The following is a 144,179-nucleotide window of genomic DNA, read 5'->3' on the forward strand; positions in this document are numbered from 1 at the left end:
GCAGAACTCCCGAAATCAGCACAAGCTTCTTGTCTTCACTACTGTCTCAAATATTTAAAGCTGCAGATTGTAGAAGTGGAGCAAATATGATTAAAAAACAGTGATTTTTATAAAATGGTCACTATATCCTGACAGTAGTGCATGAGACAGGTAATCTGAAAAAAACCTGTTCCTCTGTGTCCTCTGGTGCTCTTAACGGTATCAGCAAGATTTTACAGACCGGAGGAAAACAACCAATCAGAGCTGATCTGGAGTCTGCTGTCCAGCTGCTGTACATGAGAGCCACGAGTCAATCACACCCAAACTCTGACCAAACGGTCAAACTAGGCAGCGCTGAGTATGAATCAATATTCTGTTAATGCCTATTTCTCTCCTCAAATGTTCTCAGAATCATCTTGTAGTGTACTGTTTAGCTGTAAAATCAGAAAGTTTGTGACACGGCAGCCATGTTGAGATCTGTTGAGGAAATACCAAGCACCGCCCACCAGCCGGAGCACAGCCAATAGGAACTCTCTCTGAAATGATTTTCTAAAGCCTGAAAACAGAGCCATGAGGAGGAGCAGAAGTCTAGTTTTCCCTCAGAACACTTGAATTACAATATGCTGAAAGGTTATTATGGATTTTTTTGTCCAATGATGCCAAAAACTTGTTGCCTACTGAAGCTTTAATTGTGAGAACTTAAAGTGGTAAATCTTGTAGATATATACTGGAAAAACAAAGTTCGGAAACTTGTGTTTGGTCGATTATTTCTCTGTTGTTACAATGCTAAATGGCATTGTATTTTACATCGTTGGAAAGCCTGTTTATTTACCTTCGCAATGATGTCCAACTTGTAAGAATCATGCATTTGTGGGATGAGCAGCACAGCTGATTAAATTTGCCAAAATGTTTCGCCAATGGTCAAATCAAATCAAATCAAATCAATTTATTTTTGTATAGCGTCAAATCATAACAGAAGTTATCTCAAGACGCTTTATATATAGAACAGGTTTATGACCGTACACCATAGTTTAGAGACCCAACAAGATCCACCAAGCGCACTGTGGCCAGGAAAAACTCCCCGATTACTGGGAAGAAACCTGGAGCAGAACCGGGCGCAGGGCGGGCGGCCATCTGCCGAGACGGGCTGGGGGGATAGATAGATAGAGAGAGAGAGAGAGAGGGAGAGAGAGAGGGAGAGAGAGAGAGAGAGAGAGAGAGAGAGAGAGAGAAGCAGCCACAATAGTAGCCTAGCAGCTGTAATAACTAATACAAGTAGGACTGATAACACAAAACCAATAGTGGTGGATGGAAAGAGTGATAATACAACTATCGGAATTGATGTCATTGGGTCGACCCAGACGGGCTTTCAAGTGGAGCTTCCAGCTGTCTCAGTCCACCATACATCTGGCTAGCTCGCCAGCACTGTCCAGCATCTCTGGGGGTATCTCCCTCACTGGCAAAACAAGGCTTGTCATCATTGAAGGCCATCTCAATGCAGTGAGATATCGGGATGAGATTCTGCAGCCAGTGGCGATCCCATATCTCCACAATCTGGCATCTAACTTCTTCCTCCAAGATGACAACGCTCGCCCCCACAGAGCCATGGTTATCACAGACTACCTCCACAATGTGGGAGTAGAGAGATTGGAACGGCCTGCCAAGAGTCCAGACCTCAACCCAACTCAACACTTGTGGGATCAGCTTGGGCGTGCTGTACGTGTTAGAGTGACCAACACAACCACGCTGGCTGACCTGCAACGAATCCTGGTTGAGGAATGGAACGCCATCCCACAGCAACGTGTGACCCGGTTGGTGACCAGCATGAGGAGAAGGTGCAAGGCTGTTGTGGCTGCGTATGGATCTTCCACCGCTACTGAGGCTCCTGACGGTGGATTAAATGAATAAAGTTTAAAATAGCCAATATCTCTTGTTTGTTCCTTGTTACTGATAGAGAGTTCAATCATCCAATCCACGAAACAACTCAAAACAAGAGTCAACACCAACAGGAGAATACACTGTTTACCATTGACGGAGTATTTTGGCAAATTTTTCTTGGGCGCTACTCACATAATCAGCTGTGCTGCTCATCCCACAAATGCATGATCCTTACAAGTTGGACATCATTGCGAAGGTAAGTAAACAGGCTTTCCAACGATGTAAAATACAATGCCCATTACCATTGTAACAACAGAGAAATAATCGACCAAACACAAGTTTCCGAACTTTGTTTTTCCAGTTTATATACACCTAATGCAACTGGGAAACCCAACCCAACAACACTGCAAAATACATCCTAAAAATCACCATGGAAAAAAAAAAAACATTTCTCTAACACAGTTATAACAACAAGCTGCAAACTGCTGGGCTATTGTATTCAATTGTGCAGGTGTTACTTTTATTGTGTCCATCCCCTGCACCATAGTTTCGGATAAAAGCTTATATTCACATTGTGTTTAAATGCATTTTATTCTTTGTTAAACAACGCCACTGACATTTGATGGCCTAGTTAAAACCGGACATTTGACCTCAGTTATCTTATAAAAGTGCTCTCACTGTCCCGAACTGCATGGCCTATATCTGCACACAGACAATATCGTCTGCCTGATTGGACTTTGAGGCTGTTTGCATCTTTTTAATATACTTAAACTGTCTCATAGATTGCTGCAATAATTGTTCCCTTAGCTAAAACTGGGTTTTAACAAGAATTGATACGTTTCTCCAGAATAAATAGTAAAGCACCTCAAACTGTAAATTAGCTTCAGCGGCTGATGGATTATAAAGGATTTTTTTCCATATTTTTTTTCGTCCCTCCTCAATTTCTGCAAAATGATGTTCATAATTTAAATTTCCCCTGTTGCTTGGTGAGCTGAATTCCTCTTTTCTAATTTATTGTACTTATTTTTTCTTTTGGCCTTCCCTGAACTTGCTCACTGGATCTCCCATGTTCAGTACTGTACAATACCCTGCTCATATTTTCCTATTTTACTGCCCGTGTGTATGGATAGGCCTACTTTTTCTAATCATGTCACTTGTGCATGTTGTATAGCTGTGTTTGTGTGGACCCTGCAGAACCATGCTGGAAACAAACCAAGGTCCCACCCTCTGTCCTTTTTCACTCCCCCTCTCTGAAAGTGAAAAACAGAATTGCACAATCCATGTTCTTAGACATAATACACCTCAATAATATACTCAACACGATGTAAAAGCATTCAATTTGATTTACAAGGCAAATGCATGCACTATCTCCAGCGCTGGCTGACATATCTTAACTGGCCGTAATAAAGAGGCGACTCTTTCTCCTCACACAGTCCTCTCGAAGGAATTTGTCAAACTGCCAGTTGCTACGAAACCTTTTTTCATTAAAAAAGCATTTGTTTCCTGTCAACAAGTGGATTTCATGCACTGTGACTTTTTTTCTAACTTGAGAAAAAGTGTAGGCATCAGCATACAGTTGGGGCTGAACTTTGTCCTACCTCCAGACAGAAAAACAACAGGCAGAGTATAAAAAGGGGGAGCAGCGGAGGAAGAGACTTGTTTTTGTTCGAGGAGTTGCAGCAACGCAGAGCTGAGCACAGAGAGAGAAACTTTTTTACCAAAGGGTAAGTGACAGAATTCATTACATTTGCAGTAAATACCAAGAAAGCAAAAAGTATTTGCTGGTGTTCCCCTTTACAGCTACGATATATAAATGGAGAAATGCTAAGAGACAGGGACCTAGGGGTGTTGCGCAATACCTTTCATAAATGCAAATATGCAGTGTATCAATGTATCCCACTTCAACCAGCCACTGAACAATTTTCTTTATTCATGTAACCTTTCTGTCTGTCATGCATGGTAACACAGTGCAGACATTTTAAACGTTATGCTTTCAACACTCAAGTATGCTTCCTGTTCCACTGTACTGCTTTATACTCTTTGTATTTACTGTGAATCCACGAGTTCAGTTTGTATAGAAACAACATGAGGACAGATTTGGGGACCTCAAATAAACTGCTTTGCTCAGAGTCATGGGAGGATACAGGGATTTGGAGAATGTACAAATGATAACCCTTCTCTGACCTTTTGTACGCTGTTGATAGACTTCAACCAATCTCTAATGTTCTCCCCTCCCTTTGTCTCCTCTTTCACCCCTTCCCCATCTCCTCCCTCCCTTCTCTCTCTCTGTGCTCAGCAGATTGGGGCAGTGAGGAGGCACCACAGAGATGTGGGCGTGCCTCAGCCTGCTCACCACTCTCTGCCTGCTCCATGGGGGCGGCGCAGAGAGTGACGGGGGCGGGCCTCGTTGTCAGCTGCCGCCAGCATGGAGGATAGGGGAGGTGGAGCCCATGAAGGGGGCCATGGGCCGGGTGACAGTGGTGGCCCTTCTACAGGCCAGCTGATTGTTCTGCTTGGTGCAGGCTTCCAGGTGTGTGCCAATCGTGTGTCCACCTTTGACCTCTTGCTATGCACTTCTGTCTTTCAAGAACATGACCACAGGAGCCCTAAATCTGTGGCAAAGCATGATATTCACACTGCCTTGGGTAGTCAGGAAGCGTTACAGTAATGATATTTGAATCTTAGCACTGCCAGTGAAATGTTGGCCCATTCTGCAAGGCTTGCTAAGTTGGCAGCAAGGTATAACAGGCTCAGACTGGTCATTCTTATGCAACTATTACAAAGTTTGTTTTTCGAAGAAGTGCATCCTATTCATCCAGGGAAGCTTTCTAAACAACACTGTTCAACTCTGATTTCCCCCTTCTGAGCAGAATGGACGGCCTGCGCCAGAAGCTGGAGAGTCAGGGTCTGAAGGACGTGGTCTACATGGTGGTTAACCAGCAGGGGGAGCAAGCACAGCGCCTGCACACCATGCTGGCCCAGAGACTGACAGAGAACATCACCCTCTACAAACAGGAGGAGCAGCAGCCTAATGTCTGGCAGGCACTGACCGGAGAGAAAGATGACTTCTTCGTTTATGACAGGTTTGTTACCTGTAGTGGATAGTTCATTCAAGAGCAAATATTTTACATTTTTTGGTTCCTCACCATGTTTTTCTATCCCTTCGCCATCAGGTGTGGTCGTCTCACCAACCACATCTCTCTTCCGTACTCCATCATCGGACAAGGTCATGTTGAGGGTTCGATCAGAGATACCTACTGCAGACGCATATGTGGGGACTGCACACACGAGGTATAGACCACACATAACTGCTAGAATATACATACATTTCAAAAAGCATAAGTCCTCAGATAATACGTTGGTAACACTTTTAATCAAAGATGAGCTCATTCTCTTCTCCTAATTGTTCCACAGAGCACTGACACACCAGTGGAGTGCACTGTGAGAGCAGACGCACAGCCTGACGCATACGCCACCCCAGCTGTAGAGGAAGACACCGGGCGTGGTCACGGGCATGGTCACCATCATGGACATCCCCATGGTCATGGCCACCATGGGGATAACCAGGGTGTTGTTCAGCCCCATGGCCATGATCACAACCATGGTCATCACCATGGAAGCCACGATGAACAGCAAGCTGTTAGACCACAGAGGCATGCGCAAGATGGTCAAAGGCAGGATCATTTAGATTTAGGCCAGACGCAGCAAGCAGTGTACATGCAGAGGCCCTGAGCACAAGAGCAGGCCAGGTGAAAGTCAAAGCACAGCTGACAGTGGACAGCAGGCTCTGACAACGCCGCCTCTCCTAAGGCCAGCTGATGCTGACACTGACGCAGGCTGTTTGGCGACGCAGGGAGCGAGCAGCCGGTTGGTCTGTGACACTGTGACGAGGCGCTACCCGCCTCCTGACAGTGACACGGGCTGATGGGCGACGCAGCCAATAATGTCAGGGAGACCTGACAGTGACGCTCGCCTCCCGCTGACTGACAGCAGCCTCAGCCAGCGCAATGAGCCTGACCCCCAGGTGTTGTGAGCTGAACATGAGAGCAGCTGTAAGCTGGCTCTGACATCAGCTTCACATTAATAATACCAGCCAGAAACACCGGGGCCAAGCGCTCTATTTACCAACAAGTATTACCCTGGGAGAGGGCAGGGCAATCCCTGACAGCATGTGGGATAGATGAACATGAGTCCAACATTAAACACATCGAGCAAAGCGTGCATTGGCAGCTTGTTAACTCGGCACATTTGGCAACAAATAATTTGGTTGTGCCTTAAAGGGGAACTACGGCCATTTTCAAAATTCATACATGTTATTCCTATGGTCTAAATCAGTCCAAAAATATTAGTAAACATGAACAACTCTCTCCCAAATCCAAAAACTAGAGAGCTAAAACTCAAACCGGTGATGTCATAGGGTATAAAGTGTGGAGCTGCTCCATAGACAATGAATTGGGAGAGATGTTCTATACGAAATCAGTCTCCCATTCATTTTTTATGGAGCAGCTCCGGACTTTATACCCTATGACATCACAAGTTTGAGACTTCCTTCTCTGGTTTCTGGTTTTGAGAGAGAGGAGCTCATGTTCACAGATATTGATTGAACTTTCCTAGGCCATGGAAATAATACTGGAATTCTTACTTTGGGTGGTGTTCCCCTTTAATATATACCATGTGTCACCTGTCTCTGCGTGTCTGTCAGTGGGTTGCTCCCATCCTTTCTCAGGCGTGTATGTGGTTGTCATGTTCATAAATGGCCTCCTCCACCTCGCTCTCTCCATCCTTTATGAATCCAGACGCAGAAACTACGCTCTAGTGGCATCTGTATGAAGTCAGGCAGGAGAGAGAGGAGAGGGCAATTCAGGAACATGATAAACACTTTAAACATTTGCTATCGAGGATATTTGAGGGAACAGAAAAAAAAGATCTGAAAATACTGCAAACAACAAATGACATCAGATAAAGTGAATTAGGTAAGAAATCCTTGAAGAAGGTTGTAGCAAATGCTACATTTTTGTTGAGGAAACCTGAAAGCACTGGCCCATTACTGGGGAAAAAAAGTCCTTACAACATTTAAAAGCAAACCTAAAAAAAAGTTTATACCAGCGATATGTTTGTCTGTAGCACATGCTATTGATCCCTGTTCTTGAGCACATATAACGGCACCATGAATGACTTTCTTAAGTCTGCAAGCTTAAACATATATCAGGTGTATCTTTTTATCACAAACATGCACATTTTTAAATGTTGCGTGCTTAGCATTCCTTTGCATTTTCTAGATTTTCTTTAAGTTGCAAAAAACACAAAGCTTGCTTTAAAAAAAAAAAATACAAGACTATTGTTTAGAAAAGGGGGGAAATGAGTGAGGCAATGAGCGACTGTTGGAATACACTCTGTACTTAATGACGGTTTCTGGGGGAAGACGACAGTCACCCTGAAAACATGATGCTCGCACAGAGAACTGTATTGTGTTAAGGCTCAAACATGGAAACTGAGAGTTGAATAAAGATGGTTGAGTTACTTTTTTGAGTTTGTGTGTGTGTTCTTGTTAAAGGGACTGTTTGTAACTTCTTACACTTACACTCTAATAAATCATTGCGGGTCGGTGTTTCCTATGCGCACTCATGTGTGGCTACGCTGTTCCAACACAAACTACACAGAAGCACCAAAACAGCAAAGTTATATCTAAGATAAGATAAGATAAGATATACTTTTATTGTCCCCGTGGGGAAATTTTTCCTGGACTCTGTCCAACTGCAGTTACAAACACTAAATTAAAACAGCATAAACAACAATAATAAACAATTCCACATCAGACAGGGAAACAGTTTCACAGAAACAGATGTTCCAACACATACACAGTCCATGTACATAATGGCACATACTATCACACACACTATCACACACACCATGGCAGGTATTTCACCGGTAGTGCACTGCACCGTCTACCGTGTTGCCCATATTGCACAGACAATAGTCCAATATTACACATATGCAACATATTGCACTGTCCCAATTTAACATATTGCACTGTCATTATGATAGCCTGATGTTACGAGTTGTTGAGGAGTTTAATAGACATCGGCAGGAATGAATGTTTGTAACGGTTCAATCTGCACCGTGGGACTCTATATCTCCTGCCGGAAGGTAAAAGTTGGTACTCCTGATGTAAGATGTGAGTTGGGTCTGACACAATGTTCTGTGCATGTCTGATGACAGACTGCTCATAAAGCATCTGGAGGGTAGGGTGGTTTTTGACCCCCATAATATTCATGGCAGTCTGCACCAGGCGAGAAATCTGTGACCTCAACTGCACAGTTAGGTTACCGTACCAGGCCGTGATGCCATATCTTACAATACTTTCCAAGACAGCCCGGTAGAAAAGTGACATGATCTTCAGCTCCACTCCATAGAACCTGAGTCTGCGTAAAAAGTACATCCGCAGTTGAAGTTTGGAGCAGAGGTTTCCAACATGTACCTTCCAGCTGAGAGTGTTGTCGATGTGGACCCCTAAATACCTGTATGAACAGACCTGTGTAATAGGTGTATTTTTAATAACCACAGGCCTGAGGTCACCCACCATCTTTGGGTCAAACACCATCTCCTCTGTCTTCCTCACATTCAGCTCAAGATGGTTGTTGTCACACCACTGCACAAATTCCTCTATTTCAGAGAAATCGTCCAGTGGGCTGCTATCCCTGTGTAGCAGGCTGAGTATGGCTGTGTCATCAGAGAACTTAATAATAAAGTTCTCAGGATGGGATCGCTTATAGTCATTTGTGTATAATGTAAAGAGGACTGGAGAGCTAACACAACCCTGAGGGGCACCAGTGCTGATCGACCTGGGTTCCGAGAGGGCTCTGCTGACCCTGACCTGCTGCGTTCTGTTTGTCAGAAACCCGTCTTGCAAAACAGTGTCAACTAATCCTTCTCCAGCCCCCCCAACCGCTGCCAGAAGACACAGGGGAGACTGTAGCTTTGGTCTCCAGGGCCGGAGTCGACGCAGCACTCTGCTCCTCTGCCTGTCTGCCTTCACTCACACACTGCGCTCGTTCTCGTTCGCTCCACCTCTCACGTGCATGCGCGCACACTACACACTGCAGAAGAGTAACGTTATCGTCTCCGACCAAAACTCCGGTGTCTCACGGTCGGGAGGCTGAAGCAGGAAACACATTATCAGCATTGATTCATGGAGAGACCTTCGTCTGGTCAGCTAACATTACTGCCAAGCAGCTGAAAAATAGAGTGATATTGTGCTTTTAGCTGACGTGTGTCGCCTCACTGTGTTGATCAATGCTCGTTCATGTCTATGTAGAGCGAGCACAAGCGCGAACTGAGCAACAGGACGCTGATTTCGTTGACTTAACGGCCACAGGTGTCGCTGTTAACAAGCAATTTCTGATTCTTACATAGAGTCCCTTTAAAGTTAAATCATAAAAGTTAACCATGAATGTCTATAAACCATTTTGACTCTCAAATATGCTGCATGAGATGAACTGTTGGGTCTGGGCTGGAGGGAATGACTCTTTGCAGTATTTGGCAACTGTCCTGCACGTGCCTGGGAACTTGGACGCATTTGACTTCAACAAGGCAGAGGGATCATATTACTCACAATACTTGTACATTTATAATCTTCACAAGAGACTATAGCATGACATTTGAGTCCAATAGACAGACGTGTATGTCTCTGTTAAGTAGATAAAACTGTTTTCACTAAACATATTTTGGAGGTTTATGTAAAGGGTGCTATTAAACTGTTCTGCCCAATATTTGTCAGCAGGTGGCGATGAAGGTTTACATTACAAACCACCACCAACAACAGCTAACTGGAGAGTTTACAGGTGGAGCCTGTCCTCTTTACTGGCCTCATATATACCACATACACCACATTCTTTCTCAGACTTTTTCTTTCAGTTGAATTACTCTTGCATACAGAGCCCCCCTAAACCCCTAGGAGAACATTTGTATTAACTCATTCCTTCGAGTTAGTAACTGAATGAGAATGAGAAAACACATTCACCAACATAGTTTTTGTTATCATTGTTTTTCTCTCCTAAATAGGTGCTTGACTATGATCTTAAAGGTCCCATGTTGTAAAAAGTGAGATTTTCATGTCTTTTATATTATAAATCAGGTTTAAGTGCTATATAAATACTGTAAAAGTATCAAAACACTCAATCCATGGAGAAATACACACAGCCCGTATTCAATAACTGTGCGTTTGAAACAAGCCGTTAGGATTTCTGTCCATTTGTGATGTCACAAATATACAATATTTAGACCATTTTACAGTTTGAAACGTAAACATTCTACATGTTTCACAGTTTATTTCCTGTTGCAGTGTATGTGAATGACATCAGCTGACAGGAAGTAAACATGGACCAAGCTGTTGCCTAGCAACGCAATTCCGTTGCCATTCCGTCGAAATGCGCTAAAACGGAGTGATCAGGCAGAGTATGAGAAAAATAATGGGTTTTTTGAACATTAAAGCATGTAAACATGTTCTAGTAGAAACCCAAAATACAAACATGAACCTGAAAATGAGCATGATATGGGACCATTAGGATTGTTTTAGTGTGAGTAACACACTCTCACTGACTGATTGATCATGTAACACCTCACCCAGGGTCTGAAGATTGTTCAAATGTAAGTGAATATTCTCTCTCTCTCTCTCTCTCTCTCTCTTTCTCTCTCTCTCTCTCTCACTCTCTCATACATGGAGACACACACACACACATACATACACACACACACACAGACACACACACTTTCACTCCCAATGTATGTAATCACAAACACACTTCATTTTTCTTGTGTGTGTGTGTGTGTGTTGTCATTGGTTTTCTCCCCTAAATAGGCTCAGGTGTCCTCGTTGGATACTTCACCCAGGTTCTGTAGACTGTTCGGTGTGAGTAACCCCTCTCTCTTGTTTTAGTGCAGCTCGCTCTCTCACTCACTGATCCGCATACTTAAATATAATTTGATGTTGATTCTCTCAAATCAGTATCCTTGATGGAGGCTCCAATCTCCAGGTAAACTCATGGTTTATTGTCTTTCACTTTCAGATATGTCCATGTTCTATCAGTTATCTGCGATTATTACATGGCTGTGTTGAATACTCGATTCTGATTGGTCAATCACAGCGTTCTGCGGTCTGTTATTTCTGTATAACAGACCGTTGCTATGTATAGCTGACCGTTGCTGTGTATAGCAGACCGTTGCTATGTATAACAGACCGTTGCTGTGTATAACAGACCGTTGCTATGTGTAGCAGACCGTTGCTGTGTATCACAGACCGTTGGTGTGTATGACAGACCGTTGCTATGTATAACAGAACGTTGCTATGTATAACAGGCCGTTGCTGTGTATAGCAAACAGTTGCTGTGTATGACAGACCGTTGCTATGTATAACAGACCGTTGCTGTGTATAGCAGACCGTTGCTGTGTATGACAGACCGTTGCTATGTGTAGCAGACCGTTGCTGTGTATCACAGACCGTTGGTGTGTATGACAGACCGTTGCTGTGTATAACAGAACGTTGCTATGTATAGCAAACAGTTGCTGTGTATGACAGACCGTTGCTATGTATAACAGACCGTTGCTATGTATAGCAGACTGTTGCTGTGTATGACAGACCGTTGCTGTGTATAACAGACCGTTGCTATGTATAACAGACCGTTGCTATGGGTGCAGCTCTGATATCGGATCCTGGCGGACCGTTTTTGTGTACAAATATTGATTGATTAAGTAAGTAGCTGTGTAATAAAGATTATTCATCGAAGTCAATTCTCAGTGTGGGAAATTGTGAAAAAAAAAAACAATTCTGTAATAAATGTTCTCCATCGCACTAGACTCTACATGAAGATATAAATCACACAGCAGAGGTCTACAAATGTCATGTATGTACCTGGATGTATCATGGATGTACCTGTATGTATATAACAAATAAAGGTTTCTTCTTTCTCTCTTCCTCTTCTTCTACAGATGACCTGCGGAGGGCAGCAGTACGCCGTCGATGCGTCTAGTCTGCCGCAAATTCAACTGAAGAAGAAGAAGAAGCAGCAGAAGAAGAGGACTGTGTTGTTAACTCATCTTATTGATCGTTTTGTTAACTCATCTTATTGCTGGTGGAGATGAGCCATGAAGAGAGAAGAAGAAGGAAGGGCGGTTGGCAACACTGGGCTGTGACTGGACAGGAGATGGCAGAGGGAAGTGACGGATCAGGAAGCGAGTTAGGCGAGATGGAATTAGGTGGCGGGAGCTACGGAGAATGGGATATTGCTCGGAAAAAGAAACGTAAAAAGAATCCAAATAATAAATCGGATGATAGTGATTCTGTTGACAGAGAAGCTGTAACAGAGAGGAGGAGAGATGATTATAAGGTAATCATTAAACTTGCGCAAGAAGGGGCTTCTTTTGGAGAGTGGAATCCAATACAACTTACCAGATCAATATATAAAGAAATCGGAGAAATAAAAAGTGCTAAAGTGTTGAGAAACGGATCACTGTTAATTATGTGCAAGGATGGAGGACAACAAGGGAGAGCAATCAGGATGAACAAAATAAATGGCAGAAAAGTACAATGTTCCCTAGCTGGTGACAAAAAAATAGTCAAGGGAGTCATCTCAGGGATCCCAGTAAATATACCAGATGACGATGTTAAAGCAAACATAACTAATGCAAAAGTAAGTGAAATCAAACAGAAATGGCATTAAAAGTGACAGTCTCTCAGTGCTGATCACTTTTGAGGAGGAAAAACTTCCCGAAAAAATTTTCATTGGATATATGTGTTATGATGTCAGGCTGTATATTCCCCCACCACTCAGATGCTTTAAGTGTCAAAGATTTGGACATGTGGCGGCTGTGTGTAAAGGAAACCAAAGGTGTGGAAGATGTGGTGGAGAACATGAGTATGGCAAATGTGCCCAGGGAGCAAAGCTGAAATGCTGCAATTGCGGCGGAGAACATAGTTCAGCGTACGGTGGATGTGAGGTCAGCAAAAGAGCGGCAGAGGTGCAGCGAGTCAAGGTGTATCAGGGAATCAGCTATGCAGAGGCAGCAAAGAAGGTTTCAGGAGGCATAAAGGTGACAAAGCAAAATAACACTGTGAATGAAGATGTTGGAAAATATGGGGGATGTGATAAGTTGAAGGAGGAAACTCTGCTAGTCAGAAAAAGTGACTTTGTGCTCTTTATGGCAGGAATAATCAACTGTTCGGCACAGTCAAAAAGTCGCAATGAAAGGATTAAAATAATTGTAAGATCAGCTGAGAAGTACCTTGAAGTAAATGGGTTACAATGGGAAACAGTTAGAGACATTCTGAATGAAGATACACAATCCTCCCAAACATGGGCTGGATCCTCTTAATGGTGCTAATTCTGCTACAATGGAATGCGAGAAGCTTAATAGCAAATGGACAGGAGTTTAAGAAGTACATTGATAATTTACAAAATAAACCTAATGTAATATGTATACAAGAGACATGGTTGAAACCACAGTGGGATTTTGTTGTAAAGTGATATTCTGTAGTTAGAAGAGATAGGGAATCTGGTAATGGTGGAGGAGTTGCAACATTCATACAGAATGAAATGAGTTACAAGATAATGCATGTAAACACTGAGCATGAATCAATTGTTGTTAAGGTGTGGACTGACAGAGGTGATATAGATATAATTAACTTTTATAATCCATGCGGGAAATTAAGTCAAGGTATATTGGAGGATGTAGGGGGATCATTGCAAAATAATGTAATATGGTGTGGGGATTTTAATTCACATAATTCATTGTGGGGGAGCAATAGCACAGATGCAAATGGTGTAGTTGTAGAAGAATTTATAGATGATCACTGTTTGGTGTGTATTAATAATGGGGAGGGAACACGGTATAATTGCACTCAAAACACAGAAGCAGCACTTGACCTAACATTTGTAAATAGTACTTTAGCAGGTGTAAGCACATGGAAAGTAATAAAGCATACTACAGTGGGCAGCGATCATTACCCCGTACTGACTAAAGTTGGTGTAAAAATTTATTTTGATAAGGGAAAGAAAATTCCTAGATGGAAGTTGGAAAATGCTAACTGGGCTGCTTACCAAGAGATAAGTGCAACGAGATGTGAGGGAATTAAAGAAGATTATCAAATGGATGTAAACATATTTAATGGTGAACTAGTTAATGAAATAATTCAGTCTGCTGAGGAAACAATCCCAAGGAGTACAGGAACTAAACGTATTAAGAATGTACCCTGGTGGAATAGCGAATGTAGCAAAGCCATAAAAAACAGAAATAAAGCATTTAGGGAACTCAAAAAACTTCATTCGCAGGATGCTTTGATCCAGTATAAAAGGGCACAGGCAATAGTAAGGAAAACAATAAGAACCCAAAAACGCACATTTTGGAGGCAATATTGTAGCAGTATAGGAAGAGAAGTACAGCTTTCAGATGTCTGGGGCATGATCAGGAGAATGGGTGGGATCAGAAGGAGTTATAAGTTACCAGTGATGAACAGGGGGGATCAAATGGCTGTCAGCAACCTAGAAAAGGCTGAACTTCTGGCGCAAACATTCAGGAAAGTTCACAGCTCCGACAACCTAACAGATGAGGCCAGGCGCTGTAGAAATAGAGTTTTATTGGAGAAATCTAAAATATTAGAGAAAAACGAGACATCAGAAGATCCAATAGACCTGCCTTTTAGTATGTTTGAATTGAGAAGAGCAATAACTTGTGCACGTCAGACCACACCTGGTAAAGATGGCGTATGCTATACAATGTTAGAGAACATGGCAGATAACACTCTGGTCACTGTGTTAAGACTGGATAACAGAGTTTGGGAAACTGGACAACTTCCTTCAGTGTGGAAACAAGCCGTAGTAGTGCCTATTCTAAAACCAGGGAAAGACCCCTCAGATCCATATAGTTACAGACCTATTGCCCAAACCTCTCATTTATGCAAAATTATGGAACGAATGGTTACAGAGAGATTAACCTATTTCCTGGAAAGTAAAGCTCTTTTATCTCCACATCAAAGTGGGTTCTGTAGGGGTCGCAATACTATGGACTCTGTTTTATGCTTAGAGTCAGACATCAGGAAAGCACAGACCAACAAAGAAGTAGTATTAGCTGTCTTCTTTGATGTGGAAAAAGCATATGATATGCTCTAGAAAGAAGGGTTACTCATTAAATTGAATTCATTGGGAATTGGTGGTAGAGCATATAATTGGGTGAAGGACGTTTTATTTGACAGGAAAATACAGGCAAGAGTAGATGCAGAATATTCAAATGTATATGCAGTGGATTGTGGAACTCCACAGGGTAGTGTATGTAGTCTGTTATTATTCAATATAATGATCAATGATAGATTTTCTCAGGTTGAGCAAAACATAGGAAAGTCTATGTACGCGGATGACGGAGCTCTTTGGATAAGAGGCCGCAATGTATCATTTGTTAATAAGAAAATGCAAGCTGCAATAGCTGAGGTGGAGAAATGGGCGAATAAATGGGGATTCAAGTTATCAGTAGCAAAAACACAAGTTATTTGTTTCTTAAAACGGCGTAAAATCGCACCCATTTCCCTAAAACTGTATGATCAACCTCTGGAGCAAGTCAAAGCTGTAGATTTCTGGGGATTTGGTTTGATGAAAAGCTCACATGGAACATTCATTTAGACAAAATCAGGAGCAAATGTAAAAAAGTCATCAATATACTGCGTTGTTTGACAGGACAGGAGTGGGGAGCAAGTAGAGCATCTTTACAAAATATATACTGGGCTCTCATGAGATCTGTCCTTGACTATGGGTGTGTAGCTTACATGTCAGCAGCAGACTCAAAACTCAAGAAATGAGATGTACTACAAGCTCAGGCTTTTAGAATCATTAGTGGATCATTCAGAACATCTCCGGTATCAGCAATGCAAGTGGAAGTGGGAGAAATGCCCCTACGGATTAGAAGAATAAAATGAATGCTGGTATACTGGGTTAATCTTCAGGGGCATTATGAAACTCACCCTACCAAAAGTGTTTTGACAGACTGCTGGGAATATAAGCTTTGGGTGGGTAGGTGATGCAAAGGCAGAAAACATAGGGTTATGTCAATTCCAATATTGCTCTACAGTTTCAGTTTCCTCCATTCCTCCCTGGTTATTCCCCTTACCAAATGTTGACCTCAAAATACAGCAGGAATTGAAGGAGAAGTCAAAGAAAATTCCAGCATGACGCATAGTCCAGAACTATTCTGATCAGCACTTCACAGACTCCGTGTTTTTATTTACAGACGGCTCCAAAGATCCTGAGACAGGGTGTGCAGGTGCAGCAGTTTATATCCCAGTGAGTGAGACCTACATCAAGAAACAAGCATCAAATGATGTGTCAGTATATACTACAGAAATATTGGCAATATTATTGGCCCTGCAGTGGATAGAGGAGAGGGAAATAAAAAACACTGTTATTGCATCGGACAGTTTTTCAGCACTCACAAGCATAGGATCTGGTAGATCATCAGTCAGAACGGATATAATTAATGAAATATTTCTCATTATGCATAGGATGGAAATAAAAGGCACAGGTACACGATTCATATGGGTTCCTGCTCATGTTGGTGTGGAAGGAAATGAGCAGGTAGACATTCTGGCCAAACAAACACTAAGAATTAAGAATATAGAATTACAAATTCCATTAAGTAAAGCTGAGGCTAAACCATCCATCAAGAACTATGCACAAAAAGTATGGCAGGAGTACTGGGATGAGCAGGAAACTGGAAGGCATATGTACAATATACAGAAACATGTTGGAGCAGGGAGAAAGGTGGGCTGGAAAAGAAGGGAAGAAAATATCATCACTCGACTGAGAATCGGACATACAGGTCTTAATCAAACATTATATCGAATAGGCAAGCACCCAACTGGGAAATGTACACACTGTAACCATCCAGAAACTGTTGAACACGTACTGATACACTGCAGTAATTACACTATCCAGAGGAATCACCTTTTTCAGACACTAAGGAAGGCAAAACATCACAACTTTTCAGTGTCAGGTCTATTGGGGAATAAAGCAGATAATATATACAGTGAAATTATTCAGTTTTTGAGAAAAACTGATTTAGTTAAAAGAATCTAGAGTTTTCATTATCATTTTTTTTATTTTTTTTTATTTATTTATTTAATTTTTTTAGTTCTATTTTGTTTCTGCACAATCTCCTGTTCCACACTCCAGTCCAGATGGTGGCGGTAATGCACCTCTGAGATGGTTTGCCAACCGCCAATAAACACCAAAGAAGAAGAAGGAGAAGGAGATGAGCCATGAAGAGGACTCTTTTCTTTAAGTTGCTCTGTGCTGCCTTCATTTGCATCGGATCTTTTACAGTTTACGTCGTTTGGAATTTAAAGGGTAAAACAGCCCAAACATCAGAGTATATGAATGAACTACTTTCTATTACCCTCCATGGTATTCATAGTAATCTAGCTAGCTTACATTGCACTGCCTCCTCGGTCTGACGTCTATCTTCCTGTCAGTTAACCGAGCTCAGATCACACTGTGAGATGGTAAAGTGGTCCTGATGTGGCGGTGAACATTAACATTACGTTGTATTCTGTAGATCAGATGAGTGACCAGACGCTGGAGTATTTCCTGAGTCAGAGTCAGATCAAGAAGAGGGACGCTTCCTCGGTCCGATGGTCGCACGCTGTGAACAGCAGGAGCAGGCTGACGGAGGCTCTCTCAGGTGGATGGATTCTACACCTTGTTCTTCTTCAGGGGGTTTATGTATCCATATCTCTGTTTCAGAGTCAGGTGCACTCTGTTATCATGTATAATTAGGATCAAGTCATGTTCATGGTCTCTTCTCCTTTATTCTTTAAATAGCTGTATCTTCTTTTTGATTTGTTACTTTAATCCCCCCTCGGACCTCTACTGTTAGTCATTGTCTTTTACACGCTTTGACGGTTTTATTTGATTCCACATAATAAAGTTGATCCAACGATACATCATTATAGTCACAGTAGGCAAATACAATCAATAAAGCAGTTAAATCAAGTTCTCTGGACTAAATATTACACTTCAGTACCACTGGTCTTCAATAAATCCTAAATTCTAATGTGTACTTGCTGTTGAGGCTTTTGTCAGAGAGACATTGATTTAAATATGTGGTGATTTGTCAGGCTGTATTGTATTGTATTCTATTTTATTGCTCCATATGCACTCAATTTCCGGTTTAATAAATCCACATTGCTAAAACACTCAGTAATACATGGGGTGGAAAGAGTATTAGAGACACCTCTCCTTGAACTGCCTCCAAAATAAGCATAAAGTTGAATCAACACCAAAAGAATACAAACAAAAAGTGAACATTAGAACCTTCATGAAGGTAGGATTTATATGTCTGAAGTGAACAGGCATGATGACAATGTCAATTCACAGCTAAATGAACAGTGAAAGACATTTTAATTCTGTGTTGACCCAGCAGTTGACCCGGGTTCATCACTCATCATTTTGACCAACAACTTTCACCCGTAGGTCCCACTCATATGATCGAGGCCGACATAATCATGAGAGGTCGTGACCCCAAAGAGCCAATCATGGGACATCCCCCTGACACAGACGGTGACATCACACTGAAGGAGTGGCTGGAAGGAGTGAGGGATTATGACAAGGGAATCAAACTAGACTTCAAGAGGTGAGACGCATCTTCTATTCCTTCTATGTAATGTGTGGTTGTGTGTGATGCTAACGCTGTGGTGTACTCTCCACACAGCCTGGAGGCGGTGTCTCCATCTGTCATTTTGCTAGAGGAGGTGCTGGCTCAGCCGGGCTATCCTGTGTGGATCAATGCAGATATCCTCTCTGGTCCTGGGGGACAGGCCAGACCTCTGGAACCTCAGGCTTTCCTTTCTGCTGTGAGAACTCTTCCTACTCACACTGTGCTTTCACTTGGATGGACTACAGGATGGACTGCTGGGACAGATAACACAGGTGAAGTACCACTGGCCAGTACCACTGGCTGTGTTTATGTGGATGCCTTGATTCTATTAATTAATTATAGAAGAATATAACATGTAAACACTTCAGTCAGAGTATTCATTCTGAGAGAAGTTTTATTCAGATTCAGTAGTAGACAAGACACTGTGAGACCACTCTCACTGATTCATTTATGAAACCTGACACACAGAGCTAACAGCAGGCCAGCAAGGTGCTTGTTAGTGCTAAACCCTAAATACCAGGTCAATACCAGTATCAATATTGGAAAGCCTTAAAAAACAGATAGCAATGTATTTTTGGTCAAAATGACTGAATGTGTACTGTGGGACAATAGATTTGTCCATACTGTTATCCTGAAGTAGCAGTCACTTTGATAGCTCTGCTTGTATTTACAGGATATTTATATACATGATATATAATATGATGAGGAATCTTGATTTGTGGGGTATATCATTTACTAGGTTTCCTAAAAGCAGACACTCCCATCTGGTTCTTTTATCTATAAACTATCCATGTGACGAATGCTGCTTTGCACACAAATACAAAAGTAAACCAATAATAAGTGGCGACTGCGCTCAACCAGGCTAAGCTTACTTTTAGTGTCAGGGGCACAAAAGCTGAATTTTTTATTGAATTTTTTGATCGATGCTTCTCTTTTTTAACATTAAACATCTAGTATGCACAAAATGCAGGGACAGGCTGCTATTAGATCACTAAATCATTTTAGTATTGAAGTTTGATAGCATTTTTTCCGATCTTAATCCAGTATCGAATCCGCTTACTGAATCTGATTTCAGTATTGAATCTGCTTACCAAATCTGAATCCATTCAAATCTCTCATTGAATCCATCTTGTAGACATTTTGTGCCATAGATGCCTGGTATACATTGTAAAATAAATGTTCATATAGAAGCAGAAAATATGAAATTTTCATTAAATATGTGTCTGGCTTTGATATAACAGCAGCCTATTGACTTAATGTGGCACACCTTATTTTTTACAAGCAACTTTCTCCAAATACTCGAGGTCCTGATTCAGAACTATGAAGCTGATGACCGTAAATTATTGATATGAATGAAAGTTTTCATGGGAGAATGCAACTTCTGAAATTGACATGATGTGATCAGCTGACATCAAGTCACTTATAGAATAAACGCTAATTAGTGACAAGTAATAAGATCATTTTAACCAGTGAAAGTGACGGTCAGCAACGGCTTAAAAAATGAGAAGCTGGTACTTGAACGCCTTGAACACTGCTCTTTGCTATTAAGAAAGAGAGGAGAGATAACAGATCCATTAGCGTGGGAGCTTGGCTCACATTTGCACACTCTTATTTTCACTTGAATTTCCAAGCAAAATGCTTGCACTGTAGAACTCTGTCAACACAGGCCCAGCTTTTCCAAAAGGCTTCCTATGATTCGGCGTGTTGTGCTTGTGAGAACTGTTGTGATTACTTGCTAAAGAACATGCAAACTGCATACTAGGTTGCATTGCCTACAATGACAATAAAACATCTTGAATCATCTTAATCAGTGAACACATAAACACACAACAGAGTGGAGTCCTCTCTGTGTCACTGGTCCTTTATGCTTTGGTTTGGTCTGTCAAATCCTGAGAAACATACTTGGGAGATGTTCAATTTTCACTGAACGACAGTGTGTGTGTGTGTGTGTGTGTGTGTGTGTGTTCATGGTAATGAAGGAACACGTCACCCATTGCAGCAGTGTGGCTCATACTGATGTGTTTTTTATATATGTATTTTTTTTATAACAATGGAGCTCTATTGCACAGAGAAATAAGATATATCAGAAAAGAGATACATGGTTTGTGAAACCTGTAGATACTGTTAGAAGAAAGCTTGCATGTTGATTTGTTTTGTTTGAATATGTCTTCAGGTTACAGCTGGGATATGGTGCGTGAGATGGAGGAGATATGTAGAACCCTTAAACATCCTGTCACCTTCCCAGTACGCGCAGCTCTCCTGGCTCAGTCCTTCTCCCAGCTCACGTGGCTGCTGCAGCAGTCAGAAAGGTGATTATCAACACAGTGACTCCAGTCACTCACATCAGCATTATTTGATCTCTGTTTAGTCACCATGGCATAAAGCTCATAAATATGGCCATTGTGTGAGAATCATGAAATACAGTAAACAACATGAGTCGCAGTAAACATGGTCTTTACATGAATCTTCTCAAACACTTGTTTCTGAGTCTGACCTGAAAGGGACATTATGGCTAAATGCATAGGGATGTAGTGTACATTTGCAGCAACTTGGTGTGGGTAGCTGTGGGTAGCCTTCCATTTAGCATGGGTCTGTGCAAAGACCCATAAACTGCCAACGACCCATAGAGCCACAATGGCCACATTTATGGGAAATATGCCAGGTTGAAATAAACCGGAAATATCCTTTAATTTCTTTGGTGAGTTTAGGGTGAAACAATGTCAACAAAGTCACAGTGCTTTCAGGATTTACCCCCATTAGCACTGATGAACTTTTAGACTTTTAGTTGTAGTAATAGTTGTGATTTTTGTTGTTGTTGTATAATTCATTAAAAATCAAAGGCAACTTGTTCCAGTGAGAATAAAACTGGAGAATGCAACTTTTGAAATTGACATGCGATCAGCTGACATCAAGTAACTTAAAGAATAAACGCTAATTAGTGACAACTGATGAGATCATTTTAACCAGTGAAAGTGACGGTCAGCAACGGCAACTGCTTCCCAGTGGGATTGGGAGGGATTGCATATCTACTTGCAACACATGACACGCATCACAGAGAAAGACAGAGACAGAGAGAATTGTATTATTAAGTTCAGGTTGCTGAACTGTAGACCGATCCGTGCTGTAGTTCAGCCTGTGACAGCACAAAATGTCGAAAAAGTCAAAAGTACTTTATGGTAGCATAAAGTAATAGTAGCCCAAACCGTAGAGACTTGGCCTGGGAACTGGAGGGTGGCCGGTTCAAGTCCAGCACAAACCGAGTGGGGATTGGTAGCTAGAGAGGTGCCAGTTCATCACCTGGGAACTCCAGTGGTGCCCCTGGGTAAGGCACCGAACCCCTAACTGCTCAGGGTGCTGTGCTATGCAGCAACCCCATCACTCTGACATCTCTCTACAAATGCATGTAATACTGTCGAGCTGTTCATTAAATGCTTGTGCTTTCCCATGTTCTACAGGTACACTCTAACAGTGTGGACCGGCCAGAATGACAAGTTCACACTACAGGACTTGCTGCCCTACAAAAAACAATTTGACATCAGTAGGATCTACTACGACCTGCCGGACTCTCAATGGACATAGCTTTGTATGGCATCGCAAGACAATAACAGAGTCTGCCAGCACATACTGAGAAGTATGTCTGGTGGTAGTTTCTTAACTCTGACACCAGACCAACACCCCAAAATGGAGAGGGAAAAGTGGAACTTGTCTCTGCCAAACCTTTCCTGTGGTTTGTCTGCCATGGACAAACATCATGATATGCTACAGCAGTGGTTCCTAATCTGGGGTCGGGACCATCCAGGGGGTCGCAAGATAAATCTTACGCCAAATTCACCACAGAGCAGTGGTGGTTGCTCCCGAGCTCACCAAGCTGTGGCCGGTGAAGTGCTGCTAAACTAAAAGTTGGAAAAAGTTTAACTTTTAGTGGCAAAATGTGGCCAGAGAGTACAATCAGTTAACAGATCCTGTGACTGCTGTGACATGTTGACCCATGTTTTAAGAGTTTTCTCCCACCTGAAACACATGAACATGACTCCCGGCTGCAGAAAGATGTAATGATTGTGGCAAGCCACACTTCGTCTCAGTGTGAATTTGGCATCAAGTGTCATGATTAATAAGATCCTATTTTAATCAACCACAGGGGCACTCAAGCCTGTAGACAACGTGGGTGGTGCTACAGGTTCATGCAACCCAATTAATGTGACAGTCATGTGAAGTTTCCATGTTGCCATTTTGTAACAATTTCCATGCGAATTTCAGCTCGTCTGTAAAATGCCATAAAAAATATATGATCATGTAAAGGATAAACCCTTTTTTAAATAAATACAGTAAAGGTGTTTTTTTAGATTTCCCCCACCTGTAAATAACTATAAATAAAATGACTAAAAGTCCAGGATTTATACGGTTCTGGTTTTATTTTTCTTAAATTCACTTCATTGCTCGATGCTCTCATAAACTTCAAATCTGTACTGGATACCGTTCTCCTCCTGTAGTTCTTGTGGCACTCCTGGAAACCTGTAGGAGAAACAAACATTACTGTATGTTTTATCTGGTATACACATAATATTAAAGGTTTAAAGGTCCCATATTGTAAAAAGTGAGATTTTCAGGTCTTACATTAAACAGGTTCAAGTGCTATATAAATACTGTTAAACTATCAAAACGCTCAATATACGGAGAAATACACACAGTCCGTATTCAGAAATTGTGCGTTTGAAACAAGCCGTTAGGATTTCTGTCCATTTGTGATGTCACAAATATACAATATTTAGACCATTACACGGTTTTAAACATTCTAAATGGGTCCCAGTTTATTTCCTGTTGCAGTGTATGTAAATAATATCAGCTGACAGGAAGTAAACATGGACCCAAACTGTTGCCTAGCAACGCAATTCCGTTGTAATTCCATTGAAATGCACTAAAACGGAGCGTTTCAGACAGAGGGTGAATACAGGTATACTCAGGCAGACAGTATGAGGAAAATAAAGTGTTTTTTTTAGCATTACAGCATGTAAACATGTTCTATTAAAAACACAAAATACAAGTATGAACCTGAAAATGAGCACGATATGGGACCTTTAAGAGCAGTCAGTGCATAATTCAAAATTCAGGGGAAGTTTCCTAATTTCAGCAGCCAACAGCTGTCAGTAATGAAAAACAAAACATTTGGTTTTACTACCATGATTTTTAAATGGATTTGGATTTGCTTTTGAAAAACTGTGCAAATAAGGCTTTATAATGTTGAGTGAATCAACTTTAAGGGACAATTCGGTTCGTCAAACTTATTCGGATGAGAAAACTAAAGCGAACAGAAAGAAATATGACCTAGACTGTCTCCTGTAAACATCCATCGCAGTTCACAGACCCGTGTCCTGCTTCAGCTTTGACCTACTGCACTTAATGTGGTTGTGCACACAGACTTCCTGTACTATGAGGGATTATTAGCAACATTTCAGGTGTGCTCACTTTCAGTTTGGCCTCCAAATTAAGTTGTTTAGATCTGGATAAACTGTTGGTTTGTTTCTGTCTGATCATCTGACTGATCCATCTGATGTCAACTTGCTCCAATATCTCAGTAAATACTTTGGTTAGTACAGGATTATCATAACTGACAGAAATGACACAAGTTGTAATAAACCTGAATTACTGATCTTACTCTGGCAGTAGACGATATTTGTCTGGACTGATTTCAGGGAGGAACGTGTCGCACTCAAACTGCTTCAGGATTCGCGTGACGAACAGTCTCCTGGTCCCCAGGCTCTCCATCAACTCCTGGGTAGCCCAAAGCAACAAAAACAGAATTACAGAAAGAAAAAGGCTGTGTGTAATTTCAGTTCATCCTGAAGTGGTTCACCATGACCAGCATTGATAGCTGCAACCAGTATGACAGTAAAATTGGATATTAAAATAATTAACACTGGATAATTATTTAGATCTCATTTCCCGTTGTTAACTAGTAATTAGATACTTAAACATATCTTCATTGATTATTTGAAAATGGTCAATTTCTGCAGCAGTTTTTCACCAAGATTCCAAAACAATGACAAATATTTTTAATTAAAAGACTGAATATTGCGTGTGGCTACGCTGTTCAGACTCAGACTCCAACACAAACTACAGTGAAACACCAAAACCTCTTGGTTGTATCTAGTGAAGCCCGTCTGTTAAACAGTGTTGGCCGCGGTCGGAGGACGCGGGGGAGACCGTAGCTTTGGTCTCCAGGGCCGGAGTCTCTGCTGTACTCCGCTCCTCTGCCTGCCTGCCTTCACTCACACACCGCGCTCGTTGTCACTATTTCGCTCCACCTCACGTGCATGCGCGCACACTACACACTGCAGAAGAGTTAGTTTAGCTCTGAGAATATCTAGTGAATGTACAGTGGACGTTTGTGCAGAAATAACTGCTGCAGCTCCTCCAGACCAACAGAGGTTTCCCGTGTCTTGTGAAGTGACGGGGCTCCGCACAGAGAAACGTTATCGTCTCCGACCAAAACTCCGGCATCTCCACTGTTCCCTCCGGCCGCGGTCGGGAGGCTGAGGCAGGAAAAGCCAACACTAGGATCAGCATTGATTCATGGAGAGACCTTCGTCTGGTCAGCTAACATTACTGCCAAGCAGCTGAAATATAGAGTGATATTGTGCTTTTAGCTGACGTGTGTCTCCTCACTGTGTTGAGCGATGCTCGTTCATATCTATGTAGAGCGAGCACAAGCGCGAGCAACAGGACGCTGACTTTAGTTGACTTAACGGCCACAGGTGTCACTGATAACAAGACATTTCAAACAGTCCCTTTAAATAATGTGTGTGACGTAAGTAAAATTCCCTAACAGTCAGTTTTTTTTTACAGATTTTAAAATATCCCAAAACGTGTGACCAGTGGGCGCCCTGGGTGTTCCATGCAGTACCTTGTAGAGAGAGCTGCCCCCAATAACCCAGACCTGGTCAACCTCTTCTGCTAGCTGCGTGTCGACCAGCCTGAGAGCTGAGTTGAAGTCTGGTGCCAGGTGGTGTGCTCCTGCAGGGGGCGCTCTGGAGGGAAATTGGCACATATATCAGGTCACTTCAGTAAACAGCACTTGATGGCATTACTTGATTAGCACCTTTGGGCCCTGCATCAAGTTTGCTGAGCAGTATAACACCCTGCTAACTGGCCATCGTGTTACTTATTGACTTTAAAGGGACTATTTGTAACTTTCAGAAATGCTTCTTAACAGCGACACCTGTGGCCGTGAAATCAACGGAAGTCAGCGTCGGGCTCGCTCTAAATATACCTGAACGAGCATCGCTCAAAACAGTGAGGCGACACACGTCAGCTAAAACCACAATATCACTCTATATTTCAGCTGCTTGGCAGTAATGTTAGCTGACCAGACGAAGGTCTCTCCATGAACATGATTTAGATCTGGTCCTAGTGTTGGCTTTTCCTGCCTAAGTGAGGGCTGATGCAGCGGGGCTCTGCAGCATGTCTCCTCTGCTCTCTCCGCCCGCAGCCGGAGAGAGCAGAGGAGACACCGGCACCCGGTCGGTAACGAGAGGGTAACATAACTCTCTGAAGAGCTCCGTCACTTCACAAGACACGGGAAACCTCTGTTGGTCTGGAGGAGCTGCAGAATTTATTTCTGCACAAACGTCCCCTGTGCATTCACTAGATATTCTCAGAGCTAAACTAACTCTTCTGCAGTGTGTAGTGAGCGCGCGTTCACGTCTAGAGGTGGAGTGAGACAGCGAGGACGCGCGCGCATTCTGAGTGAAGGAGAGCAGGCAGCGGAGACGAGGCTCCAGCCACACGCGAGCGCGCATATGCGAACGCGCATGTGTGACGACCCGCTACATTTATGCGCGTACAAAGTTACAAATAGTCCCTTTAAGGTTCAGTTCACTAAAATTACTTTAAAAAATATTTTCTTCCTTACCCCTACCCATCCATGCAGATCATTTGGCTTTATTTGTCCAGGTTTTGAAATATCTGTCTGATATTTCTGCCCCCAGCTCAGTACAATGGAGGTGAAAGGGATTCAGCTTTTAGTCAGTCTCTTTCAATGCCAACCAAATTAATGGTATTGTCAAAGGGACACCATTTTTTTACTTTAAATCAGGAACTCTGCTGTCCATAATTAAATTTGCCTGTTTTATAATTATCAGAGGAAGTTGGGGTGAAGGTGTCCCATTTGGGGGAACGTATAGCTATCTACAATGCTCTGCCTGCAAATCTGCCATCGTCAGTCCAATATTCAAATCTGGTGACACACTTCCCATTTGTAATTTTAGACCAATCAGAATTCTCCCGTCAGTATCCGAGGTTACTGAGAAATGGGTAGCTGAGCAGATCATCTTCCATCTCGAAAACAGCTTTGTGCCTCTCCACCCCATGCAGTTTGGACTCAGAGCCAAACACCCAACAGGGACAGCCAATTGTCTCTTCTTAGAGAAAATAAAATTCCTTCTTGATTTGGGTGGCGTTGTAGGTGCTGTGTTTCTTGACCTCGGTAAAGCTTTTGACACAGTCAGTCATAAAGTTATCCTCACTAAGCCATCCAAATTTCACTTTTCTGATGGTGCAGTAAAATGGGTGAAATCACACCTTACAAACCGGTCTCAATCAGTCACCATAAATAATCATTGATCTAAGTCGTTGCAGTTGCCTACTGGTGTCTCGCAAGGGTCTATTCTTGGTCCACTCCTGTTTAGTCTATATATTAACGACCTTCCATTTGTTTGTCCTGAAGTTGAAACCTTGTTGTATGCAGACGATACTGTTTTGTTTGTACATGGCAGAACCAAAGCAGATGTGTCGGCTAAACTCCCCAGCTCAATGGCTCAGGTCTAGGGATGTTAATAATTAACCGTTTAACCGTTTAACCGTTTAACCGTTAACCGACATGAAGCATTTTAACCGATTAACGCTATCGGTTAAAGCAGTTAAAAGAAATGTTAATAATGAATTAAAAAAGCTGAGAAAAACTCATCACTTGAAGGGGAAAAGCTGGTCCACCTTAAGAGTCTGAGCCGGCGTTACAGATACAGGAAGTTGGCTCCCGTCTATAGCTCTCTTGAGCGGAGGAGATGTAGCCTCGTAGCATTTATTCACTGACAAATAAACTGTACACACACTGTCTGCTACACCTACGATCACAGCTAGAACGCCACCGACAACACAGTCGGTCGGAAACTCGCTGAAGTTACGCCCCGCTGACAGAGCGTATGTGTGTGGCTACAGCGGGCACGGAGCCACCGGCAACGCTAGCAGCTGCTAATGTAGCACAAACACACACACTGTTTGTAGGGAAATCACTATCGTTAATCCGGACAGACAGAGTGTCGTTACGCCGGACAGACACACAGCGGACAACCTGCTAAACTAAACTAAATGTGCGGTGGAGACTTTTACTGTGAAAGTGGCTGCCTGCTAAGTTAACGCTCCCGTACGGTGAACTGGGGACTCAGTTGTCTGTTGTCCTCATACAGCTGGCGCACCGCTGCATGCGAGGCACAAGTCTTGTCGATTAATGGTTAACGAGAGTCGGTTATTGGTTTAGAACATTTTTCAAAATTAGCATCCCTACTCAGGTCACAGCACGGCTAATCGAATGCTGCCTCCGACTACATTTGTCTAAAACAGTCGGCATGTTCTTCTGCAAAACAAATAGTCCTCCTAGTGACCCTCACATACTTGCAGCAGGTGATCAATTAAAGGCTGTGAGTGAATTCAAATATCTTGGGGTATTAATTGACTCTAACCTCTCCTTTAAGTCACATGTTAAAAAAAAACGTAAAGGGGTCCAGTTCAATCTTGCAAATTTCCGATTCATTAGAAATCACGTCTCCAGAGGCTGCTAAGATGTTTTTAAAGTCTATGATTTGTACTCATCTGAACTACTGTTGAACAAGCTGCTCACAGACCAACCATAGCACACTGAACCCACTCAAATCACCAGATAAACAAGCACTCAAAACACTAGATACAAAAGTCAGCCAGCCTGGTCTGTCAGAGGTTCAAGAGAGTGGAGGAGAATTCAAATTCACATCAGACAACTAAACACCTATAGATCTTTCAGTTCCCGATTAAAAACATGGATGATTAATACATCCACAGGTCAGCACTAAACTCTATTTGCTGCTTCTATCTATATGTCCTGCATGTCTGCACTGTCGTTCTATATGTAGAAATGTCACTACTGTTTCCACTGCTTTTAACAACTGTGCCCTTTCCAACTTTTAAACTGCATGCCCTGTTTGATGTTTTTGTTCTGATGTATTTTAGGATGCCAGAGACAACAGATGAAAAATAGCCTTTTGGCTAAATCTGGCATTTTTCATACCATGTGTATTTATTCATTTGCACCGTCCCTTCACAAATAAACTAAACTAAAACTTAAAAACTGTTCTTTTAAAACTAAAAAAAAATACATCTCAGTCCTGCTTTTTGTTTTTTGACTTCTACAAGCTGCATTTCTGAGAGGCAAGTCCTGTCTACCAACATATACAAAAAGTCTATACCAAAATAGATTACAGGTAAAAACTGTAAAATTAAATAACACCAGAGTTGTCTCTACACTCAGCACTAAAAGCTAACAGAATTTTAACAAACTGAGCAACAATTAAAGTGTAACTAGAGTTTTGGCTGAAGTGTCTCTAACCAGGAAATTATAAAAGTGCCTCTAGAACATGAAAGAGTACCAACATGGTCAGGGCTGGGAAAGACACGCGTCTATCGGTGTCGGCTAGATTTACCGAAACCAGTGTACCAACACAATGACGGCACAGCACAAGCCTTTTCTCTCTTTTCTGTGGACTTGAAATCAATTTTTATTTTTTATTTTGTTGGTGACAAAAGCTGCTTCCATAATACGAGACCTGCCTCCAGATCAGTCAATAGCAAAATTCAGTTGCAATAGGCGGGTTTCAACCAGTAGAGGGAAGTCGCTATGCATATTTACAACACAATATGTAGAACTCAAATACTTTGTGATAAAGTATCTGGTAAAGACCTGAATCCACCAACAACACTACTATATATCTATCTATCTATATATATATCTATCTATCTATATATATCTATATCTATATATACCTATATAGATATAGATATATATAGATAGATCTATATATAGATCTATCTATATATATCTATATCTATATATATATATCTATCTATCTATCTATCTATATACACACACTTTTCTTTACTTTTTCATTTTCGCTGAAATGGTTGAGAGGGTTTAGTTACACTTTAAGTAAAATAGAGAGCTCTTTATGCAAGTTGCAGTGCGTCTACAGTGAAATATTACATTTCATTAGTACACACTGCTGTGTAGCAGCATTAATTGTGTGTGACACAGAGTCTGAAATTAACTTTTTTCACCTCCTGCCACTGTGGCCGGCAAGTATTTTTTTTTGTCTGCCACTCAGAAATTTGATCTGCCACGTTTGAAATCTCTGCGCTAAATGAAGAAACAACATTCTAGATCTGTTGTCATTCAATGATCGATGTATTTTACATAAAAAACATATACATGGTAAATTACAGTGTTCAAATTACACCATGGCTTCCGGGAGAGCCCTATTTTTCGGGGGTGGGAGGGTAGTGTACACAGTACTGTACTTTGTTATTGTCATCTATAGTGGTTGTTTGCATAAAAACACACAATTCAAATGATTATTTAAATATTAGGTATATATAAAATACTCTAATATGTATTTTATATTGCTGTGAAAACATCTCCTTCAAACAACTGGATTTATTCAAGTTTCTTGTCAAAAACGTAATTTTACGATTACATTTGAACACATCATGATAACGTTGCCTCATAATAAGAACTGAATGGCACCTTCGTTAACGTTTGTATCTCCGTTATTTAACCAAGCAGGACTGCGCTGCCCACCTGCTTCTAACAGGTAACGTTACTAACTCTCCTCCTGTTGATCTCTACACGGGTTTGTTGTTCTCAGTGTTGCATTATCAGGGAAAAAATACCCGTTCTCTATCCCCATCACTCGCATTTTCCCTGCCTGCCAAAGTGGCAGATGGCCTGACGATTTTACCCGCCACTGCCAACAATTTACCCGCATTTGGCGGGTGCCAATTTCAGACCCTGGTGTGACACATACTTGTATTCCCTGCTGAGGACAATGTTGATCCTGTTGTTCAGAGGTCTGTTCTTCTCTGGGATGGAAAACCATGTTTTTCTGCCCATGATCACCACGTTCTGCTTGCCTGCAGGACAGCAAAGTTGGAATTAATTACTAGTAAACTCATCGCTGCTGGCGAAGCCGCAGATTGGTCTCAATTCTCTTACAGGCTCCATTAGTGATGGATTTTAAAACTGAATTAATGACCATCTGGTGAGATAGTCTTGTGGATCCCCTAATCACTTTTTTTCACTAGTTTCATCATTTATTTAGTTGTAATATTTATTTTATTCTGCAGCTTGTTTTATAATGCCCGGAAGTCTATAAAAAGGCAGATGATCAGGTGCTTTTGATGAGCAGTATGCCCCTTCCTACTTGTCTGATCTTCAACCTTATGCTCCAATCAGGACTCCACTCTCAGAATACAGGGCCCCTGTCTGTCCCCAGAGTTACAAAGAAGTCAGCAGGCCAAAGGGCCTTTTCCTACCGTCCTCTGGAACAGACACATGCTCATAGTCAGGATGTTAAATGGACCAGGTTTTTTGACCAAGAATCTGGCGATGCGATACAATACGTATCATGATACAAGGGTTACGATTCAATATATTGCAATACTGTTAGCAGGGCGATATATTGCCATTTTTTTAAATATAATAATAGGAATGGTGTCATAGTATAAAGAACACACCGCCATATACAGTGTATATACTGTATATATTTTTTTAAATTACAGTATCACGAAACATAATATCGCGATACTCAGGCGTATTGATATTTTCTTACACCCCTAATCACTTGTTTAAACAGTGGAACAACATAAACCCTTTGTGAATGAACATGATAGATTTCTCTCCACAGGACTCTTACTACTAAATTTAAAAAATGATCAAAATCCTTCTTAAAAACAAAGCACTCTATTTATAGCCAATGAATGATAATAATGCCATGAGTCAAGTCAATTATTCTTCGTTCAGCTTGACCCAACGTCAAATTGAAATTTTTCAATCAATGAAAGTGACGTGTGACAGCAAATCCTGACGGCTTGTTTCAAACGCACAACTTCTGAAAACGAGTTGTGTGCATTTCTCTGTATATTGAGCATTTCGATACTTTCATAGTATTTATATAGCAATAAAACCTGCTTTATAATATACAAGATATGAAAATCTTACTTTTTACAATATGGGACCTTTAAAAGTCTTTTATTCTAGATACCTCTTATTTTTTATTTTTTACTTCTCCATCTGTATGCTACTTACTTATGTCTTAATGCTACTGGCTAAAGTGGCTAAATGAGGCTACTAAAACGTCATCACACCGACTCGTCCGCCTTTACAGCCTCGTTGTGTATACTCGCGTTCATGTGACCGTGGTGTAGTTTGTTAATAGCCTAACGTTAGCATTTGACTTCTGGCGATTGCATTCATACTTCAAAAATAAAAGTGGTGTTCATTTGTGAAGATTATCTTGCTGAACAAAACCTCAAGTATTAAAAGTTTGTTTGCCGCAGGGCTTGTTTTCTACAATAATCCAAAATCCAATTGGCTTTTTGGCGAGAACCCATGGCGATGATAACTTCCTGGTTGGCCTACAAAAATACGTCATCCCACTCTATGGGCTACACCCTCCCTAGTGGGTCTCAGGGAACACTCCACCAGGAGCATTGCAAATGCTACCTCCTGATTGGGCAGTTTGTGCAAAGATCCGTCTCAGGGTGCTGAGGAGGAGCCTCCATGGAGTTAATCAATAGCGAAGCACTTTACAGGGCAACGCACATACTCATAGAAAGGCAAAGTCCAGTTTTAAACTGACAAACATCATATCTGTGATTCAGGTCTGTGTACTTTCTGGCAGTTAATGTTTTCATTTGAAAGCAAATATGAAAAAACGGAAGTCGTTCTTGTTTTCATTTTAAACGAAAAACTAAATCATGTGGTCTGTTCCTTTTTTGTTTCTCAACCAAAAAAAAAACTAAATAAAAAAAAAACGGTCCTAATTTATTTTTGTCATTTTTCCTTTTGGTTTGAAGAATGAAGAATGGCAGACAGGTGACCCGGAAGTAAAAGCAAACATCTCAAAATAAAAGCCAAGAAGATATATCGGTCATTCTATAAAAGTGTAACATTCTTTAAGCACAGGATCGGGGGAACGGGAGAAGATAGATAGGCTAAATAAATACATAGCTAGATAAATAGATATTTTTTTGTTTTGTTCTTTTCATTAACACATGAATGTCTTCTATACAAAAAGTGTGTGATCAATTACAGGGAGGGTCTCTACGGATGTTATACGGAACTCTCACACCCTTACTATGGGCTGTTTCTTTTATATGTCGGCAGCTGTGAAGCACTATGTTCCTCCTGGAGAGACACCTGACACTTTCACCTAATCCCTTGCACTCGTCTAGTAAGGCTGTAGCCTATCCAGAGAGGTAAAAGAGAATAACTGTTCATTCTGCACTCCGCGTGTCATTATTTCAAGTATATGTTGCTTTTATATGTAATCTGTATGAGTAATATAGCTAAACTATAAAACATTGCTGTAATAGAGTTAATGTGATATAGTTCCGTTTTCACCCAGTAAAGTGCACCATAGAACCAGTAGCCTGTTTCATGCTCCAGACTGGAGTCCAGTTGGAGCCAGATACATAGAACGGATGATGAAGGCTACTGTAGCTTATTTGAAAAAGAATATTTCAGTTATTAAGCAGTGAATATGTTCACAATGCTCTATGATCTAGCTCTCAAAAGACACAAAGGTACACAATCCTTGTTATTTCTCCAGGCATGGGCAATGCAGAGCCTTGCAAATTCTCATTAAGATATGAAGATCATGTAGAAAACTACACTTTTTTTTTATCTAAAAAGTGTTTGAATTGTACTTTTTGGTTGTGCATCGTGAATTAAAAGCCTAATTAATTATATGTGGAAATCGCAGTTGTGGTCCTTTCCAGCAGATATTCCCACCTCACGCTACCAAATTACTGTTCACCGTTTCAGAGTAGGCCACCAAATAACTTCACATTCTACAACATCATCAAGCTAATGTTCAGTTTCATAGCTGTTGTTCATTGTTGACTACATCACGTAGCCGACACAACCTATGGAATTGATCAGTCCTGTGGCATTACATAGTCAACAAATCAATCTGCCAGCGTGGTATTGATCAGATCATACTGAGGGGCCGTCAGCTTTACAGTTTAGTTTGGAGGGAGATTCGGTATCGGGGAAGTCAGTGCATTTTATGAGAAGGCCTTCTGTGACGTTACCCACCACAGGGGTCAGAGGTCATCACTCCTCAACCACCAAGGACTTTTTTTTTTTTTTTTTAAATGTTCAGCAGGCAAATTCTCAATTTTGACGCATTTATAGATGAAAAGTCAAGTCAATAAACACAGTCAATGATAGATAAGTATGTTGATCAGCATGTTTGTCAACCTTCAGACATCATAGTCTAAAATGATTAATCAGCCTGAGTTCACTTAGAGAGAACTGAACTCACTAACTTACTGTATTCTGTTGACTGTTTGGTGGTTAATGATGCTTTTCAATAATTTCTAGTCTATTTGGTAGTATTATGTCATTTAGTAATTTGTTCTACATCATGATAGTGCTGATCTATGGCATTAATGCCAGCTAGACAGACTAAAGCTGTGTCTGTACTATAGTCTAGTAGTGTACTGAAGGTGGTGAGTCTCTGTGCAGCTCTCTGGTTCCATCCACTTACTACTTGTTCCACTTTAATCATCACCTGAATGTTTGTTACCTGTCACAGACGGCGTCGCTGTCATCCTTCGGAAATGTTTGAATTCGTTACTATAAAAGAAGAACATCAAATTAATATATTTATATAATTAATACATGTATATAATTCATACATTTATAGGTCATTGTTGCTGCCACCACGCGAGCTTCAATGTCTCGTGCTCTTCCTTGTGTAAACAGCAGGTTAATGCTCGCTCGAGCTCAACTCAACAGCGTGTTAAAGCTGAACTTTAGTCCATCATCCCTCAGCAGGACTCACCTGAGTCTAACCGGCGTCCAGGGCAGGTTTCCATTATTCCCGATGCCCAGGTCCGGACACACCGCCACGATAGCGTTCAGAATGCGGGACATCGTGAGGAGACCGGACACCGGGACCGCTCTGCTCGGTGTCGGTAGCTGGTAGCTGTTATCGCCACAGCTGGCGGGAAAATGTTAGAGAAGGACCGGAAATGAGGTCGTGTCTAGAAGGGAGCCCGCAAACTGATCTGCAAAAACTCTCTCGAGACTCGCTGCCCGACGACCTATCGGATCTAACCTTTAACTAGAGATCAACGCCTAACCTTAACAATCTCGCGAGAGTTTCCCCAGTTTGCAGGCTCCCTTCTAGCCACTACCAAGGTTTATGGAAGGGGGCTGGGTGGACATGGGTGTTGGGGTCTATGGAGTATAACACATGCGCAGTGTAACTGAAGCTGCCGTCGTGACGCGTGACCCAGCCTCCTTAATACATCTATTCGGGTTTTGTTTTTTTCCTCACTTTTCACAAACCGGTCATACCTTAATACATCCATGGGTCATAGAGGTTTAGCTACAAAGAGATGTGCAAATCTGTAAGAAGAACAACAAGACAAAAGTTACCTTCCTAAAAGCCTTTTTGTTTTCGGAGGAGAGAATCAATTTAATGTATTGTTTGGTTTCATGTTCAAATACAAAAAATGAAGGTTTAGATTTACTAAATTTGGATTTATGTATATGAAATTTAGCTAAGAGAATAATAAGATTAATAATATAATGTTCTTTGATTTTACTGTTACCTTTATGGAATCCAAACCAAACATTCTCTAGACATAGAATAAAATCAGGGTCAATATCAATAATGAATCTACTCGAATCCTTCCACAGCCTGTTGCTATGGTCACAGCGGCAGAATAGATGAAGAAGCGTTTCTGGGAGTACATCACAGAATGAACAGTTTACATTGATGTCCTGTTTAAACTTAACAAGATAATGACTTGCTGGATAATATCTGTGAAGGATTTTAAAGGATACTTCTCTTATTTTGTTTGTCAAAAGATACTTATAGGGTAGAGTCCAGATGTTCTTCAACTTGAGGTCTTTTACAAGGTTGACAACATAAGGCACACAAACAATATCACTCTGAAATAAATGACGTATGCCTTTGTTATATTATTTTTGGTAGACAAAAAACATATCCTGCCCACGGGCGTGTCCGCTGGATTAGGAATCTGTGGTACAAATCCCTGTTTAGTTGTACCTTTTAATAACATAATGACCCCAGAGGGGATAGCGTCCATGACAACAGCGTACTCCTTTGGAGTTACAGGTATACCATATTTAGTGAGAAATTCTGTATAGCTCAGCAGAAGCCCATTATCATTAAACAACTGTGTCACCAAAATATTATTTGTGAACCATTTCTCATAAAATAATGTTTTATTCTTATATAATATATTTCTATTGTTCCAAATAAAGTATTTGTGAGGCGAGAAGTTGTGCTTATAAATGAGGGACCAAGCAAGTAAAATGGGTTGATGAAAATTTGACATTTTTAGGGGGATCTTATCAATCTTATAATTGCAGACTAAAATAAATTTGAGGCCACCTAATTTGGAGAATATGTAATGGGGTATAAAGTTCCAAATTGATGTGGGGTTATTCAGAAATTGTTTAATCCAATTGACTTTGAACGTATTGTTAAGGGTTAATACATCCATTCGTGTCTCTTCCTCAACCTCCTCCGCTCACATCTCCTGTGGGCAGGACTAAGGCGAGAGGAGTCGAGGAGAGGAGGAGAGGAGAGGAATCGAGCTGCGGAGTTTAAGCCCACATTCCCTGAGAAAAAATAGCAGACAGAATCCCAGTGTTCTCGATGGTAGCTGCGGCCCTGCATCTAACTCCAGATCAAGCATAGCAAATGCAAGAGTTGGGATTTGGAAGTGGAACATCTGGGTAATTGGATAAAGTCCTGCTTTGAAACTACACAACAAATGTCTTAAATATGTTTTATTGTAACTGCCATGTCACAAACAGAACTGTAGTACAAAAGTGTGTATAAACAATGCACACAAACCATTTCTGACATATATAAAGTGGTGTGCTGTTTAACAGCAGGAAAACAGTGCAGCGGCTAAGATGTAGATCTCAGAGCAGGCAGAGGCTTTGGTCCAACTCAACACAGTCTTCAGTAAGAAGGTGCTGCACCTTCAAACTATTTGGATAAACTGAAATTGTCCAATATTTTGCGCCAATCTTCAACAACTCTGAAATATGACCATTCGGATGATCCATAGCCTGTGTGCATCCTATCCATTCTGTGAGAGGTGGATAACACTGATGAGATGCATATAATGAGCCAACCGCTGAGTTTATTTCAGTCTCTCACAGTTGGCCTCTCAGCTTCAGGAGGCACTCTGACTGTGAATACAGCAGGGGCAGCAGTGTAGCGAGTCATGGATGAAGATATCACACTCCACACAGAACACACTGCAACATGCTGGACAGGTAAATATCTAGAGACACAGAGAGAGCAGATAAAGATGGATAGAGGGACTGAAGTTAGAATAAATGAATAAATAAATGCAAGCACACAATTTTTACACTTAATATGAAGAAGAATATGAAGATTATTTTTAACCAACCGGCAAATTATAACTGCAGTTCTACATACTGTAGTTTGGGGACTTTAAAAAAAGAATAGTAGAAATTGAAGCAGCAGAGGCCAAGAGAGGTCCAAAGACACTGGATCCTACAGTTCCTTTATTGGAACTCAATAACATATCTTTATTTAACCTTCCCTGCCTAGTAAATGTCTAATAAACTCCACACCTCTAGTTTGTAATGTAATACAATGCAGGCCTCTTGTTGCTGGAAGATTACTGATAATTGTGACAATAAATATGATAAAGATCAGGGTGGCCGAGGCGTTAAGGCACAGACCTGTGAACAGCAACATCCACGGTTCACATCCGCCCAGGGACCTGCATGTCGTTCTCCATCATTCTCCACTCACTTCCTGTCATCCCTCTACTGTCGCTATCATTAAATGCCAAAAAAGAGATCCTAACACTAGTTTGTAATCCTATATATAGATATAATCCCTGTGATTATTTTAAAATAAATATGTTGATATACTGTGTATATTTTTTTATCAAACTAATTTCTATCTAGTATCTCAAATGATCCTACCACCCAGTACCCATTGGTAACTGAAGAAGTACATCCTGGGGTACATATACATTTGGTTGGGAATAACTGACACACCAGTACATCTTCTGGGTTATTTTCTCAGACTTGACAAAGCTACTTCAGAGTTACAGAAGGTATTTTACAACTGTTTTTTACAAGCTGAATAATACTTTCTGGGATGAGTAAACTGAACTTTTAAAAATTTGGGGACTGCCCCTTTAAATGTTCCATCATCTGAAAGGCCTCTATAAATCCAGACATACATTCAGCTGCTGTACTTACACTTTTATCTTTCAGCTCCCCTTGACAAGCTTGACAGAACCTGTAACCAAATCACAACAGGTTTAGATACACAGCGGCACAGTTTATCTGAGTGGGACTGTATGAGTGTGTGAGTGCATCAGAGCCACCTGTCGCCTCGGAGGTCCTTCACAGGACTCTCTGTAAAAGCTTGGAGGGGGAAGAGGTGGTGGAAGGATCTGGCGAGATGGGGTGCCGACACCAGAGTCAAACCTTGGAGAGACAACACATCAGTCAAAGCTATGGTACTTCTATTAGTTTGAACACGCAGTACTTTTAAAGCAGCAAAAAGAACTACAGTAGTTTATTTTAATCTCCCATCACACATACCACAGACTTTACACTCCACGGGAAGCTCTGTGTACTTGGCGTGGCACTGCGGACAGAAGTATCCTCCCAGAGACAGCCCGGCACCACTGCTGCAGTCCAGATGACTGGGAAACACACACAGCAGAGGATCAACAATGAAAATTCATTTTAGTACACAGTGGCTGCTCACAGTCCTGGCCACGAGGTTTAAATAAATAGCACTGTTTTCAACTTACGACTGGCTGAACGAAGGCTTGGCATCATGGTCAGACAGAGAGGCGATGTTGTGCTGAGGAAAACCTGAACAAACAAGTGAGTAGGAGACAAATATTCAGTAGATGCTTTTATAGTTATAAATAATCGTAATATTTTGATGAGGAGCAAGAATGAATGTATTTTATGGAAACAAAAAACATTTTATTGGTGCCTTCCTTGTCCAATAAGAAAATGGGGAGGGACTGTTCTTAGTGTTCTATGTGATCCCGTCCACTGCCCATTTCAACTCCCCGTTGCCACTTATGAAAACAATTGGCATGCAAACACAGCTTTCAGCAGCTATGGAAGCAAGCTAACAAACTGGATCAACAGAGATAACGTTAACGTTAGATTCCACCCGACCTAGAAAGCCTCAGCACATCTCTCTGTGGTCCGTGTGCAGCTGGCTTAACAAGGCAGCGAGTATTTGAGACACAGTCAGTGAAGTGATTTTGACTGCTGCTGGCCAGTGGACGCAGTCGTGTTGCAGGTGACCCTCAAATTGCGAAAATTTCAGTCACACCGGAGGAGCGGACGGGCCACGGCTCTAATGTTTTGAATTTGGGCTGCTGTTAGCCATTTTAAACGCTAGCCATCAGTGCTACATATTGCTCCTTTAAAGACGCAGTCCTACTGCAGGTCTGTGATGGCAACAGAATAGCAATAAAGCGTGACGCGTCAAAACATTCAGCGCCACAATATGCAACCAAGAGCTGAAACGCTAACAACGCTGTTTCCAGTTCTCCTTATACATCCATGGGTGCGTCTCTGCGGCTCTGTGCAAGCTCTGTGCAAGCTTTTCCACAGAAGTATAAAATAGGCATTAGTGTCAGGATCTCAGTTTTCCCATTCTTCCTTATGATGCCTCACCTTTGTCTTCTTAACAGCTCAGTTTTTCCAGTTTGGCAGCTTATAAAAACTTAATTCAGCAGCTTTTAGGCATTTTTTTCTGTTGTTTGCTAGCAGACAACATTGACAAGGAGGCACCTTCACGCAATACAAAGTCAATAGAGAGCAATGAATTGCTTTCCCCTCCGGTGTAGGCAGGACTTTAATTGCGCTCTGTCTCTTATAACCAGTTCATAAGTGCTGTTACAGTTTCTGTGTTTGATAGCTCCGATGTGTTTTATGCTTCCAGGAGAGCTAATTCTTTACCAAAGATGGAGAAAGATGGAAAACAGCATCTGAATACTGACCCATACGTATTAAAGAGCATTCAGATGAGGAGCTGGCTGGAGGAGGTTTGACATGCAGCATCAGCAGCTCTTTGAAGTGACTCTCATCCAGGATAACGTGGTACGAGCCGCCCGTCTCCCTGGTCAAAACCGTACACACCCTGACCTCTGCTGACAGGCCGATTACAGACACCCTCACCTTCAGAGACTTCAGGGTCTGACAGAGGAGGAACACGGTTATATTGACGGTATTTGTATAAGATTCTTCTTAGAGCATGAGAGGGAGACTAGAAATGTGGGGGGAGAGAGACAGTCACATTTACATTAAGTTGAAATAAATGCCAGATATCCAGTCAGCTGAACAGCTGACTGGATATCAACCAAGACTATGACAGTGCACTCCTTAGGGTTTAAGGTGTGACTTTACCTTAATCAGCTCAGAGATGTTGGCTGGGTCACATGTGGTGAGGCTGCTGAGGATTATCAGGATCTCCCGGCTCGTATGTCCAGGCATGTGCCTTCAAACAAAGACAGGCACCAGCTGAGTGACATTCAGTGATATTACAGAAACCAATCTAGAACATAAAGACAAGTCAATTTGATGTATTTAGGGCCAAATCACAACAGAAGTTATCTCATGACACTTTTCATATAGAGCAGGTCTAGACCGTACTCTTTTCCAGAGACCCAACATTCCCCCATGAGGACGCATTTGGCACAACAACGGCAAGGAAAATTCCACTTTACGAGGAAAAAACCTCGATCAGAACCAGGCTCTGGGTGTGCGGCCACACACGAGAGAGAGACACACACGGGACTCTTCTCATTTCTCGATTTTGTGCCTCCTCGTCTCCTCGGTCCTCTGGCTTGTGACCCAGAATCTTGAGGAGCAAGGAGGCTTGCCGAAGGAGCTATATGTGAGGATACACTGGTGTATCCTTTGCAGTAGGGATGTTCATAATTAACCGTTTAACCGTTTAACCGTTAACCGACATGAAGCATTTTAACCGATTAACTCTATCGGTTAAAACGGTTAAAAGAAATATTTATAATGAATTAAAAAGCTGAGCGGCTCAGAGGAGCGGCTCGTCTCTTTAAGGAGAAAAGCTGGTCCACCTTAACAGCCCACCTTAAGAGGCGGAGCCAGAGTTGCAGGATATAGGAAGTCGGCTCTGGTCTCTCCAGCTCGCTTGAGCGGAGCGGAGGAGTTGTAGTTTCATAGCATTTATTCACCGATAAATAAACTGTACACACACTGCTACACCTACGATCACAGCTAGAACGCCACCAACAACCTCACACTCACCGCCAACACACACACGGACACTCGTTAAAGTTACGTCGCGCTGACAGACCGTATGTGTGTGGCGACGGCGGCGAGCAAGAAGCCTCCGGCAATGCTAGAGCTGCTAACATAGAACAAACACACACACTGTTTATCGCACAATCGCTATCGTTAATCCGGGCAGACACACAGCTGACAACCTGCTAAACTAAACTAAATGTGCGGTGGAGACTTTTACTGGGAAAGTGGCTGCATGTCCGCGACACTACACGCAGCATCGTAGCTGCTGAGTTAACGCTCCCGGACGGTGAACTGGGTTCTCAGTTGTCTGTTGTACTCATACACTGCAGCTGGCGCGAGACACAAATCTTGTCGGTTAACGGTTAATAATCGGTTAACGAGGGTCGGTCATCGGTTAAGAACATTTCACAAAATGAGCATCCCTACTTTGCGGGAGTCTTTTCGGCACCCGTGACATAGAAAACAGGCGTGACACACAGCTGGAATAATCCCAAACCGTAGCAAGACTTTACAAATGGAACTGTTCATTTCGTATCCATAAGTTGTAGTTATTTTCGATGATCAAATGCCCGATCAAACTTTCTGCCCTTCACCATTTGTGTCGCGTCTTGTAAGGCGCTGTTCTAACCGTATCCCTTAATGACATCTCACCTTGAGATTACTTGTGTTTTTATCATTGAATGTAGGCTACATCCAATTCAACTGCTATAATCGTGACATAATGTTTAATGTTTGAAGTGCAAACAGCTGCTGACGGCAAATTATTATATCAATAACAACATCCTCTTGCATAATAATGTGATAGGGTAGCACATCCCAGATTTCAAAATCAAGGAGGACAAACATTTCAATTGTTTAATTGGCTCACATCACAATAAACGGAGCCTTCTTCAGAGCGTTAGCATTCTCTTGCAATCAGCACTAATTTGCTGTATTTTATGTTGTCATGTATATAGACAGTAGTGTGGGTGTGTATAATACTGTATATATCACTCAATCATATATAAATACTATATGTCACTCTTTATTTGTATAGTAATTTCCATACAAACATTTGTAGTGCTTCACATAATGTAAAACATTCAGCGCCACAATATGCAACCAAGAGCTGAAACGCTAACAACGCTGTTTCCAGTTCTCCTTATACATCCATGGGTGCGTCTCTGCGGCTCTGTGCAAGCTCTGTGCAAGCTTTTCCACAGAAGTATAAAATAGGCATTAGTGTCAGGATCTCAGTTTTCCCATTCTTCCTTATGATGCCTCACCTTTGTCTTCTTAACAGCTCAGTTTTTCCAGTTTGGCAGCTTATAAAAACTTAATTCAGCAGCTTTTAGGCATTTTTTTCTGTTGTTTGCTAGCAGACAACATTGACAAGGAGGCACCTTCACGCAATACAAAATCATTAGAGAGCAATGAATTGCTTTCCCCTCCGGTGTAGGCAGGACTTTAATTGCGCTCTGTCTCTTATAACCAGTTCACAAGTGCTGTTACAGTTTCTGTGTTTGATAGCTCCGATGTGTTTTATGCTTCCAGGAGAGCTAATTCTTTACCAAAGATGGAGAAAGATGGAAAACAGCATACAAACATTTGTAGTGCTTCACATTATGCCACATTTTGAATTGAATTAATAGTAATTATGTAAGTTGAACACTGTTATGTTCATCTGACAGAGATCATAAAATACAGCTGTATGACAGATGTTGCGGCTCTGCCCCACGTCATATTTAATTGACGTCATCAAAAAAGACGGATCCAAGGCAAAGGATGTCTCATTGTTAAATGCCTGTTGCCTTGACTCCTCTCTCCTCGCCTCCTCCGCTTGCATCTCCCATGGACTAAGATGCAAGGCGAGGAAGCGAGGAAAGGAATCGAGAATGTACTAACTGGGGAAATGAAAAAGACCCACAGAGATGCACAGCAACAACAATGATATAACAATAAAAAATAACAGAAATATGACTAATAATAGGACTGCAGAACCTACTTGAGGGTTTGTATGGCCAGGTTGAGAGAGTTGTATAGGGACGGCTCTCCTACACACACCGTGTCCTTTGCTTTCTTCAGAGCAACAATGTGCTTCTTTGGATTTCCTGGTAATGAATCAAAACAACACATCACAGTACATTAAAGCTGCACAGGGTAACTTCAGAGGCTGGAGGCTGTAGTTGACACAAGTGAAAAGTTTGAATAGATGAGCGACACAAAATGTTTCTCTGTTGCAATAACTACTGGTTTAAATTAGACATTTTAAAGGTCCCATATCATGCTCATTTTCAGGTTCATACTTGTATGTTGTGTTTCTACTAGAACATGTTTACATGCTGTGATGTAGAAAAAACACCTTTATTTTCCTCATACTGTCTGCCTGAATATACCTGAATTTACCCTCTGTCTGAAATGCTCCGTTTTAGTGCATTTCAACGGAATTGCAACGGAATTACAACAGAAATGCGTTGCCTGGCAACAGTTTGGGTCCATGTTTACTTCCTGTCAGCTGATGTCATTAACATACTCTGCAACCAGGAATAAATTGGGACACATTTAGAATGTTTACGTTTAAAACTGTGAAATTGTCTAAATATTGTATATTTGTGACATCACAAATGGACAGAAATCCTGACGACTTGTTTCAAACGCACAATTTCTGAATACGGGCTGTGTGTATTTCTCTGTATATTGAGCGCTTCGATACTTTCACAGTATTTATATATCACTTAAACCTGCTTTATAATATTAAAGACATGTAAATCTTACTTTTTACAATATGGGACCTTTAATACTGATAACATGCCCTTGTGGTTTAAAAAGATAAAGCAAAAACATTTTCCTTATTCTTTTCCCTGTATTCCTTTAAGCATCACATTAGCAGTTTATGTGATCCTCACCTGCCAGGTCAGTCAGCTTCTCAGCTCTTTTATTCTTCGTGGTGATAATGCCCAGCTGCAAACACACAACACATGTTGTTAGGTCAGCCACTGTAATAGTATTTAAAACTTGTTTGCAGATATTGTATAATTATATAAGAAGAAGTTATTGTTTCTGATTGAGGATTGACAGCAGCAGTGCTGTGATGCTATAACAAATGTGCTCCAACATTTTTTGTGTTGCTAGTCTATAGTTTTCCTTCAATGACTCATTCATGAAGGAGGTATAGGACCATAAATGTTCCCAAATGCCTGACTTTACGGTCAAAGGTTTTAGAATGTAAATCTGCCGTTATCTACCCTGTTGAAGCATTTGCCACTTGGTAGCCATCATCTACTTTTACCCCATATGGAATACAATATTCAGGGAGTGGATACAATAACATAAGAACCTGTTAAACATAATTCAATCATAATACTGGAACAGATAATGATTATTTTTTGCTACAGATTCATCTATGGATCATTTAACAATTGTTCAAAAAAATGTCTAAAAACAAGGCAAAGTGAGCATGGCTCACGTACCCCCGCTCACTGCTTGACCACTGCTGAAGTAGGGCAGGAGGTTTTGCCCTTTTGGAAAACTCGACCACACTGTCAACCATCAGACCAAATTTGAAGTTCCTAAGTTAAATAGTTTTGGAGTTCTGCTCCGGAAAACTAAGTGTGACACGTGAACGGATGGACAGACAGACAGACGGAAGGACAGACACGCGGAGCGCTATATACCCCCAACTACGTTGTCGCGGGGGTATAATAATGACAAATTCACATCACAAGTTATGCGGCATGCCCCCTGGCCAAAAGGAGTTGCCAATGGAGCGATAGGGTTGAGAACCCTTCGGTTCCGCTGTACTTACAACATGATGGGGCAGACCTACACTCACTATTTGTATCTTCATACACTAATTGAACATTTTCTCCAATAAACTCACGTGAGCGTGCCGTGTTTAAACAAGAGCTGGAGGGATTGAAATGTTAAGTGTCAATACAGTTCAGTGTATAATACATGCGCAGAACTCACGGTCGTATAAACGTACCTGACTGATGGGGTTTTGGTCAAAAAACTCATCGATAAAAACTTCCATCAGCTGAAGAGGAAAGGAGAAAAGAGATGATGCTTTACAGCTAATCATACCGCATGGCAGCTGCTGCACAATGTGATGGGTCTGCTACAGATGATTTACCTTTAGAGTAGAGGTGAGGCGGTTTGGTCTCAAGTCCTGGTCTTCCATACTTCTTGAACAGTCAATCACCACATGGAGATGACGCATCTAGAGCACATGACATCCTTTCACATCTTGAAGTTTGTGGTAATCACATATTCTAAACATCATATTTTATTTTCCTAATAGCAAAATACACTAATCCCAATATGGCACTTAATGTTATGCTAACGCTGAGTTTGTTCAAAGTGGTCCCTAGTACAATGTTCCAATACCAAAATCCTTCCTATGCACTGCAGTTCAAAGAGACCAGTTTAACCCTGAACAACTGAAGCTGTTAGCTCATTTGATTTAGGTATTCCAATCAGCAGCCTTACATCGTATTGGTGCCTTGAAGTTGGGTTGTTTTTGCCGTATTTACAAGAAGAGTCTATGAAAGCTGCTCTGCCATTCATGACTTTTATTAACACTTACAGTATATTGTAAAACACAAGATAAAGAGTTCTATGCTTTCCATTTCTTTGTCTGATGATAGGATCTCAAATCAATCGAAACAATATATATATACCCACAATGTTGACCAAAAGTGTAATTATACTATTTTAGTATTTCTAAATATATAAAAGTAATGCGGTGTAGCATTTTGCCACCATGTTGACATGATATCTTAGAGACCTAGGGGGGTTTAGAACCATGCTGATAAGTGAAGCACAATGTTGTGTAGGAAGGATGCAGAAGTCACTCACCATTCCAAGCCTCACTTGTCCATGGCTCTCTGTCACCCTATGAGGTCAACAAAGCAGCAGAGAGGTTTGTTGTAATAACAACAAATATACAGCAGCAAGGGGAAAACGTTCCACTGACAGTATAGTAGTAAAGACATTCCTTCGAAGGAAGCGCATGAGAGGAAAAATGCATTTCAAAAGTACAACTGAGATTATGTTATAGAGTTGATAACTCCAACAGAGGAAAATAAGTCCATTTACATCATAACAGAGAAGAAGTGTCTTAAGAAATAGAATGGAGTCTTAAGAATAACAAGTAATTATTAAATTAATCATTTTCATGTTTCTTCGTACTTGTCAGATAAACTGTACGCACATGCGCACACACGCACCTTTTCCTTTTGGACTGGAACAGGATCTCTTCCACTGTGGCTTTTAGTGAGCCAGATTCGTCCTCCTTCAGCACCTCCCTGTAGGAGAATACATATAGACCATAATGTTTCACCATAGAGAGCCGTGGACAGAGACATACTGTACATCCTATCCTGTTCACATTGCATAGAAATGACCAGGGCTCATTGGTTAGTAGCAGCTCTATTCATTACTATGCTGACAACACAGTTATTTACTCATCAGCGCCCTGTATTGACAAAGCTTTGTCTAATTTTAAGTCCGATTTTTTTTGGCTATTCAAAGGCCTTGATTAAACTTAAAGGTCCAATATCGTGCTCATTTTCAGGTTCCTACTTGTATTTTGTGTTTCTACTAGAACATGTTTACATGCTGTAATGTTAAAAACAACCTTTATTTTCCTCATACTGTCTGCCTGAATATACCTGTATTTACCCTCTGTCTGAAATGCTCCATTTTAGTGCATTTTGACGGAATTGCAACACAATTGCGTTGCTAGGCAACAGCTTGGGTCCATGTGTACTTCCTGTCAGCTGATGACATTCACATAGACTGCAACAGGAATAAACTGGGACACATTTAGAATGTTTACATTTAAATCTGTGTAAAGGGTCTAAATATTGTATATTTGTGACATCACAAATGGGCAGAAATCCTGACAGCTTGTTTCAAATGCAGAGTTTCTGAATACGGGCTGTGTGTATTTCCCTGTGGATTGAGTGTTTCAATACTTTCACAGTATTTCTATAGGACTCAAGCTTGCTTTATAATGAAAAAAACATGAAAATCTCACTTTTTTATAATATGGGACCTTTAAGCTTTTACTAAATCCAGATAAGACTAATTGCATCCTCTTCTTTTTCCTCTTCAAGTTTCACAATCAGTACAATAACTGGAGCTCAAATTAAAAAGTCCCATGTTAAAAGTACCTGGGTATCTGGTTATATGAAAAAGTATCTCCTGAAACCTATGTTGAAGAGCTGGCTTAGAAGCTTTCAGTACATTTAAATTACTTTTTTTTTTTTCAAATAAGCAGTGCCTCACTTATAGCAGTAGGTTGCAGATTGTACAGGTAACATTTTAAGCAGTGCTCGACTATGCAGATGTAATTTACATGCATGCTGCTGCCCATACCCTTAAGCCCTTTCACGCAGTTCTCTTAAAGTTAAACCCATCATTGGATCCTCTATGAGAAGGTAGGGTGGCCATCACTTACCACTCGAAGGGAACAACACTGTCTCTTTTGTATTTACAAAGCCATCCTTAATAGGCTACCATTTTATCTATCATCGCTTTTAAGACTCAGAGATATGGGATACCATACTCGTTCACAAGAATGCATTAACTTGGATACCCCATATATGAATACGGAACTGGGAACTGCATTCTCCTTTTATGCTCCTCATAGGTGGAATAATCTTCAGGACTCCCTGAAGTTAGACACATTTTAACCCTAGAATATTTTAAGCTTCCATTGAATGATGTTTAATATAATGAATGCCCCTATTTTACTTAACGTGTCTGCTTTGTCCCTGTGGGATGTGCTTGTTTTACTCTTTTGTTTTTTTGTCTTGTGTTTGTGTTGTATTTATGTTTGTATAAGAATGTTGATTTTTGATTACCTTATGAATCTGCACACAGGACACCATTGTGAAAATGAGCTTTGCTTTCATCTGGTTTCACCTGATTAAATAAAGGCTATCTATCTATCTATCTATCTATCTATCTATCTATCTATAGGACAACACATATCTCAAATTGAATATATCCATAGTTTAACAGTCTTACCATGTCCTCTCATAGCCCCCTTCCCAGCGCTTGGCTCTCTCTGGTTCTTCATCCATTGTGTCTGCAAGACAGAAATCCAATTAACGCTAAAAGCTAAAGAAGTGGGAAAATGCAGCTTCACACAAGTCTACTGCACAGGGTGTCAAACAGGGTGTCAAACTTCAATCAGGGCCAGACAAGTGCAAAGAGTCAGTTGTGACTCTGATTTTAATAAAACATGACATCTAAAACTGGTTTGTGAAATATGTGTATGTTGAATATAGCCATAATCAGAAGACACTAATCCTAATAGACAGTGTTACTACACGCTGGCAGTAAAATAAAGTGAACAAGTCTGGAGTTTGGCATGACCCTGCATGACCCTGTGTCAAACACAGAACACATTATCAGAGATTCTAGCGTCACCAGAAACAATGTCGAATAACGTGTCAGATTAAGCCCAATGATTATCTGATCTTACAGTTGATCAATAGCATTATGTGCAGGTCGTTATTATAAAGCCGAATATTATAAAGTTATCAGAAGACCCTAATGACTCTTAAAAGACTGTGCTCCACAAAGCAGAGACTGATCGATGCAGTACTGGGTTCCTAGTGAACTGAACAGTTTGACACCATGTGTCTAAACACACAACACGTTCAAGCTGTTAACGTGAACACGTTATGATGCGTCTCATCTAGTTCATAATACCACATGATGGTGTGTGATTCAACTCACCAGCTCACTGCGATGACGTTAGTTTAATAGAATCAGTTGTAACGTCACCTTTCTACCGCTCTTCCTGGAGACAATACCGGTTTAGAGCGACGCCAGATGGTGCAACGGAGTTTTCTTCCGGAAAGAAACATGCTCTCCAGAGAAAGCATCCGCTCATTCAGCTGTTACTGATCATATCATAGACATATATCATATGGTTATTGATTACACATCTACTACTAGCCTACCTCAACTATAATAACAGCTCAATTACCATGACTGACACTATTTTCATGAAGTTATTTTATTTGTTATTTCAAACAGAGTAACAGGACGAGCTTATTAATAATTAACTTGTGTTTATTGAAAGCTTATACATGTTATACTGTTATATCTGCGGATATAACATTGTGATTGCACACCAAAGCACATCATCCGTTTAGAGATGTAGTAGAACAAACAGTATTTCCGCGAATGGAAAATCTGCAGAATAACAACTGGGTGAGAGGATTTGTTCATTTTGCTTTTGAATAACGTGGGAATGAGAAATGAAATTCATTATATTAAAAGACATTTGTTGGACAAATGATTTATGGTAACACCTTAAAGGGAACCGAGACATCATCAATCATTTAGTTACACTTGGACTTTTCCTTTTACTATCCACCATAACAAAGGCCTATAATAAGAACAGAAGTATATAAAAACTTACAAAAGAACAATTTAAAATGGTTTCTCAAGAGTATAATAAAGATTATTTACAAGGGAAGGGAGTGACTCAATGATCCATCCATCCATCCATCTTCAACCGCTTATCCGGGATTGGGTCGCGGGGGCAACAGCTCCAGCAGGGGACCCCAAACTTCCCTTTCCCGGGCCACATTAACCAGCTCTGACTGGGGGATCCCGAGGCGTTCCCAGGCCAGAGTAGAGATATAATCTCTCCACCTAGTCCTGGGTCTTCCCCGTGGTCTCCTCCCAGCTGGTCGTGCCTGGAACACCTCCCAAGGGAGGCGCCCAGGAGGCATCCGTGCTAGATGCCCGAACCACCTCAACTGACTCCTTTCGACGCAAAGGAGCAAGGACTCTACTCCGAGTCCCTCACGGATGACTGAGCTTCTTACCCTATCTCTAAGGGAGACGCCAGCCACCTTCCTGAGGAAACCCATTTCGGCCGCTTGCACCTGCGACCTCGTTCTTTCGGTCATGACCCAACCCTCATGACCATAGGTGAGAGTAGGAACGAAGATTGAACGGTAGATCGAGAGCTTTGCCTTCCGGCTCAGCTCTCTTTTCGTCACAACGGTGACTCAATGATGCCAACCAAATTCATATCTCATCTTAGCTGTGCCTTCATTGTACATTAAACTGTCAAACATGCTTTTAAAAAGGATTTAAAAGAAGCACAATAACTGCTACATAAAAATCACAAACAAAAACATCTCATATACATTCTCTGACTTTCTATCTTCAGGAGATACAATAAAATACATTTTATACACCTAAATAGCTCATACTTCATGAAACTCAGAGATTGAATAATTGATCAAAGACAATGGTAAAAAACAACAAAAAAAATCACTTCCTTCACCCCTTCTCTGGGAAAAAAAAAAAAAAATCACAGTTGATTGGCTTGATAGAGATGTAAAGGCAAAAGGTTTTCACTATAGTAATCCCATATATGTTTGTGATAAACTCAAACACAGTGGGGTCATGAGGGGGTCAGAGGTGGAGGTTCATGGCCGGCGGTCGTATTCGCTGATCTTGCTTTTGATGTGTGACAGTTTGGACCTGAGATATTTACTCCTCTTCTTCTTAATATGGTAGTCTGGGGACTGCAAATGATAGAAAATAATTCAAACAATTAGATTTTATTCACAAAACCTCTTCTCTGTTTTCAGAGGACTGTATTTCACTGTAAAGAACAACACTGCTGGAAATCACTGCATATGCCTTACCTTCTTGAGATTCTTCAGTCTGGTGTATTTGTCCATGACATCCTGAGATTAGAAAGATACTAGTCAATGACTACTCAGAAGCACCTTCCCAGACTCACACACACATTTGATTCATGCTAAGGTATCTTAGCCTTTTACCCCAGTTTTTAGTCCAAAAATTTTAATTACCCCCACAATCACAGATGTTTGGATTTAGCAATGGCATACTTTTCCTTTACTGTTATTGTATTTCTAGTAACATTAGGGGAAACCTGAATTCAATAAGTATAAATGACAATGCATATCAGTCATATAAATCTCCTGTGACACCTTCTGCCTATTAAAACCGTTCTCATTCCCAGGGCATCATCAAATACTGCATATCAATACACAAGGCAACCTTAAGCATTGGTATGAGATGCACCAGGCTTTCCATTACCTATAATGTAAACCCATCGGCGTCCATGTTAAACGTTCAGGGAAAGTGCTGTGCTGTCATAGTTTAAAGAGCGAAAGAGACACACAGGGCAGATGGAAGGGGAGGTGGATGGGTCCAACAAACACAAGACATCATCCAGGAGGCCGCTGTTTGCGTCCCGTGCGTTAAATTTCACTTTCATATTACAATCAGCTGTTCGTTCATGTCCCGTGTTCACAGCGATCAGTGTCTTTTTCACTGTAATACGTAGTAGTTTTAAAGGGACTGTTTGTAAGAATCAGAAATTGCTTGTTAACAGCAACACCTGAGTGTGTGAGTGAGGGCAAGCAGGCAGGCAGAGGAGCAGAGTACAGCAGAGGCCCTGGAGACCAAAGCTACGGTCTCCCCCGCGTCCTCCGACCGCGGCCAACACTGTTTAACAGACGGGCTTCACTAGATACAACCAAGAGGTTTTGGTGCTTCCGTGTAGTTTGTGTTGGAGTCTTGTCTGAACAGCGTAGCCACACGCGAGCGCACATGGGACACCGACCCTCAATGATTTATACGTGTAAGAAGTTACAAACAGTCCCTTTAAGTACAACCATGTTGTTTTTTTCCTAAATCTAACTATAGTGGATTTGTAGGCTGCACCTACGCAGTGTTTTTGTTTAACTCACAACATTAAAGCTCGTGTTTACTGCAACCAAAAAGTGACGCCGAGGGGTCTGACAAAGCGTCAGTAGCCTTTATGTCGAGCTGGGATGAGAACGCATTGGTGTGGACTGTTCATCCTCACTTCAAAGAGCCAAAACTCAGTGGCTCTGCCACACTCACCAGGAACTGTGGACTGCCCTCAGGGTGTCGATGCAGATCTCTGTCCAGGTCAGCCAGGTCCTGGTTTATGCTGTCAAGCTCAGCCTGCATGGTCTTGTACTCCTGGTGTTCCCGGTCAAATTCCCGTTTGTAGCTCAGACGCTCTTGCTCATCCACAATGGAAGGAAACAAACTGCAGATGAGAACAGAATGCAATTTGGTCAATTCATTATGTGGTAACTAGCCATTACTAGTAATACCCTCTATTAGATACAGTGGGGTAGTGCACATACAAGATGGATGTATGGTGAAGAAATGCACACCAATCCCAGTCAAAAACAGTGTCATTCATCATAACAAAAAAGAAACTTAATGCAGCTTTTCCATAATCATAATTGGTGATCAGACCCCTCCATATCCACTCACACATAGAAGTCCTCTCCCTCCAGGTCATCTCCAGACTCCACAGTGTCATAGTTATTCAGTCTGGGCTTCAGGCCTCCCACAGAACTGCTGATCTCTGAGTCTCTGCAAATAAAATGATTGATTTATACATTTTTGCAGCCGCCTTGTCGGGTACCTTTTATTTCAAAATCATCACCGCCATTACACGTTACATCATTGCATATATTTTTTATAACAGTGTGAAGGAAGTGAGAGAGCGGTGTTATTGAGAACAAAGCAGCGAACCAGAGAAATGAAACGTTAATTTTTTTTATTCTTTCCCGGCGGTTACGTTCTAAAGCACAAATAAACACACAACTAAATCCGCACAATACTGCAGGAAGGAACCAAGTTGCTGGATTTTGAATGAATGCAGCCGAAGTCTGTGTTTGTGGATCAGCGATGCTCTCGGTCAAACTACGGACACACACGGATCACAGCAGCACTTGCGCACAGCAGATGAGAGGCGAAGGAGCAGGGAGGTCAGTGAAATACAGCTGTTTTGTATCTGACAGAGCTTAAGGACTTGTGCCTCGGTATCAGAAGCCGTGGGTCGTGACAAAGCAGCGATATTTGACCACCTGAACACACCTGCGCATCCTGCACGCTGTTATTGGTTGGGGGTTACACCCCCACCTGGGGCCGAAAGACTGTTTGCTGACGCCCAGAAGAGTCCCGAACACAGTAAAATAATAAGAAAAGATAAACTACAGGCAGAGGGCTGCAGGGTCTCTGCAGAAACACCACCACACATTTTGGTGGAGCATAAGTGATGATTGAGAGGGATTATTTTAGTATCTGTCTATACATTGTTTTTTTAGGAAATTCTTGCATATTATACCTTTAATTAGTTGTTAGAACCTCATTGAGCCGGGCATACGCAGGGTAATTAACAACCAAGCGGCACAGTGAGGAGAGGAAAGTTTCTGAAAACTCCAATGTGGACTGCTTTACTCTTTCCATACCTGGCATGGGACACTCCACTAGGTCTTAAACGATTCCTCCGTACAACTATAGGCTATACAGCACACTGTGTTTTGTACGGAGGACTATTAACGACGGGTTCACATAGGCCGCAAAGCGCTGGGTTATGTTAATCGTTGCAAGTACCGAAGCCTGGCTGTTCACACCAAGCCCCCAGGAAGAGCGCCGGGCATTGAAGCAAATTTTCGTAGTGGCCAAACGGCCATCAAGCCCAAAAATACTTTTTCCCATAGACTTACATTGGGAAAGAGACATCTGTAAATCAGCTGATCATTTTTTTAGGTAAATCAATATCCAAGTATGAACACTCTAATAGTCCTTATTTAAATCATTAGGTCCTAAAAGTTGTAAAATGCACTAATAGCCAAATCCAGAGTTATTTCCCTTCCTCCATTCATGTGAATGAGCCCCAGTCCGTGGCTGGACCGAGGGCTGGGAGGCGGAGTCAAAGGACTTTTGCGCCTGCTCTATGGGCCCAATGGATGCGGAAGATCGGTACTTTATCACTCTGCAGTCAAGCCATTTGGCTTCATGCACCACTGAGCAACTCTCTGGCAACTAACTGGCACCCTTCAATGCTGTATCCAGTTCTCTTTATAGACGGGTTTCTTTCAGAAAACATTTACTGGGTGCGTGCGCATTCAGGGCAAAAGTGCTTTTGGCAGCGTAGATTTTGCATTGTTGACTATACTAGACCCCTGCAGAGTCCGACCACCAGATACCATTATCATATGACGTACTAGTATGAGATTTCATTATTATTATCACATGTTATGGACGTTATATCAGACATACTGTTAAGTGTGACTTGACTTGGGGGGGACCAGGGTCTGTTTGGTTGACACTCCAGTCAGAGTTCAAGTTACGTGAGCCCCTCTTGACTGCCGCCAGACACTTTTTCCTTCGCGATTCCTCGACAGGTATAATGTTAATATAAACTGGAGACTTGGATTTTGGTCTTGTTATTAGTACAACCAGTCCCACAGCAGCTCTTTGTATGTCGGGCAGGTGGACATTAACATTAGATCCTTGACGGCTCCCTAATAAATAGCGTGTTGCTGGTTGCTAGGTAATGTGAGCGGTTAGCCCTCAATCGGAAGCGTAATGCCAAAAGACAATACAGTATTGCAGAAATGTCCGATTCAAATTCAAACGAACGTTGGCTAAAGTTAACTTCGACGGCCGCTTGTTGTTGTGACCGTGGGAGAGGAGGAGCGGCTGCCCCGGTAGACTACCAGACGTCTTCCCTTCAAAATGTAACGTTACGGCGTACCGGAGTGAGCTTTCCCCGCCGTAACAAAACAAAAACTGTGTACAGTGTGTCTATTGTAAAACCCAACTAGCCTACCACAGTAGCACAACGACAATGCTTCTGCATCTCAGCAGAAGGCATCCAGTATACGCATACGTCAGCCACCGTGATGGGAGACTTTGGCCAATCACAGCTCTTTTCAGAGAGAGCGTTTCTATTGGCTGTGGTCCGGCTGGTGGGCGGTGCTTGGTATTTCTTCAACTGACCTCAACCAAGCCCCCATGAAGCCCCCCCCCCATTGTTTTTGCTATTGATCAATAGGCATTGTTCCTTCACATCAGTTCAGGTTAGCCTACTTTAGACAAGCTTCAGATCATTGCCATCAGACTGAGCTAACAAAGACCGTAAACTCATCAGGCTCATTTCAAGCTGAGAGAAAATGGCAGGCCCTTGCAAAGTGTGCTGTATGATGCATAGCTTACCCTGGCAGGTAAAGAGGCTTGTGGTGGTCCAGCTTGTCCAGATAGTCTCTGGACCCCCTCACTTTGGGATTAGAGTCATTCACCAGAAATTCTGGGTTACCAGACACATTGGTCACCTGAAGCAAGAGACAAGGTCAAACTTTTTTTGTTTAAGAATTCATAGGAGTTTGAGAGTAAACATGTTACTGTAGATATGAGTTTGACAGTAAACATGTTACTGTAGATATGAGTTTGAAGCTCAGTTTTGGTCAAATTTTGTGTGGAATAATAAAAGCCCTAAAATAATCCTAAATAAAAAAAATGTGTGGAATGAATCAAAACTTAAAAAAAGGGACACTACCAATTTCACAAATGAATAGTAGCGATGGGGGTAGTCATCAGGCTGTGAAAACAGTGGTATCTGTCTTCTGTAGCTCTGGAGGAGCTTTGTCAAGTCTCAGAATATAACCCTGAAGACAACACATTTATAACAGACAGCCTGTGTTAGACTACAAACTGGGGCATGCAAGGGGGTTGAGCAGGTATGGAGATGCTAATGAAAAGGGTCTAACTATCTAGTTGCGTTATGGGATGTTTATCCATTGTTTTTGGATCCAGTGTTTTTGGAGCTTGAGCCATACTAAAGATAAATGTCAGCATGCCTTGGGCTTCAGCTGCTTGAATTTTTCGCTACTCTTATTTTCAACTACCTCTCACAAGTCCCTCAACTTTATGAAAGTGCAATACTAAATCACTAGAGTACCATTCTATCGGTCATGTGATAAATAACTATGTTATACCACTTCAATGACTTTACACTGTGTCTTGTAAAGATAATCATGTCAAGTAAACATTTTTACTGTTCTTACATACATTTTTACCGTATGTACCTCATTAGAGCAAAAAAGGAAAAATCTGCAGTTGCAGATGACTTTTAATACATTACTAGCCATTAATAATAATAAACTTTATCATAATATATCAGATAAGACGTATATTTTATGGACTTCAGTGGCATGTATTCTTCAATTTTACTACAGATTTTTTATTATCTATTTTTTCTCATTTGTTATATACTAAATAGGGCTGCCAAAGTTAACGCGATAATAACGCCATCATTAGTTTTAACGCCACTAATTTCTTTAACGCATTAACGCAAATTGCGATTTTTAGGTTGTAGCGGGCTCAGTTTTAAAGCTAGAGTGAAGATGCTGGCATCATATCAAACTAAAAAAACAAAAGAATCCATCGGTACCAATCATGTCTTACCTCTTTGTCACAAAAGAGGCTAAATAACGCTCCAAACTTGTGCAAAATTTTGGCAAGGCAAAGCTTGCATGACCATTTTCAAAGGGGTCTCTTGACTTCTGACCTCCAGATATGTGAATGTAAATGGGTTTTATAGGTAGCCACGAGTCTCCCCTTTACAGACATGCCCACTTTATGATAATCACATGCAGTTTGGTGCAAGTCATAGTCAAGTCAGCACACTGACACACTGACAGCTGTTGTTGCCTGTTGGGTTGCAGTTTACCATGTTATGATTGGAGCATATTTTTATGCTAAATGCAGTACCTGTGAGGGTTTCTGGACAATATCTGTCATTGTTTTGTGTTGTTAATTGATTTCCAATAATAAATATATTCATACATTTCCATAAAGCAGCATATTTGCCCACTCCCATGTTGATAAGAGTACTTGACAAATCTTCCTTTAAGGTAAATTTTGAACAGATAAAAATGGTGTGATTAATTTGTGATTGATCGCTATTAAGTACGAATAATCATGCGATTAATCGCAATTAAATATTCTAAGCGATTGACAGCCCTAATTCTAAAGTATACAGTAATAACAACACATCAGTCCTAGATTAAGAAACTCTTTTATGGGATTTTTTTATTTGCTTGATTTCAGCCATTGTATTACAAAGATACCCATTTTTAAAATCCATTTTCTCTTACAAAATGTTGCTGTCCTGAGGTTTCAGTATGCTTTTCCTGAGGCTCCTAGCTTATGCTACCCTAACCTGTTCTCTCCATATGATAAACACTCTGGTTGTATGCACCATTCACCAGGACCAACCGGTTCCTCTACTTCTCCATGCATGCCTGAGTACCACCGATACCATGACTTCCATCAACAGGAAGTCTGAGACAATGTCTCTCAGCCATTACAACTGCTGAAATGTCAGGTGTGAATGTAATGCTGGGAAAATCCACACACCTGGAATGAAAACTATGCTGCTATGGAGGTAGTTTTCAGGTTAACACTTTCATTTGTGCCTTTGTCTTCGGAACACAAACCATGATGATGTCACTACTGGAAATGTAAGAACACTTAAATTTGTATTATAGTTCTTTTGTACATCCACTCATTAGGATTAGGATTAGGAAAATGTAGTTTCAATGTTGTACTTTCTAATAGTTGTTGGATAAGTTTTTATTTTTAGAACACATCCTCCTGATAACACGGCACATCATGCTACAAGAGTGGCTTAACAGACCACACCCAGAAACTGCAAATGATACCATCCTTCCCTGCCCCACGTCTCGCCTGACACACACACATACACGCACTTACACACTCTTACTCTTTTCCGCCCTCTCCATATCAGGTTTGTTGGCGATTCATAACGTCACTGCATCAGTTTTTTTGCGCCGTGCCTCATAAGATGTATGAACATAAAAACAATGCGGAGCCATCTGGATGAGCCGATGCACGGCATGGGGGAGGGAGGTTGAGAACGAGAGGGTAATGTAATTTATCAATACAATGTTTATGTCCTTTTTGTAAAATAATTGAACTGTTCTTCATAGCTTTTTTTTTAATTTGTGAACAAATAAAATTAATGAAACATTATCTAAAAGTTTTCTGAATCTGCTCTTTTGATTTATATAATATGATTTTACATGGCACACATTTCCAAAAGAAAGGCTGTGATATGTCTAAATAATAATATAATTATTTAACTTTAGGCATTATCTAGCCCATAGTAGCCTAATAATAATAATAATAATGGTCCAAAATGGGGTGAAATTGCATAGTTTTAAGTCAAAAACCTTCAAATTTTTTGACTCTTGTTTTGAGTTGTTTGGTGGATTGGATGATTGAACTCTCTATCAGTAACAAGGAACAAACAAGACAATTGACTATTTTACACTTTAATTCATTTAAAACACCGTCAGGAGCCTCAGTAGCGGTGGAAGATCCATACGCAGCCACAACAGCCTGGCACCTCCTCCTCATGCTGGTCACCAACCTGGTCACACGTTGCTGTGGGATGGCGTTCCATTTCTCAACCAGGATTCGTTGCAGGTCAGCCAGCGTGGTTGTGGTTCTGTCAATGATGTCACTGGCAAAACAAGGCTTGTCATTATTCTGGTTGAGGAATGGAACGCCATCCCACAGCAACGTGTGACCAGGTTGGTGACCAGCATGAGGAGGAGGTGCCAGGCTGTTGTGGCTGCGTATGGATCTTCCACCCGCTACTTAGCAACCTTCTTGAATGTCGCCATGTTTATTGTTTACATCATGGTAGTGTTGAGAAGGGAACCCGCAAGACGGTTAAGGTTAGGCAAAGTAGGACAATTTAAAGTGGCCACTTTAAAAGTACATTCTAACACTTAGTACCCATGTGTTTTGACATACTGTCTTTTACTTAGTTCAGTTCACAGTTTATAACTACTGTCCATAATTTGTTGAATTGACCTGTTGTATTTAGTTAATATTAGTTTGTTGAATAAAGGTACATTCAGTTGATCAAGGCTTTTGCTCTTAAAAAAGGCACTCAGATGCCATAAACTCACCCTCACCCTCACCCTCACACTCACACTCACACTCACACTCACACTCACACTCACCCACTCCCCGACGCTGTTGCGTAGACCATCATTGACGACCTTCACTTCCTCCCAGAGAATACGATCCCGGCCCCAGCGCCTGATTTCCTTGCGAGTCTTGACTGCAAACACCAGCAGGATGATGAGGGCAACAAACACCAGGAAGCCCAGGACAATAGCTATGGCCTGCAGGAACAACAGAACTCAATTTCAGCGGGCTGGAATATACATCCACTAACATAAAGAGTAAATAACAGGGATGTCTGGAGTAGGGATGCACCGATACTGATACTGGATCGGATATCGGTGACAATGGGGCCGATCCATTTAATTAAATTTTATGTTTATATACTATATACATTTTATATGGTAATTTGAATTCCTGTTTAAGTTTTGACCAATTTATTGCCGCATTAAAAAGGTTTACACTTGAATTGTAATTCCTGTTAAATTTGGAAGATTTTTTACCAAGTTGCTGAAGTGCAATTTATGTTCTTAATAATAAAGAACAATTCAATTAATTTACATCTATGTATTTATTGGTCACATTTTGTTTTAAAAAGTTATGAAAGCAATGCTTAAGTCAGTCCTGATGTTGCCATAAAGTAATGATCCCAGTCACTTCCACACAGTGAGGCATACAGCTTATTGATTAAACACTGGTATCGGTTCGATAAATGGTATTGGCCGATACCCTAAGCTCAGAGGCCTGTACTACGGAGGAGGATTTGGCGTTGGTGAGGTAACTTCAGGGTTAACTCTGGGTTTTTCGTCCTACGACAACTTCTTACTGGGGTAAATCGCCATGGTAACTGATGCCGAACAGCTAACCTGCTCCGGAGCAAGTTATGTTCAAGATTAGAGATCAACTCATATAAAAGCACCGCCTACTGACCAATCAAAGCTTGGTGCGTAGATTGTGTGATAATATTACACACATATGAAGAAGTTACCGTCATAATCCAGGCTAAAAACAACACAGTTTAAACTGACAAATTCAAGAAGGACAAACTGGCTGTATGCTGTGGGTGTTTACTGCTTTGAATTATGTTTTTATCTTTATTTTTTAAATTGCTTTTAAGTCCATTTCACACCGCCGGAGTCACAGACGCAGCTGAAAGAAGGCTGAAACAGTCATACACGCCACATCTTAGCTAAATGGTATAATGATGTGTCTACTATCTGTTATATTTTGAAAGCTATTTATACATCACTGCCCCATCTAGACAAACATATGTGACTTTTGAGTGTTCCGTTAAATTCATAAATCTGTTAATTTACACATTCACACATCGTATGCTTTTCTTTTGCCAGCTGTCCTTCCTGCAACTGCATTACTTTTTGTCTGGATTATGTGTTTAACTTCTTTGTACTTGTCTAATATTATATTTTGCTCTTTATTTGTAAAATGTGTAGCTCTGCTGACAGTAGACTTGTCCATGTCCGTGAATGGTCATATACTGCAAACACCGCCCCGTTCATGTGAACGCGTTCACAGCCAGATTGAGAATCCCTGCGTTGCTTTACCGAGTTGATAACCACCTTCGTAGGACCGCTTAGCGGGATCTTGTTTGTTAGGGTTATTGAAGCCAGATAACGAGAAGATACCCTGGGTATGTTGAACTCCATTCGTAGTACAGGCCTCTGGTATTGCTATCAGTATCGGGACTGAAAAAGTCTAGTCTAGTCTAGTCTGGAGGTGGGAACCAACACAAGCCTCAGACTTATCAGTACTGGATCTGAGTGGATAGAGCAAACAGGATTGCTCCAAGCCGCTGCCTCCATGTAAAAGGGTCAGTTCACCAAAATCCCCCCAAAATTACAAAGAAACTTCTTCCACTACCCCCAAACAATAGAAAATCATCATTTGGTTTAAGGAGCTCAAAGCATCCAAAATGACATTTGAAAAACTCAACAGCAACACTTCTATCTAGAAACATTGTCCTGGCTACTATGAATAATCCACAGATTATTGTTATCGCCTGCTATCCATCTCCATGCTAAATGATGTGACCAGTGAGCCTCTAAATATTGTTAGGCGTCCATCACATTGATTATTATGTCAGCTACAGAGACATGCTGTTGAGTGTGACAGATATCCTGAAGTTTCTCCATGAAGTTATACAAGACTCTGCCATGTTGATTTTTATATTATACTGAAATGAATTAGAGCCAATGACTTAGTAAGTCAAACCGTGGAAGAGCTACAGTAGAACACAGCATAATACATAGAAATGGTTAGCAATGATAAAGTGAAAGTGAAAAGCAAGCATATCACACCTCTTGGGGCTCCACCACACAGTAATGGTAGAGATACTGGTTGAGGAAGATGCCCTGGGCCTGGTTCTGGTTCTGATACTGGGCACACAGTTGGCGGACCTGGCTGTAGTAGACAGACCCTGTGGACTGGGCTGTCGGGTTCACCGCCACCAGGTACACGATAGTGGCGATGATCATCAGGAATGCCAAGATGGCACAGATGATGATGGTTGCTAGGTAGAACTTTGATGAGCGGGCAGCATTTTGCCTTGAAACAACCAACACAAATATGATGAGCACAGCTATGAAGGTAATGCCAGAGATGGCAATAATGAAGCCTTTGCCAGCTTTGGGATCCATTTGTGTTCCTCCAGAGCCATAGGAGCTGCCGCCAATGCCAGCGCCGCCTCCATACTGGCCGGCTCCATACTGGCCGCCTCCACCTCCAAATGAGCCGCCTCCATAAGAGCCACCACCAATACCTGGCAACAAGCCAGAGCCACCTCCCAGACCCAAGAGGCTCATATCGTAGTCCCAGGCCAGTGTGGAGGCCACACAGGCAAACACAGCCACACACATGATGATGATGATGATACACAATATCTTCATCACACCAGGTGGTGAAGTCCAGCGATAGAAGTGAAGCATCTTCTCTCCTGGGTAGTTGGAAAAGGCTGGGTTGGATATGCGCTCACTGTGCCTGTGGTGTCTGCTGCTATGGCTGCAATAGAAGAGGACAGGGGAGCTGTGTTCAATGGATGTTTTAACAAAACAAATTAAGTGATCTTTAACCTCGGACATTTCAGACAACATTTCACAAAACACAACATTTCACCAAACACTAGGGATGTCACGATACCAGTAGTCGATACCAATACCAGTCAATTTCCACGATTCCCGATACCAAATTTGATACCACGGTAAAAAAAACATGTAATGTGTACATGTGTCTATATATATCCTCAGACTGCAAGCAGTAGTTTAAATTCACTGAAATGGTGACATTTCACTGGGTAAAGGCTACCAGAGGTGGGACCAAGTCATTGTTTTACAGGTCACAAGTAAGTCTCAAGTCTGTGACTCAAGTCCCAACTCAGGTCTCGAGTCCTAAACGAGGCCTATGCGCTCTTCATCAAATGTAACGTCATCTTAACAGCAGAATAACTGGATCCATCTGGTGCTCAGTAACATAACGATAGTTCTTTATGGTTTTCTCCTGAAACTTGATTGGATGCTGTTGGATTGGTTCAAACAAAGTGGATCTGGGGAGTTAAGTGTAAGATAATCAAATGCAAGTCCCAATAACATTCACTGGAAATACAGAGTCCAGAGTTCAATAAAAAAACACCACTTTTCAGATATTTAGCAATAAACAACAAAAGATAGAAATTCAGTTTGTGCATTTCAGTTTTTTCCCTCACGAGTGAATCCTCTTCTCGAAAACATAAAGGATCTCTGCGTCTCTGGATCTCGCTGCTGCATGGCGCTGTTGTGTGTGTGAACAGAGGACGGAAGCAGCCGCATTTGACGCTTGGTGGATGTTCACTTCGGACCCTGCAGGCATCATATGATACCTTCGGTACTGTAGAAAACGAGTACCATCACGTTTTTAGAATTTTGGCATCGACTTAGTACCGAAGTATCGGTTCTCGTCACATTCCACAAACATTTCACAAAACACAACATGTCCAAAAAGACGACATTTCACAAATTACGATTTTTCACAAAACACAACATCTCCCAAAACAACGAATTTGACAAAACACAACATTTGAGAAAACAACATTTCAGATTACAGACAAGGTGGGACAAAGCTTCTTGTTTGTGATTGGACAGAACCCAAGTCCCTGGCGACAGTTCAATGGCATTTCCTGGTTCTATTGTTTACTACTCTCAGCAATGACCTTGCACAAATTTTAAACTGCGTTTGAAAGTATGCAAGAGGAGATTGAAATCATAAGGGAACATTCTTACTGAGGATATTCATATGATGTAATTTCTCATTATGCTTTTCAGCAAATCATGACATTGAAATGTCCCATGAAACCCTGAAAACACGCTTGAATGAAGTAGGCCTGAGGAAACCGGGTGGCTAATCCTCAACAAGTGAAATCAGAAGTGCTATCTTGTCAGAGCTGCGTGGACCTGGGCCCTGTACTACGGAGCAGGATTTGGGGTTAGCGAGGTAACTTCAGGTTTAACCCTGGATATCTTGAACATAACCTGCTCTGGAGCAGGTTATGTTCAAGATAACAGATTAACTTGTATAAAGGACCGCCTACTGACCAATCAAAGCTCGATGTGCGGATCTTAAGCTAATATTACACAAATATGAATAAATTAAAATCATAATCCAGGCTAAAAGCAACACAGATTAAACCAAATGCAGAAATGACCATCTACACTTTTCAAAAATAGAATACATTTTCTTTACATGCAAGCTTACCTAATACCAAAATTATGGATCTTTCTTGTCTTATTTACAAATGCTTGCACACAGCATGCCATAAATGAAAACCTAATGTTCAAAACTTTAAATAGTATAAAGCCTTTACTTCTGCAACAACATCCGCTCTAAAGCTATATTAAAACAGCTTTTTTACGAACAGAGGCCTCATTTATAACCGTTGCGGATGCACAAAAAAGGGCTTGAAAAGTGCCTAAAACAGAGAGAGGCACGTTTTGACTGGAAATGGAAAAAAATGAAGATCTGAAACTAAGATTATTTTTTTACTGTCTATTAATCTGTTCAATTTTTTTTTAATTAATTGTCAATAAAATGTCACAAAAAATGCCCATCTCAATTTCTCAGAGCCCAAGCTGCTTTTTTCAAATGTAGCTGACTAGCAGTTCAAAACCCAAACATATTCAATTGACAGTGAAATTTAAAAAAGGAAAAAAAATCCCAGGATTTAAGCAGATGGATCCAGCAAATATCTGTTAATTTGGCATAAATGATCATTTACCAAATTGTTGATTAACATTTGGTTGATTGACTAATTGACTTAGGGAATTGCTGAACAATGAGTCAAATATGAAAACAACCCTTCTGATAAAAGCTGTCTTATTTTCAAATGGCCTCTTGGCCACCAAAACAAGAGTCACTACAGTTTTGCTGACTAACAAATTAGTGATAGTGCTCAAACCCGGCAACTTCACTGGAGGCAGGACTCAAGAGATGCAGTGTAGAGTCCTTCTGCAGGAAGCAGCTGTTGGTCAAGAAATAGTTCCAATGCACAATTTAAGTAGTTCTAAAACTAAAATGTTTCCTTTCTATTTCACACTTGTTGCATAAATGCACAAAACACAACATAGAACTAAAGACAGGCAGAATAATATTCCAGAGGGAGATGGGTAATCGTCAGTAACTAGAGGCTTTACAGCATTACATGAGCTGGTTCTGTAAAAGACAACAATGGGCCCCTGCAAAAACATTCCATGTCCACAAGGTAGTAGTGTTAAATATGTGTAGCCCAATACACATAAATTCAACTCCGGTAAAGCAGACTAATCAAGACAGAATACTAACTTGAAGCTGATATTACAACAGCTAAAAGGTAAGCAAAACCTTTTGAACTTCTTCACGGCTCTAACTTCTTCACAGTGTTTGGACTGTACCTTTAAGGCTGTAACTAATGATTATATTCATCAATTCATTGAAATTCATTGATTAGTCATCATTGGTCCATCAGAAAATAGTGAAACAAGGTAGTGTCATAAAAGTCCCAAATCCAATAATATAATATAAGACAGGGAAAAGCAACAAATGTTCATATTTGAGAAGCTGGAAGCATTGAAAGTTTGGCTCTTTTGCTTTAAAATTGACTTGATTAAAAAATTAATTATCAAAATAGTTACCAATTAATTTCCTGTCAATCAATTAATCGTTGCAGCTCTATGTACTTTATCCACGTTGTCTCTACGAGACCCACAGAAATATGATGATTGGTTGTTGCTGTTTTTTTGGGTAAAGCAGAAAAAAGGCATATTTCCCAAAAATGTGGAAAAGTGTTTATTTAAACAATTATACTGCTGCTGTTGGAACCCTCAGCTGATACAGAGTTATGTGCCCTGAAAAGTAAAGTCATAGTGGCTGAGACATGAGGATCACAGTGTAGTAGTGAGGGATACATGCAGGTCAACTTACTGTTTGCTACCACTTGGCTGGTACGGCGGGGGGCTGTGTTTATGTGTCGGCATCCTGAAATCCAACTGGAGCTCACGCTGCTAAAAATAAAATTAAAAAAATAGATAAATAAAAAATAACAACTATTGATTTTGCATAAACAGAAGAAAAGTGACTGTATGATATTAACTATCAATATCACTGTTCGATCACATATCTTCCCTGTGGAGCCACAAAGCAGCAGCCATCCATTGTGATATCCACCAAGTTTTCCACCAATACAATGACTTCTGTACCAACCCCAGCAACTTTACTTCTCAAATGTATGTAACTACCATTTGGAAAAGAAAAAAAAATATGAACTGAAACTGAATAAGGAGATACATCAAAGTGTTGGTGTTGTCATGCTGTGCAGACTTTTGCAATTAATAAACACTTAAAACTGTATTTGATTTGATGTACTGACATGGGCATCGCTTGTTTTCCCAATAATTGATATCGATACCAAAACAACAGTTTTTGCGATACCTTACTTTGAGAAATGTAACAATGTTTTCCTTCAAAACCTTTTTAAGTCAAACTTATCAAATGTTATGTTAAACAATGTCCAAAACACAGTTTTAACACTATGTGCTGTGGACACATTTCTGTTAGTACTGAAAAAGCATGGAGGTTCCAAACCCAGCCCTACTGAGAGAAATAGAAACCAAAATGGAATGCTTGTCTACGCTTGTTTTAATCTGGTATGTTTTGTTGATGTCATACTTCTGTGTGGGAAGTAAACTATAGTATGCCAACTAAATATCCTATGTACACTTCATATAGAGCTTGATGGAGTGATGGATGGCTTAAATCATTCAAAAACAAATCTTCAAATATTGACCTTCAGCAGTGATCTGCTGTTGAGCTGTTCAACCAACAGAAGAGGAAGAGGAAAGCCTACTGCTCAGACTTCAGGTTTGTTTGTGGTGAAACAAAGCAGCAGTAAGTGGGAGGAGAGATACTGGCACACTAACTGAGACTAAGTTTCCAAAAAATGAGCAGCTGATGAGTCAGACTGAGCTGGGTTAGCTAGTTTCACAGAGAATTAAACTATACTGTTCACTAGGCTAGTTGATATGATTGATATATACACAATCCAAAGAGGTTTCACACACAGGGAAAAAAAATATCAAATATCAATGATTCCCATTTGAAAGTAAGCCTTTCAATCTAGTCATGTATGCTGTCATCACTGGAGAGATGAGAGAGTAAAGAACAACAGCTCAAACAGACATTCAGCTGGCTACCTGCTCAACCAACGCACAAACAGACAAGGTGAGTCAGGCAGGTAACATGGGTCCTGAAAATGGCGAAACTAAACGATCATTGTTCTTCAGTCACTTTAGAAGCTTTAAACACAGATGAGAGGAGATGTCATGTGTCTCTTAATACGTCCTCAACATTCGGTAATATGTTTAAATTGACCCACCTAGTATGAAGACCCGTCTGATCCGGATGAAGACAGTCACACGCTGAGAGATGAACGCAAACAACACGCACACTCACAGGGCGCGTGGACGTGTCCTGCGCGCTCAAGTAGTACAAAGAGACGCGCCTACAGGTGTGTGGGTGTGTGTGTGTGTCCATCATGTGGGCTCCTCCCTAGACAGGACTAACCTGTCCTCTCTCTCCATCAAGCAACAAGGAGGAGGCAGAAGCTCCGTTTCCAGTCTCAGGGACGTCAGTGGACCTGACCTGGACACACCTTGACCTGGACACACCCTGAGTCCCCGAGGAAGTCACGAGGCCTGTTTACGCGCTTGGAGTTTCAGTTGTTCAGCATGCTCTCACTAAAAGTAACACGTTTATTTTTACGTTTGTTTGTCATTCATCCGAATGAATGAGGCAGAGCTTAAATGTCAATATTGTAGTTTCATTATCAATATCTGAATATATTTCTATACATTCAATATTATTCTCAGTATCTATAATTTATGTTTTAAAATCACAAAAAAATATATATATATTTTTTTACTGTTAGAAATCGTACTTCCTAATTAGAAATTCATTTAAAAAAATTTAATTAGTAGTATTTTACAAAATAATATGATATTGGTAAATGCTGATTTTGAGTGTGACAAGTGGGTCTTATTCAAAGTTAAAATATAGGTTATACTGTATATAAAAAATAACCTAAGGCACGAGAAGCTGTCTAATCCAGCCTCAGTAAAATCAACAGGAAAACGAGTTGCAAAGCTTCATACCAGGAAAACATTTTTTTTAAATCCACCTCAGCTCTAAACCAGTCCTCCAGGATGTAAACCAGCTGAGCCACAGCAGCCATTTTAGGAGGGTGACAAGTCATGCAATCAAGTTCATCCAGGTCATGAAAAGATTGAAAAGATATTTAGTGTCCACACCTCTCCAGTAGTAAAAAACAAAAAAAGCCTCCTGCATGCTTACTGAGGGATACACTACCACTACCTCTAATACTAATACTGCTAATAATAATTAAGTATTCAACGCATATGGACATTGAGTCCATTTTGCTTTGTGGTTGTAATTATTGTGATTAATTTAACAATATGTGGCCTCAACATTTTAATAGAAAAAATGTGGACCACAATTTTTAAATAAAGAAAGACTCAGAACATCGGTTTTCCAGAAAAATGTTCTTATATACTTACAGGAAAAATGTACTTCTGGTACACATTTGTTATGCAAACTCATATTTCTAGCAAGGATAAATCAACAAGGATTTACAATAATAAAAAAAAAAAAAAATACCAATTATGAAAATATAGCTTTGTTCTGATTGTACTGTTTTTGTAATGGTTTAACTTCATTGGCTACTCTCATTCATTACCATTACCCTGGACTAACTGAAACAGTGGATGGCAGATGTAACAGAAGTCACTCAAACAGGACAATTGCTTCATGGTTAAAGAGGGAAAATACAACTATATAAAAGGGTCCTTCATTGGTATAAAGCAGTAGGACATTTGATACAAAATAATCACATACACATATCAATCAAACATATCAATGTACAAATGAGTTTACAAAAGGTGTGACTAAATGAATTTAAAAAAAAACACCCATCTGGGTGAGATAGTTCATACATTCTAGCTTTTAGTAAAATATTCACATTGTGCCTCATAGTTCAGGAGAACACTGCTGGACAGAAGAAATGCAACGTAAAAAACAATAAGGACAGCATGCAGTGAGCATTATGGCAAGCAGCTAACCCTCCACAGTATAACACATGCAGCACATAAAAGTATATCCTATTTGACCAAAAATAAACTCGGTTAAACTAACAAATTTCTGCTGATCCCCTCTGTCTACTGAAGGTCTATTCATCTAATCATATAGCCTTCTTTAACATTGAGTCAACCTTACTTACATCAGCTGCCTCATTTGATTCAGCTATTCAGGCAGTGTCTATAGCAGGCCAGTTGTGAGACTCCATTTACACCTGGTGTTAGAGGAACAGTCACACATTTTACAAAATGTGCTTCATCTAACCCACACTATGGTGAAAAGATCATTTATTTTTGTTATGGTATATTTCATAGCAGCCGACAGCAAACACAAGCATCAAATGAAGTGTAAAAATGCCCATACAGCAACAAATGATGAAACTGATATTAAACTTAAAACAAAGCATATTTCCCAAAATGTTCCTTTAAAATGTGATCTGCATCAGGGCGTTCTGAATGAACACCCTATCGTGTATTTAGGTTACACCTCATCCATCCCAGCTCTCTGCATTCTGACCATTTTTGGTGAAGCTTACTTTCTCTTTGCCTCTTACCACCATTTATAAGGACATTTCTACTGATTTCCACTGAATTTTTCTACCTGTGAAAACGATTTTTCCATTTGTCCTGATGATATGACCAACAGCAGTGATGGCAGGTCCACCTGTTTTAATGTGATAATGAAATACATACCAACCATGAGGATAGTTTTTGCCTGGTGGAGACACACTCTTATTCAGTTCCTACCTTAGTCCCACTACTTTGTTCTCTGTGCAACAGAGCACATCTTCTTATATAGTGCAGACTGACTCCATATTAATTCCAGGTGTGTTAATGAAAACAGGGTTTAGTTGCCATCATTCCAGTCCTTCACCTTGTTGTACTCCTGAATCTTCTGTTTGATATGAGAGAGCTTGTTCTTTAGATACTCACACCTTTCCCTTTTTTCCAAATATGTCGGGTCCTGGCAAGAAAAAACAGAAATAAATTAAATAAAATGTTTTACTTTTGTTCCTGGAATTGCTATCGGGGACAGTCTCCGTGATAGTCGGAGAATATCGGGGAAATTCATTGGCGGGTTACTGCATGGGGAATACAGTAACAAATACAGCACAGTATTACTTCTTTACATAGTTTCCAGTAAACCTGACGAACATTAACAAACCAGGAAGAAGAACATTCTGGGTAATGGTGGTGCCTTTATGATTAGCGAAAGCCATGTAGAAGTCATATCAAAGTCCCATGTCAAAACATAGGACGTACTTTTTGTATTAAAGGGACTGTTTGTAACTTCTTACACGTATAAATCATTGCAGGTTGGTGTCCCATGCGCGTTCGCTTGTGGCTACGCTGTTCAGACTCATACTCCAACACAAACTACACGGAAGCACCAAAACCACAAAGTTCTATCTAGCGAAGCCCGTCTGTTAAACAGTGTTGTCCGCGGTAGGAGGACGGGGAGGAGACCGTAGCTTTGGTCTCCAGGACCGGAGTCTCTGCTGTACTCTGCTCCTCTGCCTGCCTTCACTCACACACACAGCGCTTTTTCTCGCTCTTTTGCTCCACTCTCACGTGCATGCGCGCACACTACACACTGCAGAAGAGTTAGTTTAGCTCTGAGAATATCTAGTGAATGTTCAGTGACCGTTTGTGCAGAAATAACTGCTGCAGCTCCTCCAGACCGACAGAGGTTTCCCGTGTCTTGTGAAGTGACGGGGCTCCGCAGAGAGAAACGTTATCGTCTCCGACCAAAACTCCGTTGGGAGGCTGAGGCAGGAAAAGCCAACACTAGGATCAGCATTGATTCATGGAGAGACCTTTGTCTGGTCAGCTAACATTACTGCCAAGCAGTTGAAATATAGAGTGATATTGTGCTTTTAGCTGACGTGTGTCGCCTCACTGTTGAGCGATGCTCGTTCGTGTCTATGTAGAGCGAGCACAAGCGCGAGCAACAGGACGCTGACTTTAGTTGACTTAACGGCCAAAGGTGTCGCTGTTAACAAGCAATTTGTGATTCTTACAAACAGTCCCTTTAATTAAAAGGGACATTCCACTGATTTAGCATTACACCAATAACATTGAGGGGAACTGAGAGACGGATTAAAACAAGAAATTTCAAAATTGAATCAGCTACCTGATTTTTAGTTCCTTTTATGGGTCAAGGCCCCAAAACCCTGGATCCTACTATTCCCATAATTGAACTTGATAGCATCTCTAACCCCCACAGCCTCAGTTTGCAACACAGGCGTTCTGTTATAAATTAACAGGAGGTGCTGCATCATTACTGGTCTCTCCCAATGTGTTATACTAATTTAAAGGGCACAGTTTACTTGTTATGAGGAGGGTAATTGTTTAATTTCTACTGTGGCTCAGAAGGAGCTTTATAAAATCTGAGAAAAGAATACTGATGATGTCATTTAGGGTTATCTTGGAGACTACAAATGTATAACAGAAAGTCTGTGTAACAAACTGGGGGCATGAAGCTTGAAAGATTTGGGCGCTACCGAGTTGTTAGCAGTTGACACATGCTAGAGACCAAAAGTCAGAATATCTTGGCTTCTGCTGCTGTGATTTATCCCCCCTTTTCCCATTCCTGTCTCATGCAAGTCCCCCTTATTCATGGAAGTTCAATACTGGAGTACCCCTTTAATTTAAGTATAATTCAAAGTAAGGTCTTGGTAGATGAAAAGAAGAAGGGGGATTATTTTTGTTAATAGATTTTTTTTGTTGCACAGGGGCATCAAGGGATATGAAGGGTTTATAGAAACAGAATTATCTCTCTAACACCTTAATCAGAGCTTGGACTCTCTGACACAGACACGGACACTCAGTGAGTAACAGTGGATGGACCATAAATGATATTTTATGAGGGATACTTACAGCTTTCTTCCTCTGAAATTCCATTAAAATGCCACTGATCCGCTCCTTCTCCTGAAACAAAATTAGAAAGTTACCGGACATAGTTACGCACTGTGTATTCAAGTGTGTTCCTGTGTTTGTGTTGTGTGTGTGTGTGTGTGTGTATGTATGTTTGAGGAGTGCGGATTGTACCATTTGGCTGGAAGGCCGGGAGGGAAGGTTCTGCATCATGTCATCCATCTCTCCAAACTTCTTGGCCATGGCCTGAACCTCAGCATGCAGCTCCTTGTACTCAGCATACTGGTCATTGAAGACAGCCTTGTATTGGTCCCTCTGCTCCTCTGAGCGGATGATGGGATACTTCCTGTGGGAACAGGACAGAGACAACATATTTTCTTACTCAAACTACACCTAAATGTGTCTCAGTCTCTTAGCAGTAGTTGCTAAGGATGACAATATGCACTGGAAAAAAATCCATCTAACAACTACTGGCCAGATTACCACCATATACCAGATTCCTTTCTTCTTCTAGGATAGGTTCACAATTTTTGTGTCTTAAAGGGGACATATCATGCTCATTTTCAGGTTCATACTTGTATTTTGTGTTTCTACTAGAACATGTTTACCTTGCTGTAATGTTCAAAAAAACTTTTATTTTCCCTCATACTGTCTGTCTTAATATGCCTGTATTTACCCTCTGTCTGAAATGCTCCGTTTTAGTGAATTTCAACACAATTGCGTTGCTAGGCAACAGTTTGGGTCCATGTTTACTTCCTGTCAGCTGATGTCATTCACATACACTGCAACAGGAAATAAACTGGGACACATTTAGAATGTTTACATTTAAAACCGTGTAATGGTCTAAATATTGTATATTTGTGACATCACAAATGGACAGAAATCTTGACAGCTTGTTTCAAATGCACAATTTCTGAATACAGGCTGTGTGTGTTTCTCCGTATATTGAGCGTTTTGATAGTTTAACAGTCATTTTTGTAGCACCCTAAACCTGTTTTATAATGTAGAAGACCTGAAAATCTCACTTTTTACAATGTGGGACCTTTAAGATATTTGTTCATGATGTGCATCCAATGTAAGCGATGGGGGCAAAATCCATAGTCCTCATTCCACGCAAAACTACTTTCAAAAGTTTATCTGAAATTAATATAAGGCTTCAGCAGTCTGAGTTAGAAAAATTAAATGGGTACCTTTCAAAGTTACAATCTTTTCAGTACAAACTTCCTGCTTTGTGTTTCCCTGCTGAGCTGCAATGGAGCGATAGTAACACAAAGAGGGAATTTGGTACTAAAAAGGCTGGAACTTTGGATGATATCCACTTGAATTGGCCAACTCAGACTGCTGAAGCCATATTAACTGAATTAGATAAACTTAGAAGAAAAAAAGAGGATTGTGGATTCTGTCCCCCATCACTTACAGTACATGGAAGCACATTAGGAAGCGATCTCTTAATAATCCAGTATGAACAGGAGGAATGATTACAGCTAGTGAAACCTGTTTCAGTGTACATATGGGCATCTGACTATTGCTTTAAGACAGACCTGAAAAAAATTACCTATTACTAAAACTGACTTTAAACCAGATAAACTGGTTTAGAAAGTTTTGAATTAACCAAACCTATTTCCCCATGGAAGCAGGGAGAGCAGTGAAACGTCATCAACTCACATCATCCATCTGCACCACTTTCATGTTTTTCCTCAAGTTTATTTTATTCAAAATAAGATGATATAATGTCACCTTTGGCCAGTTTATTTTTTTTAGTTTCTTTTCATGGTGTATTCCAATTGGTTGGTTCTAGACCTGGCTCACATATGAGAATTTGGTTGTACATCTCTGACACTGTTAGACTTTTGACGCAATTTGGTCTCTAAAGCTGTAAATTATGTAGTGCTGGACAGGGTGATCTAGGATCACCGTTTTGGATTGAGGACCAAAGATTTTCCAACTTTCACTCAAGATTGTTTACTTTGCTCTGGGAGAAGGGGGGCCTCTACTCAAGGACTAAATCAAGGCTTTAACTTTAAACTTATGTTGTCTGTTAAAGCTGAAGTAGGAGCGAGATTGGAGCAAATATGATTAAAAAAAGTTATTTCTATAAAATGGTCGCTATAACGTGACAGTAGTACATCAAAACAGGTAACCTGAAAAAAAATCATGTTCCTCTGTGTCCTCTGGTGCTCCTAACGGCATCTGCAAGATTTCACAGACCGGAGGAAAACAAGCAGTAAGAGCTGATCTGTAGTCTGCTGTCCATCTGCTATCTATGAGAGCCGGCTGTCAATCACTCACCAACTCCGACCAAACAATCAAACTATGCAGCGCTGATCAAATATGAATCAATATTCTGTTACTGTAATGCCTATTTCTCTCCTCAAATGTTTTCAGAATCATCTTGTAGTGTACTGTTTAGCTGTAAAATGAGAAAGTTTGTGACGCCGCCGCCATTGTACAATCTGTTGAAGGAACACCAAGTTCCGGTCACATGACCGGAGCACAGCCAATAGGAACGCTCTCTCTCTGAAATGACCTGTGATTGGTCAAAGTCTCTCGTCACGGGCTAGATGTTCTAAAGCCTGAAAACAGAGCCATGAGGAGGTGCAGAAGTTTAGTTATCTCTCAGAACACTTGAATTACAATATGCTGAAAGGTTATTATGGGATTTTTGCCCAATGACGGCAAAAATACACTGCCTAGTATATTTTAAGTTACAAGGTCAAAGTCAAATTTTCAAATGGTACATTTTCATTGGCTGATACTGGTAAATATTAGCAGTATGTTTTTGGCATCATTGGGCAGAAATTCCATAATAACCTTTCAGCATAAGTTCTCTGAAAGGAAACTAGACTTCTGCTCCTCCTCATGGCTCTGTTCTCAGGCTTTAGAACATCTAGCCTGTGACGGGAGACTTTGACCAATCACAGGTCATTTTATCGAGAGAGAGATGGATAGTAACTTTATTGATCCCGAGGGAAATTCAAGAAAGACGTGAACAACATCGAGGCAGTTGGAAAGGCTGCCGCTCGCTCCGGCGCCGAAAGTACATGAGTGCTATGAGAGCGTTCCTATTGGTTGTGCTCCGGTCATGTGACCGGAACTTGGTGTTCACCAGATTTCCTCCGGTCTGTGAAATCTTGCAGATGCCGTTAGGAGCACCGGAGGACACAGAGGAACATGATTTTTTTCAGGTTACCTGTTTCATGCACTACTGTCAGGAAATAGCGACCCTTTTATAAAAACAAGTTTTTTAAATCATATTTACTCCAATCTTGCCTACGTCAGCTTTAATGGAGACCTGCGGATTTTGTGGACTATTTCAGTAAATACTGATAAACTGATAAAAGTCAATATACTTTATCAGAAACAAGACAGTAAATAATCTTGATGAAATCAGTTTCCCGGACTGATTTAAGATGTACAGACAAAATGCAGTGGAGATCATTTCATTGCTAAAGCTCCGACTTTTCTTTCTGCCACAAACAGCCTATACCAGCCTGAGAATCACTCCATTCTATAGCAGGGTTTGTTGACTCTGAAGTGGGAGAACGCTAAGGGGCACTACCACAGAATCAAGGACTGTATCTTTAATCAGTAATGCTTTTGAGAACCTTCCTAACACTGAATACAGCAACGAATGTTTGCAAAATGTGACTAAGAAGGTAATACTCACGCCACATAGTCGGCTATAACATAAGGTTTGGGGATGTGTCCGGCTGGTATGTGTCCTCTGAGGATCTCTGGCTCCAGCGCCATCAGAGGTGCAGCTGCAGAACTGTTTGCAGAGTCCATGATGTCTGGCTGGATAGTAGGGAGAGGAGTCCGCTCTGAGACGCTGGAGACTGGACCTAGCTACAGTAGATAAACAGTCGTGTTCATTTCATGTACACTGTGTGCAATTCAATTTCTGCTAGAACATTAATAAAACAATCCTAGATACTTACTATAGACAGAGGCAGTGATGATCCGATAGTTTTCATCTAGGTTTATGGGAAGAAGAGAAGGGGAGGGATTCATTAGATGTTCACAATGTTCAACGTGTTATTATCAGGGGTTTATCCTAGTGAGACTGCTTGAACCTTTCTTTTGTTTAATTACAGTCCATTGCAGCTAACTTTAGTAGAGTAATGCTAGTGAGATTGTATTCCCGGAGAACGACAGCTTACTCAGACGCTTACACGGCAGATACGCAGATGAGACAGGAAACAGTTACATTTAAATGTCTGTGCTCCAGTGTGTCAACCTTTCTTTTAGGCATTAGAAAGAGTCATTTTGGTGTAATGCTTTTGGTCAAACTCAACATTGACAAGTAGCATAGTTAAGCACAGCTTGCTAAATGTTAAATATGTCATGAAAACCTGGTCAATGTTAATGTTCCTATTTTGCAGTCTTGCTAGAAAATTAAATTACCACTGTAAAATTAAAGCCTGGAGGGTGTGGGCCACATAGAACAATACAATGTGGGGATTTGGTGCCAGGGCCAGTGGTTTGAGATCCCTGGTCTAAACCAGCAATAAGGTACTAGGTGCTGTGTGCAGAGGAAGTCAGCAAATAATTGTTTTCAGCTAGTGGTCCCAATTATTCAATTTTGGACTTGACGATTCGGCTCCGCTCTACTCTTCTGCTTCTTCTCTGCTGCAACTAAATACTGGATTTAAACACACAAACATTTGATCATTCTGGGCAGACAGTAGACATCTGTCACAAACTGAAAATACCTTGCTGCTGGATAAAAAGGTAAAAAGTTACATTTTTGATTGGAGAAGCTATTTTACCAAATCATGGAGTAACATACACAGTGCTGAGGTCACAGGTGGAGCTAAGAGGTCACCACTTTAGGGATGTGTACAGTGTTCCTTCTAAGCTTAGGTCTAAGGTCTACTTTTCATTCCATTCAGACACTACAGCAAATCAGTAAACTAAAGTAGTTAGGGTCAGACTTAGGTTAGGCATTTAGTTGTGACGGTTAAGGTTAGGGGCTCCTCACAAGTTTAGAAAAACATTTGTGTGTGTCAGACCTCCTGTGCCAGCCCCTCCTTCCTCATCCTGGCTGCTTCATGCCTCCACAGCTTCAGACACACTGCTGCACCGATGAAGTAGAGCACCATGGTGATGAAGAGGAAGACGATGGCTGCGTTCTGGCCCGACTCGGTGCGACAAAACGCCCCATTTACTCCATTATTGAAGACCGGCATGTTGCATAGCCCCCCTCGAGTGGTGTCCCTCACATACACGATCCCTGCTGCTAAATAGAGCACTCCCAAGACCAGGTTGATGGAACACTCCGTGATCGGCCACCAAGAAGAGTCTAGAAGGATGGCTCTGTAGTACATGCTCATCCCGAGAACGACCAGAATAACAGTCACTATCCACGCGAGACCAGCCACCACTAGGACAAAAGGGGTCTTGGGGCCTGTGTAGTAACCGCCCCCAGATCCATATGCACTAGCACCTCCACCGAGCCCCCCAAACATCTGCGGCTGGGAGTATCCATACATATTGAACCACTCGTTGTCCTTATGAACATAAGCACAGACACAGGCGAACACAGCAGCTCCCAGCAGCAGCTCCACACAGCCCAGGATCCTCAGCAGGCCGGCCCAGGACTTCATGTAGGCGTAACGCTGGTGGTACTCCTCCACCCGCTCGTGGTACGTCAGGGCCGAGAGATTGGTGGGCACTGCGGATGCTGAGTCGAGGGCTTCGGCGCCCAACAGCAGTCCGTCTCGCTCCTTCTGAGAGTTGTAGCTGCCCCCAGAGCCGCCATAGGGGTCCCGATAGGACCCTGGAAGGGACGGAGATGGAGGGGCGGAGTTGGGGGGTGAGCAGGGGATTCCTGCCGTGGTGCGGCAGTTGGCGCTCTTAATGGATGAGGGGGCAGGGGAGTAAGGGGTAGGGGAGTAAGGGGCAGGCGGAGGTGGTTGAGGGGGGGGGACGGACCAGCCCTTGCTGCCCCGATCGCTGTTGCCACGGAAGAAGTTCTTGACAGAGGAGGGGATGAAGCGGTGGACCGGCTTAATGTCCATGGCGTCAGAGTCTTCCTCCATTGGCTCATCATCGCTGGGGGGGTAAAAGGCTTGAGGCCCAACAGCTGCCTGTTCAGGTAGAGGTGGTGGGGGAAGGGGGTCCAAGCTGACCGCTGGCACTGTTCCATGCAAGGTGTCCGGGGGTGGAGGGAGACCCGGGTCCCGCCATAAGGAGCCCACAGGGACCTGGTCATAGTATGGGATCTCCCGCACCCGGTCAAACCTGGTGCCAGAACCAACTCCTCCTGAAGACATTGGGACCTGGACTCTGTGCTCGCTACAAAGACAAATACAGAGGATTAGAACAGTCTACTGTCAACAGATGGACCTGCAGCTACATGTTGACCTATATGAGAGGCTGTTAGAATGCAGTTTGATTAACCACAATGAGCAACCAGTCAGGAGACAGGGGCCCTGCAAAGTTGACCCATATTGGAGTTCACCCGACCTAAAGACACCTATATCTTCTTTAAAAAACAAACAGAACAGTACGGTTCATTGGAAAGCTAACAAACAAGGTTATCTACAATTTCAATTATTCATTTTCTGTTTTTCAGTCATGTGATGATAAACAAATGGGAAAACTGAAGTAATATATTTGAGGTGAAAATGAAAATCATAGGCAATATTAAGGATTCATGTGTAGACTGACCTACCCACCATATACTCAGAAGTCTGTTGTTGCTCAACTGATAGCGGACACAAAGAATAAAAAATTCAGGAGATGTAAAGATGTGTCTACTCTATAACATATTTTAAAAATTAAAAAGATTGTTTCTTGGTTTTTTTTGCAAATTCAGATTTAAGGATAAAAAAAAAATCGCCTAATTTGCATATTTATTTTGGACCAACAGTAATAAAACTGTGGATAACCATTGTTTGTTAGCTTTCTGATAATCAGTAGAATCATACTGTTGTGTTTATTTTAGATATTTGAGAGTGATTGATTTCTTGCCCCTGCTTTATACAATGTTGTAGATAGCACAGGTTAATACAGGTTAATCCCAACCTCCCCCCCAAATCACAAGATTATTAAAGGAATAAGAATGAAAGAAAAAAAATGTGTTTTATCACAAAAAAAATATATATATTTATTTTTTTCTGACTTTTCTTTTTTTTTTACTATTGAAATACTTCACACTTTAAATTATCAATAAAATCATTGAATTGAAATAATGTGAGAGGAGACTAAATCCCTTTAGTGAAACTGTTGAGGAGTCGAGCCTACAAGGAGTCACAAGAAGACATTACTTTACATTAAGGGCTCACAATTTAGCACAGACTGTATAAAAGCTAAATGTAAGCTAAGTAAGTAGGCCTACATCATAATCAGACTAAATGTTAGCATACTTTAGAGGTTCCTGGGATTAAATCTTCCTGTTGTCGGTGAGTTTCTGCAGGTCGAGGATGTGGAAGTGTTCAGTCTGAGCCTAATTGATATAGCACCATCTAGCATGCACATTTAATGTGGACCAGAAGGATAAATGTTGCTTAAACAACTGTCCAAACATTTACTGAGGTTGTAAAGATGACATGTTACTGATAGGAAACAGGTGTCTCAGCATGGAACCACTCATGTTGGAAACCGGTCAGATTTTGATCAAATAGATAAAATTAAAAAAGCGCTTTAGTTTATAATGAAAGTACAACAATAACTCCTCCATCTCTATCGGTCCACGTTTACATGTTTACAGTTATATTCCTCATTAGAAGCGAAAAGGACACAACTAACTCGGTATGTGGACTTACCTTCTGACAAGTCTTTAGTCTGATTTCTCTCAGTCCAACAGGTAACAACATCCTGTCTGTCTGTCAGCCTACCTTTGTCCTCCACCTACTGATCTCAGGTCAGACATCACTGTGAACTAAAGGTTCACTGAGGCTCGTTAGAGGGAGACCACACTGATCCCAGATCCACACCCCCACGGATGTATTAAGTCCTCAACGACTCTAAACTCACCTAGCCAGAAGGACCAGTCTCACGATGCGTTCAAGGGCTCCTCTCACATCCGACTTCCCACTTTCCGATTCTTAACCCAATATTAGTTAATTTATTGGTGTGTTGTTTTATATCTGAAATGGTAGGATGATAACTAGCCTATTCTTTATTTTTCTCGCTCTTTATTTTTATCATCACAGTTGTTGTTGTTGTTCTTCTTCTTCTTCTTATTATAGCCTTCTCTTATCCTCCCACATACAGCTCCTAGCATATGGTTCCAATTCTCCAATATTCATCATATTTAGGAGATTACTGCGTATAATCAGCTGGCTGATATATTGTAAAGTATTTGAAATGAGTAGTTTTTTATAAATGGCAGTCATTGAGAGAGTGAATAACATCAATAACTAATTAAAGATGCAAAATAGAGTTTTATCAAAATTGAGTTTCTCTTCTCTCTGAAAAGCTATTAAAACCAAATCCTCAATAAGTAATCAGAGCAACTGAAATATTTGGATTCTGTGTGACTTTAAGACAGAGTGTGACCAAATTCTACTGTGGCTTTTTGGAGAAATGACATTACAAATTCCCTGAACAATGGATGCATTATTGACTTTTTCTTCATCTTTGATGAGCTGTAAAAACGAAATTCTCAATAACTCGCCTTGATCAAGCAACTGTCATTGTAGGACTGCTAAGACATACATACATAAACAATATGAATAACTTTCACTGTATTAAAGCTGCAGTGGGTAGAAATGGAGCAAATATTTACAGAGCTTTTGATAAAACCAGCAAATATCATTTTTCTTAGTATAGTACTTTTTCATCCATGTCCATATTTTTTTCAATAGGTATTTTCTCATGAAGACAGTAATACTGTGTTAGTCCCTGTTTGTAGTCTCATGGGTTTTTATTTATTATCAGTTAAAAAAACATTTTAAGTTTAAATAAACTGATTCAAAGCACGAGACAAAACACTTTTTGTCCAGCAGGTGGCGAGAAATGACCAAGAAACAAAATCTATTTTGGCTGTTGTTGAGGCATTACAACACCTTGGGTTAAACAATTGTCTTATTGTTTGTTCTGTGTACTCAGTATTGATACTCAGTGGATTATCCTGGTGGAATAAAGTAAACTAAGCAACAGATATCAGTAAACTACATGTAGATGGTGGTGGAAACATTTAGTTAGGCCTATGCTCATTTAGTTTAGTGAACTCTAGAAGATACAACTTGATCTTCAGAGGGGAAATTCACATGTTGCATTGATACAACAGACGGGCTAAAGAAATAGGAACAAGAACAAATAAAATGATATGATTCAAAAAGAATAATGAATTAAAGAAATTACATTCAAAAGATATGTACACCAATACTGGACTAGCTGTTCAAATATATAAATATATGCATGAAGTAGAAAATAGGTACAGTATCATTAAAGCTGCAGTGGGTAGAAATGGAGCAAATATGATTAAAAAAAGTTACTTTTATAAAAAGGTCACTATATCCTGACAGTAGTGCGTGAGACAGGTAATCTGAAAAAATCACGTGTCTCTGTGTCCTCCGGTGCTCCTAATGGAATCTAAGATTTCACAGACCGGAGGAAAACAACCAATCAGAGCTGATCTGAGGTCTGCCGTCCAGCTGCCATCTATGAGAGACACGAGTCAATCACTAACCAACTCAGACCAAATGGTCAAACTAGGCAGCGCTGATCAAATATGAATCAGTATTCTGTTACTGTAATGCCTATTTCTCTCCTCAGATGTTCTCAGAATCATCTTGTAGTGTACTGTTTAGCTGTAAAATGAGAAAGTTTGTGACCCGGCAGCCATGTTGAGATCAGACGGTAGACTCCAGCTCGCCTCTGATTGGTCATTTTACTCCGGTCTGTGACCGGAAGACACCGGACCGAAAGACACCGGACCGGAGGACACCGGAGGACACAGAGAACCATTATTTTTTTCAGATTACCTGTCTCATGCACTACTGTCAGGTATTGTGACCGTTTTATAAAAATTACTTTTTTAAATCACATTTGCTCCATTCCTACCCACTGCAGCTTTAATGCTGAAGCGATGACTTACATTATTGCTTGTTTTTGAAAAACATGAAAAGATTCCTCTCTGCTGCATGTTCCCTCAGACACAGTGCATCCTCTCCAGGTTATTTTAGACCTATCTAATAAGAATAAATCACAGCTTGTCATGAAGCCAGCTATTTTATGCAAAATCAGAAAACAACAGTCATTAACACATAGTCATTCCATTATTGGATCCAAACAACCAACATTCTTTTTTTTATTTTCTCATTTTGTGTAGCTGTAAGACAGACGTCATGTTCTTGTGCATTTCCATATGCTTCTCCGGCGTCCTGGGTCCTCTGAACTGAACGCAGGGTTGACTGATTTCAGTGAATTCAGAGGTTGTTGTGTGTTGCATTATCAAGGGATCACAGAAACCTTTGCTGTGACTTCAGATATATTTTTCCATCTATTAAAAAACTTGTGAATAATAATTGACCTGCCTATTCTTTTTGAAAATGACCCAACATACAGCGATGGAAAGAGAGAAAGAAAGCAGCAAAAATTACAAATTTCAGAAGGTATGGACTTCTCTTCTCTTCAAATAGAAATTCATGACATAAATAAAAGTGTCACACAAGGGGGAGTGTACAGAGCAGAGGTTGAAAAACCAAACAATTAAATTGCTAAAGAGGGAGAATATATCATGTTACCATAATGAACACGATTGTGTTTGTTGTGGAGGCCGTTGAACGGTGATGAATCCGAGGGATCTACTTGTCTCTGACTGGTACACTCTGGGTTTAAATAACTCGCATCAGGCTTGGTAAGATCTTAAAAATCCATATCTGGGCACTAATTCTACTCAAATATGGTTTGAATATGGTTTACCATCTCAACTAAAAAAGAACATGTAAAGCATCTGATGTGCTGATGGTCAAACTAGGTCCCTCCCTGTTGTTGGTTTATCTACACCAGAGAATGAGATTTTTGCTTGAAAAGTGAGTTAAAGGATTACTACACTATCCAAATAGTTGCTGATTAATTTTGCTTTAATTAATTGATAAGAAAAAAAAATCAAATTTTTGCATGTCCAGCTGACCTGTTGTGCTTTGACTAAAATAGTTTCCATAGGCTACACAAGTTAATTGAAAATATGTTATTAGCAACTGAACACTATAATTACATTTCCTGTAATTATAGAGTTCTTTCTGGGGAACTTCTTTGAAATTATGGGTAAATTACAGAGCTGTAAAGTAAAGCATTATCATATTATGTAATATATTTGGAATGTAGCAAAATGATCTAATATTGAATCTGCTAATTGATGGTGTCTTTCATTGAGCCCATGCTATAGCTGTTGACTGATCATTGATTTGGTCTAAACTGTGAGCCAACAGAACTAATAAACAACTAAAAGTCACGTAACTCATCAGTATTTGGATTGGCTTGTGTGTGGATTGAGTTTGTGTTAATTGACTAATCGTGACAAACTTAATCAAATGTCAGTGAATTTGGGTCTTTCAGGGCCCCTGGGGGGGGGCCCGCGATAGTTGTTATGCCTAGTTGGTAATCCAGCCTCGATTTTTCACACAAGTATTTTCTCCTTTATGAAATTCTCTATACCATATGGCTCCCCTACATATAGCATAATTGATCTTAATCCAACCGTCATGAAAACTACAGTAACATTACACCCCCCCCCCCCCCGTCTCAGACAACCCTGAGTGCTTCACATGTACAGAGATGAGTCAGTGTAATATTCTACATCATTCACACATGATGGCATTTGGTCCAGGAGAGCTAGAAAACCTCCACTTGAACAGGAATTCACACGCTTTGTGTCTCCCAGTGATGATGTCATAGCTCATCGTGGCGCAGTGGCACCTGGCTGGGCTGGAGGAAGACGCCCTCCATGGAGAGCCACCAGTTGTGCTGGTTGGGAGCGCTCATGCCGTGCACCTCACGCTGGCCGCGGATGGGGTGGCCGTATTGCTCGCCCGTCACGCTCAGGAAGACATCGGTACCCACGTGTTTGAAGCGCACGGCTTCATCGCGCTCCCAGTGGACGCCGTCACACTGCACCATCCACGTATCCAGGTCGTCGCCCTCGCCGTTCTCTCCGAAGGCGCTGACCTCCTGCAGGTGACACAGAAAGGCGGAGGAAAACAAAAAGAGACAATGAATGTGTCGTAGTAACAGAAGTTGTGTGTGTATCCAGAGCCTGAAAGCACACAAAAACTATTAAAAACACATCATGTTTAACACAAGGTATAACCGGGAGTGTTGGTGTCACTGTCTGACCTGGTTATTAGACAGCGGTGAGCTGAAGTGGTGTGTGTGGAGGTTTCGACCGGTCTTCATATGTGTGATGCGGATGGTCTGACCACACTTGATGGCTTCACCGCGCTGACACGGACGGTTGGGCTTCCCACGTATCTGCCAATAACTGTTGGCATCATCTGCATTCTCCACTCCAGTCACAGACTGTTGTCCACTGCCTACAGACACACACACAAACACACACACACAAGGCATAAGTCACAGATCCCACTGAGCTCTATTTAACATGTTAGACAGAAAATCTCTAACTTTAGGAGGTTTAGTTTCAGTTGTTAAGTGATGACAACATGGACAAAGTGTTCTTTTGTGTAACCAGTAGACTAATTAGTACCCCCCAAAAAAAACATTAAAGCAGGGGACTTTTATTTTGAAGAATAGCTAGAACGCGACTCGACACATAGACACAACAACGCCTCCAGTAAAGTAAGCAGCAACCTCAAAAGCAATGGTTGCAATCTGCCATAAAATGGAAAGAGGAAGAAGCAATGTTAAAGCTCTGCTTCGACAAAGCTCCTACACACAAAGATTGATGGTAGAATGATGAATGGTCCGAAGGGACGCCTTGTGGGAAGACCAGCCCCCACTCTGCCTCTGATTGGCTATACCCTTCCAGGCGTTCCAGGAGTCTGCTGACGCTAGACTAGCTATGATGCTAACCAGCGCTACGAACTAGACAGGCCTGGGTGACATACTTGCCAACCCTCCTGATTTTCCCGGGGCACTCGTGTTTTTCATTGCCCTCTACTGGTTTCCTCCCGGGGTCACAATTCCCGTATTTCTCCCAATTTATGGCAATTTAACACCTTTTTTCCTTTTCGTTATTTCAACCAGTTTTCTGGCACTGTACAGCGTGTATAAGCTCTACTGTTTCCACCCAGACGACAATAGAGCTACACCAAATGTCATTTCCTGGCGGAGGGGAGCTGCTCGTGCCACCGCACAGCACCACAGCAAAGCCGTCTGCCTGGCACAAGCCATTGGTAATAACGGCTTGTTGCATTGTGTCTGGAAGGGCCTTCACTGAGAGAATTGAGAGATTATTCAGTTTTCTTTCCTGAGAATGAAAAGTAAAATTAAAAGTAGTCCTATTTAACAAAAAATGCTGTTGCAGTGTACTTATTATTTTGTTATTTTCATTATTTAAAAGTCACCAGAGTGCAGGAAACAAAGTCTCTGAAACTCTAATTTGAACTCAAACTCCCTATTTTTGAGGTCTTAGGGTTAGCAAGTATACCGGGCAGAGAGTGACTCAGCCACAGCAGCTCACGTTTTTGTTACCGTAGTCCGAAAGTAGGCTACCCAACCCAAACAACAGTATGGTTTTTTTTGTTTTTTGTTTTTTTTACAATTTTTGCATGATATTTCATCATTAAATTCACTTCTGAGAACGAGGTTAGAAATCAACTGTGCAGTTTCAAATATTGGCAGTTCTACAAAAATTGAAAATGTCTTCCAACATTTTCTGAAGCTCCACAAACAGGTGCGACAGGAAACTAGTGCCTGTGGGTATTGCTGGCTAGTCGGCTGGCCAGTCCCACTCACACACCCACTGTGAGCTGGCTGGAGCTCTGGAGAGAGACCAGTCTCGTAGACAAGAGACTTTGATTTCCCTGTTGATGGATGGTTTGTTTAAATATCACACCACAAATGTTCATTATAAAATGAATAGGAACCTTTGGTTATCTGCCTTGTTCATTTTTTTTTTATTAAGTGCTATATTTTTTACATATTTGATTTCACATATTCCCATATTTTTGGATTTATTAGAGGCTATCAACTGCCTTGGCAAAAGACTTATCTGTCAGACACAGTTTTAATAATAACGTGACACCAAAACCCCACAGGAGAACAAGGTATAGAACGTACTATCACACAACATATGAAAGTAATAGAGCTAAACATTAAAGTTGTTCTTCTGAACCAGAGAACACTTAGCAGATGTGTGTGATACAGTATTTTTTTTTTTATTTAGCATTATCAGCCTGGCATCTTGTAACTTGATCAGTATCTAATTATACCTAATGTATTATTACATTTACAAAAATGTAATGTGTTGATGACAGTTTTGTTAATTGCGAGTGCATTTAGCCAATGTAAGTTCTTATTTATCTAAGTCACTATTACACGCCATTTGAATGGTTGAAGTGTCAAGTGTCAGCCAGAGGCTAATTTGCATTCAGACTGTTCCTGAATCTCTTCCAGGCTCTCTATTTGAATAGGGGAAATGCACACTTCTCGTATGACCACCTTTACTTGGTGTTAGCAAATGTAGATGTGTGTGAATGACAGTCTACAGCTACACTGAGACTGACAGAAAGATTCTTGTGGGGAAATGAGGTAGTTGCAGCAGCATGGTGACAGGAGAAGATGGAGGGCAGGTGGAGCAAATGGGGGAAATTTAAACAAATGATCAACAGTAAATAGAATGGACTACAGAACTAACAGAGGAAAGCAAAATAGCAGGATCAACAGAATTGTGAAACAAAAGTGAATAGATTAGCATTTTATCATTATCATCATCATAGCATGGGGGAGTTGCATGTGACATGCAACATTTCTTTCCAAGAATATGTTGTGTTTATGATAATGATAAAAGACAGCATAAGAGCAGTTAAGCTACTGCTGCTCCAAAATAGTAGACAATAGCTATACTTCGATTTATCATTCCTGGAATACATTCAAGTCAATTATTTTATTAGTATAAACATGCCAGTAAATACTGTTGATACACATCACCATGATCTGATGACAGTTACTAGGTGTGAACTGTAGCTACTTAAATCCAATGTTTCCAACTTGATGTATTATAAACTTTACAATAGGCTTTACTTTGAAGAGTTTGATCGGAAGCCTGGTGGTTTACATTTTGGTGGTTTTGAGTAAAAACGTGAAAAAAGAAAAACCCATATTTATTTTTAATGGGCTAAGAACAAAATATGAGTACGACACAAACAGGCGTCTAGCCTAGTTTAGCCATCATGCGGAGGGAAAACTTCATGCCAAACTACATCGACAGAAATGACTATTTCATATTGTTCTGCTTGGCTGGCAAAATCAAACCCACTTGAGAGATAACTTGACACATTTCTCAAATGAATAGCACATCTGCTTAAATACGGCGTGGGACAAACGTGGCTAAGAACATTTGTTTCGATTAAATGTCAAGTGATCGTATTTGTTCAGCTGTTATTCCTCCAGTGCTTCACACTCACTAGACTGCGTTGGGCGGCGGTCGTCAGTGGGTGTCATGTGTTACATACAGACTGATGTTTCACAGAAATACAGGGCTGCTTGATAAATATTGTACAGGCCGAATCTACCACAGAGTCAAAACCTAAGAGGCTCTGTGTTCGGAATGTATTGTAGTTTATGTGAACTTGCAGATGAGCAAGGAAACTTTAAATTGTCAATTTTTTGAATTGAATTCAACACACCGTTCTTTACACACAACATCTGCTGCAGCGGGAGAGACAAACACAACCCACCAAGTCCTATTTGTTGTCGCTGGAATTACAGTTGGAGGTATATGAATGCATGGAAGTAGATGTAGATAGATGGGCTGTGTGTGTGGAGTTATCTCAGGTAACTTACCTGAGCCGTATTTGACATCGTGTGAGTGCAGGCGGACGTTGTGTCTGGTGTTGAGCAGTTTGAGCAGCGAGCCGCAGGTCACCTGGTTGAGCTCAGACTCTCTTCCTTCACTGTTCGACCACAGCAGCACAAACAGCAGGGATCTGATTAAAACGTGGACAGCGTGAGTTAGCTCCATCTTTGTGTCTGTTCTCTTCTGACAGGAACAGCTCATTCAGTCACTGGAAACCTTACTGCTGAGTTCAACCAATCACAGCATGACAAGTCCTGAAATACGGAAGTAAGTGTCGACATGTGATTGGTCAAAGTCATGGAGTACGTAGCCGTGCGGTCAGGTTGCTGGCCAATCAGAAGCAGGGATCTCCTATAATTATTATTATCAATAATTTAGTGGTAATTAAGTGGTCTAAAAAAGAGAGATTGGACAAGGTCTTTATTCAGACCAAAGGCAGCTGAGAAAGAAAGCTGGGAGAATGTGATATGACTTACTTTTACAGTTTTTAGTAGCCTTCATTTACATGAATAATAACCTACATCGACAGACCATAGTTGGCACACACAAATTGACTCTGTGTAGGAAAAGAAAGCTTGATTACTACCCAGAGTCAGCTACTATGTTATCATTCTGATGACTGTATAGAGCAGAGGAGGCTGCTACATAGAGGCAGAGGAGGATGCACCTCCTCATTTTTGAGAGGCAAGAGGGAGATCAATATATTAGTTATGGTTGAAATAAACCATTATGGTTGGAATAAACCATTGCCAAATCCCAGTAGCCTTTCATTTATAAAATAATGTTTTTCTCTTCTTTGGAAAAAAAAAACATTGTTGAAATTCTGATTAAAATGCTGTAAGAGCGACACCTGCAGGGCAGGCAAGAAAGTGGTGGTGGAGAGCAGAGGAGGTGCTGCTGCTGTCCTCTTATATCAATTTAATGTATTTCACTTTTTTCATGCTAATCTGTTATTTACCAAAACACGCAAAATGACCAATCAACAACCATAAAACAAACATTGCATTAGTTCAATGATGATTTCCAAATTTCATCTTCAATTCTCTACCACTGTATGTACGAGAGTGTGACGAACTGGCAGTACAGAGATAGATGAATACAGTAGAACAAGAGAAGAAATTATAACATTTTAAACACATACAAATTAGATTCTATTTAGGCATTTTCAACAGACTCCAAATTTCCTTTTTCAGATTTACATTTCCCTTTTTTTTGCTAGCTATGGTGGATGGAAACTGCCAAAATGAAAAATAAATGAATAAATATGTAAATGACTCGATAAATAAATAAATATGTCATTAAAGCAAAAATAATATTAAAAATAAATAAATAAATTGATCAAATATGACATGAATTGATATTTCTTTTAATTTCCTTGTATTAACTCCCTTATTTATTTATGCTTTTGTTTATTTTTTCCTTTTATTTATTCATTTATTTATTTTTATTAAATTTTAAATTTATTTATTTATTTTTGCATAAATTTGTTTATCTATTTTATATTTAATTTTGAATGTATGTATATTTATGTATTTATGCATTTATTTATTTCTGTATTCTTTTCTTTATGCATTTCTTTACACATTTCTTTTTAGATTTCTTTATGCCAAACTCAAATTAGTAATCTGACAAATAGGCAGATCAATTAAATCCGATACTGCTTCCAGTAATTTCAAATTGAGATTATCCAGCCACTAATGCCATTTCTTTACATGTCTTACTTTTCTGTTGTACTAATACTGACTTTTTCAAATTTAAACTTACATGACTTATTTTTCATTAGTTTGTTTTTATCAACCTGTTCATCAACCAAGCCCATCTATTTCATGCCTTGGATCCATACATTCATGCAAAGTCTGAATTTGATTGCAGAAAAAAATAACTTAAAGGTATAATATGTGACATTTTCCTAAAAAACAATGTATAGACTCACAGAAAATTAATCCTTCTCAATCATCACTTCTGAAGTGTGTGGTAGTGTCTCTATCTGAAGAGACCCATGCCCTCTGCCTTTATTTAGTCTTTTCTTATTATTTTGCTGTGTTTGGGACGTTTCTGGGCAGTCAGAAAATAACTGTCTGTCAAAGTTAACACATATTTGATTTATTTTTTAGGTTGTAGTGGGCTCAGTTTTAAAGCTAGAGTGATGATACTAAGGAATCCATTGGTACCAACCATGTCATAGTAGCTTGATAGATAGATAGATAGATAGATAGATAGATAGATAGATAGATAGTAACTTTATTAATCCTGAGGGAAATTCAGGTTCCCAGCATTACAGTTCCATAATGCAAAAACATGTTAGTAAAAAGACAGTAAAAAAAGTTAGTAGTGCAAAGTACAAAGTACAAAAAAAAATATACCAGATATAAAAATAGAAGATGAAGAAGAAAACTGTTAAAACTGAATATAGTGCAGGGTAACAGCTGTGATACACAACTATTAAAAAAGTGAATATAATGCAGAAGAGACTGTTAAAAGTGACTATAGTGCATTATTATCCGTCCTGCAGACCGTCCTCCTTTGTCCCCCCTCTCCCTAGAGAGGTGTTGTACAGTTTGATGGCTCGGGGGACAAAGGATTTCCTGAGTCTGTCTGTGGAGCACTTGGGGAGCAGCCAATGTTGCGAAGGACGCTAAATAACCCTCTGAATTTATGCTGAATTTTGGCAAGGAAAAACTGTCATGGCCATTTTCAAAGGAGTCCATTGATCTCTGACCTCAAGATATGTGAATGTAAATGGGTTCTATGGGTACCCACGAGTCTCCCCTTTACAGACATGCCCACTTTATGATAATCACATGCAGTTTGGGGCAAGTCATAGTCAAGTCACCTCACCCTCACCCTCGGTTACACTGCACTTATTGCACCACACTTTAATTCTATTTATTTACTGTGAAGTGCTCCATAAGTATGTGTGTATTGGGGGAGTGTGTGTGTGTGTGTTTGTGTGTGTGTGCGTGCGTGCGTGCGTGCGTGCGTGCGTGCGTGCGTGCGTGCGTGCGTGCATGCGGGTGGGTGGGTGTCTAGGTGTATATTCTCTTATATTTATTTCATAATTGTGTAAGTATTCCCTACCTCATATTTTATTGAACAATTTGCTACTATTGCTGCTTGTTTATAATGTTTATAATGATGATTATATTTTACTTCATTATTGTTATTCAATTGATTGATTGATCGATTGTCTATTATATAGGGATGAAAGAGTAACAAACAGGAACAAAGAATCTCACTGCCATGTAAATGTGTATGTGATCAATAAACTAAACTTGAAATTTGAAACTTGAAACTTGAAACTGGAAGTCAGCACACTGACACACTGACAGCTGTTGTTGCCTGTTGGGCTGCAGTTTGCCATGTTATGATTTCAGCATATTGTTTTATGCTAAATGCAGTACCTGTGAGGGTTTCTGGACAATATCTGTCATTGTTTTGTTTTGTTACTTGATTTCCAATAATAAATATATACATACATTTGCATAAAGCAGCATATTTGTCCACTCCCATGTTGATAAGAGTATGAAATACTTGACAAATCTCCATTAACCATGGATAATCGTGCGATTAAATCAGGATTAAATATTTGAATCGACTGACAGCCCTAAAAAAAACGTTTTATTTCATGATTCACTGTTTTTTTCTCACTAAAGCTGCTCCCTCTTTTCATTCATGCTTTAACTCACTCAACCATCGCTGCTCTCTCTCTCTCCCTCTCTCCCCCTCTCTACAAAAATAACAAATGAAAAAATGTTACATCAGCATCCAAAACGAATGGTGTTGTCTTAGTGTTCCTACCTAGTGATTCATTGACTGTATTCCAGATGTTCCTACTGTCTAAATTGTAATTTTAGATTTTTCCTTGATATTTTTTTTATTTATTCTATTCTTTGTTACGATTTGATTGCTATACTGCTTGGTTGCTTCATGTGCCGTGTAGTCTTGATCTAGGGAGCCACAACATTTTCTCACAATATGGTTGTTCTCATCCTAACCCGTCACATACTGATGCTTGGTCAGCCCGACACATCAATCTATGATGCTCCACTATGGTCATAGTAAACACGTGGTTAGGTTTAGGAAAAAAACATCATGGTTTGACTTAAAATGACTATGTTTTTAAAGTGAAAATAAAACTTAAAGCTGCAGTGGGTAGAAATGGAGCAAATATGAATTAAAAAAGTAATTTTTATAAAACAGTCGCTATATTCTGACAGTAGTGCATGAGACAGGTAATCTGAAAAAAATCATGTTTCTCTGTGTCCTCCGGTGCTCCTAATGGCATCTGCAAGATTTCACAGACTGGAGGAAAACAACCAGTCAGAGCTGATCTGGAGTCTGCCGTCCAGCTGCCGTGTTAGAGCCGGCGGTCAAACTAGGCAGCGCTGATCAAATATGAATCAGTATTCTGTTACTGTAATGCCTATTTCTCTCCTCAGATGTTCTCAGAATCATCTTGTAGTGTACTGTTTAGCTGTAAAATGAGAAAGTTTGTGACCCGGCAGCCATGTTGAGATCAGTTGGGGAAATACCAAGCACCGCCCACCAGCCGGAGCACAGCCAATAGGAACACTCTCTCTCTGAAATGACCTGTGATTGGTCGAAGTCTCCCGTGACGAGCTAGATGTTTTAAAGCCTGAAAACAGAGCCATGGGGAGGAGCAGAAGTCTAGTTTCCTCTCAGAACACTTGAATTACAATATGTTGAAAGGTTATTATGGAATTTCTGGCTCAATAATGCCAAAAACATTCTGCCTACTGAAGCTTTAATTTTGATAATTTTGATAATATTAAAATATTTACCAGTCTCAGCCAATGAAAATGTAACATTTGGAAATTTGACTTTGACCTTGTAACTAAGTTGACTGTATTTAACCAACAGGTGTCAGGTGTAGACCTCACTTTGTAGAAGTGGTTATAATATTTACATACTAACCTCATCACGTTAAAAGTTAATTTGCAATTCTTTTCAATATAGGGAATACAGGATTTTTCAAAAGGTACACCAAAGTATCCACATATGTTTGGCCATATAGTGTGTACAACACCTGTAATGCATTCATACAGAACAGCCCTGATATAAAATATCTTTGTGAAGCTGCCAACGCCCTATAAAAGCTTTACACATTTTAGATTTTTTACAGCACTAGACTGCATTATACTTTTAAATGCTTTGTTTAGCTTTTGAAATAGTTCTGTTCATTATTTCAAAGTTGGTCCATGTCATCTTGGACCCTGGCTTCACTGTACTCATTTTGGCACAAGCTGACATCGACAGTATACGGCTAGATAATGATGATGGGAACAGATAATAATGCTTTTACGTCACTTTTGTAGTTCCTCCTTACAGAGCTTTTGATAAAACCAGCAAATATCATTTTTCTTAGTATAGTACTTTTCATCCATGTCCATATTTCTTTCAATAGGTATTTTCTCATGAAGACAGTAATACTGTGTTAGTCCCTGTTTGTAGTCTCATGGGTTTTTATTTATTATCAGTTAAAAAAACATTTTAAGTTTAAATAAACTGATTCAAAGCACGAGACAAAACACTTTTTGTCCAGCAGGTGGCGAGAAATGACCAAGAAACAAAATCTATTTTGGCTGTTGTTGAGGCATTACAACACCTTGGGTTAAACAATTGTCTTATTGTTTGTTCTGTGTACTCAGTATTGATACTCAGTGGATTATCCTGGTGGAATAAAGTAAACTAAGCAACAGATATCAGTAAACTACACGTAGATGGTGGTGGAAACATTTAGTTGGGCCTATGCTCATTTAGTTTAGTGAACTCTAGAAGATAAAACTTGATCTTCAGAGGGAAAATTCACATGTTGCACTGATACAACAGACGGGCTAAAGAAATAGGAACAAGAACAAATAAAATGATATGATTCAAAAAGAATAATGAATTAAAGAAATTACATTCAAAAGATATGTACACCAATACTGGACTAGCTGTTCAAATATATAAATATATGCATGAAGTAGAAAATAGGTACAGTATCATTAAAGCTGCAGTGGGTAGAAATGGAGCAAATATGATTAAAAAAAGTTACTTTTATAAAACGGTCACTATATCCTGACAGTAGTGCATGAGACAGGTAATCTGAAAAAAATCACGTATCTCTGTGTCCTCCGGTGCTCCTAATGGCATCTGCAAGATTTCACAGATTGGAGGAAAACAAGCAGTCAGAGCTGATCTGGAGTCTGTCGTCCAGCTGCTGTCTATGAGAGCCGGCTGTCAATCATTCACCAACTCCAACCAAACAGTCAAACTAGGCAGCGCTGATCAAATATGAATCAATATTCTGTTACTGTAATGCCTATTTCTCTCCTCAGATGTTCTCAGAATCATCTTATAATGAACTGTTTAGCTGTAAAATGAGAAAGTTTGTGACCCGGCAGCCATGTTGAGATCAAGTTGACGAGATACCAAGCACCGCCCACCATCCGGAGCACAGCCAATAGGAACGCTCTCTCTGTGAACTGACCTGTGATTGGTCAAAGTCACATTTTTTAAAGCCTGAAAACAGAGCCATGAGGAGGAGCAGAAGTCTAGTTTCTCTCATAACACTTGAATTACAATATGCTGAGAGGTGCTGAGAAGATTTGTTAGACAAATGTATCCCATGGAGGAAAGTATTTGCATGTATTTACACAACTTCTTTTGATGTCTCCATTAGAATTTTACAACTAAAACTAATCTACAATTTCTTGCCTACTAAGAAAATGCTAAAAAAAATGGGGCATCCAACAATGTGACTTCTGTAGATTCTGTGAGGAGGAAGAGGAGTCAGACATTCATTTATTTTGGTATTGGGAAGTTGCATTATTTTGGATTAAAGTTGAAAGGTGGATCTCAGTCTACAAATCAAATTTCTATAGTTGTCCTTTATCCATTATGTTTGGTGATTTAAGGGATGGTGGAGAAGGAAAAGACCTGAACAACATCATCATCATTATGATGATGGGTAAATCATGTAAATATTTTAAGCTATAAAAAGACAGCAATTAAACACTGAATGTTTCAAAATGTTTTTGAAACATCAGTGGGTTCTTGAGAAAGATGTTAATAGAAATAAAGAACAGAATATCATTTTTGAGCGTGGGTGGGATACTTTGAGTCAGGGTGAAGACGTGAGTTAAACAAAAATTAATAAATATAAATAATGTTGATAAAGGTCAACTAAAGGGATGTGTTTTTTTTGTTTCTATATGTTGTTGCTGCTGTCTCTATCTCCCTATACAAGTATGTGTATGTATTCCTTTAACCTTAAATACAAAATAAATATTCTGAGAGGTTATTATAGAATTTTTTTCCAATAATGCCAAAATCATGTTGCCTACTGAAGCTTTAAACCATGAGATGAATTCAGTGTGATCACTAACAGCAGGATCAGATCGTCTCTCTGCTGCTCACTTTGTCGTCCAGCAGGTCGCGACAGACTGCCGTAAAAGACAGACAGCGTCGCAGAGAGCACTTTATTTCCAGAATCATCATCATCATCATCATCATCATCATATCCGTTATCATCAGCAGCATTATTTTCCTCAGCATCCTGCAGGTCCTGCATCCCGCCGGCTGACACTCCACCAAGGTGCGTGTATGAATACAGTGGATATTGAAGCTCAACCTGCCGAGGCGGCTTCACTCAGTCCTGGTAAAGATCGGATACTGTGGTTCTGTTCAGGCTACTAGAGATCTGGAGACTGTGGTTCTATGTTCAGGCTATTAGAGATCTGGAGACTGTGGTTCTGTTCAGGCTATTAGAGCTCTGGAGACTGTGGTTATATGTTCAGGCTACTATACAGGAGCTGTGAGACGGTAGGAAAGCTGCAGGGATGCGCATCATCAGTGGTTTTTTTATCATCATATGCTGCTGCCTGATGTCTCATTCTGCGTCAGGTCAGGAGAAGGTGACAAATAACTGCTACCTACCCTTAAAACCTCTACTATCCATTTAATAGCGACGTCATAAACAACTGAAGGATTTTGAAGTATTTCGTCTTTTTCCGATCAGAAACTTCAATATTAACAGGCAAAATAATGTTTTGTCCCTATTTTTCTTTTATTGGACTGTTAAATTAAATGTTAATTTAACGAAAACCAGCAGATTAACCTTCCATCATGTTAAATAACGAGCTCTTAATATATTTGTATTGTTTTATTTATTCATTTATGTCATATTATTTATCCAGAAGCGTTTTACCTTAGCGTAGATAACTATTCTGACATATGGAAATAGTACAATTTAATTACAAGGATAGATACCATTGTCCAAACAATGAAATAATTGTTCTTAACTCTATAACCATTCATTTGAATCTCTTGAGTTTAATTTAAGAGATGAAGCATTTCGTGCAAGGTGAAAAGTGCAAACAGTAATTAGGACATTAAGGTCTAAAACAATTGAGTTTTAATTCTTAATGGGCCAATTTTTAATGTTAATGAAGATCCCCAGTCTGCTTTTAAATGGATGATTGAAGCTTGAAAGGTAAAAATATTCAGAGGTCAATTCTCTGAGCTCATTAAGATTAAACTGAGGTATTAAACTCACCACTTAAACAGACTGTTAGTTTATCTCAAGAGATGTGTGTAGATTGAGGAATAATTTAGGCATTTTAAGGATTTTTTTAATGGATGTTAGTCAAATACAAACACACCTAACCTTAAATTATTCCATTTAAATTTAAATTTGCAGAATAATTTTTAACTTGCATATGATTTTCCATATACAAGCAAATGCATAAAGTACATCATAAAATAGTATTAAACTATTGTAAGTAACCCAGAGGAAAATAAGGTCTATTTAATAGCAGGTAAAAACTGTCTCTCTGAGAACATAATATGTTTTTTTTTATTATTGCTGGTGTTTTTCCTTCTAAAGGAAGTTGCCCCTCCTTTTTACTGTGGTGGAAGGTGCACTGCTGCTGACCTTTAACGGGGCTATAGAGGGTGGGGGTAGGGGTGGAGTCCAGGAGGTGGGGGTGCAGAGGGAGGTTCCCAGGCTCTCCAGGCTCTGTTCAGTCCCACCAGGCAGAGCAGAGGAAATGTAAATGTGACCCGCCACCTCTGAAGAGGAAGTGTTGTGTTGGTCTATTACCTTGCCTAGATGTTTCTAATGTTTCTACAGCACTGGCTCTATTTCACTGGTTCTACTGCTACTGACTGAGGCTCACAGTCCTGCATATAGCACCACACTGAACCTGTTCAATTTGTTCTTTTATTATTTGATGTCTGAAGATGAAACAGGGCAGCGAGAAATAAAAAATAATCCTAGACCATAACACCCTTTATAAAACAAAAAAAACATATTCAGAAACAAAATTAATTATAAATGAATCCAAATTAGCTATTTTCTAATATTTCTACATGTTAAATATTTAGGACAGTGGTTCTCAACCAGGGGTCCGGGGACCCCCAGGGGTCCTTGAGGGAGTTCCAGGGGGTCCCCAGAAAAATGGGGAACAGTTTATTTTCACAATTTAATAATCTATAGAAGTGAATTGAGTCCAATGAGAGTAAGAGTCATAAGAGTGAATAGCCTGATTATAGGTTTCACTTCAACTGTACATCATATTTAACATCCAAAATATTTTGAGATGGAGGTCCCTGAAGCCAAGTGTTATCCGATGGGTGTCCGTGACCTAATCTGTAATCTGTTTGGGGTCCTTGACATGAAAAAGGTTGAGAACCACTGATTTAGGATGTTTTTATGTAGAGAGTTAAATTAAGTTTTAGGTGGTTTTACACTTTATTATTTATTAATTAATCATGTTTTCCAGCATATTCAAGATTATTTTTAAGTCAGTGAGATATTAAAAGACGCTGTATAACCACCACAGCTTAATGGAGGTAAACAAGGTCAGTTTGGTGCAGTTTGATATAACTTGGGATAAGGGATTCTTTTTTTTTTGGCACTGATATTTACAAATGTCTTTTTCCTGCTTCGGACTCGCAGTGTGCCAGACTGCTTATACAGAAGTGTTTGAAATAGTATGGTTCTAGTGAAGATGCATGTGTTTGGGAATCATTGGATAAATGAAACTTTGTTTTGATATAGTTTTGCTGTTGTTAAACGCGGCCCCCCATTTACTTCAATTCATCAAGACTTTTATCCGTTTTTGTAGTCTTCGTTCACCGAGGAGGCATGTAAGAAAAACAACGTTTTCTTTAAGATTTCAAGGTAACACGGGGTGAGTAATTGACATATAAATGGTCATATTGTGGGTGAAGTATTCCTTTAACGGTTAACTTCACCCAAATTACAAAAAAAAATAAATAATTGATTTTATTTGTCCAGCTTTGGATATATGTCTTTGTGACTTCTGCCTCCACTCCAATACAGTGGAGGTGAATAGTAATTTGTTTGTGGTAATCTTAGTGTTACATTTACAGAATCTCTACCCACATTACTAATCCACAGAACACATTGCCAAGAGTTTTCATTTGAACTAAATTACTTAGAAGTAGTCCCTATGAAAACAGGGACACTGTTTCCGGAAAGACGGGTTGCTGTTGAATATTTAAAACTACAAACTATATTCCATTCACCTCCATTGTTGTGGTGGAGGCAGAAATCTCAGAGACTAAAACAAAAACTATCTACATGGCTAAATACCACCTGTACTGTTTTTATTCACATTTTGTTCGTTTTTTTATCCATATATTTTAGGATTGTCTAAATTGTCACTTTGCATACAATTCTTTTGCTTAACTCTTTCTTGTCTGTCTGTCCCTTGTCTTTACTTCGTTTTCTCCACAAAGATCAAAAGAATTTTACTTTATCTTATCAGGAGCTTTTATTACTGCCTCAGACCTATAGGAGGCTTAACATTCTTACTGGTACCACCCCAACATCCCATACTATCATTACTGCCTCCTATAGGAGGTTTAACATTCTTAATGGTACCTCCCTAACATCCCATACTATCATTACTGCCTCGGACCTATAGGAGGCTTAACATTCTTACTCGTACCACCCCAACATCCCATACTATCATTACTGCCTCAGACCTATAGGAGGCTTAACATTCTTACTGGTACCACCCCAACATCCCATACTATCATTACTGCCTCGGACCTATAGGAGGCTTAACATTCTTACTGGTACCACCCCAACATCCCATACTATCATTACTGCCTCCTATAGGAGGCTTAACATTCCTACTGGTACCACCCCAACATCCCATACTATCATTACTGCCTCGAACCTATAGGAGGCTTAACATTCTTACTGGTACCACCCCAACATCCCATACTACCATTACTGCCTCCTATAGGAGGTTTAACATTCTTACTGGTACCACCCCAACATCCCATACTATCATTACTGCCTCCTATAGGAGGCTTAACATTCTTACCGGTACCACCCCAACATCCCATACTATCATTACTTCCTCGGACCTATAGGAGGCTTAACATTCTTACCGGTACCACCCCAACATCCCATACTATCATTACTGCCTTGGACCTATAGGAGGCTTAACATTCCTACTGGTACCACCCCAACATCCCATACTATCATTACTGCCTTGGACCTATAGGAGGCTTAACATTCCTACTGGTACCACCCCAACATCCCATACTATCATTACTGCCTCGGACCTATAGGAGGCTTAACATTGTTACTGGTACCACCCCAACATCCCATACTATCACAGCCAAACTCGGAATAAAACACAAATATACCACTTCCTCATTTAATGTCTTTATTGAAGTAATTTCCCCGATGAAAGATGAATTTGGGTAAGGCAGCTAAGTTACCATAGGGTTGCGGTGCCTTGCTCAGAGGCAGGGTAGGGTAGGGTAGGATGAAGGGTGTGGGGAGGAGGCTTGGCCCAGCTGACCGATGCCCTTTCATTATTGCACTGCTTGCTGCAGCTCCCACAGTAGTGCAACAGGGAAAGAGTGTCAAGCAGAGAGCATCCTGTAGCTGTTAACCTGAAGAGCAGGACTCACTCAACCTGCCTGCAAGCAAAAATCATTTTCCCCTTTCAAGACTGAATCATCAGAGATTTTCACTCAATTCAGTGTTTGATGAATTTGAGAGTACTGCAATTGTACACATCATTGGTCTACATGTGGACTAATTTTTGGTTTAGGAGGCAGGAAAACAATGAATGAGATGAGGCAAAACTGTGACATGAACAGAGTATAACATAAGGTTTCATGTTTTTGTTCTGTGGCTATTACATTTTATGCCTAACTCAAACATTCTCAACACTTTGTTGAGTAATGACTGCGCTATAGGAGTGGACTGCGCTGATTTGTATGACACAAATAGCTGGGTGACAACAAGCAAAAGAGGAGGAAACAAAAGATCAAAAAGGTTGATAATTAACACCTATCAAGAGGCAGTTTGTAGCCTTTATAATCTGTTTATAAAGGCCTTGTGTTGGTGACGTCACTGCAGGAGAACAAATTCCTAAATAAACAGCAGCTATGTGACACGCATGGTGTGATTACTGCATCAGCAAGCCTTCGAGTTTGTAATAGGCCTCCTATAGACTATAGACATTGTTGAAATGATGAAAAGTATGAATGAAAAGTAGTCTCAGTTTCAATGAACAGTTAAAGCATTTTAAGCTACAGCTGAATATTTAATTCATAACATTAGGACTTGTTATTGTCCTAGTATTTAAAGGTCCAGTTCATCCAAATGACCTCATCTACCTGTAGTCTAATACAGATGCAGGAGCTTTGGTTGTATTTGTCCAGGGTTTGAAATTTCTGTCTCTGAGATTTCTGCCCCCCACACCAATATGATGGAGGTGAATGGAATTTCACTTGTGGTGCTACAAGCATTGAATAAAATCACATTAAAAAACAAACAAAAGCAATATCTCTTTCCAGAAACAGTGTCTGCAGCGTCATTCTGGATAATCCACAGTCCTCAGTGTAAACATGTTTCATCTGAGCTGTTCTTCGGATTATCCAGTTATATACAGTTATACACTGCTTGTGGGAAGAGATGCTGCTGTTGAACGGTTTAAATGTCTTTCTTCAATGTGAGCCCTTAATTCCATTCGACTCCTTTGTACAGAAATGTAACAGACAGATGCCTCAAAGCACTGACCCACGGACATCCAAACCCACGGAGAGATACCATTTGAGGTAAGGGAGTAAATATGTTTTTTTATAGTCTCAGTGAACCAATCCTTTAAGTGTTTTTATTGCATAGAAGGAAATCTAGCATCAGCACTGTATTGTTAATTGTGTGAATTAAAGCTGGTTGTTTGCTTAACTAGAGGATGGTTTTAAAGAGGTTAAACTAAAGTAGTTATTTCACTGTACAGCTGACAAATAGCTCTTTAAACTAAAAGAGTTCAAACAACTTTATTAGCTCGTTTTTGTGCCCAATCCAGGGAATATCAATCAAACTTGTGTTGGGTTGTTTTGCTAAGATATCTCACATATTTTTTTTAATTTTCTTAAATAATTTTCTATTGTGCACTCAAGGGAATATCAATCAAACTGATGTTGGTTTATTCATTTTTCTTTCATTCATTTTTGATTTGCTTTTGCAAATAAACTCTTGTATGAACACACTTGAGACTCAGCGTTTCACTCACAGCAAAGCAACAATGTTGAGGATTCTCACACAGCTATTATACAACTGTATTTTTACCATCAGTGAGATCTGCAGTCAGCAGCAGTATGAACCTTAACATAATGTAACGGACTGAGCAGGAGCACCGGCTGGGCCGAATAATGCCTGTGTGACATCAGCTTCATAGCACACCAGAGGATGAAGATCATCCCTCAGAGTCAAGACCCTATAAGCAATATTGCACTACTCTGTTAACTCTAGTGAAAGCAGAGGCAATATTGATAGGGTCTCATCTGCAAGGTGACAGACTTCTTCTCATAGAGGGGACGTCTCGGTCTGAGGCTACAGGTGACCTGAGGAGACAGAAGAGGGAGGAGGTCAACAACTATGAACCCATAAACACCACGAGAAGACTGAAACATCAGCATCTGGAGGTGGCCTTTCATTCTTCGCAGAGGGAGATTTTTGATGCAGTGTTGTGAGGTCGACTCACCATCGGCTGCTACTGTTAAAACAACTGCACTATGCTTCTGTAGGAGCCATCAATCTAATGCTGATGTTAAGAAACTTTACCATGGAAACATTCACTTTTTTAAAATTGTAATAGGCCATTTAAGCAAAGTTATTAGAGTATTAATGGAAGCAATTAAAAAATAATTATAAAGTACTTATGTCTCATATACTACTTTATCATATTAGCTAAAAATGAGACAAAATGTAATTTTGTTTCTAACTGTCTGTTAATAAAAAGAAGAAAAAAAAATTCTTTGTAAACCACTGATGAGGCGGACAGACATAAAATGGCAAAGTGAAAAAACAAAGTGTGAGCACAGAGATGGAGGCTCGAGGGAGAGGTAGGAGTACATACCTGTAGATGTCATTGTGCTTCTCATGCTGACATTGTGAAAATAATGTCATGCAACTCATAACCACATTTAAAAATTGTTAAGAGCTAACGAAACCGTCTAAAACAGAAGACACATTTGTCATCGCCTATAATGTATTCTCTTTACAGAAAAAAGGTTAATCAATAGATAAAAAGGCTGTGTTGTATTTTGACAAAATACTTGAGTGCAGCTGATAGTTTGATCTCCTACTTTTGACACTTTGAATTTAGGACTTAAGTGAAAGATGAAAGTAAAAGTTCTCCACTCTGACTCCTACTCGGAAACATAATTAAATTATCTGTGACATTTTTATTACTTAAAAATGCTCTTAAATTTAAAGAGAGCTCCAGAGTCAAGTTAAGTGTAGATCTGTGATAGCTGAAGTACAGAAACAGAGAGATTTATTGTACAAAGTATCATTAGCCATTCTGAATAAAATGTTATCTGAAGCAATATACAATTCAGAATAGAGTAGTTTTAGCCTACTATTTGCATTTGAGCATATCAACAACATGATAGGATGTTCCGCCACTTTTTTTTCTTTTTCGCAACAATTAAACGGGAATTGATTGTTAATTATTGTCTCATTAAATTCTCCTTGTTGTATTATTTCTCTGATGTACCTCATATTCTGGCAGCAAAATTTCTTTCCTTCTCCAGTTTCCAATTTCATCCCTATTCATATTATAAAAAATATGCTCTATAAAACTATATTCTATATAGATAGTTAGATACACTGTTATTGGGGATATTTAAGATTTCACAGAAATACAATAAAAATCACATGTTTTTGCAGAATAACACGTCACAGTAAAATGTAAGGATTTTTTAAAATGTCTGCTCTGAGCATACATGTGATTAATCATGTGATCAGTTGAGTAGGAGTAAGCAGCTTGAGAAATGGGCCTTATACTCTTCACTTTCAGTGAAGACCTATTTGACTCTCAAGTTGGCTCTTCAGAGCATTCTTAAGTGGAATTCTTAGAGGGTTGAAAAATACATGACCTGATCACACAGCGGACAATATGATCTATCAGAAATTCACTTCAGGTTCGCTTGAAAAAAATGCACAGCCTGACAGTATTTTCATCTGGTCAGAAATACTGCCACACCTACGTTTTTCACTTTTAGTAAATTTTTTGTGTGAATTATTTTGGTAGGGTTTTGTTCCTGTTTTACTTACTACACAATATACAATTTCCTGGTTGAGTCCACATGGCCAGCTCTATTTTATATTTTTAGTGGATTCGTAAAAGTGTTGAATTTCCTGTGAGATCAGATCTGGAGGAGGTTTGAAAATTTCCCAACCCCCTATTTGTGCATAGTTTACTGCAATACCTAGGCAAACAGCACTAACTACACGTGTGAGTTTTTTACGGGGCAAAGTTCATGTCTATACATGAAATTTCATATTAATGTAAAATATCCATTTCTATTCCGAGAATACTTTCAAGATTATTTCTCACAATTTACTACCCCTCAAAAAAACACGCACATTATCTATCTATCTATCTATCTATCTATCTATCTATCTATCTATATATCTATATATCTATCTATCTATCTTTTGCAGGACATTATCTTAACGTCTCTGCTGTTGACCATGTTTCCATTAATCAGGATTGAGGAAACAGTTGGACAGAAAGAGCTTCTGAGGAGCCTATATTATTTACAGTGGCAGAAATGCTGCACTCTGACCCTCATTAAAACCAAAGACTTTGGAGACAACAGACGTGATAAATTCCACTCTTCTCTAACCCGCCCCCCCCCCCCCCCCCAACCCCCCTTTTAGAAATGGTCAGGGGCCTCAGCACATGTCTTTGATCTGCTCCGTAACCACACAAACAGCTCACTTTAGGGGGGAAAAAATAATGAAAAATAATTCTTTACAGCTAGGCTGCAAGTTAGAGTAAAAAAAAAAAAAAGAATGACAAAATCTAATTTTAGAAATCTGAATCTAATTTGTCATACACATCCATTCAATAATAAATAATAAATCCTAGCACTACACTTCCTCCTAGAAAACTACACAATTTTAGTTTTGATGTACCGAGTATGGCAACATGAACATTTCAACCAACAATGCTATCACACATATATAACCTCTGCCCCTGTCATCATATCAAGCCGTTTCCTTTCTCTGTGTCACCATGGTTGACTCTTACTTGGTGGAATTCATTCATAAGGAATACTCATGTATTTGCAAAGCTCCTAATTATGAGCACCAGATTTTGAGATTTAGGACAGTTGTGGCCTTACAATGTACCACTTTCACATTATGTACCAAAAGTGTGACTAATAATGTTCTATAAAATACTTAAACAATTAATTGATTATAAAAAAAAATACTTGTTTACTAATTTTCTGTTGATCAGCCAAGTTATTGACTACCACTGATCTGACTTAGAGTCACACTATTTTACATTACATTTACACTTGTCTTTTTTTTCTGAAAAGCAAACTGGGCATATCAAACTCTATCTGCTTTATTTGTTCATCATGGTAAGTGCTTCATTATTTGAATTCATATTTGGGGCTAATAAACGCTGGAGGAAGACACATATACACTATACAGTACTATTTATGTAAGAGATGACAACATGAACAGAGGATGTTGTTGACAGCTATGGGTATTGTGGCCTTCACTAAAGCAGCAAATGTGACAAGGCCTATGAATGATGTTCTGTATTGACATATTGTTCAAGCGATAGGATCACTGATTTACTGTGGTTCAGGTGCGTTTACACCTGGATCTACATATTGCTGAGCATGATGGGGTTCCTATAGGAGAAATATTAATGGAAGCTGTAACTGCAGTATTAGTTCCTCCTCCTAGACCGTCCCTATCGGCTACACTTCATATGGCTCTATACCCAGTCTGCTCTGGTATTTGCCTGCCAGCACAATGACAAAGACAAGCTCCTACATGCTGCTGATCCAAACTCTCCTATCCGCTCCATACTTTAGCATTTTTTAGTCATTCTCATTTGATAACATACCACAATCGCCTGATGGAGGCTTCGACTGTTTACATGTGGAGCAGTAGTTGAAATAACAGGGCCTGCTATTCCAGCATGGAGCCCACAGTATGGCTGCACTACAAATGCAAACGGTCAATAAAAAGGAGCAAAATCTATGATATTATATAAGAAATACTGGTTTCAAAGAAGCATTAATACTGTTTGTTATGATTTATGGATTAATCTACATTATTTAACGTTTTATTAACATGGTAAGGGAGATGAATCTAATCCTTCAAATAAAAAAGCTGAATGATCATAATGAGACAAACTGGTAGTTCAATAAAAACTAAATCAATTTAACATTTTTTAACAAGTTTTGTTATTTTCCATGAATAGCATTATTTTCATATTATCAGCAAATAAACACATTATTGCAAAAAAAAGAAGATACTCCTCTCACTTTCTGGTGGTTTTACCCTCCACTCCATCCCTCCCTACAACACTTCCCCCCTTAAGACACACAACAAACAGCAAATTCCACAGTCGCTTGCAAAACAGTGGCTAAATATGACGCTACAGGCTCCAATGCTCAAAGGCGAGCACACACACAGAGCAAAGGCAGTAACCCCCAGAGCGGCCCTGCCCTCCACATTCCTCACAAGGAGCCCCATCCCCCCTACGACCTGCCCCAAATAGGAAACTTACCCAATTTTTCCCACCCACACCGTGACTTCAAGACTGCACACTCAAATTATGCTTTCAAAAGCCGATTGGAAGAGAGAAAAAAAGGGCCCTGTGCTCCAAACACACACACACACACACACACACACACACACACACACACACACACATACACGCACGCACACACGCACGCACGCACGCACACACATACTGCACAGCCATAACAAAATAACTGTAGCGTTAACTTAGGCTCACACCTTCCTTTACAGGGAAGTCTCATATAGCTGCTCTTTTTATCCTGGAAAATAGCATATGTTCACAAATAAAATGTTTATATGCAATAAACCATAGGGTTTTACACAGTTGCACCCAAACTGTGTTCCAAAGATATTTTTTAATAGATGGTTGTGTTTTTTATGTTTCATGTTTATGTTTTTTTTACCAACAGTAATTTATACCTTAAAAAGCCTGGTCTGTATGTTCTGATAAATAATTAGCAGTAGTAAAACTATACGTTTCAGTCATACATACAAAAAAATCACAACATTACAAATAAATCAATTCTTTTTACAGAACAGTCCTTTTATCCCTTTTCCTGTTCCTAAAATACTATTTCCATGTAACTTAAATCTTAAATTAAAATAAATCATTTTTTGCAAATAAAAAATGCTATTACGATTAATTTGTGGTTTCACTTAATTTCTGATCCTGATTCAATCACTGCCCTGTGATTAAATCAGGACACATGATAAAATCAGATAACTTAAAAAGCCTTGTCCAGCAGGAGAATTTAAGGTCAGCGTGATCCAGCATTTAAATGATTTCACAGTGTGGGCCAGCACGTAGCAGCACATTACACTGCTTAACAAAATGTGTGAAAAGTTGGGAAAGTTGACCTCAAAGCATGTTACTTAATCTGACATGGTCCGCAACGCAAACCAAGAAAGCCTCTGAAGTTCTGTGAACAAAATGTTCTTTTTTTTAGGAGGCGTGGTCCAGGAGGCCTATATCTCCCAGGGTAAAATACAGCCTAATAATGCAGCTTGTTTGAATAGAAAAGCCACCGACTCTTCCTGTCATAAGGACCTCTGGGCTTAGGCACTGGTTCTCAAACTGTGGACTGGGGACCTCCAGCGGTCCTTTAGGGAGTTTCCAAAATAAAAGATATACTTTTTGATTTCACTCAATAAAATTGCTAATTTAAATCCACTGTTTTAGACAGAGTTTTCACTGACTTTAATACACAGTTGAGATAGACTGTATGAGAAATATGAACAACACAAAAAAAATCCTTTGGATTGTCTTCAAAATCACATTAAACTGTGGATCTTTGAAATGAAGATGTTCAAGAACATATTGGAACAGCCTCCCGATGTAAGCCCCAAATGGCTGTCAATGTCCAAATTTAGTACACTTATAATATAGAGCAAAAATCTGCTAAGCAATTCTCCCTCTAAATTTTGTAGTGTGCCAATTATTAATTAGACTGACTAAATAAAATATAACATATCTTGTGTCAACATTAATGCTTATACTTGTCCCCTAGAAATTCACTCTATTCATAACATAGGATTAGACGTTAACTGAAAATTGGAATTGGTATTGGAGTAAGTATTACCACGAACAAACATTAGGCCAGCAACGACCAGTTGTGGAAATGGCTCCACTCTACTCTAAACATATGGCCTGTATCATATGATTGGTGCTGGAAATGTGTGTGTGAATCTGGAGGTAGGTGTGGGGGTTGGGAGAGGAGGCTGCCTTCCACTAAGATCCTACAGAGGCTCCTTCATAGTTTACATCGTCTATTTTTCTCCATTTAACAGCATCCGTCCTTCCGCTGTGCTGCTGCTGTAGTGTAGGGCGAAGGCCGAATGCTATGACAATACTATTGCACTGCTTTAGCGGATGGTACAGTAGTGCAACATCGTCAAAGCAGCTGACCTCTGCAAGCTGGGACACACACACTGAACAGCGCTTTTACGGCAGCCATACCACACACAAACGCCATGCTAGAGACATACCACGACGACAAACTGACATGTCGACATGAATTAAAGCTATGACACAGCCGTAGCTTTACATGCTGTGGCTATAGCTAGGCGTCCAGTCAATTCAGGGCTATCAGAGTACCAATTCAAATTTTTTGTCACGTTTAAATAAGATTTGTAAGTAGAGGAAGTGGGAGAAGGAGGTGTGTGTGTGTGTGTGTGTGTGTGTGTGTGTGTGTGTGGGGGGGAGGGGGGGGGGGGGGGGGGGGCGTGGTGAAGGAAGGGGTTGGGGGTGTCAGCCAATGCCCTTTTAATATTGCACTGCTCATCTGATTTCACAGTAGAACAACAGAAAAAGGGCTTTGGACAACACGGCTGCTCTTCAAATCTGTTCAATTTCTATTGAAACCCCAGCGTGCACGCAGTCAGCTCCAACGTTACTAAATGATGTGGACAGAATGGGGCCTATATATATGTGAGCCTACCACCAGACAACTTCTAACATGCTGGAAAGCCATATGCAAACCAGCAGCCGTGAAACAACCGAATAGGCTTATTAGGTTTACACACACAGTGGTCTATATGGCGGAAAATGCATATATAGAAAAGCATATAATCTATGTAAATCAGAAAGGAATTGTTAAGATATGCAACACTTGACTTATGAAAATCAAACTAGAATGTTTGTTGATAGTGGTTCCATATGGTGGTAATGTGACTCCCTTCTGTAAAGGCTGTTGCCTTTTCCTGTAATTTGTTCCGGTCAGCATCAGGCTATAAGACCGTGGGGGGAAAACATATTTACTAAAATCAGAAGCAAAGCTGTATTCATATGGGCTGAGGCCTCGCTGGGAACAGGCAGGGAGCAGGACTTGGCCTGGAGGAAACGAGGGTGGAGGAAACATATATAGGGCAAAGAGCACATTCCGCGATACAATACCAGAAACCCTCATTTAATACCTACTATTCCTGTCCCTTCAGCCAAAGTGGCAATTTGAAACCCTCCTCGTTTAGAAGACCCAGGGCTGGGGGGGGGGGGCATACGAGGGGCTTTGTTATTTCCAGTGTTCACAGAAGTTTATAATCAGCCAAAGTGCTCATTCTGCCTGCCAAAACTGATAAAACACACATGCATGCGGATCAAAAAACAAAACCGCAATGGCGTTTCAAACTCCATCACATTGAAACCGAACAAATGCCACCAGACCAGCAGCTATAGCAACACAACTTTATCCTTTTACTTTGCTGGTTTAAAACGGCTTAATTAGCCCTAAATAAATAAATGGCTCAACGTGTGAGAAACGTGCCCTTCTTTTCCTATACCACAATAATGAGGCTACACATTTGTTTGAACGTTAAAACATTAAATAAAGTTATTTTCTCCACATGTTCCTTTTAAAGCACAGTGTAAAATATGATTTAAAAAAAGGCTGCAGCTATAATAACCCACCGAGCACACATTCCTCCAGTAACACAGTAACAGCTTCAACCGCAACTCTTACTAAACAAATGGATTTGTGGAGAAAATAGCACAGCTGCCCAATACTATGTATAATATGAAGGAAGTCCAGACAAAAGCACAAACTGTCCACACTATGGCTATAAGCCTGCTGGTGTATATACTATAACTATAACTATATATACTATAACTATAACTCACAGTGACTTTACTCTGGCCTACATGTTTCTTTACTTTATGATAAATTAATGCACAGCTCATAAAGTCATTCTGAAAGATGTTAGACAATTTGTTGTTGATTATTAAATTGTGTTGTGTAGCCAGAGGAAGGGTTCCTGAATAGTAGCATATTGAAAGAGTAAGCAGCCACCGCAGGTCTGAAACATGAACTATATTACTATTATTAAGTTATTATATTACAGTATAATTAATTACACATTTGTCGTCGTTTAGCCGGGACCGACCGGCAGCCCTGGCGGACCCAGGCTGCTCCTGGACCCCTCTCTAGACCCTCTCTAGACCCCCTCTGGATCTCTGAGGATCTCTGAGGATCAGCTCGTATGATGGGAGCAGACTAACATTCTGATATCTCAGTTTGCGGCCAGAAATAATCACTAGCACGAGCACTCACCTGTCAATCACTGCCTTTATCAAGCGTGCCCTCGCTTGTACGCACGCTCGTTCTGCCTCCACCACTCTCTCTTTCTCTCACACACGCACACACACACACACGCACGCACGCACACAATAGCTGTAATACAGTAGTGAGCTCGCGGAGCGGAGAGGTTCAATCAGACCCACCGGCATCCGCGTCTGCCCGCGAGCTCCACGCCATCTCCGCCTCGCGGCAGCAGCCCTGTCCTCGCGCAGTGGTAGTGGAGGGTACCTGGCGGAGGCAGCAGGGCCGGTCCGTCCAGCTCCACACACCGAAGAAGAAGAAGAAGAAGCACAACGGGCCAGTTGCCCACTTCAGCGAGGAAAAGCCGTCCTGGCCGTTACCGTCATTCTCCCGCTCATACGTCCGTTTCAACCGCGGTAAGTGTTCGCGAGGCGTAACGGCTCCTCTGTTATAAAACGCTATTTCGTCCATTGGCAACCTCACGGCCTCCCAGCTCCGGACTCCATCTTTGACTAGTTGACATTCATCTCTTGCCGAGACAAATTCCTTATTTGCATGCCAGCCTGCCATTGGACAGTTTTCGCGCTTGTCTCTGCGCTCATTGGTGGAAAATGTATCTCATCACCTTCGGGATTGGTCACATACCAAGGGGACGTCATTGTATGGTTTAATTTTAACAATGAACACAAATGTTCTCTTCCATTCACAAATTCCTCATTATCCGCCTCCAAGGTGCTATGTGGCGTTATTGTGCTTCAAAGAGGGGAAAAAATCAACAGTCAGCAACTTTATCAGCTTCAGGAGTTCTTTCAGGAAAACAGAAAATGGCAACTGACGGACTAGCCCACTAGCCAATCCAGTCCGCACTGAAGACCACCCAGACTTTAAACAGTAGGCTACATGTGGACACGAGCCACTGCTGCATGTTGTAGGCAAAGTATGAGTAGCCTACATCTTACACATTGTTTTTCACAGTTAGCTTACTTATTGGACAAAAATAATCTCCAAATTACAGGAAACAAAGTAACATAGTCTAACAAGAAGACTCCAGTAACCTTCAGTCTCAATAAGTTAGCGTGCTGCTTATTCAACAGCCACTCTATTCTCTGATGAAAGTTTCAGTGAAGGAGAAGGTGGTTCATAGGTCGCAGTAGCAAGGTCAGGGTGGTGTAGTGTGGGGTAGGGTGCTGTAGTGTGGGGTAGGGTGCTATAGTGTGGTGTGGGGTGGTGTAGTGAGGTGTAGTGTGGTGTAGGGTGGGGTAGTGTGGTGTAGGGTGGGGTAGGGTGCTGTAGTGTGGTGTGGAGTGGTGTAGTGTGGGGTATGGTGGTGTAGGGTGGGGTAGGGTGGTGTAGTGTGGGGTATGGTGGTGTAGTGTGGGGTAGGGTGGTGTAGTGTGGGGTAGGGTGGTGTAGGGTGGTGTATGGTGCTGTAGTGTGGTGTAGGGTGGTGTAGTGAGGTGTAGTGTGGGGTAGGGTGCTGTAGTGTGGTGTAGGGTGGTGTAGTGTGGGGTAGGGTGGTGTAGTGAGGTGTAGTGTGGGGTAGGGGGGTGTAGTGAGGTGTAGGGTGGTGTAGTGTAGTGTAGTGTGGGGCAGGGTGCTGTAGGGTGGTGTAGTGTGGGGTAGGGTGGTGTAGAGTGGTGTAGGGTTGTGTAGTATAGTGTGGTGTAGTGTGGTGTAGTGTGGTGTAGGGTAGTATAGTGTGGTGTAGGGTGATGTAGGATGGTGTAGTGTGGTGTAGGGTGGTGTAGGGTTGTGTAGGGTGGTGTAGGGTGGTGTAGGGTGGTGTAGAGGACGGTCGGGGTAGGAAAAGGTTAAAGTTGACGGTGCTGTGTGGAGGTGCTGTGGTGGACGCTTGGAGGAGGCAGCGGCCTGTGAAATCTAACATTCCTGACCAATGGAGCTGAAATAATTGCATTGTCCGGCGGAAAAGAGCCGCTTCCACACCAGCCAGCCCTTTCTTCCTCTCCCTCTGGGACGGGGACCAGGGTGTGATGCTGCTCCTTTGGTGTGACTTTGACAGAATATGTCCAAAGATGATTTCTCATGTTCTAATATAAGAATAGATAAATAATACATCTCCGTGTGTACCTATAGTTGCAGTGATTTAGTTTCTTCCTATTTAAGTCTGTCTTAGGCTCGCTAGTGTTCTAATGTGGTAAAAGGGAAACACTAGTAGACTAATTCATTTGGAGCCACTACGATGCAGATGAAACACTGGCTTCTTTTCCTCATTCATGTCAACAAAGACTGCTGGATGTTGAGGGGAGAAAGGCCTCCTCCTCCTCACCACTCCTCCGCCCCTTCCACATCCGCCAGCTCAACGCAGTATGGACCTATTTTATTGTCAAGCAGCCAGCTCCTCACCTATAGCCTATAGACTGTACACATATTAAAGGAATCGAACAACGAGAACAAAGTCTTTAGATTATTGATGAATAATGAACATCTCGGAGACTATTTATTATTGAGGCTACAGCAGGGTGGGAACACACGTTGGGTGGTGAAGTGTGGAAGCTCTCTCTCTCTCGCTCTCTCTCTCTCTCTCTCTCTCTCTCTCTCTCTCTCTCTCTCTCTCTCTCTCTCTCTCTCATTACAGCCAGGCCTCCTCTTCTTCACTTTCTTTACTTTGCCCCCGAGTTTTGAGAAAAAACCTGTCTGCCATGACGTACGTTAGAAGCTATGTAAGGAATGCGTGTTCACGTTCGCCTCTGCTTATGCGTGTAGTGCTGCGCGCACGCGTGCACTTGTGCGTAAATTAGCGGTGCCGAGCGCAGTATGTGTGGCTGCAGGAAGCACCATGCCCATATTTAGCCGCGACGGCTGACTGATCGGGTTGACATGCTGCTATCCACACTAAACATCTGACTGCTACACGTCGGGTTTGTTGGTTTTTAAAGCAAACTGTTTGTAATTTCTCATATTTCCTCTGATAAATATAGAGAAATTATTGACAACATGATTTTACACACTGGACATTTTTTTTCACATAATTCTTGATTATATGTTTTTCTTCAGTCGTGGAAGAGTTTTAAATACACTTTCTTGTATTGTCCTGAAGTAATATATGTTACTCCAGTATGAAACATTAAAATAATGTCTTTTCTTTGAATCAAATCTAAGCTGCATTTTTTTTCTTGCATGCATTTGACCCCTATTGGCCACATATTAGGCAGCTTTACAGGAAGGAACCCATCTGGAAAGACTTCATTTGTTGATGGTGTAAAATAATAATTCTCAAACATTTTTAACTGGGATAAATTCTACTGAATACATCACATCTTTAAATCAGTAAAAATCCTCATTTGGCTGCGGACGACCATATAAACATGTAATGTGACAAACCAATGCCCACAGAATTACATTTTAGATTCGTATACAGTTCCCAAAGTTTCCAAAACTTACAAATATCAGGCTGAATTTTTGAGGAATGTGAAATGATGTACAGGTATAATATTATATTTATATTTGATGGAATGGTGCAACCATTAAAAACATGTTCTAGGTTTGAATTTGTCACTTGATCTAAACATAGTTGTTTCAGTGAAGTGTTGTGGCAGGAGACACAGAATACACTGTATGTAAAATGTTTACGCAATGTGGAAAAAGTTCATACAATGGGCATTTTATAACTCTTATGATTAAAAAAAAAAGATTAAACCTCATCAAAGAGACCTGGAAATGTGTCAAGCAGTTACAGGCAGAGAGGCAGATAATACATGCAGTTAAGAGTAATTATATAATGTTGGTCTATTCTGTACACACAACATCTACAAGTCTGTCCATCCTCTGTTGCTCCTCCTGAGGTTTCTATCAGTTTCCCTTTTGCCCGACCCAATTTGAGGGTCTAAAGAGTTTGTTGTATGCTGTACAGATTGTAAAAGCTTGTGATCTATGATATTGAGATATATAGATAAAAAGGGACTTGACTTATAGGTCATATATTGTGTTAAGAGAAGAAAAATAATTAAGATGGCCTGATGACAAACTACTACAGTAATTGTCACTTTGTTGTGTGTTCCCACCAGGAAAACTAGCAAATCAGTATATTAAAAATGGCAGCATAATTACTTTGAATCAACAAACAAAAAATAAACTAATACATATTTTGAAGTATTTTGAAAGCTTTTAGTGGAGTTCACTTGCTTTTTGTGCAATGGAAATTGGGATGTGTTATTGCTTGTTAATACAAAATATACTGCAGTAGGCCTACAGAACTTTTACTGTATTCTACCTGCAAGAAGTGTATTGTTAACAATTTATAGTTTTATTCTTCACAATGTTAGTTTTTGTAAAGAAGTTTATAATCCTCACATTCATACAATGTTTAATCAGGCTCCCCTATCTGCTTAAAAAAATAAGAGATTTTAAAAGTCCAGCAACTGTCCTGTGAAAATCATGTTTCTGCAAATTTGGGGATTTTCATGCTTATGATAATTTAAATGATTGTGTGCTTCCAATAGTTAAAAAATCCTCAATCACCATGTCTCTCTAAAACATTAACATGCTTTTTTGGACAATTTGAACTATTTCCCTTAATTTTAACATTAAATAGCTGGTTCTTAGATATTTTTCCGCGTGTGTGAAACTGTCACACAACACTTTAGCTTCATCATCAACAACAATATGATTTTTTACTGCAGCTTTACATTTAATTAAATTAAGATGTGTTGCACAAAGGTCAGCAACAGAACATGTTTAGCATGTCATGCATGGCTAGGGTCCAAACTTGTTGTCAGTGCAGGCTGCAGTAGGTTAATCTTTACTGAAAATTGTGCAACAGATAGCACAGAGCAGAAGTCAACATGTGTAGCAACATTGTAACTGCTGCTTTTTACACATGTAACACATGTACAGCACAACAACATGCTCTGTGTTCATCAGCCAGAATGTATTATATAACTTAAACCTACAACGTAACCTTAAACTTTATTGCAATGATCATATACATACAGGCACGAACATGAAATTTGACCTAACCCATCCTAAGCATTTGGGAGCAGTGGCTGCTCTGAAGCGCCTGAGGATCTTCACAATACAAAAATATTTTTTTTAGAAAATTTTAGACATACATTTAATTAGAACAAGCATTTCAGAGACGTATTAACCATACAGCAAATTATCTTTACACTCTTAGCACTCTGCACTGCAAAATGAAAATTGTTGTCTCTGAAACTGATTGGACAGTTTGCTGTGTGAATCAGAGTGTTCAGGAATAGTTCAAATGTTTGTGAAGAGCATTGCAGAGTTTTTTTTTGACCAGACAGGCCTCTGCAAGTCAAGCTGTGGAGATAAGGTCCTACAGCTCGTGGATGATGGAGCACATGCTTGAAATAACCATGACGATGCTCAGGGAGGTTTGTGTGTCGAAAAGATCTGTAGCAGCACAAGTATTTTACAAAGATTATTAGCCAGTCACAAAAATATGTTCGATCAGTCGTCTAATGTGAGATAGACTGTTGCAAACAAATACAGACTTAAACATAACAATCATTATTTCATTCAAACAAAGACACCTGCTGACAACTGACACAGCAAAAGGAAAGTGTACTGTATCTCACAGTGAACACAGTGACAGTTAATGATGTAGAAACATGTTAGAAATGCATTTTTAAATTTTTCTGCTTATGCCCTTCATAGACATTTCATGATTAAACATTCTTGTAATCATTCAATTCTTCCAGTTGCAAACATTTTCTGTTCAAAGATATTGCTCAGCCGTGATTTCAGTTTAGCCAGAATACATACTAGTAGTCTTGACAAAGGTATAGTCAACTAGCCCACTTTGCGCCACTGATGACCTTTGACATCTGTCTAAAACTAATTAGGTATCAGCAGAGACACGTGGTATTTTCATGGTTTCATCCTTGCTCTGTTATGCCCCCCCCCCCATTCAATTCCAAGTCCCAAATCCAATCCAAGTATTTAAGGAAAAAGTGTGTGTCAAAGTAAAGAAAAAACATTTCTTCTCAGAATTGAGTCTGTGTTTAGCCTTAATGCTTTGGCTTATCAGCCAAATTGGCTGTTTCCCTTCCATTCAAAATAACTACTGTCCTGCTGAGCTTTGTGTTTTGTTGCATTAGAAGAAGAAGAGAAAACACCTCAACAATGTTGACTGTCAGGTGCTGAATGTCACTCTGAACCAATCCCTGTAGAAAGAATTCAGTTTGTGTGTGTCCTGCCCCTGGTGCAGGTCACGTGACTCTGGCTCTCACAGGAAAACAACCTAGGCCATGTTTGCTTCCATCAGCTGAAGGTTTGACTCTACAACATTAACATTGGAAAAGATAGTGTTCCATAGACACTTGAAATGAAGTTGTAGGCAACAAGACTGAGCACATTCATTCAGATTAAAATGTACATTTGTTTCGGTATACACCTGACATTGGGTGTGACAGAATGACCTGGATCAACCACACAACATTCCCCTGCTGCTGAAGTGTCTTTGAGCAAGACAATAGAGTCATAAGAGTTCATCTTCCAGGAGAGGATAAGTCAGAAGACAATCAATTTTACTGCTATTTTGATTAGGATCATTAATTTCAACACATTCTCACTCCCAACTTGCCAAATACGGCAGCTTGGTCAGTGTCCCTACTAAACTATGACGCTCTAGGTACCCAATTATAGTTTTTATTATAGAGTTTTAAAAAAAACCCTACATAATAGAACCAATCTCTCAATTAACCACCAGTAAACGGGTCCAGAATGGGACTTATGGTTGCAGATTTTATTCCTCCAGAATCTCTGGTATCTATGGAGGACAGAATCTGCCAAAATCAAAAATAAATGAATTAAACTTAGCAAAATGAATATTAAAAATAAATGTAGCCATTAATTGATTGATAAAATGTGACATAAATCTATATTTCTGTTTTAATTTGCTTCTTTATTTATTTATCTTTGTATCAATTCCCGTATTCATTAACTCTTCTGTTTAATTTGTCCTTTTATTTATTTATGTATTTTTTTAAATTCAATTTTACATTTATGTATTTATTTTTGCTTTTATCTTTTATTTAATTATTTTGTATTTATTTTAAAATTTTCACTTTGCATTTCACCCCTTATTTATTTCCCCAAACTACTATTACTGTATTCTTTTCTTTGAAGACTAGAGTTGATAAGCAGGAGTAGACACCGTTAGCATATAGTCATGCACCCTGACACCATGATGACACAGGCTGAGTGACAGAAATGTGTAAAGAAATGTATAAAGAAAAGAATACAGAAATAAACATGTTTGGGGAAATCAATAAGGGGTAAAATGCAAAGGGAAAATTGTGCAGAAATTAAAAATATAATAAATATAAAGTAAATTAAAAAAAATTGATTTAACATTTAATAAAAATAAATACATAAATAAACAAAACGAAAAATTAAACAGAAGAGTAAATAAATATAGGATCAATTTATGTCACATTTTATCAATTAGATAATGGCTACATTTATTTTTATTAATTGCTATATTTAATGACATATTAATTTATTCAATTAATTCTTTATTTTTGATTTTGGCGGGCGTCGACCAAAAACAGCGTGTTATCCTCCATGGCACCCCCGTACCCACCAGTCCCCACGCATAATAAACGGTTGTGCTTGGCTGTTCTAGGAACAACTTTGAATTTAGAGATCCCCAGACATTCGGTAGGCATAGATCTCCGATTGGCTGGTATTGCAAGACGAAACCCATCCAAACTCCCATCCCACCTATCCCATGTGGACTTTCTCGCTCTTTATACTACATCAGTTGCTCAACCCGTCTAATAATGACGCGGGTTGGTTTACTTTGTAGTGAAAGCCTGGTGTGTCTCATACAGACAAGGGTGCCTTGTGCATTGGTATCAGACGGCAAAGCGCACTGACCAAGTGACGGTATTTGATGAGCTGGGAGTGAGAATGGGATCTTATTTCAGAAGTTAAAGTACTTCTACAAGTAGTAACATGGTTTAAGGATTAAACATGATAGTATTGGTGTGAGTATTAAAGCTAGGGTTGGTAGTGTTCTTCAAAAACATTTTTTGTTATATTTGTTGAAATTCTCATTACATCCCGACAACAATCAATAAATCAAATGCACTGACAAAAAAATTAAAGAAAAAAATATGTTACCTGACGCTGTGGAAGGACTGTAATAAGCCCATCCAATCATTTCATTTGGCCCGAATTAAATGATTGGACGGGCTACCTACCTACCTACCTCCCAGCGCACACTCCGCCCGTGCACTCATTTCGAGTCACAGGAGTCTTCCATGAGCTGCTATTGACAGCTGTGAGAACTAACAATAGCAATGTTCGTTGTTTACGTTCATTATGATATGTTTATGTCCATAATAATAATTTTGGGGGAGTGGCTTTGGAGGGAGGCCGGAACGGACGGGCTGTCAGTGTCGCCAACTTGGCGACTGTTGGACCTTGTGCTGCTGCTAGCTACTTTCATTGGAAAACAGTTGGAAACGTTGGTCTGGGTTTTTTGTATATATTTAATGCATCGTAAATCACAAAAGGATTTATGTTTATAATTAAACAAAAGAGAAGATGTTAACTTTAAAAAATAATATATACTTTGCTTTTTGATTTACTAAAATATTTCATTTTCTTTTATATCATCGTCTTTTCTTTTGCTTAAATTATTTTCTGTTTGACTTTAAACCCTTTATAGAGAAAAGTTGAACTCCTGAAGTAAAAGTCCTGCATTCAAATTGTTACTTATCAAAAGTAAAAGTAGGCTACTCATTGTACTGCAGAAAATGTCTCTTGTAAGTGATATATTATTATATTTTATATTGCTGGATTATTGTTATTTATGTATTGATAAGTAAGTAACATTTCACCTCCATAGAGGACATTTTTTTTCACAGCATCTCCTTTTAATCTTTTGAGCTACTCTGTCAATCCCTGCTGTGTTGTGAAGAAGAGAGGCTGGGCTCTCCAGTGATGTGTCATGTGACAGACTCGGATGCTGGTAAATCCTCTTCCTGTCCATCCAAAACAGAAAAAGGAGAAGTAAGTCAAATATTGTTTATCTATTTTTTTTTTTGCTATGATAATATAATAATAACATATTTCAATCAGGAGAGTCAAGCGTATGAAGAAAAGATAATTGCTTATTATAAAAGCTGATATGTGATAATAAAGTCTTGACAGAATTTGTAATTGAGTGGCGTCTGCCCTGAGCAGCAAGATAAATCCCCCCCCATGGAGTCCAGACACTGGTGGTGGCTGATGATACTACTGAGACTGGTACTGTAGGCTGATGAGGCTGATGGATGATGAAGCTGATGAATTTGCGAAGACTGGGAGATGATGGTGAGGTGGAGGGGCGCGCGTAACAGCATGAAAATACTAAAGGCAGAGAGACAGTCATAATGTAGGTGTGTAGCTGATCCACTGGATAGATGTGACCAGCTGATTAGAACAGCTGATAACACAACTGACAGCCCCAAACAATGACAGCAAGGAAATTATGAGTGAGCAGGCGTAAGAGGGGTTAATGGCAGGATGTATGAGAAATAAACTACAGGCCTAAGCAAGACCATCTTAATGTACTTAAAGCTTCAGTAAGGAACCATTTTTTTGGCATCATTGGGCAAAAATTCCATAATAACCTTTCAGCATATTGTAATTCAAGTGTTCTGAGAGATAACTAGACTTCTGCTCCTCCTCATGGCTCTGTTTTCAGGCTTTAAAAAATCTAGCCCGTGACGGGAGACTTTGGCCAATCACAGATCATTTCAGAGAGAGAGCGTTCCTATTGGCTGTGCTCCGGCTGGTGGGCGGTGCTTGGTATTTCCTCAACTGATCTCAACATGGCTGCCGGGTCTCAAACTTTCTAATTTTACAGCTAAACAGTACACTACAAGAAATAGGCATTACAGTAACAGAATATTGATTCATATTTGATCAGCGCTGCCTAGTTTGACCGTTTGGTCGGAGTTCAGAGTGATTGACAGCCGTCTCTCATAGATTGCAGCTGGACGGCAGACCTCAGATCAGCTCTGACTGCTTGTTTTCCTCCGGTCTGTGAAATCTTGCAGATGACATTAGGAGCACCGGAGGACACCGGAGGACACCGGAGGACACCGGAGGACACCGGAGGACACAGAGGCACATGATTTTTTCAGATTACCGGTCTCATGCACTACTGTCAGGATATTGTGACTGTTTTATAAAAAATAACTTTTTTAATCATATTTGCTCCATTACTACCTACTGCAGCTTTAATGAATCCACGTTATTGTGGGAGATAGAACTGAAGCAGTGAGGATTCTTTACCAGATAGTTTAGGATTCAGATTCAGATCTGGACCTGTCAGATGATGAGAGAGATGAGGATGAGTTTGAACCTATGACAGAAGAAGATGGTGAATAAGAGGAAGAAGATGCAGAAGGTTCAGATGAGAAGACACAGAGACAGAGATAGGCAAACACAACAGGAGAGATGTTGTCCTCTCTGGGCCAGGAGCATGTATGTTTTATTTAGTTCCAGGATAATATATTCAGCTCCAGTAATCAGCCACTATTAATATTCATGGTAACAAAATACAATAAATTATATTTTTTACAGTAAATGAGTAATTTCATGTAATGTAACACCCATAATGCAGACATTATTAGTATGGTCAATAGGAGACCATATCATATCCATACCACTGGAATTGTCTCTATAATGCACTACTACCATCAAATGTTTGTAAAGTTTAATTATCACCTCCGCCAAGGCCGAAGGCCTAGGAAGGAGATTGTGTTTTCACCGCCGTTGGTTTGTTGGTTTGTCCGTTTGCGGGATTACTCCAAAAGTCCGTGATGGATTTGAATGACATTTTTTGGAGGGGTGGGATGTGGCACAACGAACAATCCATCAGATTTTAAGACCTCTGGGTGGAACACATGGCGCGTTGATGACGCATGACCTCGCCCCCTTCTTCAGAGAGAGCGACAGATAGAGAGCGGGGTTATGGGGGGAACAAATGTAGAATCGGCGTTTTTTCACATTAAACTTGGTGAAATCACAGTTGAGTTGGACCAAAGCACACTTGGTGATTGTTGGAAAGGGTAACGACTACGGTTTAGATGAGTTTTATTTTGTTTCTGTCCAGTTTGAATGAAGTGTTTTACGATGCTCCGCTACGTGCAACCAACAAGCGAAACAATCCAGAATGATGAATAATTCTGTTTTTTAATCAAGTTGAATTCATTCTTGGTTTAATCACCCTAATGCCATAATCTGATAAATTTTGGATCTTCAAACTTTCTGTCTTTTCACACTAACTGTCCAGCCCGGTTGCACTAATGGCGTATATGAATAACACAGTAATTCGTAAGTAATTTTGTGTGCAATAACATCGCATTTTTTGCTTTTGACATATCATTTGTACCCCATGTAGTCTGTATTAACTGCAGTGTAAAACGCAGCCGCGTAAATATGCTACGCTCAGAGCTAGAGACGTTAAATAAAAGGTGAGAGAGCCTGCTTATTGGTGAGTGGGAAAGGAGGTGGATGGGTCAAACAAACACAAGACTTTCAACCAGTAGACAGGTGTTCATGTTCCAAAGTGTTGTTGAGTTATTTTGAAGTGACGTTTGTGACGTGTTTTCTGCTGTTACATTGTTTCCGTACATATTTTACTAACTGCTGTTACCGTAGTTTTGTTGCATGGCATAAGAATGACATGCAAAAGAGGCCTACAAATGACACATGAAAAGGCTAAAATGCATTGTCATGACACAGGCAAAGTCCTTGTAATGGTGTGCTATCTATATGCCTTCCAGTGATATCGGGTTGAAATGGCCCTGTGGCAAGTGAAGTAAAAGCACATCAAAATTGCACTTGAGCAAATGTACTACATTCACACCACTGACAAAGAATGCCATGAATCAGTGTTAATGATAAGGATCTGTTTGTTGTTGGATTAATTAGGGAACAGTGTAATATAAAAAAAAAATGCCCTGCACAACCACACAGGTGTGAACCTTTTTAATTAGACCTCTGCACAGTTTCAAGTTTGGAGGAGTTATGCTGAGAATGACCTGCAGTCACCAAACTGTAATGGGACCGGTGGAGGCAGTGGTGGAATGAGAAGTCAGACGCTTTACTTATGTAAATAGTATCAATATCAGCATGTAAAAATATTCCGTAGCATTTTTGTTCATACTTTAAGTTAAGTGCAAAAGTACTCATTATGCAGAATAACCCTTATTAGTGTTATGTAATGTTATTTTACTGGATTATTATTCACATGCATTAGCTCTGCAGCTGCTCATGTATAAGCAGTTGCAGAGCTAATTGCTACTGTTGGTTATAATCTGCAGCAATGCATTATATTTTATGAACTCATTATAAAATGTGATATTTAAATCTGCATTGCTGTCAGATAAATGTAATGGAGTAAAAAGTACAATATAGACCTCTGAAATGTAGTGACGTAGAAGAAAAAATGAAAAATGAACTTCATTTAACTGCCTTGCACACTCACCCAGGTGTTGTCAGGTGTTCTGTCTGAGCCAGACATTATGTCATTATGCTGGGAATTATGTGAGGTCATCGACTACCAATAAGAATAATAAAAGTGTATGTTGTTAGAGAAATGTCAATCACACAGCCTCTACGCTCCATCATAGTCCAAAGAAGACTAAGTAGGTCTCCCATGCTTTGAAGTGCAGTAACCTGTCTCCTAGGAATCACATTTATATACTTTGTTCTAACATAGTAAGAACAGTAGTAGTAGCAATAATAGTAACAGTAGCAGTAGCAATAGCCTAATGTTAACAATAGCAGTTACAGTAACATAGTAGAAAAAGTAGGCTAGTAGTGCCAGTAGTAGCAGTAGCAGTAGTAGTAGTAGGCCTACCAGTATCAGTTGTAGCAACAGTATTAGTCGTAGCAGTAGCAATTGCAGTAGCAGAGGCAGAGGCAGTTGGAGTAACAGTAGGCCTAGAGCAGGGGTCAGCAACCTTTAGCTACTATCAAAAGAGCCATTTTAGGCAAAAAACAAATAAAAAAATCTGTCTGGAGCCGCAAAGCATGAGCATTGTGATGATGGTAACACAGTTTATAGTCTCATTATATAGTAAATAAGTCTAATGCAGTGAGGGCCAAAGAGCAAATGTACTACGGAGTATTAGGGCCACATTGAGGGAAAAAAAATCTGAGGTTTCCAGAATAAAGTCATAATATTACGAGAATAAAGTTATAATATTACGAGAATAAAGTCATAACTTTAGGAGAAAAAAGTCGTAATATTACGAGATTAAACTCATAACTTAACGAGAAAAAAAGTCGTAATATTACGAAAAAAAAGTCATAACTTGATGAGAAAAAAAGAAAATAACACGTAAAATTACTACTTTATAATATTATGACTTTATTCTCATAATACTACGACTTCTTTTTCTTAAACTTATGACTTTATTCTCATAATATTACGACTTTTTTCTTGTAAACCTATGAATTTATTCTCGTAATATTAGGAATGATATTGAAAATCATAATATTAAAAATGAAAATGTAAACAAAAAACAATTATTCATTTCCATTTTTAGAAATCCACAGGGAGCCACTGGAGAGGAGCTGAAGAGCACCATGTGGCTCTGGAGCCTCAGGTTGCAGACCCCTGGTCTAGAGGTAACAGTAGCAGTCCTACTAGAAGTAGTTGTATCTATCAGTAGCAGCAGCAGTTGCAGTAGTAGCAGTTGCAGCAGCAGTCGCAGTAGTAGCAGTAGCAGCAGTTGCAGTAGTAGCAGTTGCAGCAGCAGTTGCAGTAGTAGCAGTTGCAGTAGTAGCAGTTGCAGCAGCAGTTGCAGCGGTATTGTATGTACTATAAATGTATTTATGGTAGTAATGACTGCGAGCTATTCTATTAAATGTATGCTCTTGTAAACATGCGTTCAAAGTTGGTAGTAAGGAAAAACAGAAACACAGAACATTAGAATAAATATATTTATAATGTGTCTGCCCCCTTTAAGAAGCCTCTCTCTCTCTCTCTCTCTCTCACTGGCACTGAAAAGGAAACTGCTATCACCTTCCCCCAGCCCCCCGCCCCTGCCCCTCCCACTCCATCTGACCTGTGACCTCCAGGGGTCAGCAGCCGTAGAGAAGCCAGATGTCAGGATGAGGGAGAGGTGACTCGAGTGGGCGCTCGGTGACTCAAGTTACTCTGGGCAGCATGGCGCCAGCCCCAGAGAGAGAGAGAGCGTGCGGGGAGGGGGTGGGCGGTGGGGGGGGGGTAACACACTGAGGTGTACCCAACATCCAGTCTCTTTTCCCCCGTTCTAGGACCCAAGAGAGGAGCACGTACACCATCTTCTCTGTTTTAAATGATTTTCCAGGAAAACCGGATTTTACAAGTGTATCAGAGAGGGGTTTAAGGAAAGATAAAAAGAAAGATGGGTGAATGTAATCGACACCTGACACAGTTTGTGATGAATCAAATGCCTGCCTCACCATTCTCTGTAAATGGTGCCATTTGTCCAGTTGCTGATGTTTATGTAGAGCCAACAAATGGATATTATTTCAAATATGGTAAACCACACTATGTCAGGGAGGATGTACATAAAATATAAACAAAAACATTATTTGATTATCATTTTAAACAGAAATGGCCTTTGTATTACGCCATGCAATATGCTCCTCAGAGTTTTCATCCAAACTGTATCCATTTTAAAATGACAATTGCAAGTGGAGCAGGTTTTTAACCATAAACTCCCACAATGATTTGCATAAATAAAGCCAGACTTTGCATATAATTCTCAGCCTCACCTTATAACCCTAACTGGGTAAACAGGTCCAGGATTTGCACAGTTTACTGTCTGCCTCCACTTTAGGCAGTCAGCACTAACTAAAGCCTCTCTTTGTCACTCAAACTCTGAACCAGTCCGACACCTTCCTGGTGTAAAGTCATCACTTCCTCTCAAACCCCACCCGCCCCTTCCCCCAGCTGGCTGAGTCAAACTCATCTCATCCTCTGTGACTCTTCAAGTGGTGAAAGAAGTATTCAGATCCTTTTTACTTAAGTAAAAGTACCAATACAACAATTTAAAAATACTCCATTACAAGTTGCAATGTACGTAATTTAAGTATCAATGTAAAATAACTCATTCTGCAGAAATCTGGTCCCTATGACTGATCATATATGACATTATTGAATTACTAATACTGATGCATCAATGTGTACGTAGCGTAAGTTGTGTAAGCAGAAAGTAGTTTAGTCCAGTTTAGTTTCCGACCAAGGGGCCAGGCCCCTCCAAAGTAAATCTGAGGGTTTGTGAGATAATTAATGGGATAGGTTTCTTAGACTTTCCTCTAATATTTGATTTTTGTGAAATACACAATGTGTTGTGATTAATCCTATGTTTATGAATATGAAATGTTAATCTGAAATGTAACTACGGTTGTCAAATGAATATAGTGGAGTAAAAAGTGCAATGTTTCCCTCTGAAATGTAGTGGAGCTAAAGTATGACAAAATGAAAATGCTCAAGTAACGTACAAATACTTAACAAAATTCGGCTTAAGTATTTACTCTCTACTACTAATCAGCAGTACCATTGGACAGAGGGTTTGCAGTTAACCTTCTTTCAAGCAGGTGTTATGAGGTGAATGGAGAATCTTTCCATGGCATTTTAGGTGTCTATTAATTTGTATTTTTGACTTCAAATAAATGTTAATGATTCATGTCAATTGTCTTTTTTTCATACTTTATTTTTTCCCTTTTTTCGAGGTTGTTTTCATATATGCAATTTACAGTTTGTAATTACAATAGTTTATAAAACAATTTTTTAAGAAGTTGAGCTTAGAGACGAACACAATAAGTACACTAGGGAAAACAACTTCAGCATTCAAAATTGAAATAAAATTAAGAAAAGAGAAACATAATAATAATAATAATTAAAAAAAGAATAGAAAAATAAAAGATAAAAATAAGAAAATTAATAATATTAATACAAACAAAAGAAAGTAATAATAATAGATTAAATAAACAAATAAGTTAATAGAGAAAAAAAATATGTCCATTGTCATGCCATCATAATTGCAATGAATTCCCAATGATGACAAATTCAAATATCCTTTTTTACCAGTGTGATTCACAACTTTTTTGTTTATGTGAATCCTTAAAATGAACCAGGATTGAAGAATTGAAAACTAAGAGAAAAGTCAGAAATGTGAACAACTCTCATTCTTTTTCTCATTCCCTTTTTTCAGCCTGTGAAAGTAACTTTTACAGTTACTGAGAATTTCCTTCAGGCAGGCAAGAAGTATTTCAAAACGGTACATTTTCTGATTTAAGACTATTCAAAAAGACAGAAGGTAAAAACACCATAACAACCTAATCCTGATGATGTCTCTGCTCTCTGCTCTCATCCCAACCAATGTTTCAAATAATTGTGTAAAAGTATGTCAACATGTGAGCAGAACAGCAGAGCCCGTGTTTTTCTGGTGGAACAAGTTCAGCGTCTAACATAAGTGTTTATGATGTGAAGTTGCCTAATACATATACAGAGGTACACTAACCAAACATACAGGCTCTTAGAAAAAGCTTTGCGAGGGAAAAAAAGACAAAATTCATTCTTATAATACAATGTTTTACATAATGACTGTATTAACTACAACACTGTTGGACAAAAGAATTTATTCAAATATCTTTGCATATAGGTGAGAACATATGTTCTTCGTCTGGATGAGACAGTCACACAGAATGTATTTCGGGAGAGGTGGAAAGTGAGTACCATTTACTTTTCTATTGTACATACTGTATACTATAACAATTTGTGTCAATTTTCCATGAAATGTTTTTTACAAAACTAAATATTCACAATATTCAGGTGAACAAATGGTCTAAATTTAGAAGCATTGTTTTTGATTTGATTTGCAGTTTGATGTTTCCAAGTTAGTTTTGTCTCCAGCTCCTGATAGTAATGAATTCATTTATTGTGATTTCTCCTTTAGTACATGTCTGATCAGTGATCTGTGAATTCTGATGTTGATATGAGTGTCTGAAAAATCTGATCAAATTGTTTTTTCTTTATTTGTTTTTTCTTGTGTAGGCCTGCAGCATTATGGATCTGGCTTATAGGAATGCCATCTTGTGCCGTCTGTAAGGCAATGTTGACTGGTATAGTTGTGGGAATGGCAACTTAATTAATTATTTAATTAATTAATTACTTAATCACGTTATTTATTTATTTATCTATCTATCTATCTATCTATCTATCTATCTATCTTTCTTTTTATCTATCTATTAATTTATTTATTTCAAAACATCATGTTTTTTATTGGGTTGTGGATCACCTATTGACCACCTGCTGTAGAATATAATTTATTGACCTTTTATCTACCACTAAATCTGTGTGTAAAATAGCCTAATACATGGAATGTGTGACACGGACATATGCAAGGTATATAGCCTACCTCCGTTTATGTGAACTATTGGACGCGTTCTAGGCTATCCTGCTGTCTCAGGCCAGGCAGGTTCGGACTCATGCTCCCCCCCATTCAGTGTATATTTGAATGGTATTCCTGCAGGGGGAGTGTGGGGGGGGGGGGGTCCGGCCTTCTGGCATTCCAGAGGGCGGGGCCTAATGTGGAGCCCCGTGCTGCATTCATGTGATACCGGATAGGTAGGAAATCCAGGACATCGGAGACAAGAGACAATACCTTCAGCTCAGTTTGCAGCTCCAGGCTCCCGAGTCCCGGCACATAGGTTTGTGAACACATACAGCTTTAACGGGGTCAGTAATAGACTAGACTATGAGAAGAAAACCGTCTCCATGTTGATTAATAAAATAGGCCCACTACAAGAAAACACACTACTGTTCCGCTCAGCTTCCATCTGGTAATATAGTAATATAGTATTATAGTATTATAGTAATATAGTAATATAGGCAACACTTGTATTCAATACAAATCAACCAGAGAAAGCAGAAGAAGGAGAAGTTTCATAAGAAATAAAACATGTTTGATCGTGATCAGCCTACTGTGTGATAGTCAATAATAATAATCATGATTAAATGATAATAATTAATTGGTCAATAATGTTGCTCTAAAACATGACCTAAGCCTGAGTATAGGCTATTATCGCTGTTAACGTCATCTATATTAAGTGTAAAAACAGAACCCAGCTTTCTAAATTCACAGTAAACTTCTAGGTTGTAAAACGGTTCTTAATTGCTGGTGTAAATGTCAAAGTTGACACGATTAATCGCCTGTTAGATGAATGCAACATCAACCTATGAAACTATAAAAACATGTTGTCTACATTTTAGCTCAATTACAGCATATAGGAGCTCGTAACCATAGCAACATGCCAAAATGGCCTATCTCTGTGCTGCCGTGGGACTATATTTCTCGGCGGAGTGATAAACTAAAGCAACGTCGGGATCGGAGATCTCTGCGTACTTTGTGTCGTTGCCTGCAGCGAATCGCCCAGTTCACATTAACACCTTTAATCATGTACTTTAATCGCTCCGTTAGTGCAGCTTCTGCTCGGTTCTGTGTGCGGGTGACGGTGAAATAACGAGCTCCCGTTAGAGCCCCGGTACAGCCGCCGGTGAAGCAAAGGGTTAAACCGAGAAGCTGCTGGACCACACAGGTTGTTAGGAGCTGAACACTGACTGAACCAGTTTAGATCAAGCAGAGCTTCATTTAGCCACAGACAGGCCAAACTAATGGAGCTGACAGGATTAACGCAGTGAATAAAACAATAAAAAGGTCAAAAAATAATTCCTATACAGCCTCCACAGCGGGGGGGTTCAGTGTCAATATGTCCCAAAGAATTATTATTAACGAATTTCAAAAGGCCAACAGCCTGGTGCAAATGATTTAGCCGAGATAATTGTCTAATATTAGGCCTATACTGTTTTTAACCTCTGTGGGTGAAACACAATAAGACTATTTCTTTTTGGATTATTTTATTAGAACTATTTTTTATGCCTCAATCCAATTTATTTTAAATGATTAACACTTTGTAATAAAGATGATTCTGTTATTTTATTGCTCAGTGAAAGTGAAAGAATAATTGTTTTATTGTAATAATCCTTCTTATAGGCCTATATGTCTAACACAATTTGTTAAAGGGCTACTAGTAGTAAATAACATTCAAATGATGTCAGAAATGCCACTTACATAATTTTCATATTTTAAAAAATGAGTAAGTAAATTGATCAATAGGTCCATCATTATCAATGCAGTTTGAATCAAACAAATGGAAAAAAAAGTTTCAAATGAAACTAATCGCACCATCAATGGCTGTGTTTAAATTAATACATAAACAAAAAAGAGAAAAACATGGGAAATAAATGACTGTGATGGCTACATACTCCTCTAATTGTGTTAGTCATTTAGCAGCCGTGGGAATGTGGAGCTGTGTCCTGGAGACTCATTTTTAAGGGTTAAAACTAAGTGACCATTTGTTTAAACTCTGCTGTTATGTTTTAGTAGATTTCATCAGAGGGATCATTCTGAATTCTGATCCTCTATATCAACATATCCATGAAGTTTCATTGATATTTTTTTGTGAATAGAAAAAACACAACTAGATCCTTACTTTCAATAAAAACATTTACTTCTATTAAGTCATACACAAAATCTGAATTAAATATGAAGTAGAAGAAATTTCTCATGTCTGTTGGAACGAGGAATTCTTAAAAACGCATCACTAAATACTGCCAGAAAAACAGAAAATAGTTTATAGGATGACAAGAAAAAGCATGTCATAGTTCAGTCGGTTTTGCTCTATTCAAAAGTACTGCAATCATAATTTATATATTTATTTTATCTTTAATTCTAAGTATTAGCAGTCAGTATCAAAAATTAAAACCAATTCCCTTTCAGAGCTTTAATTTAGTGATCATTTATTGATATATTAATATGGAAACAGCAGCATTTTAATCTTGTAGTTGGTGCAGGTGGAGCTGAGTCTAACATCTGCATTATACAGTTGGACAGATGTTCTTATCATGTGTATTGCATGCAAAATTTGCTCAAAATGGAAAAAAAACACTGTAATATCTTAACAATGCAATTATGTGTTGTTACTTTCCACATCTGCATCACAGCATATACAGCCAGTGGTGGAAGAAGTAATGAGATCTTTTACGTAAGTAAAAGTAGGAATACCTTGATTTAGAAATATTTCATTACAAGTCAAAGTCCTGCATTCAAAAAAATACTTTTAAAAGTACAGAGTATTTTGAGTGGCATGTGCTTAAGGTATCAAAAGTAAAATACTTATTTTGTTTGCAGAATGGCCCCTGTCAGGGTTATATTATAATGTATTCTTATGATGACAAATTAACATGCAAGCATCTTTTGGGGCTTATTTAAGTATTTTCCGTGTTGTCGGGTAGTTTAATCAATAACAATGGATCATACTTTATAAACTGATCATATGTTTATGTAAAATATTCATACTAATCAGTATAGCTCCCAATTAAATGTGGTGGAGTAGTAAATACAATAATTTTCTCTGAAATGTAATGCAGAAGAAGTAAAAAAAAGTAGCATAAAAATGTATATGCTTCAGTAAAGTACAAGTACCTAAAAATAGCTCTTAAATTGTGTACTTGATTAAATGTACTTTACATTCCACCACTGCATAAAACAACACCGCTTTAAATATGAGAGTGCACGTGAGAGTGTGCAGAGATGTAGGGGGGGGGGGGCAATCCTACCTATATTCAGTCACATTATGTACAGGTACAGTGGAGTATGATGATATTTACAGATCATGTCTATGCCGTTGGTTTGTATGTTTTCATCGCTTTAAAGAAGGTTTCTGAGCAGACAAGAGTGTGTAGAGAATTCCAGTATTCAGCCGTCACGCCTGCATAGCATACATCCCTCACCCTGGACCAAAAGGTCAGAGGTCGTCTGTCGCAATAGAGGAAGAACTCTGTTCAAACAACCCTGGAATTCCAGGTTGGGAGGAGGAATGCAGGGGAAGAAAGAGGAACTGGAACACAGCAATAAAGGGGAGGTGGGCTGAGAGGGTTGATGGGTGATGAGGTGTAATCTCACCACACAGACACACACATACAGACACACACACAGACACACACACCTGTCACTATCCCAAATCTTCATCAATACTGCAGTGAGTGAGAGGGATATGCTCTCTGCAGCCTTTACATGTGATATTCAGGTCCAAAGGAGCTTCCTCCCTCTGATCCAAATTTGATTTTATAAATATCATATAAAAAAAGACACATAGATCTGTTGAGTTTAAACACAGAAAATAAAAAGTCAGATTTTCACCACAGCCCTCAAGTGTTGGTGATTGACCGATGACAACATACTATAAGAATCAGAATCCGGTTAATTGCCAAGTACCATAGTTTTTCACATGTGAAGAATTTGCTTTGGTGTATTGGTGCATAGACAAGATAATAGAAAGAATTACAATAACAATATTTATAAAATAACATTTAAATTTACTATTTAAAAATATGTACAAGGAACTAGGCAGGAATGTGCCAAAATATATATTCTACGGGAAGTACAAAAGTACACAGTATTAAGAATAAAATAATATACAGTGTATAAAGACCAAAAAACACACAATATGTTTAAAGGAACAGTGTGTAACATTCCGGGTGATCACTTAGCAGAAATGGAATATAATAATAATAACTATCTTTTCATTAGTGAATAATTACCTGAAATTAAGAATCGTTGTGTTTTCGTTAGCTTAGAATCATATCTCCATAGGGAGCGGGTCTTCTTCACGGAGTCCGCCATGTTGCTCCGCCATGTTTCTGAGGTAGCCCAGAACGGACAGACCAAACACTGACTCTAGAGAGAGACTTTCGGGTTTAATGTTACCTGAAGGCCACCGTAGTTCTCTGACACACTTGTGAAACTGTGGTACAGACGGGGTAACGCCAACCACCGTCTGACTTCCGTTGCTCCTAACGTAGTGTTATTATGGTAAGGATGGCCTTTGAGCGAGGCATTGCTAACACGGTTTTGCATTCGACGGCTCGCATTATCGCAATCTTGAAATGGAGGAGTGAGCGGAGGGGTACTCAGTTGGGTGCAATCTGCAACCACATCACTAAAGATGCTACTAAATCCTACACACTACTGTTTTAAAAGCTGAGTAAAAACAGTTCAAAAAAGAGAGTAAAAAAACAGCATCTCAAATGCAGGGTGTGCAAACATCCAAACTGGTGGAAGTTCTGCAGCCTCTCTTTGTCTTAGTATGAAAATATCAAATGCATAATTTCCAATTCCAAAACAGCAGATGACTGTGTTAAAGCACAAAGACAGAGTCTACCCACCTTTCAACCGAGAAAAGAGATTTTGACAATGTATGACAATATCTTGGTAAAAAGAAAAGAAATCTTTACCACTACTCGCACATTATGAAAATATCATCATGCACTTCATACATGTCACACAGTTGTTTTATTATTTCTTAATAATGTACCTATTAACCCCATGTACAACGATTATAAAATGTGCATTTATAGTTACAGTATATTGGCAGGGCTGTGGAATTTTGGAATCTGGTGAGGTTGGAGAGCAACAATAGATAATAAAACAAAGATTTTTATGTGTAATATCCCAAATAGCATATCTGATAATGTCAACATAACTGTAGGGGACATATCTTCTGTAAGCCATCTTCTTGCATGCTTCAATATATTCAAGCATAATAATGTTGGACACAATGGATGATGAGTAGCTCAATCATGACAAGGTGGCATGAAGCTGTGATGACTGATGTGATGTAGCTCTGACACGTCCCCTTTGGAGTCCCACTATTGACTGATTCATTGCTCGAGGTGCTGTAGACATTTTTGGTAGACTTAGTGTCCTTGAAATGAAGCTTTTGCAAAAGTTCAATAAGGAAGATCTTTTCCCTCTCACTTTCTCATTTTCTCGCTCCAAACTATACTTTCATCACTGCACTTTCCCGCACTGTCATTCTGTTTTCATTTCATTTCATTCACAATTATGATATCTCCATATCTGGCAAATGATCTTACTGCCTGTGTTACCCGAGCCTTATCAGTCCTTAGATGCTCTTCTTTAAATATTACTGCAACCTACAATTATGCAACCCACCACCACCTTGTCCCTCAGACTGATCATGGAGATTCAACGGAGAGGTTTCATCTTCCATCTGCTGGCTATACTCCACCAGCGTCTAGACTCCAGGAGATTCCACCTACGTATCTCCTATCTTCATGGGCTTATGCTTAAAATGAAGATGTGTCACGTCGATGGAGTCTAATCTCTGTTGTTAACCTTAATAAACATTGTTATATATTTTCAATTGATCTCTCCCAACAAATCTTCTAAGTATACCTTTTGGATAGATACTGTAGAAGTACAATCCCTGAAACAGTCAAGTCCCAGTGATGACAGACTGATGGAGAAATATGGAAGAATGCAAAACAAACACTTGTACACTACATCACAAGACGATATCTGCAGGAGAATTACATGTATACAAAAGCGCCAGTCCAAAACACTAGAACCTGAATCCAGAGGATTTCAAAATTTGCAACACTGAGAAATTAAACCTGAATGTAGAAAATGTGCAGTAGAATAAGAGATGAAAGCCCTAGTCCTGAATAAAAACTCTGTATGGGAAATAAGAAGACAAGTGTGATCTGATAAAGAGGGCAAATACCTAATACTGAGGCTTTTTGGCCGATTCATCGTGTTGAATCGGCGGCAGAGTCGGTGAGAGATATCGCTCTGATTGGCTGTTCAGTTTTAGCGAATCAGTGCATGTGGAGAGGAACAGAAGTGAGGAAAGCAAGCCAATGAGTGAAGTCAAGAGGGCGCACACAGAAGGCACTTTTCATTTTTGATCTACATCTCATCTGAGAGTTATTTCATCTCACGCGGGCGCAGGACGTACGTGGTAGTTGGCCAATGACTGTAGTCTTTGCGGTGTGTTCCAGTGCAACGTTTCGACTCACGCAGGCGACGCAACAGGCGGCCTTCGTTGCCGCTATTTCTCTGATGTTGGTTTGGTGTGTCTGGCCCTAAACAACATCATACCTGTACACCTCCCACCAGCTGCCCCCAACAACACTTCAGGGCCCATCACACACTGCACACCAGCCTTTACAGCGGAGAAGGTGAGAAGAGAGCTGAGTAGACTCTGCCCAGGCAATGCTGCAGGTCCCGACGGAAGTATGTGCCACTCAGCTGTATGGAGTACTCCACCACATCTGTAACCTGAGCCTGAGTCTGGAGACGGTGCCTGTGCAGTGGAAGACATCATGCCTGGTTCCTGTACCTGAGAAGACACGCCCTAGCATCGCCAACAACTACAGACCGGTGGCACTGACTTCCCACAGGAGGAAGTCCCTGGAGTGGCTGGTCCTGTCATACCTGTGATCCTTGGTTAAACCATCACTGGGCCCCCTTCAATTTGCCTAGCAGTTAAGGTTGGTGGTGATGCCACTCCCACGCTTGCAAGTGGCTAAGATGTGAGTGGGTAAGATGCTAGGGATGCACCAATACAACTTTTTTTCAGACCGAGTACAAGTACAAGTACTTACATTTGGGTACTCGCCGATACCGAGTACCGATACGAGTACTTCTCTGTGCCAAAGACCCTCGTTAACAGCCAGCTGGAGGGTGTGAGCGACACATGGCAGGCTGGGGAGTCCTGCATATGAGGCGGTAAAACATAGTCATTTTAAAGGGGACATGTTGTGCTCATTTTCAGGTTCATACTTGTATTTTGGGTTTCTACTAGAACATGTTTACCTGTTTTAATGTTTTAAAAACCCTTTATTTTCCTCATACTGTCTGCTTGAATATACCTGTATTTACTCTGTCTGAAACACTCTGTTTTAGTACATTACAATGGAATTGCAACAGAATTGCGTTGCTAGGAAACAGCTTGGGTCCATGTTTACTTCCTGTCAGCTGATGTCATTCACATACACTGCAACAGGAATAAACTGGGACACATTTAGAATGTTTACGTTTAAAACTGTGAAATGGTCTAAATATTGTAGATTTGTGACATCACAAATGGACAGAAATCCTAACGGCTTGTTTCAAAAGCTCAGTTTCTGAATACTGGCTGTGTGTATTTCTCTGTGGATTAAGCGTTTCGATACTTTCACAGTATTTAGAACGTAAACCTGCTTTATAATATAAAAGCCACAAAAATGTCACTTTTTACAATATGGGACCTTTAAGCCTAACCATGTTGTTTTTCCTAAACCTAACTAAGTGGTTTTGTTGTCTTATCCTAAGCAAGTGTTTTAGTTTAATTCCAACCATTAAGCACATGTTTACTGCGACAGAAAAAGTGACGCCGAGGGGTCTGACAAAGCGTCAGTATATGACGAGTTGGGATGAGAACATGTTTCTGCATTCACACCAGTACCCAATACGCATATTAAGGCCAGGTCTGAACAAGGCCTTGAAGAGCTGGAACACATCCTCTTCACAGATCCTTAGTGTAGGTGTGGGGTCAGTGGGGAAGGGTGAGAAGGTGGCAGGGAGTGGTTGTTTGATGTCAGAGCGGGTGAGGGGTGTGACACTGGGTGAATCAAACCTGCAGTAAAAAACATGTAGGCCAGTTGATGGGTCTCCACATGTAGGCGATGGCCCTGTTAAGACCTGGCATTAACACGCGTCTTGCCGATCTGATCACAAGTGGACAGCTCTAAGTACGTCTGTTCACACCTGGCATTAGAATGCATCTCCACATGCGTCTTCAGTGACCACTTGTGATCGGATCTCACTTACCTGCTCTATATGCAAATAAACACGTAGTAAACACACGGCTAACACACAGACACAGCAGACATTGCGACATAATATTACAAGAATATTATATATAATATTTATTGTTATTTTATATTTTATATTTGCACTCTTTATATTCCTACTTTGTACTGCTACAAAGATATTGTATTGTGTATGCATCAAAAAGAAACACAAAGATGAGAACTTTTAGTCACTTGACTAGGGTCAACTAGATATTCTTGATCTGGAAAATGTAAACTGGTCATGATCCTGCTGCCCTCATTGTAACTCTCTGGTTACCTCGCTCACCCACACTCTCTTCTCCACACACACACACACACACACAGAGGGAATGGGCTGATAGCCAGTCATCTGCTTCCATCTTCAGTCAGAACATGATGGGGAAAGGAGGGCAAATCCTCAATGGACAACTAAACTACCCACAACCAAGTAAAACAAATGCCACAAAAATTCACCAGTGCAAAAATCAAGACCTTAAAAATAAACACTCTTACAGGGGAACTACGCCCATTTTTAAATTTCATACATGTTATTCCTATGGGCTTAAGATAGTCCAAAAAATATTAGTAAACAACTCTCTCCCAAATCCAAAAAACTACAGTACTAAAACTCAAATTTGTGATGTCATAGGGTATGAAGTGTGGAACTCCTCCATAGACAATGAACTGGGAAAGATGTTATAGATGACACTGAGAGCCCCCAGGTAGAATGTACTCATATATATGAGTATAAAGGTACATCTTCTGTTTCACAACTGAAAACACTACAATAGAATAAAGCTCATTTGGTTATAAAGAAAAACAGACATTCTGTGGGTCCACAAAATCAGTCTCCCATTCATTGTCTATGAGCAGCTCCAGACTTTATACCTGATGACATCACAAGTTTGAGACTTCCTTCTCTGGTTTCTGGCTTTGAAAGAGTGTAACCCATGTTCACAGATATAGATTGAACTTTCCAAGGCCATGGAAATAACATTGGAATTCTTAATTGTGGTGGTATTCCCCTTTAAGTCTATATTATATTTTGCGCGTTCAAGAATACGCAAGAGTCCACTGGGGTCCGCGTGGTTTAAATGTCATCATCAGAGGATGTATGCGTAAGCTCTGTGCAGACGTTCGCGTACCAGCAATTGCGTAGTGATCAACTGCACACGTGTGAGTAGTAGGGATGCAACGATACCACTTTTTTTCAGACCGTGTATAAGTTCTTACATTTGGGTACTCGCCGATACCGAGTGCCAATATGAGTACTTCTCTGTGCCAAAAGACCTTCGTCAACAGCCAGCTGGAGGGTGTGAGCGACACACGGCAGGCTGGGGAGCCTGCATACGAGGCGGCGCGCCGCGACCGGCTCTAGGTCGGCTTGGAAAGGCTCGGGGCGAAGGTGGCTCGCGGCCGCAGCTTTACAGCGCTCCCCGCCCGGACCTAGCCACACCGTGGACAAAGGGCTCGCTGCGCCCTCTCTCCCTGCCGTGGAGGGACGGCAAGTTTTGCGAGTATGAGTATGAGTACGAGTACGAGTACGAGTACATGAGCACAGTATCGGACTATTCACTACTATTCACTACACTCGGGACTATTCACTACACAGTATCGGACAGATACTAAAAGATTTAGGGGATTGTCGGACAACACCAAGAAAGTTTTTAGGGCCACTTGCACGCAGTAGAACAAGCTGAAAACACAACATCCGACCTTATCGTTGCCCTCGTTGTGGCAAACATGTTAGCAATCATGCCACACATCCAGCTGACACAGAGCAACATTAGCATTCATTTGGAGTCCTGTCTGTGGTCAACTCCAGTAATCACTCTCCTTTTCGCTCAGGTTTGGTCTCCAACAACTCCTGAGTATCCTAAATATCCATCTCTTCGGCTGCTAAATTCTCCACCATGTTCACCAGCTAGTCCCTGCTGTTTGGTGCTGGACATGAGGATGATGAGAGTGAGAGTGAACCAAAACTTAATAACCTTGCACGGCAGCTGGATTCTGTCACGAGATCACACGAGAATTGCAGGATCACATCTCACACGAAAATTCATCTTATCAGGCTTCGAGTAATGCGTTCGTGGCCAGCAAGCCGTACCGCGGGCCAGTCAGCGTTCTGTGATGAGCTACTGGCAGCTACGGGCGTGGCTCAGGCACGCGTGAGCCGACACGGAGGGGCGACTGCTTGTTCTAAACAACAATAGCGGCTCTTGAAGACGTAAGCATAGATGCTGCAATACCATCAGTTATCAGAACTGGAGAGTATTTCTTCATTGAAAGAAGAGCAAAGAACGGCACTGAAGGCTTTTCTCGATGGATGAGATGTTCTCACCCTTAGAGTTTGAGTTTGATTGACAGATCATCCAATCACCTGGATGTAGTATTTTTTTAATGTGCCTGCCCTTTTCTAAACCGTTTCCAATGGCTTCTCAGATGGTTCTGTGTAACAAACTATCAGGTGGGTCCTGTTAAAAAATGAAAGCTGCAGGCCATAAAACCAAAATAGTGAACTGAAAGATGCTCCAAGCTCCAAGGAGGTGAAGGGAACTGCAGAGTTGGCGAATTTTCTTTGTGGGTTCATCACTACAAGTGACTTCTCATATGTAAAACTATGAAACTGATATGGTCAACCAGCGTATGATCTCCCCATCCATGGGTTCTGACAATAACCCGTGTGTGCCTGACCTCATGAGCACCCACATAATCAGTGACTATGAGCCAGATTATCCAAGCCACTTTATTTGGAGGTAAAACTGATGGTGAGCGCACCTGAAATGTAAAAACCATCGTCACACAGGAAAACTGTGTGCACATAGAACATGTATGGCAGACCAATGTTGAATCAGAAAGTCTGTAAACTGTGATAGACGTTAAAAACAGACATTTTGGGTAATAATTAGACTGTTTGCTTTTGTTTTCTCTTCCAAATAAGTTGAACTAACATGGGGGTTTGTTTCCACCCTGTCTGATCATCTGACTGCTTGTGTTTCTTAACACATCTCACTTCTTTTTAGTGTTCCCAGATTCCTGCAATTAACTTTCCCATTTACTCTTTTCTGAGATGACGGCCAAAACTATAAAAATAAACTAAAAATAGTGGAAAAGGGCAATTGGTTCCCCCTCCATTCAAACCTCTTACACACAGTAACGTCTTTTGATTGATTTCTCTAATGTACGTTTTGCCCTGCATGTTGCGGTAATGAGCCTAGTGTGTGTGTGTGTGTGTGTGTGTGTGTGTGTGTGTGTGTGTGTGTGATCATCCTTGTATGTTCCAGGGAAATTGATGCCCCCCCCCCCCCTCTCCTCCTCCATGCATGCGATCCATACCATAATACTCCTCCTGCAGCTCCGGATCTGAGCTTGTTATCTGAGTACCATTCCGGATGGATCTGGCATTGGGGAGGAAAATGGGAGTGCGTCGCCATAGCAACGCTGCCTGCCACCGCCATTTGCATGGTATAGGGAGAGAGGAGTGGTGCAGCCTAATATACACTCTGTGAGCAGCTCCTTCACTTAGCAGTAAAGAAGCAGGTTTTGATCAGTGTCAAGAACCTCAATGGAATGAAAGATCCAACAGGAACCAGATAAGAAGCAGGGTCAGAAAGGTTTGTTGTGTTCCATAGCACAACATTCCCATTGTACTGTATCTGTAGGATTTTACTATTACCTTTTGCAGGTCAGCTGATTTTGGATCGATGGCAAAGGGACAGGGAAGCAGGAGGACCTAACGTTAAGCGAGATGCAAACACAGTAAATTTAAAATAGGCCAGCAATTAAGAAAAATGAATCATACTAGGAAAAATGGGAAATCATACTAAATATTAAAGGTATTACTTTATTATATAACTAATCAAACTAAACATATATTCTATTACTGTATTATATAAGTAATCATACTAAATGTGTATTCTATTACTGTATTATATAAGTAATCATATTAAATGTGTATTCTATTACTGTATTACATAAGTAATCTAGTTAGTATATATAGATAATCTGCTGTAGGAGCACTGGGTGCTGTGTGATGGGGTTATCATGCTGGGTCAACAGACAAGGACTCAATAGCAAGACTCGAGACACAGGTAGGTATAATAAAATGTCTTTACTTGCAAATTGGTCTGGTACACAGGTAACCAGTCCAAGGGCAAGCAAAGTATCAAAAAACGCTGTGCAAAAATTGTGGTACAGACAGGCAAGGGTCAAAAACACAAGAGACGCAAGAGACACAGGGACAGGAAGTGAAGGATCTGGAACGAGAGACAAGAGGAGTATTTTAAAATAAACAAGAAGTATGAACAAAACTGAAAATACCGAAAAACATGACGTTAACCAGGAGCCTGGGATGTAACGGGGGGAGCAGTGATGCTAACGGACTGCTGTGTGATAGAGCATCAGTGATACAGCAGGTCAGGAGTGGAACATGGTGACATTGAAAACATTAGAAGGTGTTTCAAATAAGTCAGCAATAAGGAATCACACTAAATGTGTGTAATACTGCCACATTATAAAAGCAATCATACTAAACATTTTATATTAATTATATAAGTAATCATATAGATTAAAGTCATAATTATAAGGAATCACACTGCAGTGTTGACTTGAGTTTACTCCCCACACACAACTCCCGTGGTGGTTGAATACAGTATTAGGGAACGCCTTATACTTACTGGACTTGTATACACTTATTAAATGTCTAAAAGACAACCAAGAATATAAGCAAACTTTATACAAATTCATATCACATCAGTAACTGATGCCACTTGTCAGACTTTGTTAAACATCAGCAGCAAAAGCTGTTGATGATCACAACTATGAAGTTCCATAACTTAAGGTGGGGAACAAAGACAACACCTCATCTTCCAAGGCAATTTCCTGTCCAGGGTATGGGTGTGTCTAACCCTTTCTCCCTCTCCCTCTCCCTCTCCCTCTCCCTCTCCATCTCCCCCTCTCTCTCTCTCTCTCTCTCTCTCTCTCTCTCTCTCTCTCTCTCAGCACAAGAACCACATGGAGATTCAATGGAGCCTGAAGACTCCATGCAATGAGACTGTAGGCAACGGGACAAGATTTTGGTATCGGAAGTGTTCTGCTTTCCGTTTGGAGTTAGAGTAGCACTGACCAATCGCATTTGAGCGAGCTTTGGTTGAATACAGGTAACAGTCCGTGTGGAGAACAAAACACATTGGCCAAAATGTAATCAGAACCAGCCAGAGCCCAGAATTGTCACCTCTGCCAGAGTCCGACCCTGATACGCCTGCCAGACCAGATGGAAAGAGGCTGAAAGGCAACAAAAAACACTTACTGATTTGCAAAATAACATTGCTGCCATAATCAATGAGCACGCAGATGATTTGGAGAGTATGATCAATCGCAACACTGTCAGCATCGATGCTTTGAAAAAAATCTGTTGACGTCGTGTTTATGGAGATTAAAACCCTAAAAACTGACATGAGATCGGTGAAGCCGATATGTGAGAATAACATCCAGAGGCTGTCGAAGGTGGAAATCAAAGATCAGAGAAGGCAGAAGAGGCTGAGGTCGACCAGAGTCTGCTCTTCCAACAGATCAACGCGGTGTGGAGAAAGTGATGTAGCTTTCTCACAGAGAACAACCTGAGATTTACAGAGGATCTTACTGCTGCTGATTCTGCCAAGAAAGAAGGAAGGAAAGAACAATTCGCTGGGATTTCAGTGATAATAGAGGGGAAGGAGATACGTCCATCGTTGTCTCCATTAGAAGCACAACCAACATCTCAAACAATACATTGCATAAATCCCATATTCTAAAAACAGAAAAGCTATTAAAAACCTAAATCTATGTGCCCTGTATAACATTTGTATGAACTGATTTATGATTTCTGTCAGTGCACTGACCCCATGGCATTTTCTATGTGTGATATGTTTGCCATGCTGTTTGTTAATAAAAAACCTAAACTAAAAAAAGATCCAATCCAAATTTTACATATTGGCCAAACTGTAGAATTACAACTTCCGGGTCGGCAAGTGATGCGATTAGGCCCCAAAAAGCCTTTTATAAACTAACATTTTTAGGTGGTACAACTTCCCAGTTCAAACACTCTAATAGCCCTTATTTAAATCAGTAGGTCCTAAAAGTTGTAAAATGCACTAATAGTCAAACCAGAGTCATATTCCCTTTTCCGTTCATGTGAATGAGCCCCAGACCGCGGCTGGACCAACGAAAATGATGAAATGAGCGCATGTTTTTTTTGTTTGTAATGCCGAAACCTAACCAGACGAAGGGTAACGTTAATGCTGCTACAGAACTGTTCCTGCACATTTACCGTGGTAATGCTATAGCAACCATGACATGGGGCACCTCATCCTTAAAGGCACAGCGTCCCCTTCCCGAAAACCCCACCAAATTTCTGGTCCCGCTCAAGAAAGATGAAGCGAAGGTATCTAAAGCCACCATACTTGCACCTGTAAACAACCTCTCTGCTGTGCTACAAGAGCTTGAGTATGTTGTGTCTGAAACTTTGTTTAAGGCTGAAATAGGCAAGATTGGAGCAAATATGATTTGAAAAAGTCATTTTTATAAAACGGTTGCTATATGCTGACAGTAGTACATGAAACAGTCAACTTCCAATTGTCAATCCCTCCGACCAAACGGCCAAACTCGGCAGCGCTGATCAAATATGAATCAATATTCTGTGACATTAATGCCTATTTCTCTATTCAGATGTTTTCAGAATCATCTTGTAGTGTACTGTTTAGCTGTAAAATGAGAAAGTTTGTGACCTGGCAGCCATGTTGAGATCAGTTGAGGAAATACCATGCACCGCCCACCAGCCGGAGCACAGCCAATAGGAACGCTCTCTCTGTGAAATGACCTGTGATTGGTCAAAGTCTCCCGTCATGGGCTAGATGTTTTTAAAGCCTGAAAACAGAGCCATGAGGAGGAGCAGAAGTCTAGTTTTCTCTCTGAACACTTGAATTACAATATGCTAAAAGGTTATTATGGGATTTTTTCCCAAAAATTGTTGCCTACTTCTTCCCAAAAATTGTTGCCTACTGCGCTTTAATGTGCTGCTGCTGTCTTGGCCAGGACACTCTTGAAAAGGAGATTTCTAATCTCAATGTTGCTTTTCCTGGTTAAATAAATTCTAAATTACATTAAAAAAAAAAAAGAAAATGATGTGCAAATGAAGAATAACACTATAGCATGATTTCAGAAGTGGCCAAAAGTGTAGTGTTCAACGCCAAAGAAATTAAAGACTGTAAGTCCAAAACTCTTATTTTGGGAAAAGAGGTTACAAAAATCGGGACAGAGAATGCCAATCTGAGAGAGAGTCGTGGAGCTTGAGAGTTTTAAACGCTGCTGGAATTTGAAACTTTACGGGCTCAAGGAGCAAAAAGTGAAAACACAAGAGAGAAGGTGTTACAGGTTATGGTCAAGATCGCTCCACAATGGGCTAGATGGACAAGGGCTCTGCATTGTGCAAGGAGCTGAAGGTAAGTTTTGCAGGGCAAATCCTACCGGCTGACAGGGAAGCAAGAGCAGCAGTATGGCCACAGATCATGAAAGCCAGCAGGTCAGCGGGTGTACATCAGAGGGCCGGCTCACTACATCAATGGAAAAAGAATTATGCTCTCCTAATTACCTATTCATCTAAGTGTAAAACTCAAGTCACTTTATTGACTTACACTTGGAACTGTTTTTTTTATTTACAGCCTTTTTTACCTACAAATAAACCTTGAGTTACTATTTTTAGGTTGTAAGTTGTTCTTTAAAGGTTCTCTATACCATATTCAGAGCATTAATAGAGCTATGTTGCTATGTAAAGATATAGTGGAGTAAGGTCTCCCTGATCATAGTGTGTTGTCCCTCTGTGTTTGTTGTAATATGGATTTCTTTAGTGTAATTTCACTTAGAGGAGCAGTGTTTGGGATTTAGTGACCACTAGTGGTGAGGTTGCAGATTGCAATGGTTTGTCCGTTCTGGGCTACTATAGAAAACATGGAGGTTGGTTCCATGAGGAGGACCCGCTCCCTCTGTAGATATAAACGGCTCATTTTAAGGTTACAAAAAACTCTTATTTTCAGGTTTTTATACACTAAAGAAAATATACTTATTAATATTATATTTCATTTCTGCCAATAGATCCCCCTAATTGTCACACACTGTTCCTTTAATGCAAGGGGCCATCTCTCACCAGTGCAATGAGAAAATGCGGTGAACACCAAAAGTCCGAAAAATGTCCCGTTGAACCTAAAAAAGCTCATTTGTCCGACAGTCTGTTACCCGAAAACAAACCACCATTGTACCAGAACCATTGCTCTGAAAATACACACTCTCCATGCAACAAACAGAAGGCTAATTATGCAGAATGATGGTAATGTTTTTTATGACATCAGTTGGAAGAAAGGATTTCATTGGTCAAACATATTTCTGCAGGTGGATTTGCTGAAATTGAGATCTGTCCAAATATTTTTTTTCAACTGCACAAATGTTGCGCAGGGGTTGGCAAGCTTCCATCAGAACCCACAAAATATTTTTTTTAATTTTCCGTGGGAATTTTTGGACAAAAATCCGTACTTGGTGTGAAATGGCTTTTAAAATGAAAGGCAATTTTTCTTTTCTGCAAAGGCAAGAAACTGCATTGTGTTTTGCTACAAGAAACTCATCCAAATGAAACTGATGAAAAGTTCTGAACCAACCAGCGGACAGACAGTGGATCCTATGTGTTTTGTCAATAGAACACCCCTTTGTTATTGGGGGAATATTTATAAATACAATAATATAAACCACAAAAAGAGTTTACTTTTAGAA

At 40.2% G+C, this 144,179-nt stretch overlaps 7 protein-coding genes and 1 long non-coding RNA gene across 16 annotated transcripts; 3 read left to right on the forward strand and 5 right to left on the reverse strand.

The window, feature by feature from the left end:
• Positions 1-3,423: 3,423 nt before the first annotated feature.
• LOC119493299 (selenoprotein P) lies at positions 3,424-6,258 on the forward strand. 3 transcript variants are annotated; one of them, XM_037778469.1, is made up of 5 exons: positions 3,424-3,581; positions 4,157-4,387; positions 4,728-4,940; positions 5,031-5,148; positions 5,272-6,258. In XM_037778469.1, exons 2-5 carry the CDS (start codon positions 4,185-4,187, stop codon positions 5,893-5,895), a joined length of 1,158 nt encoding a protein of 385 aa, XP_037634397.1. In that variant the 5' UTR covers positions 3,424-3,581; positions 4,157-4,184; the 3' UTR covers positions 5,896-6,258. The 3 variants fall into 3 exon arrangements, with proteins under 3 accessions (XP_037634397.1, XP_037634399.1, XP_037634398.1); XM_037778471.1 differs by having other exon boundaries at positions 5,272-5,868; XM_037778470.1 differs by having other exon boundaries at positions 3,436-3,581; positions 4,154-4,387.
• A 10,825-nt stretch (positions 6,259-17,083) lies between these two features.
• Positions 17,084-22,948, forward strand: fam151b (family with sequence similarity 151 member B). The gene is made up of 6 exons (XM_037777967.1): positions 17,084-17,240; positions 17,449-17,574; positions 18,366-18,525; positions 18,604-18,821; positions 20,723-20,858; positions 22,005-22,948. The coding sequence occupies exons 1-6, from the start codon at positions 17,153-17,155 to the stop codon at positions 22,126-22,128; spliced, it is 852 nt and encodes a 283-aa protein (XP_037633895.1). The 5' UTR covers positions 17,084-17,152; the 3' UTR covers positions 22,129-22,948.
• Positions 22,936-34,936, reverse strand: dhfr (dihydrofolate reductase). 2 transcript variants are annotated; one of them, XM_037777969.1, is made up of 6 exons: positions 34,698-34,936; positions 34,425-34,489; positions 30,654-30,759; positions 25,451-25,574; positions 24,203-24,318; positions 22,936-23,061 (listed from the first exon to the last, which is right to left on the reverse strand). In XM_037777969.1, exons 1-6 carry the CDS (start codon positions 34,787-34,789, stop codon positions 22,980-22,982), a joined length of 585 nt encoding a protein of 194 aa, XP_037633897.1. In that variant the 5' UTR covers positions 34,790-34,936; the 3' UTR covers positions 22,936-22,979. The 2 variants fall into 2 exon arrangements, with proteins under 2 accessions (XP_037633897.1, XP_037633898.1); XM_037777970.1 differs by having other exon boundaries at positions 34,440-34,489; positions 34,698-34,923.
• Positions 34,937-36,667: 1,731 nt separating this feature from the next.
• Positions 36,668-49,102, reverse strand: gtf2h2 (general transcription factor IIH, polypeptide 2). Of its 2 annotated transcripts, none has more exons than XM_037777972.1 (15): positions 48,989-49,102; positions 48,224-48,284; positions 46,417-46,494; positions 46,046-46,082; positions 45,321-45,407; positions 45,174-45,224; positions 44,095-44,149; positions 43,194-43,299; positions 40,331-40,421; positions 39,925-40,120; positions 38,710-38,773; positions 38,495-38,598; positions 38,275-38,377; positions 38,147-38,186; positions 36,668-37,188 (listed from the first exon to the last, which is right to left on the reverse strand). In XM_037777972.1, exons 2-15 carry the CDS (start codon positions 48,277-48,279, stop codon positions 37,078-37,080), a joined length of 1,179 nt encoding a protein of 392 aa, XP_037633900.1. In that variant the 5' UTR covers positions 48,280-48,284; positions 48,989-49,102; the 3' UTR covers positions 36,668-37,077. The 2 variants fall into 2 exon arrangements, with proteins under 2 accessions (XP_037633900.1, XP_037633899.1); XM_037777971.1 differs by having other exon boundaries at positions 48,941-49,048.
• Positions 49,103-50,253: 1,151 nt separating this feature from the next.
• On the reverse strand, positions 50,254-67,055 carry oclnb (occludin b). 2 transcript variants are annotated; one of them, XM_037779103.1, is made up of 9 exons: positions 66,924-67,055; positions 65,474-65,553; positions 61,348-62,047; positions 59,089-59,253; positions 55,250-55,365; positions 52,514-52,615; positions 52,109-52,280; positions 50,878-50,919; positions 50,254-50,754 (listed from the first exon to the last, which is right to left on the reverse strand). In XM_037779103.1, exons 2-9 carry the CDS (start codon positions 65,524-65,526, stop codon positions 50,656-50,658), a joined length of 1,449 nt encoding a protein of 482 aa, XP_037635031.1. In that variant the 5' UTR covers positions 65,527-65,553; positions 66,924-67,055; the 3' UTR covers positions 50,254-50,655. The 2 variants fall into 2 exon arrangements, with proteins under 2 accessions (XP_037635031.1, XP_037635032.1); XM_037779104.1 differs by having other exon boundaries at positions 65,474-65,550; positions 66,924-67,010.
• LOC119493628 lies at positions 63,325-67,308 on the forward strand. The gene is made up of 5 exons (XR_005208001.1): positions 63,325-63,511; positions 66,278-66,409; positions 66,669-66,769; positions 66,928-67,055; positions 67,133-67,308. It is a non-coding gene; the product is annotated as an uncharacterized LOC119493628 (long non-coding RNA).
• Positions 67,309-68,101: 793 nt separating this feature from the next.
• Positions 68,102-79,615, reverse strand: marveld2b (MARVEL domain containing 2b). 4 transcript variants are annotated; one of them, XM_037778184.1, is made up of 7 exons: positions 79,555-79,615; positions 76,587-77,871; positions 75,513-75,548; positions 75,242-75,420; positions 71,749-71,920; positions 71,578-71,628; positions 68,102-69,661 (listed from the first exon to the last, which is right to left on the reverse strand). In XM_037778184.1, exons 2-7 carry the CDS (start codon positions 77,847-77,849, stop codon positions 69,545-69,547), a joined length of 1,818 nt encoding a protein of 605 aa, XP_037634112.1. In that variant the 5' UTR covers positions 77,850-77,871; positions 79,555-79,615; the 3' UTR covers positions 68,102-69,544. The 4 variants fall into 4 exon arrangements, with proteins under 4 accessions (XP_037634112.1, XP_037634108.1, XP_037634109.1 ...); XM_037778180.1 differs by lacking the exon at positions 79,555-79,615 and adding an exon at positions 79,416-79,545; XM_037778181.1 differs by lacking the exon at positions 79,555-79,615 and adding an exon at positions 79,344-79,482.
• Positions 79,616-81,740: 2,125 nt separating this feature from the next.
• On the reverse strand, positions 81,741-87,727 carry sdf2l1 (stromal cell-derived factor 2-like 1). Its single transcript, XM_037778185.1, has 3 exons — positions 87,493-87,727; positions 83,863-84,059; positions 81,741-83,697 (listed from the first exon to the last, which is right to left on the reverse strand). The coding sequence occupies exons 1-3, from the start codon at positions 87,704-87,706 to the stop codon at positions 83,419-83,421; spliced, it is 690 nt and encodes a 229-aa protein (XP_037634113.1). The 5' UTR covers positions 87,707-87,727; the 3' UTR covers positions 81,741-83,418.
• Positions 87,728-144,179: the final 56,452 nt, after the last annotated feature.

This window comes from Sebastes umbrosus, chromosome 8 (assembly GCF_015220745.1).
Source record: "Sebastes umbrosus isolate fSebUmb1 chromosome 8, fSebUmb1.pri, whole genome shotgun sequence".
Taxonomy (NCBI): domain Eukaryota; kingdom Metazoa; phylum Chordata; class Actinopteri; order Perciformes; family Sebastidae; genus Sebastes; species Sebastes umbrosus.

Excerpts from the sequence above, each read along its gene's own strand:
- fam151b (XM_037777967.1), top strand. The coding sequence starts at position 17,153 with ATGAAGAGGACTCTTTTCTTTAAGTTGCTCTGTGCTGCCTTCATTTGC. Across the intron at positions 17,575-18,365 it reads GCTGACGGAGGCTCTCTCAG|GTCCCACTCATATGATCGAG; the intron begins GTGGATGGATTC and ends TTTCACCCGTAG. Across the intron at positions 18,822-20,722 it reads TGCTGGGACAGATAACACAG|GTTACAGCTGGGATATGGTG; the intron begins GTGAAGTACCAC and ends ATATGTCTTCAG.
- dhfr (XM_037777969.1), bottom strand. The coding sequence starts at position 34,789 with ATGTCCCGCATTCTGAACGCTATCGTGGCGGTGTGTCCGGACCTGGGC. Across the intron at positions 30,760-34,424 it reads GACAGGTAACAAACATTCAG|GCAAGCAGAACGTGGTGATC; the intron begins GTGATGATTAAA and ends GCTGTCCTGCAG. Across the intron at positions 25,575-30,653 it reads GTCCTCAGCAGGGAATACAA|AGCGCCCCCTGCAGGAGCAC; the intron begins GTATGTGTCACA and ends ATTTCCCTCCAG.
- gtf2h2 (XM_037777972.1), bottom strand. The coding sequence starts at position 48,279 with ATGGATGAAGAACCAGAGAGAGCCAAGCGCTGGGAAGGGGGCTATGAG. Across the intron at positions 38,187-38,274 it reads AAGGACCTCCGAGGCGACAG|GTTCTGTCAAGCTTGTCAAG; the intron begins GTGGCTCTGATG and ends ATTTGGTTACAG. Across the intron at positions 37,189-38,146 it reads GGGAGCTGAAAGATAAAAGT|ATATTTACCTGTCCAGCATG; the intron begins GTAAGTACAGCA and ends CTGTGTCTCTAG.
- oclnb (XM_037779103.1), bottom strand. The coding sequence starts at position 65,526 with ATGCCGACACATAAACACAGCCCCCCGCCGTACCAGCCAAGTGGTAGC. Across the intron at positions 59,254-61,347 it reads GTGTGGTGGAGCCCCAAGAG|GCCATAGCTATTGTCCTGGG; the intron begins GTGTGATATGCT and ends TTGTTCCTGCAG. Across the intron at positions 55,366-59,088 it reads GCAACAGCGTCGGGGAGTGG|GTGACCAATGTGTCTGGTAA; the intron begins GTGAGTGTGAGT and ends CTCTTGCTTCAG.
- marveld2b (XM_037778180.1), bottom strand. The coding sequence starts at position 79,450 with ATGTCTGACCTGAGATCAGTAGGTGGAGGACAAAG. Across the intron at positions 75,549-76,586 it reads AGGAGGGGCTGGCACAGGAG|ATGAAAACTATCGGATCATC; the intron begins GTCTGACACACA and ends CCATAAACCTAG. Across the intron at positions 71,629-71,748 it reads CCCGGCCTTCCAGCCAAATG|GAGAAGGAGCGGATCAGTGG; the intron begins GTACAATCCGCA and ends ATTTTGTTTCAG.
- sdf2l1 (XM_037778185.1), bottom strand. The coding sequence starts at position 87,706 with ATGAGCTGTTCCTGTCAGAAGAGAACAGACACAAAGATGGAGCTAACT. Across the intron at positions 84,060-87,492 it reads CGATGTCAAATACGGCTCAG|GCAGTGGACAACAGTCTGTG; the intron begins GTAAGTTACCTG and ends GTGTGTCTGTAG. Across the intron at positions 83,698-83,862 it reads CACCGCTGTCTAATAACCAG|GAGGTCAGCGCCTTCGGAGA; the intron begins GTCAGACAGTGA and ends TGTCACCTGCAG.